Source organism: Lichenostomus cassidix, chromosome 11 (assembly GCF_008360975.1).
Source record: "Lichenostomus cassidix isolate B80296 chromosome 11, HeHo_3.0, whole genome shotgun sequence".
NCBI classification, from domain to species: Eukaryota; Metazoa; Chordata; class Aves; order Passeriformes; family Meliphagidae; genus Lichenostomus; species Lichenostomus cassidix.
The window spans coordinates 2560185-2701793 of NC_139492.1; the positions used below are offsets into that span (position 1 = coordinate 2560185).

The 141609-nt window shown below is 48.5% G+C and overlaps 4 protein-coding genes across 10 annotated transcripts; 3 read left to right on the forward strand and 1 right to left on the reverse strand.

Annotated features, from left to right (window-relative positions):
* Positions 1 to 25163: 25163 nt before the first annotated feature.
* Positions 25164 to 29707, forward strand: FOXF1 (forkhead box F1). The gene is made up of 2 exons (XM_085071419.1): positions 25164 to 26800; positions 28368 to 29707. Exons 1-2 carry the CDS (start codon positions 25741 to 25743, stop codon positions 28526 to 28528), a joined length of 1221 nt encoding a protein of 406 aa, XP_084927545.1. The 5' UTR covers positions 25164 to 25740; the 3' UTR covers positions 28529 to 29707.
* A 7833-nt stretch (positions 29708 to 37540) lies between these two features.
* MTHFSD (methenyltetrahydrofolate synthetase domain containing) lies at positions 37541 to 52569 on the reverse strand. 7 transcript variants are annotated; one of them, XR_014854471.1, is made up of 10 exons: positions 52377 to 52542; positions 51933 to 51992; positions 51723 to 51836; positions 50980 to 51093; positions 49224 to 49314; positions 48321 to 48433; positions 47980 to 48105; positions 39029 to 40353; positions 38021 to 38108; positions 37541 to 37899 (listed from the first exon to the last, which is right to left on the reverse strand). XR_014854471.1 is itself a non-coding variant. In XM_085071422.1 (9 exons), the coding sequence occupies exons 1-9, from the start codon at positions 52555 to 52557 to the stop codon at positions 39838 to 39840; spliced, it is 1278 nt and encodes a 425-aa protein (XP_084927548.1). In that variant the 5' UTR covers positions 52558 to 52569; the 3' UTR covers positions 37541 to 39837. The 7 variants fall into 7 exon arrangements, 4 of the variants coding, with proteins under 4 accessions (XP_084927548.1, XP_084927547.1, XP_084927549.1 ...); XR_014854469.1 differs by having other exon boundaries at positions 37541 to 38108; XR_014854470.1 differs by having other exon boundaries at positions 38021 to 40353.
* A 5937-nt stretch (positions 52570 to 58506) lies between these two features.
* On the forward strand, positions 58507 to 61493 carry FOXC2 (forkhead box C2). Its single transcript, XM_085071425.1, has one exon. It carries the CDS (start codon positions 59059 to 59061, stop codon positions 60532 to 60534), a length of 1476 nt encoding a protein of 491 aa, XP_084927551.1. The 5' UTR covers positions 58507 to 59058; the 3' UTR covers positions 60535 to 61493.
* Positions 61494 to 65515: 4022 nt separating this feature from the next.
* On the forward strand, positions 65516 to 68631 carry FOXL1 (forkhead box L1). Its single transcript, XM_085071426.1, has 2 exons — positions 65516 to 66139; positions 67015 to 68631. Exon 2 carries the CDS (start codon positions 67177 to 67179, stop codon positions 68053 to 68055), a length of 879 nt encoding a protein of 292 aa, XP_084927552.1. The 5' UTR covers positions 65516 to 66139; positions 67015 to 67176; the 3' UTR covers positions 68056 to 68631.
* Positions 68632 to 141609: the final 72978 nt, after the last annotated feature.

The window sequence follows — 141609 nt, forward strand, 5'->3', positions numbered from 1 at the left end:
AAAGAAGTAACGAGAATTCCATAACGAGGATGGAATTGTCACGGGTTTGAACAATGGCCTTGGAAATTCCTCTCCTGGCAGCTCGTGGGGAATGTCAGTGCTCAGGGGAGCAGGATCCTTGTGGAGTCCTTCCCACCCAGGATATTCCATGATTCCCAACCCATGGGTGGCTCACAGGTGCTCCCTGGCATAATTCTGGGTGGCTTTGACCAATCTCTGTGGGAAGAAAAAAAATGCAAAATTAGAGGCTTTGACACTGATTTAGCTCCCTTAGGTCAGCAGTTACCAGGGCTGTGATGAAGGGTATGTTGTGGGAAGCTATCCATGATTAATCCATGGAATTCGCTACCACAAGGCTGAGGAGTTCCTGATTTCCAGCCCAGCCTGCAGGATTATGTGAACACGGTCGTGTTTGATTTGATTCGTTCGGGAAAAACTCAAAGCCGCAGCAATTTGGGTGAAATCAAAGCTTCCATGTTTCGGTGCAGGGCTGAAACCTGAGCCAGGGGGCTGTAGGGAAGACATGGAAAGTTTTGACAGGTTATTCCAGAACTTCCCAAACCGGGGGTCCTTCTTGGAAGTGCAAGAAGGACACAAAAAACCACATGACACAAAAAACTATTCCAATCCAACTGAAGAATTACCTGGGAATGTGCACACCCAAATTCCTCAGTTCAGGAGGCACAAAACTCTTCCCTGCTCCATAACTTCCCGTGGAAAACCCAGGGATATTTGCTAGCACCAAATCTGTGCCCTGCACCTCAACTTGAACTTGACCAGAGCCACCAGGAGGTTTGACGGATGGACAGAGAGCCCTGGCGTGTCTTCCCAAGCAGCTCCCTCCCTCCAGCAGGTGTTTGCTGTGTCTGAGGCTCCTCTGTTTATAGAATCCTTGTTCCATTTGGAGGGATGAAAAATATCGCTGGCTTTTATTGTAAACAGCCTTCGCTTCCCTTAAACACTGGAAGGAAAGGTTACAAGATTAGTCACAGGGCTTCTCCCCGCCCCACCACACCACCTTGCTCTGCTTGTACTCACAAAATTCAGATCCAAATCTGCCCCAGTGCTGAGGATGGAGAGTGGTGTGGATGTGGGGAAGGGGGAAACCTTGTGGGAAAGGGGAAAACCTTGTAGGAAAGGGAAAAACCTTGTGGGAAAGGGGGAAAACCTTGTGGGAAAGGGGGAAAACCTCGGGGTGCAGTCCTGTGGGGGACACCCTGCTCAGTGAGGGGTGTTTGTGACATGGGGGCTCTGGAGCTGCCCAGGGTGGCTATCAACTTTCAAACACAAAGTTGTATGATTGTACAGGTTTTATCTTCCCTTTGCTGCCCACAAGTCTCATTTTGATTGCTTTTCCATTTGGCTTTTTCTTCTTTTCTTGTTTTTGGGTGGGTTTTTTTTTTTTTTTTTTTTGGTTGGTTGGTTTTGGGATTTTTGGTTTTTGGCTGGGTTTTGGTTTTTTGATTGTTTGTTCTGGGTTTTTCGGGGTTTTTTTGTTTTGTTTGGGTTTTTTTGTTTTGTTTTGATTGGTTTTTTTTGTTTTATTTTGTTTGGGTTTCTTGTTTTTTTGTTTTTTGTTTTCTGTTTTTTTGCTTTTTGTTTCTTTGGGTTTTTTGTTTGGTTGGTTTATTTGTTGCTTGTTTTGCTTTGGGTTTTTTGTTTTTTCTTGCTTTTGGGGTTTTTTTTGGGTTTTTTGGTGGTTTTTGGGGTTTTTTTATGGGGGAGGTTGTTTTCAGTTTTGGTTTTGATTTCTCTTTTTTCCCCCTTTATCCTTTCCTTGACTGAAAGCTCCATCAGGGAAAACCAACCTTTTCTACAGCCAGCAGCAGAGCCAGGGATTTGTGTCAAAGTGCTGAGAAAGTACAACGAGACCTGCCCTGAGCTCAGTGCTTGTGTAAGGTAGGTTTGGAGAGGAGATGGAAAGGATGGGTTAGGAAGCCAAGCTGGAAGCAAAACTCGATGGCTTTTCTGGTGTCCCAGTGACCCTAAAGGGGACAGAGCTCGTCATGACTTCCTGCAAGGAGCTGGCACATGGATGGAAGGATGGATGGATGGATGGAGGGAGGGATGGATGGATGGATGATGGATAGATGGAGGGATGGATGATGGATGATGGAGGGATGGAGGGATGGATGGATGGATAGATAGATGGATAGATAGATGGATGGATGGATGGACTTTTCCACACCAAGGGTCATAAAACACCAGCTCAGGCTGCCCAGAGAGGTGGTGGATTCCCCATTCCTGGCAAAATTCAAGGTTGAACAGGGAGCAACTTGACCTACCTGCAGATGTCCCTGCTGGAGAGTTGGACCAGATGACCTTTAAATGTCCCTTCCAACCCAAACTAATCTGACTTTGTGACCATCACCACCAGGGCAGCTTAGCCCAGGGCTCCGTTTTTCCCTGGAATAATGGATAAATGAATAGCTGAAAGTGGATAAAAGAATTCTGTGCAAAATCCTGCAGCTCCAAGGGGGCACGAGCATGCTGAGAGAGCCTCTGACACAAGGCATGTGTGTGTGAGCCATGGAATGAATCACCACAGAGCTTTATTTAGGATGCAGAGTCAGAGCAGATTCCCCCCTTGCCCTGGAGTAGGGGAAAGCAGGTGTTTTTTTCCATAAACTGTCCTTAGCCCTAAAGTTAACGGCCATAAATTAAAGCAGGGAGGGAAATGGCAAATGGCAAATGTTACTCTGGGAATCCACGTGCGTGGAGGTGAAAACTGGAGGTTTTTTATTTTTTAAATCAAAATCCAACTAAATGTCGGTACTTTTTTTCCTTTCCTGCTGACAGCCCACACGGTTTTGAGAGCTGCACCTCTCCACCCTCCTGCCTGGATTGGTTCATCCATCAGCCCAGGACTGGGAAGGATGCAGGAATCCCACAGGGTCTGTGGTTTGCCACCTTGATGCTCCCTAGAGCGAGTTACAAGGGATTTGTTGCAATCTTTTGGTTGAAAGAAACACCCAATATTCTTGAGGAGACCTAATTTTCCCCCCAAAATCACTCCATTTCTCTCCTGTGAAGCCCTGGTGAGGATGGCACCCAGAACCACCCAGGCACATCCCATTTTTCTGTCCCCAATGCCCACACAGGAAGGGACAATTCCACCCAGTGCCACCACACCCTCAGCCCCAGTGGGACATTTCCACCCCAAATATCCCTTCCTGCCCTGGGAATGGGCTGTGATGCTGCCCTGGCTGGATTCACCAGCACCTCACACGTCTTTTCCCCTTTCCCGGGTCAGGTTTACATAAGGCCGTTTATAAACACAGGAAATGGGGTTATTTTCCCCCAAAAATGGATGTGTGGCTGTTCTTCGAGAGTCACAGACTGCGCATGGCTGAGGGGGGTGAAGGAAAAAAGGGACAAAATCTCCTGGAGATGGAGAGGGGGAAAATCTGTCCCTTGAGAAAGAATTCCCTTGCCCACGGCAGCGGTTTGGGATGAGATGATCTTTATGGTTCCTTCCAACCCAACCCATTTTCTGATCCTCCCATCTTCAGCTGCTCCTTTGGACTTTATTTCCAGGCGCTTTTCCGAGTGGATTTGCTTCTTTCCCGTGCGCTGCGACTCGCAGATCCTCCAAAGCAGGCGGGAGGGAAAAAAAAGAAAAAAAGAAAAAAAGAAAAAAAAGAAAACCAAAAGCCCTGGGGCTAAACTGAAGCCATTAGTAGCCTCGAACTGATGACAGGGCAATAAATTACTAATTAACCTTCGGGGCGAGTTCAACACCTTGGGGATAAGTGTGAAAACACGCAGTAATAAGCTCTGACACAGGCGGGCAGCGGCAGCTCCCGCCGGGCCGAGCCGGGCAGTTCTGCCTTGGTTTTTGAGGGAATTCTGCCCGGATCAGGGCGGCAGGGAGCAGCAAAGTGGGACACCGGGGCTGGGACCTCGGACCTCGCCTGGCCTCGGTCCTGAAAAAAACAACAACGGCATTTCTGCCTTGGTTTTGCAAGGCTGAGTCTTCCCAGAGTGTCTGGTTTAATGCAGCCAGGCTTAAAAAAAATTAAAAAAAAATATATATATAGATATAGATGATGATCACATAGTGCAAAGGGTGTTTTGTGTCTATAAATTCAGATATATGTGTCTATCTCGCTGTGATTCCAGAAGGAGGAGAGGATCAGGATTATCCCGACCTGAGCTCTGTCTCTGCAGGTTTTCTGCGGTGGTTTGAGTTTTATTCTCCAGCAAGGAGGGGGAAATGCAATCCTGACCACCCATGGAGTGCGTGGAGCTCTTGGAAATGTGACCGTGGTGGGGACAGGAGCTGTGATTGCAGGGGGCTGTGGCAGGAAGGAATCCCCATCTTCCCCCTGGATGATGATGAAGACCCAAAACACGCTCGAGGCAGTGAAGGGCAAAGCTCTTCCCACATCAGAAAAAACCCCAAACGATCAAACTTTCCACTTTCTTGCCTTAAAGATAAACCCAAAGCCACCCTAATCTGCACAACCTGAGACCCCCCAACTCCTCTTTTTAATTCCTTTTAATTCCCCTCCTCCCGGGGTGAGCATTTGCAAGGTTCACCCTTTGGCATCTCGCTGCTGATCAAGCAAGAGGCTGTGCCAATAGCTTTGCATCAAGGGCTTTTCAGCTGTAATGCTGTGTGACAGTTCTGAGAGCAGATATGGCTCAGCTAATCATATTTTAATAGCCCTACCTTGTAGGAACGGGCTGGCTCAGAGTGTAGCCAGTAATATTTTAATTTCTGAGCTCTGATGAGCATAATTTCGAGCAGGTATTCAGTTTCTGTGTGTTCCAAATCGTGCTCCCAGATGTTCGATGCCAACGGGCTCTACAGAGCAACTGCGCAAATATAATATTTAATACCCAATGTCAGTTTGGGTGTTCCACTCAATTTCCTGGAGAGATCTTTAAATTCATCTTATTTAGCTTGAATACCCAATCAGTTCCATACTCCAGCTCTGTAATTCCGCATAACTAGGTTCTCTAATTTCTGGGATGCAAATGTGGAGCAGATGTAAAAGGGGAGTGGAGGGAAAGGGGGATTTTCCTGCACTTTCTGCAGTGCTGGTTATCAGTTCTGCTGGGATCAAGGTGGGGAAAAGCCTCTCATGGCTTGCAAAAAATGCAGCCCCAGGTGCTTTGGACCCTAAAAAAAGGTTTGGAGAGCAGCTGGGACAACCAAAGTGTCCCTAATGCTGAGAAATCAGCCTGCCTGGGTGAGCAGTTCATGGTGGGAATAAATGCTCCTGTCCCATTCACTGAGCCTGAGCAGCCAGGCAGGTGGGAAGGACACTGAGATTTTTGGGGTGCTGATGATAAAGGTGAGTTTATGGCTTTCTGGGCAGTGGGAAGGAGCTGTGATCCTCTGGGATATCTCTGAGACAATCTGCTTGCTGATTGCCCTGGGGCAGCACAGGAGGTTCCTCTGCCAGTCTGTGGCCACCAGTGGTCACTTCACCTAGGAGTGACCTCTTTGGTCAGCTGAACCACCACCAATCTCTGTCCACACAGCTCCTGGCACTGTCCTGGGGCTGCTGGTGTGATGGGATTCAGCAGCAGCAGGGAAAACCCTTTCCATGCTCAGATTGCCATCTCCTGCTCCCTGCTGTCCCCACAAACACCCCAGCTCTGCTCCAGAGAGTTCCTGCGTCAATCCCAGCCCAGCTCCCTGCCAAGCCACCCCACTGGCTCAGAGCTGGCCTTGGGAGAATCCCAAGGGAATGGGAACAGAGAGGCCACTGGTCTGGAGAAGGCAGGAGGAGCATAACCCCTTCAACAACCCCCAAAACCCTCCCAGGGCTGGGAATTCAGCAGCTGCCACTCTCAGTGTTATCCATCACCAGGGGCTCTTTGAACACAGAGGAGTTCTTTGACCTTTTTTCTGCTTTAAATACAATAAAAATGCAATTCTGGCTGCTGCTGCTGAGGCACAACTGACCAAGCACCATATATAGTATCAACCATGGACTTCCTTCCATGTTTTTCAGCTATTCCCCTTCCTCCAGCTCTCTCCAAGCTGCATTAATCATGGGTTTCTCCAGAGTAAATGGGATTCGTTTGGCCCTTCTCCTTTTCCTTGATGTTTTGCAGCAAATCTTGGATGCATTTGGGATCCTGTGCATCTCCCAGCCTCGGCAGGGGTGGGATGCAGAGGAAGCAGGAGTTATTTCCATCAGGTTGAGCCTCACAGTGTTTCCTGCTCCTCCAGGCAGAGCAGTTCCAGGTGGTCAAAGCCCCCTGAACATTCAGGGCAAAAATCCTCATTTTCTCCAGGCTTGCTTGACAAAAATAAAAACCTTTTTGCTGAATGACCCATCCTATTTCTTATGTTTGAAGATCTCAGCAGCTTCGAAAGCTGGGCTTTGGGCATTTGTTCTGAAAAAGCTCAAAGGTGCTTCAGAATTTGAAGAGGTGAATGTTTATTCCTACCTGTTGGCATCTGTATTTTCCCAGGAGTTTTTCCCTTTTTTTCTTCCCAGGTGATTTTGCCAAAGGACTCTTTGGAGATGTGCTCAGTGTTAAGACAAGTGTAATGTCATGCATATATTCATAAAACACTAAAAAAAACCCCAAAATGCTGTATTTTATCTGATCTAATCAGCCTTTCTCTCACAGAGGGGATGTAGATCCTTCATGTCTTGTCCTTACAAAAAAAAAAAACCTCCTTAAAATGTTTTTTTTCTCGTATTTTTATTTGTTTTAATGGGCAAACCGCTCGTGTTCTACCACAAAAAAGTAGATTTCCCTTCATCTGAGGCCGTGCTGATTGCAAAGCCTGGGAGATCTTTAATTAAATCGCTTGGGCTTTGTGTGTTTCTTTCAGAGAAAACCATCAGAACGGCATTTGTGTCTCATTACAGCTGCAGCAGCAACACTATCATCTCTGCCTTCTTGAGTTACTTATTTTCATCAACAATTTACCATCTCCTGAGTGAACATCCCTCACTCAGCTTTGGTGGCCTCAAAAATCCCTCCCAGGTGATGCAGAGGGTGGGGAGGAGGGACACAAGGGACATCCCTGTCCCCTGGCAGGTGCCATGTGGGCACCATCACCCTCAGGCCATTTATTTTTACTACTCGGAGTAAACACCCTGCTGGAATTGTCACTGTGATTTAGGAGGTGCTGGATTTTTCAAATTTTTTGTTTTAAATTTTTTTTTTTTTAAATTTTTCTTTCTTGACACCTTCCCCTCCATCTCTGGAATGTCACTTCAGCTGTCACCAAGGATTTCCCCAGAGCTGGAATATTCTGTTGAAGTCCAAACTCTGTGTCTCCAGCCTTCCCCAGGTGCTTTCTCAGACAAAGGAGAAGACAACAAAATTATCCTCCTCTTTCTCCCAGGACCCATTTCGTGCTCTGAAAATAGAAATATCATTCTAAATGAGCCTCTCAGAGAGACACAATCACCCAGATAGAGATGAAATCACTTCAATATTTTGAAACTGGCAATCTCATCTATTTTAACTACAGGCTGCAGTGATATTCTGCTGAAAGCAATTACACTGTAGCTCTTCCCACACACATAGGGAAATCCTGCGAGTTGTGCTCCACCACGAGTTAAGCATTTAAAGCATCATGGATATTTTTATTAAAAAATCCAGTTTTCAATAGGATTGGGAAGAGGGAAGAGGTTTATAGCTCTGGACATGGCCTTACTGAATCTTTGCAGGGTACATTTAGGTAGGTGAAGTTGGGTATGTTGATTCCTGCAGCAGAAACACACGAGAACAACCTTTTTCCCCCCAGTTTTTGAATGGCCTCTTGTTTTTGCCGGTAAAATAGCCCAGCCCTGCTTCGTCAGGACTTTTCAAACCCCGCCACGGCCAGCAAAGATACTTCTGTTTAAAATCCCAGCAAGCCTGCCTCCCCAAGCTCCAAAATCAAAGCTATCTGTTTCCCTGGGCTGGACTGGCCGACGAGCTGAGCTCTCTCAAATGTGGTCGAGACACTCAGATTCAGCCCATGCTACTGATACCCCTCAAAATTAGCCCAGATGAATGGGGCCTTTTGTCCTGAGGGGGAGAAATCACAATAATCTCTTTCTAGCCAGGCTAGAAAGCAGCGTGGGGTGAGGCAAAGGCTCTGCCCGGCGCTGGAGGAGAAGGAAAACAGCAATTTCTCCGCGGTTTTCCGTGGCGTGTTGGAAGCTGAAGGAGATCTTCTCGCATGTAACTCGGAGCTGGGCACTCCTCTTGGATCCTTTCCAGCCCTTCAACATGGGATTTGGGATCATGAATCACATCCTTCACGTCCCAGCTGCCACCAACCCGCTGTCCCTCAGGTAGTGACGGGAGGTGGCAAAACCGCCTCGCGGCTTTGCGGGTTTTTCGCGCCAACTTCCCGCAGCAAAGCCTTTGCTCTGGGTGAGAAGTTCCACTGCTTTCCTGTTATTCTAAAACTAAGTGCTTTGCACATTTGGGAAATATTATTAAGTAATAGTCGGAGTGACGGGGCTGTGGTTGGAGTTAATTTCTTCCAGTTTCTCCGAGGGTCTGATTACACTTTCTTCGGCGCTAAGTGGGCAGATTGTGTTGGGTGTGCAAAGAGCTCGTGTTTAAATTTAAAACAAAACAAAACAAAACAAAAAAATAGAAAATATATTAAAAAAAAAGAAAAATAAAAGCCTCAGTTCCACCAATTAATGGTTGATGGAAGAGCTTTTCCATGGAGACACCTCTGAGGAGAAGGACAAACTCTGTTTGGAGGCAATTTCCGCCTCTTTGGGAAAAACCAAACAGGTCCTGCAGGTGATTTTTCTGGCTGTTAATTTAAATTTAAAATTGAGATGAAATTGATATTATTCCAAATTATCTGGGGTAGGGGTGGCAGGGGAGGGACGAGAGGGACAGAGCCACAGGAGGGGCTGTGAGAACAGCCAGGCACACATCAGCCTCCAGATCCAAGGAAGGCACCAACGGATTGGTTGAGCTCATCAACCTTTATTTGGGCTGATCACGAATTTTTTGTCAATCCTCAGCTTTGGCCATGCTCAAAATAAAGGTTTCCCGGTTGTCACATCCTTTTTGGTCCCTGTGCTGATTTCTCAGAGGGATGGACAGATCCAGTTTGGATGGTGGCTTTCAGCACCAGACGTGCAATCCCTCTGAGACCAGAGCAGCTCAGGTTGTGATTTATTTTTCTTTCCTGGGCTTTGTGACCGAATCAGACGGCAGAGAGGAAGTGAAGGTTTGTTCTTTCTAAAGATTTATTTCGTTACATCTGCAACAAGTCAAGAGGAGAACGGGGTAGAAAGGCTTTTGGTTTTGGGCCTGGAACAAAGCTCAGGAGTTGAGATAAACAAACGGGGGGAAGGAATTATCAAAGGGAGAGCTGGCCACAGACTTTGTTATGAGTTTTTCTGTAACAAGCTGAGAAAATTTGGGAACTTAACCCAAACTGAAAGTGCATGGGGGCGAAAGGAGAAGCAGATGATTGAGGCACCTCGAGGAGGAAAATGGGGATTCTGGATGTGGAAAACATCCCAAACTTTGGATTTGAGATCCCAGCAGCTCCTCGGGTGTGTGGTTGCCCTTTCATTGATTTGATAGCCACAGACAAGTTCTGTTGGCTCATCCTGACCAAAATGGTGATGTTTTCTTAATTTTTACAAGCTCTAAGATCACTGGGTGCAAAACAAAACACAAACACTGCAGTGGGCAGGGATTGTGACCCTGTGAGCTTCACCTGCCAGGTGTGATGTGTGGTTTTACCCAGGAGCCCCACCCACACAAAAGGCTTTTCTCAGAGCTGGCTGCAAAAATATCTAGTAATGTTGATTTCCTATTTACAATTGCAAGTAATTAGAAAAAAAAAATCAGTGAAAACCAACATTGTCACCCTGTCCAAGTTTCCACTTTGGTAAGGAGGTGTTGGCAACTCCTACCTGGTGTTCAGGATGGTGTAGGAGCTGAATTACTCCATCAGTGTAGGTGGTGAAAAATAACAAAAGTTCTGAGAGACACAGCGTTTGTTAGAAGAAAAAATTTTATTTCTCTGTAGGGAAGAAAAAAAGGGGGAAAAAAAATGTTTAAAGTTTCATTTCCACGGTGTTAAATTAACAACAGCAAGAGCCAGCCAAAGGAATAAAATGCATGTTAAGGAAATTTGAAAGAGTTACTCTGAAATGAATGCCAGCTTGCTTTGCTGAGCTCCTGAGTCACCAAAATCGTGACTCCTAGAAAGCTTAGGCTCTCCACAGATCCCTGGGAGCTCAGTGTCTCCCTTAGGAATTTGGGTATTCTGTATCTCCCTGATACTCTATCAGCCGTGCAGGGCAAGGCTCTGAGATAGCCAAGTGGCTCAATTAGCAGTAATTAGCACACTGAGAAAGCTGCTCTGCGCTGGGATGGAGCAGCCCAGAGGAGCTGTGGCTATGGGTGGCCATGGGCTTGGTAGCCAGGATGGTTTTTGTGCTGTTGGTTCCCTTGATGGGGTTGGGCTTGGAGGCAAAGCCTAAAAATGGGAAAATGGTGGAAATTATTCCATCTGAGTGGGGAGAGGGAGTGGGAAGCTCCCAACTCCATGGGTGCACAGAGAGCATTGCAGAGCCTTTGGGCTTCCTAAAACTGGGCTTGAAAATGATGTTCCATAGCCATAAAGCTCCTTGGTGGGAGCTGCAGCTCCTCACTGGGATGGGCATTTCCCAGTTTGATGGGAAATTTGGAGAACTGGAATATGTGATTTCCTCTATGACAGAGATAACAGGGATTTTTTACAGAGATAACAGGGATTTTTTACAGCAACAAACCCCTTGAGATGCCCCAGTCATCAGCACACCCCATAGAAGAGGGGAAAACCTCAGTCAGGAGGTTCAGGTAATTTCCTGCACACACAGACTGCTCTGCATGGCTTCTCTCTCACTTTCCCCAATTTTTTGCTTCAGATTTGGATTTTCTTGCACTTCCCAAGCACTCACCCTCGAGGTGAGGCTGCCCTGTCTCCAGTCCCACAGCACAGCCAGGATGTCCCCATTCCTCCCTGTGCACATCTCCACATCAAGGCTTGGCCGGGACAGTCCTGGTGCTGCTGGCCAGAAACCTGTAAAGCAGAAGGGAAATGGTTTTGGTGGCAGAACTACAAATACTCCACAAAGCACAGCTTGTTTCGGGGCTTTTTTATGTGGTTCTGCGCTGGCTTTTTGTCCCCTAATTCACAGCAGAAGCGGAGCAGAGCGCAGGAGAGATTGAGCATGAATCCCCTGCTCTGGCTTAATGGGAACAATTACACAAGTTTCTTCTTTTTCTGCTGCCAAGCTGTGATATGAAATCATTCTCGGGGTTGCTGTTGCCATGGGAACAATTCCTTTCGTACCGTTTTTTGGTCTCACACATCAATGGAGTGATTAACTAAACGAAGGCCAACGCTTCATAAACGAATTGCCTCACGCAATAATCAAGTAGCTACCAAGTGCCACAGCTAAATGAGCTCAAAATGCAGTGAAACCAGCCCCCAAAAAACGCTGCAGAGCGTGTGAGTATTTATTGATCTGATACAGCGCCTCACCCGTGAGCCAAAAATACCGAAAATTCCAAACGTGGGTGTTTAGGTGTTAACCAGCTTTCGAGCCAAGGCGCTTTTCTCAAAGGGTTTGGTCACCTTGAGGCATCTCCAGGAGAGGCTTTGGGGACCTGTTGGGTGATGCTGATGGGTTTCAGCTGCCCAGAGCTGCCCAGCCAAGGGCCAAGGACTTGCAGGACCTCCTAACCCCGCGGTGCCTGAGCTCCCAGGGCCATTCCTGCTCCCCAGCCTTCCTCCAAGGACTCCACATATTTTCTCCTTCAAGCAAAATATACAAAGAGTCCACACGGCACGGGGTGGAATTCAGGGCTCTGCCTGCTCCCTCCCTGCACATCTGGGAGCTTTTCCCTCGCAGAGCTGAGCAGCTGCACGGCAGGGAGGGAGGGAAGGAGGGAGCTGAAAGCGGCAGGCTGGGCTGGACCACGAGCCATGGCTCACCCTGTCCAAGCCCAAAGGGGCTGGGATGCACCACGATGTGCTGAGCTCATTGATTCCTGTTTAGCTTAACCCATGGGACAAATCCTGATGGTTCTGCAAACTTCTCCTGGTTGGATTTCTGTAGCAAAGGTGAGACTCTGAAGCAGCAGCGTTTCCAGGTGAGAAAACCCATGTCAGATGCTTAACTTTCAGGGCTTAAAAAAAACCGGATTGATCTCCCTCACCTGGCTGGAAAAGAGAGAGTGAATTCCCAACCCAGAGGTGCAGAATATGGAAGGTTAATACAAAATCTGAATTTTTTCTCCAGGAGGGATTCCACTGGGCAGTTGAATGGAAGGACCAACACATCCTGCCTTTTCCTTCACCCAATCCCTCACATTCCCACCATGCTGCTCTCACTGGGAAAGGGCAGAGCCAGCCAGATCCATGTGCAACCCCTCTGGCCACTCTCCAAAACCCTTCCAGCCCCACAGCACATCCACTTTGGAGCCCAAAATAACCCCAAGGCTCACAGCTGAGGAAAAACCTGAAGATATCAGTGTATTACCACCATGAATCCTTCAGATCTTCCTACACCTGCAATGCTGGTCCCACACACTTTAGCAGAGGGAACTGGTTGTTCTTCCTCACATCCCATCTGGATTGCTCCAGATCCTTGCTGGGAAAGCATCTCCAGCATTTTTGGGATGTTACCAAGAGTTGCCAACGCTGCTAACTGTTGCAAAATACGTTCAAGGCGAGAAGAGTCCGGATTAATTTGAGTTAGCACTCCGCATTTAAGGTCACCCTGAGAATGTGACATCAAACACAAAACTGAATTCTTTGAATGCATAAAAAAAATTTTCATGCAGCACAGCAGATGACTTTGGAATTTGAGCACTCACTCCTTTTTCCCCATATATTTTATTATGCAACTTCCTCCCCCCCAGAAGAACACCAAGTTCACCTCCCAGTTTGCCAACCAAAGCAGAAAAGGTAACTAAAAATAATTAATAGGTAACTAATAATCTGGTCCGAGGTGGTTTTTTGTCACTTTGAATGGTCTCAGTCCCATCTCAGGGAGGTCACTGGACTGAGTCAGGTAACAAATAGAAAACACTCCGTTTATGCACCAGCCTGAAACGAGGGAATCTCCCCTTGGAAAAACAATAGGGCCATTGTGTTCCCCATCGGAGCAGTCGGGAAACTCTGCTCCTGCGGGGCTGTGATGAATTAAAGGCTTTTCTGCAGCAGATGCAGTTATTGCTGCTTATTGCTAAGAAAAGCTGTCTGGGTGTCTGCAGCACTTTAAATCCCTGAATTTGTGCTCCCAGCGTTGGCAGGACTTGCAAAATAGTGCAGGGGAAGGAGATGTCCAGACCTGAGAGACTCAACTCCAGGCTGATCCCTCCTCTTTCACAGGATATTGTCCCTCAATGACATGGCAGAGGGAATTCTGACAGCCAGAACCTTTCTGCTCTGACAGCAGAATGTCCCACCGTGGCTGGGTGGACAGAGGGCACTGACAGCTCCTCTGCTGCCTGGCCTGTCTGTATTCCTGCTTTTTGGACCAACCTGTCCTCAGAGGTTTTCAAGGCTCAGCCAAACAAAGCCATGGTGACTTTATCTGGAGCTGCTGCTGGACCTGCTTGGAGCAGAGGGTTGGGTTTGGAGCCCTCTGAGGTCCCTCTGGGTCATGCAGAGACCTCCTGAGCAGCTTATAGGAAGAGATATCAAGGCTCACAACCTTCCTGTGACTATATTCCCATCTCTAGCCCATCAGCCTGGTTTCTATTGGATGCATCCTCCTCTTTGGGTTGGAAAATGCCACCTGGCAGCAGCTCTGAGGCCTTTCCAGTGAGCTCTGAGCAATCTGAACACCAGTGAAGGTTCAAACTGCTCTGCCAGCCCTTGGGCTGTGCCCTCAGCAGCAATCAGGGCTCACTGGGAGGCAGAAGAGCTCAAATCCCAGTGCTGGAAAGGAGGAAGTGAAATGCCAAGAACAATAAGCAGAGCAATGTCATGAATTTCCTCCGCTGCAGCGCTGAAGAGGAGTGACAGGGAATATTTGGGTGGTTTCAAAACCTGAATTGGTTTCGCTTCACAAATTCCAAGCGGTTGTGTTTTGTTTTCAAACGTCAGCAACGCTCTGAGTTGCTCTCAGGGGCACAAATCCTTGGAGTGGATCCTGAGCTCCTGTCTTGCTGCTCCATGGGGCCCAAACCAGTTTAAAAAGCTGGGAAAACAGAACTAAAACCCAAAAAAGTGGCTCTGTCCTGCATCTCACCTCCCACGTGTCGTGTGGAAACTGCATGCACCTGCTGGAGGAGCTGTGTGGGGGCAGAAACGATCCACCAGTTATAAATCCTGGGGCTATCAACAGCCTGCAGTAAACATTTGGACAATCCTTCCTACCTCTCGCTCGTCCAAATATTTGCATCACACGGGGCTGCTGCCCGTTTCCTGACACGCTGCATAGCTGAGAATATCCTGGGAGCCTAGGGCGGGTCCAGCTCGCTGGGATGGATGGAGTTATTGGGTGAAATAAATGGCTTGGGGAGAGAGAAAATGGGAAAAAAAAAAATCCGTCTCCTGGTAATAAATCCAGGTGAGGATGGAGGGAAAGAGCTTTCAGTGGGGAATGGTGGTTTTGGGAGCTTGTGGGATGTGATCTGGAGCACCCAAGGGTTCGCAATGAACAGCCCTGAGATCTTCCGGTGGATTCAGAGCACTTTGGCTCTTGGAGAACTGGCTGGAGATGCTGCTGAAAGCTCTTCCTTCCTGTGGGGTTGGAAATAACCCCAGATATCTTTGGAAATGAAATAGGAACCTGCTGCATGGAGCCAGGTTTGGAGCCTCTGCCAGGTGAATCACAGCAGGAATCACCAGCTTGTAACCTGCGTGCAAAACATTTCATGCAGTACAGTTGCCAAACAGAAATAAATCTATTTTTTTTCTCTTAATGCAGAGAGAGGAAAACAACCTGGACTCTGCTTTGGCAGTTAATTGGGTTTAGCAGTTAATTGGGTTTAGCAATTAAGAGTTTTCAACACAAAATCTGTGGTTGGTGACTTGAGACCACTGTGCTAAATAGTGACTTTTGGAAGATTAAACACCGAAACACAATAATTTTAGTCTTTTACTAAAGAATTGGTTGGGACTTTATGGCTAAACACACACCATAGCAAGGCAGTGGATTTTCTGATAGGGTGGTAAAGAAAATAATCAAAATAATCAGCTAAACTGCAGGATAAGCAGCAGCCTGGGCTGGTGGGAAGGTGTTGGAAGCCATGGCAGGGAGCTGGAGCAAGATGAGATTTAAGATCCCTTCCAGCCCAAACCATCCCATGATTCTATGACAAAACTCCACAGGGCTCAAAGTGGCTTTTCCACTGCAGCTTCAGCTCGGACCTTTTGTTTTAATCTTCTCCCTTCTCCGTAAAACCACCAATCCCATCCCAAAACAGAGCAGTGCAGCTCCGTGTTGCGAGACATTTGCGTCCTAAATGTGTTTTGTAATCCTGATATGGCAAATCAAAGATGTAATTTTGATATGGCAAATTTCGATACGGCAAATTTTGATATGGCAAATTTCGATATGCCGAATTTTGCTATGGCAAATGGTGGGGAGGGTTTGCTCCCCCCCAGGTAATTCCCCTCTGCCACCCCGCAGCTCCTCCACCATCTCCCCTCTCCCTGCTCATCCCTTCCTCCTGGCAAGCTCAAAACTCTTCGGGACAGACTAAACAACATCTGCAAAGTCGCCTGTGTCCCCTGCAGCCCTCCGGGGGAGCAGAGCGGCTGGGATGGGCAGGACAGAGCCGCTGTGACCGAGCAGGGCGAGCTGCGCTGCCGGGGGGTGCGGGCGAGAGAGCAGGGATGTGGCGGAAAGCATGAAGCACCTGTTGGGAGGCTATTTAGGGATTAGCCGAGTGCTGACAGACAAATTGGCAAGATTAATACGAGCAATCAAGGCTGTGTGGGCTCGAGCTGTGAGCTGACATTAATGTGACATCACTTTCATCTGCTCTTGCCTCGCCCCGCGCCGCCGCTGCGCCGCATCATTAGGGCTTCTAGAGAGGATGTGGGGCTCACAGCCCGGCGTGTCCCTGACGCTGTCCCCGGCGGTGTCCCTGAGTGTGTGGCAGGGCGGGGACAGCCCTGCGTGCCGTTCTTCTGGGGCACAGGGCAGCAGCGGCAGGTTTTGGGGACACCCGGCCACCCCCCGGTGTCGCCCAGCCCTGGCAGCTCTGCAGGGCCTACCTGGCTCTGACAGCACTGGAGGACTTTTGGGGACATTTGCTCCAAAGCTCTCTGCTCTGCTGGGTTTGGGTTTTTTTTTTTTCTGTCCCTCCTACCGAATCGTTTAATGTCACCGAAAATAAGCTATGCTAGCACCCTCAAAAAAACAAAAGGAAAGAGGAAAAAAAAATCGTCAGGGGATAAAGGCTAATTCCAGGTGCGAGGAGAGAACAAAGAAACTCCTCTGCGGTCGCTCTAAGCCCCACAATTCCAGACTTCGCTGTCCTGGGGAGCTGGTTTGACCCCCTAAAGATATTTTAAGGGAGAAAAAGCTGTTTTCAGAGCACTCTGCCTCCAAAACCCGGAGGGAATTCTCCCCTGCATCTCTAGAGCAGCACAGCCGTTACAGGGGGAAAAATCCATGTAGAGCTTTTTCATTTTTCCCTTTCCCCCCTTATTTTCTCGACCGCCTTCCCGGCTAAAATCTCCGTCGTCCCGAATTTTGTTCTCATCCAAGAGCGACTCGATTTTCTTCGCGCTTCGGTCAATGAGGGAATCCGAAGAGTAGTGAAACATCTGAATTTCCGAGCCCTCCAGGTCTGCAGGGCTGTGCCGCTCGGGCTGCTCCGCCGAGAGCTTTTGCCCACAAAAGGAAAGTGTTGAAAAGCAGTGAGATGCCAAACGCTGAGCGCGCGTTCGCTCCCAGCGCTGCTGGGGGGAGAAAACCTCTCCCAGAGTGGATCTCTCCGGGCTGGGGAATTTATCGAGCGGGGAGGGGGAAAAAAGGCTGTAAAAATCTGATTTTTTTAAACTATCAGCTGTTCGAACTTTTAAATGCAAATGGGGATAAAAGCAGTTTGGGGGGGGGCGGAAAGAAGAATTTTAGAGGGTGGATTTGTTAAGAAAAGCAGGAGACTGACCCCAAAACCAAACTCTGAAAACGAAGTAAAAGGATGATGATTGTTGCTCCAATCCCTCTCCCCAAAAAAATTAATTTAAAAACTCCCTGTGATTTAATTTTAATACAAATTAATTTATTTATTTTTTCTTGGTCTCATCTAAAAGGACTGGAATTATATGATAAATATAAATACATATATATCCCATCCTCAATGGGTAAATTAACGGGATTTTTGGAGTGAATTTCAGTTTCTATCAATTTTTCCCGGCAAGGACAAACCCCTGAGCACAAAGTCTCCAGCAGCTGAGGTTTTGGGGGACATAATTCCATTAGCCACTGAGCCCTTCGGCGGGGCCGAGGTGGATTTAGGGTGGGTGACATGAACCCCCTTCTTCCCTACCCTCCTCTAGAAATCCCGTGCTCGTTTTGGTTGGATTTACAGCTAATTTGTGGGGATTTTTCACCTCCACCCTTCTCCATCCCTGCCCGCTCCACCGCCAAACCGCACGGAAGGGACAACCGCCGAGAATCCCTCATTTCTCGCCGCTGAAAACAATCATCCCACATCGCTTTTCATCCTCTTTGCTACCCCCAAAAACCCGATTCGGTTGGGAAGTACACATCCCAGACCAATCCGGCGGCAACACCGCGGGCGTTCAGCGGTCTGTTTGTAATCTCAGCCTTTTTCACTCACATAAACACGACTTCAACCCAAATACACACGGCCACCTAGGGAGCCGGCGGGGGCAGCGCGCAGCTCTCCCCGCGGGGAAAACCCACGGGGAAATCGCTGCTCAACCTCCGTTCTCGCTGGTTTTCTCGCCCCCCGGGAAAGAAGGAATCGCGATCTCCCCCATCCCCACACCCGATCCCGGCGTGTTTTCCCTTCATCCTGCGCTCCGCGGGGCTCCGCGCAGGGATAACGGGACAGCGGCCGGCACCGGGCCGGGCTGTTCTCCCCGCCGGAGCTTCCCCCTCCCTCTCCCCCTGTTTTGCAGAGCAAAAAAAAAATCAATTTTCCACGTCTTATTATTGGTTTTGCAGGAAAATAATTGCCCTTCCCTACTTGCTGTGTTGCTTTCTTTGGAGTTTTTGATTTTGTATTTTCTCTCTCATTCTGCCATTTTCTGCCTTTTTCTCCCTTCTTTCTTCTTGTCTTTTCTCTTGCTCTTTTAATCTTTAAATCTTTTTTTCTATTATTTTCCTTCTTTTCTCCTTTTCTCTTTCATTGATTCTTTTCCTTCTTTCGCTTTCTTGATTTCTTTTTCTCTTTCCTTCTCTCTTTCCTTCCTTCTTTCCTTCCTTTTTTCCTTCTTTCTCCTTCTCCCTTTCCTTCTGTCTGTCCCATCCGTTCTCTCTCCCCCTTACCCTTTTATTTTCTCTCCTCTCTCCCCTCCAGCCCAATCTCTCCCCGCACCCATTTATTTATTTATTGCACTATTTGGAAACATTTCTGTTTTCCCTTCCCGGGCGCTGCGGGGCAAACCAGAACCAGAGCTCTGCTCCAGCTCTGCTCCAAACCCTCTTCCCGATGGAAAGAAAAAAAAAAAAAAACCTTTTCCTGCTGTGCCAAAGCAAATTTCCCAGCCCGGCTCAATGCGTTTGGCTCAATCGCAGCTCAGCCGGGAGGGTTCTGATATCAAACCCGATCCCACTCGGGCGGATTTCGATCGGTTTTAGGGTTCAGCCCCACTCCCGGCTGTCCCCACGGGTGGGACAAGGGGGACACCGATGACCCGCAGTATCCCCGCGGCTGAGGTGGAGGAAAAATCCCTTCAGCCCTCGGTGCTTTGAGCGAAGTGATCAAATCCGATCTTTTCCGAAGGAGAAACGGATAATCCTCGCAGGATTATGCCGCAGCAGTTTTGCCCGCAGGTATCTCGCAAAACCTGCGGGACAAAGGGATTTGAAGGAATCCCTTCATTCCCCGATTTTAGGGAGGTTTAATGCAGAATTATTTGGTACATTTTGAGAATTTGATTTGATTTCGAGGGAGATGAAGAGAGAGAGAGGCTGAGGGTGCTGCGCAAAACGCGCTGGGGAGTTTTATGATTTTGCCAGCGGTCCTGAGAACAGGAAAAGCAAAACCATTCCTGGGTTCATTATTTGAATTTCCAGGGAGTTCTGAGCCAGTTTTGGTCTTTAGTTTTGGTGGGGTTTTTTTTTTCTTTCAAGTGGGGGGTTTGCTTTTGTTTTTAGTGGAACGTTCTTTCGTTTTTTGGGGTTTTTTATACAGAATTCTTCCCTATTCCTCTCTGCCTTCTGCACACGCACATCGCCTTCCCCAAAATCCCCCAAAGATGTACAACGGAAAAATGGACTCATGGATGCACCCAATCCCTTCCCGTTTCCAGGATGATTCTCCCAAAAATAAAAAACATTTTCTTTGCTGCAGAAATAATTTAACCTCAGGGCACAACAACCCTTCCCGGGGAAAGTTTTCCCACCTTGGCTCCGGCATTTCAAACACCCACAGCGCATCTTTTTCGGGAATGCCAGCCGAGCTTTTTATTCCCTGCAGAACGATTTTTAAATCCCCCCCAAATCGCTTTTAATATTTCAGTGAGGATCGGTTGTGCAAAAAGGATCGATTGACGAGGAACTGCTCTGTTATCAGGAGGTGGTAAAGACGATAAACCAAATTTTGGTGCATTTTAACTCTCTGATCTGGCAGCTGCAAAGGAAAGGGGATCACGGATCTGCACCACGCAGAGCTCGCTGCTGCACAACATCATGAGCTGGGAGTTGCAGCGATGGAAACCAGTTTTTGTCGGGAAAGCTTCCAAGGAAAACCATCCCCAGGTCTTTGCGAAGAGAAAATCGGCAAGAGCACAGCTGCGGTTGTTTGCAGTGGGAATTTCTGCCGGTGTTGGTGATCGCGTGAAGCGAACATGGATTTGGGATTGGATTGGGAAAGGGGGACATGGATTTTTTGTGCTGGATTTACTGTAGAAATACGGGTCAGGAATGGAGGTTAGCAGGCCGTTCCTCAGCCCAGCCCCTCTCCTGAGCGCTTTGCCTTTCTCCACAGGAATACTCCGAGCTTCCCTGCGGCAAAAGCTGATTTTGTAATTGAAGGAACTTGCTCTGTCCCTGGGCAGCGTGGGACACGCGGGGACAGGGACAGGAGGGTTCTGTAGCACCAGGGACTGCTGTGCTCTCCGGGCTCGGGTCCGGGCAGGGCGACACCTCCGGGGACATCTCTGTCCTCAGCATCCTTCCCTGTCCTCGCCGCTTCCCTCCCCACGGTGCACCGCCGTGTCCTGCGTGGGTGGCTCTGCTCGGCAGGTGACAAGCTCAGGAGGTGCTGGGGACTGCGACACCTGCCCCGGGCACTGCTGGCACCCCTATTTCTTCCCCCGGGTGATGCTCGGTGGTCCCGTGCTGTTTGAGGTCCTTTCTTCCCCCCACAAGCCCACCTGATCTGCACTCTGGGCTCATGGAGACTTTTCCCCTCAGCCATCCCTCTGTCCTCCCCCTCAGGGCGCTGTCCCCTGGAAAAGGGAGGCCGAACCTTCCCCAAACCCGCCGGGTTTGTTTTCCGCCCCTCTCCTCGAGACTTCGGAGCGATCCGCGCCTCCACCTTGCCTGCTATTTATCCCGATTAAGTGCCATCCCCGCGCCTTTTAGCACCCGCGGAAGAAAATAGTCTTTCCTGCTTTATGGGGGATATTCCGTTGAACTTCTCCCACCTCCCCGTGCGGACGGAATTTTGGGGACACCCCGAAATGGGGCTGGCGGCCCTCGCACTGAAATTCCCCCTTCCGCTAGCTCCGGCACACTGATGCCATTTCGACGGGCTTTTGGTTCAAACTTGAGGGAAATAACAACGGGAAAAAAAGATTCCATGAGGCTGGAAACAAGGCTGAGCCCCGTGGAAGTCTCGTGGGGTGGGAATCTCCCAGCCCGGCCCGGCCGGACTTTTGGCATCGGGAGACAGTGGGGGCTGGAGGTGCTTCCCGATGCCAAAAAGCTCAGCAGCGAATCGAAAGGTTTCTCCGGCATCGCTGTCGCGACTTTACCTCTATCCCGACAGAACTCGGTGCCGGAAAAGCAGGCAGTGCCTGTGAATTTGGTTTGGATGCCACTGCTGTGCCAAGTTTCTGGGAGAGAGAAAGAGAGAGAGAGAGAGGGCATCCCTTCCCAAGGGTTCTGTTTGCTTTGGGAGAATCCCCAAACCCAGACCCCCAGGGAGGAAACCTTGTCCAAGAAAGCCTGGACGTCTCAGCAACAGATTTACACCTGGATTTACACCTGGATTTACAATTCGAGCTGCCTTTGAGGGCGAATTTGCTCTCTGCGGGATGTGGGAGCATCTCTTGCCGGCTTCCAGCTCAGCCCCGCTGTTTCTCTCGGTACCCAATTCCCCGGCTCTGAATCCCAGCCAGTCCAAAACATCCCCCCCGGGAAAGTATTCCAGCCATCCATCCCCGAGCAGGGATATAAATACCCGGAGATATTTGGAAGATCTCTGTGGGAAGCGATTGTGTCTAAGTGGTAGCGCTCGGAGCTTATTATCGCTGAGACCGATTTGTACTGCAGGGATTGGGTCCTGCCAGAAAACTCCAAAGGAATAAAAAAAAAAAAAAAAAAAAATCCTGAGCTGAAGAAGGCTGTAAATTCCTGTGCTGCAATATTTCATCGAAGGACGTCATGGAAAATCTGGGCTTGAAAGGGCGGGGGGAGACTCGGGACGGGCAGAGAGGGGGAAAGGGAGACAAAAGGGGGGGATTAAGATTTTTTTTTTTAAATTTTTTTTTTATTTCCCTTTCTGACCAAAGCCTGAACTTCTGCCTGAGGCGTGGCGCTGCCCGCCGCCCGCACCTCACCGCAGCCGACTTGGGCAGCTTGGGCAGCTCTGCTGCGCTCCCAATTTCCCCTTCTTCCCTCCCAAAATCTCCTCCAGCTCCCGTTCGGCCCTAGTGACCGGGATTTGCCTCCAGGAATGCGAGAGGCCGAGGCTGGCACTGGGAAAGGTCCGGGGCACACGCGTGGAGCAAAGCGCTGCCGCGTGATGGACCCGCAAAAAAATTCTCGTCCCTAAAAACATCTCCACCTCGGTGCTTTCACCTTCCCCAGCCTCGAACCCCTCGAACGCACCGCCTCGCCTTTAAATAAACATTTAGGGATCGATTCGCCGCGGATTTGGGGCCAACGGGCACGGGGATGGCCGCGACTGGGGAAAAAAACCCCAAGGCAGCCGAGGGGAAAAGGCTGGGGAGCAAGGCGGGGGTCCCGCGGGTGGTGTTAATGCAAAGCAGGACAGCGAGGAGGGGGACACGGGGCGGTCACTCCCCTCGCCCTGGGTGGTCCGGGCTCGCAGGAACACCCCGGCCCCTCTCGGAGCAGCACCCAGCCCGCCTCTAACAATACCACCTATATACATTTCCATACTCGGGTTACACCCGGCCTGCTCGCCGAGTTGACTTCACTTAAGCAATTAGCTAGTAAAAATACCTTCGGCGCAGGAAAAGGAAGAAAGCTCGGATTTGTCTATTTTTACACAAAACACGGCCCGAGTTTGGGGCAGGGGGAGGGAAGGGGAGCGGGTTTGGGAAGGAGCCGGGTGGGAAGCGCGGAGGGGCAGGGGGTGTTGGCCGGGTTGGTAAAACGGGATGAGCAAAGCGAACTGCGGCCGAGGAGAGTTTCATTTTGGTCGTTTCTTCTTCTTTTTCTCCCTTCCTTTCAGCTCTCCCCGTCGGGGGTCGGGCCGGGATCCCATTCACCCACCCAAAGCACGAGCTGAAAACACCAAAAGCGAGTCCCGTTCTCCCCACACCATCCTCCTCCTCACCCACCAACCCCGACCAGGCTTTTCCTCCCCAAAACTCTCTCCGATTAAAACCCTCCGACCTTCCTGCTATTCCCACGACGAGGCCTATAGGACCCGGAGCGATGTATTCCCGTTTTAAACGTTTGCTAGCTCTAATAAACGAATCGGAAATCAACTCTTCACACTCCTAAAAGAGATTGCGAGAGGGGGAAAGGGACACTCGGGAAGGGACTGATTGTCTTTGAGGGGAAATAGATGGATTTCCACCGAGAGTTTTGGGGTTTTTTTAACTCGGAGATATTTTTATTTCCTCGTGGAAACGCTGCCGGTGGCGAACGCTTTGAAGGTGATTTTTCCACGGGTGCTTTGTGCCGTGTTTGGAGCTCCATCCCCGCGTGTTTTGGGGGCAGATCGGGGAGATTCAGCCGCAGAGTGACATAAAGCAAAGAAAACCACCCTTTTCGCGATCCGGGGGGGAGCATTCGATGCGGAGCAAAGCTCAGGGTCAGCGATGCTCTCCCGCAGCACAAATAAAAAGAAATGCAGCGAGAAGCAGAGGGAATATTCTGCACCAGCCGCCTCCGGGATGTAAGCCCGGGGGAAGGTGATTGCTTCCCAAAAAACCCGATTTTCGGGGTGGTTTTCTCCCTCCCCGTGCTCCCCGTTCCGCTCCGCTCGGAGGGAGCAGCGGCAGCCTCCTCCCCGGGCAGCCGGAGCTGCTCGTTCTCCTCCTCCTCCGGGGAAAAGCTCCAGAAATAACTGTTCCAACCTTCTCCCACCCCCTCCCTGGCTACCTGCCCCGGCCTGGGGTTTGCCCGGGGCTCTCCCGTGCCTGTCCCGGGCCCGTTTGCACCGGGAACGCGAGGGTCGGTGCTTTCTGCAGGGTGACTTTTGGGGTTTTTTTTGATTTTTTTTTTTTTTTGCTTTCTTTGTTTTTTTGGCTTTTTTTTCCGAAGGGGGGGCAAAGGTGGGGAGAGGCTAGAAAGGAGAAAAAGCCCTGCTGTGAAATCCCTCTCGGTTATGCCACAGATGTGACAGGCGCCCCGGAGGCTGCTCGCAACTGCTCGCCAATAACGCGGAGGGAGTTTGGAAACCCGATCGGTGCCTATCTTTCCTTTAAAAAGGTATTCAATTATCATTAAAAACTTGAAAAGCGAAGCTGGAAGATGGGGGGCTTGGGGACGGGAGTGTCCCCCCTTTCTCTCTCTCTGCACAGGGTGCACCCACAACCCTCCGGCAAGGCCTGCAACGGGTGAAGGGGATGAGGTGGATTTATTTTTTTTCCCTTTTCCTTTCTCTTTTCCTCTCCCCAATCTCGGGAGGGAGCAGGCGGCAGCCCTGGAAGGCCAGGCTCCTTCCCCCGCGCCCACCCACAGTGCCACCCCCGCGCCGCGCAGCTTTCCACGCGCGGGCCGCGAGAAGGTGACAAAGGTTCCGAGCGACTTACCTCGGGTGACAGCTCTCCCGGCGGCACGGCGCTCAGAAAAGGTGGCGTTTTGGGGGAGAGGGGAGGGAGAAGAGTGGGTCTCTAGCCCTCTGTCTGTTCTCCTTCCCCCCACCCGCGGTGCGTGCCCGTGGCACGGCAGAGCTGAGCGGCAGGCTGCGGGCACGGAGCTGCGAAACTCCGGCACGGATTTATACACACCCTCCCCCAAAAAATCCCAAAGCAACCCAAAACGAACCGACCCACTCTCATGCCTGAAGCAGCTTCGGAGCAGGCCAGGGGTCCGCAGCCCGATTTCGGCCCCGGAGCGGCGGCGGAGGGAGAAAAGGGCATTTCGCGAGGCAGCGGGAGTTTTCGCCGATTTCTTTTTATTAAAGCACCCCCGAGCCCGTGTTTACATTGCGCAGTATAAACATCCTGCCCGGGCCCGCCGAGCTTAAAAGAGCGCCCGAAGAGGGGGTTTGAAGTGGGTGAAGCTGCGTGCAGCGCGGAGCCGGCTGCCGGGCAGAACCTGCGCTTCCCCACGCCACGCGCGGAACCTCCGCGCTGCCCGCAGAGCGCCCCGACCCCTTCCCCGGCCCGCGTGGGGCCTTTCCCGTGGTTTTAGGGCCGGGAAGGGTGGCAGGGACGGGGCGGGGGAGCCCCACGGCGCGTCGCGGTCACGCGTGGCACAAACCACCCACAGAGACACACGCGCGGTGCCCTCCGCGGCGGGCAGGGGCGCGGCGCGCAGCCCCCCCGGGTGGGGCAGGGCGGCGTGGAAAGGGCTCTTTAAAAGCTGCCCACCAGCGGGGAGCGGCAGCGGAGGGGGCCGGCGCGGGGCGGCGGAGGGGCCGCCCGGGAGGGCGGGGGGGAGCGGCTCGGGGCGGGGATCTCCGCTCCGCGCTTACGTCTGTCAAGGAGCGGCAGACGCCGCTGCGAGAGATAAAGTAGAAGGCGAGCGGCGGGGCCGGGGGCAGACTCGACAGCCACCGCGATGGGAAGCAGCTCCCCGCAGCAGCGGCAGCGGCAGCCCAGCTAAAGCCTCCGGGGGGACGGAAGCGGCCCCGGCAGCCCGGCCGGCCGAGGGGCAGCGGGACGGGATCGGGCGGCGGCCGCCGGCTCCTCGCTCGCAGCAGCCGAGCTCAGCTCGCTTCCACCCGCCCCCCCATCCCGCCTCCCTGCGGCCCCCCCGACCCTCCGCCTCTCGCTCGCCTTCTGCAGCCGCGCTCGGATTTAGGGATAGAGTGGGAGGAGGAGGGAAAGGGGGGGTGGGGGGTGTCGTCGCTTCCATTTGTTTATCCACGGAGAGGGGTGAAGTCTCCCGGTGGAAAGCAAGCCCGCCGGGGGGCCGGGAGGACGCCGGAGGGAGGGTGGTGGGTGAGTGGCGGCGAGCCCCCGGCAGCGTGGCCTTTTGGGGGGGCGCTGGGGGGGCGGCGGAGGAGGGCCGGGGCTGGGGCTGGCCGCCGCGGACCTGGCCGTAGATGACTGCAGAAGCGCAGCAGGCTCTGTCCTCTCAGCCCCCTCCTCCTCCGGTGCAGAGCAGCTACGGCCCCATGTCCTCCGTGGCTGAGAAGCAGCCGCAGAGCTCGGCCATGGACGCCGCCTCGGCGGGGACCGGCGGAGCGGCCGGCAGCGCCCCGGGCAGCGGCGGAACCCCGGGCAGCGGCGGCCCCAAGGCGAAGAAGACCAACGCGGGGATCCGGCGGCCGGAGAAACCGCCTTATTCCTACATCGCCCTCATCGTCATGGCTATCCAGAGCTCTCCCTCCAAACGCCTGACCCTCAGCGAGATCTACCAGTTCTTGCAGAGCCGCTTCCCTTTCTTCCGAGGCTCCTACCAGGGCTGGAAAAACTCGGTGCGCCACAACCTCTCGCTCAACGAGTGCTTCATCAAGCTGCCCAAGGGCTTGGGACGGCCGGGCAAGGGCCACTACTGGACCATCGACCCGGCCAGCGAGTTCATGTTCGAGGAGGGCTCGTTCCGCCGCCGGCCCCGCGGGTTCCGGAGGAAATGCCAGGCGCTGAAGCCCATGTACAGCATGATGAACGGGCTCAGCTTCAACCACCTCCCCGACAGCTACGGCTTCCAGGGCTCGGCCGGCGGGCTCTCCTGCCCCCCCAACAGCCTCTCCCTCGAAGGGGGCTTGGGCATGATGAACGGGCATTTGTCCAGCAACGTGGAGGGGATGGGCCTGGCGGGACACTCCGTGCCCCACCTGCCCGCCAACGGGGGGCACACCTACATGGGCGGCTGCACCGGCTCCTCGGCCGGGGAATACCCGCACCACGACAGCTCCGTGCCCGCGTCCCCCTTGCTCCCCGCCGGCGGCGTGATGGAGCCGCACTCGGTTTACTCCAGCTCGGCCTCGGCGTGGGCTCCCAGCGCCTCGGCGGCCCTCAACACCGGCGCGTCCTACATCAAGCAGCAGCCCCTGTCGCCCTGCAACCCCACGGCCAACCCGCTCTCGTCCAGCCTCTCCACGCACTCCCTCGACCAGCCCTACCTGCACCAGAACAGCCACAACACCGCCGACCTCCAAGGTAAGGCGCGGCCACGCGTGGGGCTGCGGGGGTCTGCCGGGGGCTGCCGGTCCCGCGTGGGTCGCGGCAGTGCCGCTGCGAGCCGCGATCCCGGGTTTTATCGCTATTCCCGAGGGGAAGCTGCCTTGTCCTCCCTCCTCGCCTCCTTTCCCGGGACAGCCGGGTGGCCGTCGGGGCTCTGCCCGCTGCGGGGCCGGGAATGGCCGGGCAGGAGCTCCGCTCCCCTTCTGCCCCTCCGGGACCATCCCAGGCCTAGGGCCGGCGGGCTCAGGCAGCGGGGAGCTGAGGGAAGGAGAGGCCGGGAATGCATCCTCGGGGTCTTCCACCTCCAGCGGGATTTGGAGAATTCCGGAGGGAGAAAAGGGGGAAATTCCCCATAGGGTGGTCCACCACCCCTGCCTTCCCACCCCGTCCCATCCCGTCCCCTTCCTCGCCATCAGCTGTGTTTTCACACATCCCAGGGCTGTGTTTTCCAGGCCCATCACCTCCTTCCATCCATCGCCCACACCGAAACCGGCTGCCCTGATCCCCCAAATCCCCCCGCGCCCCACAACCCGGCTCGGCCTCCTCCCTGGAGCTGTCGGGGCTGCATTTGCCCTAAATCTTGGAAGGGCGATGGTGTTTCGGCCGGGAAAGGCCTCGGCAGGGATGAGAGCAGCGCTGGGTTTCGCTTTGCTGCCCGAGTTCCCCTCGGGGTGTGGTGGCTGCGGGACTCTGGTGGCACAGGACAGCCCCGGAGCCACGGGCGAGTGATGGGGCAGGTTTGGGGGTCCCTGCACGTCACCCCGGGCCTCCGGGGGAGCGGGATGTGCCTGACAGGAGCGGGTGTGAAGCGGACAACAAATAGGTCAAAAACACAAAGCGAAGAGGGGAAAAAGCACCAGGCGGGCCGGAGTTACAGAACCCCAAACCCCACCGGGCCGGGCAGCGCCCGCCACGGGCACCCTGCGGCTCCGGGGCTGTGCCAGGAGCTCAGCGCATCCAGGGCTTCTGGAAAACAGAGCCGGGAATTCGCCCCGAGGAGCCGCCGGGGCCATCCGCGGCCTTCACCGAAATGCTGTGATTCTCGCCCAAAGGAGCGGCGGGGAGCGCTCCCGGGCTGGGCACTCCTTCCCCAGCGCGCCCCAAATTCCCGGGGCGTTCTCCGTGCCGAGGTGGCGGCAGGAGAGGCAGGAACGGCTCCGTTCCCAGTGCCTCTGGCCCCGGCCTCCCTCCCGCTCCCGGCACGAACGAGGATTTTCCGCACGGCTGCAGGCGATGGGAAAAACCGGGTCGGGAAAAAAAAAAATCTAAATATTGAAAAAGAAACCCCTAAACCCAACCCAAATCCCTGCTCCTCGCAGTGCCCTCGGGCCGGGCAGGGAAGTGCCATCCCGGGGGTTTCGCTGCCGCACCTGCCCGTGTGTGCCAAAATCCCCCAATTCCGCGCTCGGATCGGGCCGTGCGGACGGATTGTTGGGTTGTTGGGTTTTTTTTTTCCAAGCGCAGCCAGTTTTTCTCCCTTCCCCGCGCTCACCCTCCTCTCTAACCCCTTCCCGCTGCTGACCATCTTTCCCCCGTCCCGCAGGCATCCCGCGGTATCACTCGCAGTCTCCGAGCATGTGCGACAGAAAGGAATTCGTCTTCTCTTTCAACGCCATGGCCTCCTCCTCCATGCATTCGGCGGGCAGCGGCTCCTATTACCACCAACAAGTGACATACCAGGACATCAAGCCGTGCGTTATGTGAGCCGGGCCGGGAAAAAAAACCTCCTCCCGGGGCGGCCTGGGCGCTGAGCATCCCCCGCAGGACCCTGTCGGTGGCAGGGGGATGTCCCCAGCCTGGCTCGGGGCAGGAGGGACAGACTGGAGCCCCGGGAAGCGGCGGGAGAGGGGAATGAGCATCGGGTGTGAAGCCACAGCGTCTCTGCCTCCTTCTGCTCGGGGAAGGGGAGAGAAGGAAGAGAAAGCAGTGTCCCCCCTGTCCGTGCCGAAAGCCCCGAGTGCGAGTTTGGGGAGAGAGTCTTTGCCAAATGAGGTTTTTAAAAAAAAAAAAAGAAATGACAAACTCAGTTCGGGAGTTGGAGGTGAGCGATGGCAGCGGCTCGGCTGGGAGGAGCAGAGCCGGCTCGGACTGAGGGAGCTGCAAAAGACTCCGAACCCAAATCCTCTCGGTCCCGTCTCACTTCGAGCCCGGAAAAATACTTTTTTTTTCTTTCTTTCCTTCCTTTTTTTTTTTTTTTAATTTTTTTTTTTTTGCCGGCAAACATCCAGCAGGCAAAAGAAAAAAAATCTCTCAGAGGGATTTTTTTATAACTACGAAGTTTGGGTTTTTTTCTGCCTGCATAAAGACTGCAGGATCAGACCCTATGCAGAGAGAACGAGGCACTTTGGAAAGAGACAGCCATGCTCATCCTGTTATTTATTCTGCTTTTTTTTTGTTGTTGTTGTTGTTGTTGCTAATAATCGAGACACGAATAGTCTCAGTTGATCAGTATTAAATCGGGGAATCTCTGTTGGCAATATTTGCCATATAGATTTTGGGTTTTTTTTTTTTTAGTTAACCTTTGTAAATTTGAAAGCGACCGTGGTCTCTGTGTAAAGACAATCCTCCATATGTTTTTATAGAAATATATATATAATGAAGGATTATTCCCCTCCCTTCCTCCCCTCTCTATTTTTTTTTTTTTTCGCCCTGACGTTGTACAGTTCGGTGACACCTATTTTAATTCTTTCTGCACTGTATAAAATTGTAATTACGTGAGTTTGGGGGTTTTTTTTTTGGTTTTTTCGCCTTTTTTTTTTGTGTACGTTTTGTCCCTAAAGAAGAAAAAAAAAAAAAAACAACAACCGAAATAAAATCTGTATGTTATTTGTACATTGGGCTTCACGATTGTATGAGCAGCAAATAAACGAGCATGCGGTGTAATTAAGCTTAATTAATGAGGAGTCTGCGGAAGGACCGCGCAGCCCCGGCCAGCCCTGCAAACCCTCGGGCAATAATTCCCGACTCCAACCCGACTTTTTAGGACTTTTTCACCTTCCTGGTTGCCTGGGAAATATTGAAATCACGAGGATATTGAAACGCAGAAAGTGGAAATCCGGCGGTGCTTTTTTATTTTTATTTTTCTTATTTTATTTTTCCGGTTATTTCATTTTTTTTTCCCCGCCAAGGAGAAGGCGAAAGGCGCCGGTTGACAGCTCTTTGCCTCTCGCTCGGATTCCAGCGGGATGGAACCCTCGGCTCCTTTTTCCTCCTCCTCCATCCCGGGAATTTTCCGAACTCCGCATCCCTGTGGCATCTCCGCGGGCAAGGGAGAGCGCTGGGATTTCCCGCGGGCTTTTTTCCCCGCGTGGAAAAGAAATAGAAATTCATAAAGTTGAAGGAAGTTTACCAAAACCGACCAAAATTATTAGGGATTAGTAGACAGGAATAAAAATGAAGCAGATAAACTGCACCACCTCCGTCGTACACAGGGCGGTGTTAAATTAACGTTTGAAATATCGACATTTTCCTGTGAAATTTGGGCTAATTAAGATATTCGGGTATCCAGGAATTTTTACTTTAATTCGTGGGCAAATCTGTCTCTGTCAATATTCAATATTAAAGCACATAAGAAGTAGATGCAGGCGAATTAATCTGATTTCGTGGTGCTGTATTTCTGCCTTTACAGAGAAAATTTAATCACTGCACACTAATTAGCTCAGCTCTGTGTAATCAGCTGAATTAAAAGCAAAGTTTGCTGTAACAACAAGGAGCAAATTTGAAATATTATCGTAATTAAGACAGGCGGGAAAGGCTTTGTTAGAATTGGGAGAGGCCTTTCCAGAGTGGTTTTTTAATTGTTGTTTTGTGGGGTTTTTTGAAGAGCATTGTGTGGTTTTGGTGTATTATTTTTTTTTAAATTTTGTCGTTGTTTTGGGCTTTTTAAAAAAATCTCTGTTTAAATCTCTTGAAGGCAGCAGCAATCTACCTGCAGCATTGTTATTTTCCCCTATTTTTATGCTTTTCTGGGCTGATTTTCCCCCATCTCTGCCCATCCCTGGTGGAGGCGAGCGCGTTGTCTCCATCCTTTGACGTCCGAGCTGAAAACGGAGTTTTTTTTTGCTCCTGAAGCACATATCTGCACTAGGTGTGGCCGAGATAATGCTGCAGGGTTAGGAGTTCCGCCCCTGCCAAGTGCTCCTTGAGATCCCAGTGTCACTCCTGAGGTTCATTTTCATTTCATTTTCATTTCATGTGGATCGATTTGGGATTCTCGTCGGCATTCAGTTCTGCTGCCAGGCTGGGAAGGGCAAAGAGCACCTTGCAAGGCTCAGGCCCAGCTTGCAGGGGGTTTGATATCTGCTCCCCAACAAAGCCTGACGGGATCCATCCTTCTCCCTCCCGTTGGTTTCCAAACCTGGAAAAACAGAGGCGCCGCATTCCGTGGACGCCAAATATTCCTCAAGCCAGTGAGCGCAGTCTAAACACGCAGCTCTGCACCTCAGAGCCTCCAGCAGCCAGGAAGGAGAGGCTGAAACCCCACAGGCTCTGCCCGCAGCCCTCCAGCTGCAAAATCCCAGCGGGATTTTTCCCAGCGGTTTTTGTCCCAGGGGATGGCAAACCCCGAGCTGCTCGTGCTTTTCCCGGAGTGTTTGGGTTCTGGGAGGAGGTGAGGAGGGATGAACTTGCCCAGAAGTGCTGTGGGAGCTCTGGGAGAGGAGGTGAGGCAGGGCTTGCTGAGAAATGTGGGATTTGCTCGCAGAAAGGCCCAGATCTGGTTGTGCTCAGCTCAGCATCACCCAGCTGCTCCCTGCTCCTCATCCCTCACACCCCAACCCACAGGGGCTACAACTCGTTTTCCTCTGGGGTTTTGGCATTTCTACTTCAGGAAACACTTTCTCATCCTGGATGCCCAGTGCAGGCCCAGGGATTCTCTCCAGGGATGGAATTTTGGATCCTGACAAGAAGCAGGGCCGGGTTTGATGCCAGATGTCCCCTCTGGATCAGGGGACGTGGGTGTCCCCAGGCCCTGGACAAGGATTCTGGTGGCAAAGCACTTCCCTCTTCTCCTTCCAGGATGTTCCCCCCATCCTTCCAATGCCACCACCGAGCTGGAATTGTCTGCCACTGTCACCTGCTCATGGGCTTGTGTCCCCAGGGCTGTTTATCAGGGACACAGCCCTGCGTGGGGACAACGTTTGAGGGATAATGCAGGGATCCCAAAGGAAGGGATAATGCAGGAATCCCAAGGAAAGGAGACGTTCTGCAGAGCTCCTGGAAGACAAGATGTGGGGCTGGGTCTCTCTTGTGGGTGGGACACATTTTTGGGACCATCAGGATGATCTGAGGCCCTTTTTGGGATGCAACATCAGGGTGGGGATGATGGTGAGGGGTCTGTCAGGGAGGAGGGGTGTGGAGGGATCCTGGGGGGATTGGATGATCCTGCTGGGATTTGGAAGATCCCGGGGGATTGGAGGATGCCGGGGAGAGGGAGCGGTTTGGAAGATCCCAGGGAGATTGGATGAGCCCAGGGATGTTGGATGATCCCGGGGGATGTGAATGATCCCAGGGAAGATCTGGATGATCCCGGGGGGATGTTGGATGATCCCAGGAATACCGGATGATCCCGGGAATATTGGCTGATGCCCGTGGGATGTTGGATGATCCTGGGAATACCGGATGATCCTGGTGGGATGTTGGATGATCCCGGTGGGATGTTGGATGATCCCGGGAGTACCGGCTGATCCCGGGAATGTTGGATGATCCCGGGAATACCGGCTGATCCCGGGAATGTTGGATGATCCCGGGAACACCGGCTGATCCCGGGAATACCGGCTGATCCCGGGAATGTTGGATGATCCCGGGAATACCGGCTGATCCCGGGAACACCGGCTGATCCCGGGAATACCGGATGATCCCGGGAATACCGGCTGATCCCGGGAATACCGGCTGATCCCGGGTTCCAGCCCAGGGGGAGCAGAGCCGTTCCCTTGCCGGCAGCGCCACCTGGTGGCAGCGATCAGGCACCGCTCCCGTAGCTTTCCCCAAAATTTGGCTTAAAACCCATCCAGCTGGGACCTTTTCTCCCCCAGGTGGATGATAAAACCTTGATTTCTTTCTTTAATTAATTAATTTTAAAAAATATCTCTTATTTCTTTTTTATTTCCCCCTCTGGCATGCGGACCCGTGAAGGGGAACATCCCTTTATCCCATCTTCCCAGCAGGTAAAATTCCTTTATGGAACATTTCTGTTCCATGCCCAGGTGGGACAGGCAGGGATTTTTGGCATGGAATAGCACAGAATATCCCACGGATACAGACACCTGGCACAGGATGATCTCTTGTGCAGAAAACTGGGTACCTTGGAGAGTTAACTGGTGGGAACAACATCTGGAATCATAAATGGGTATTTGGAAGAGCAGGGGATGAGTTTGGCACCAAGTTCTTAGCAGGTAAAGGCTGAGATCCATAAGGATCAAATTATGGATTTTATTTTTGGGATTTCTCCCTCAAAACCGAGCACTTTGGGATCTGTGGCCCTCAGGGGATCCAAGCAACAGCTCTCACTGCTTTTGGAAAGGGGACTTTGATTCCTGCAATGCTTTCGGGAGGTCACACCTGAACATCTGCTCCCTTTCCAAGCACATTTCCAGGCACAACTCCTGCCTGACACTCTGCAGGAAAAGGCAGTGCTGGGATGCTCCTCTGGGCTTTGCATTTCCCATCCCTGCCAGGAAATCTTTGCCATAAGGAGTCACCCTCAGGGATCAAGCAGGTGGATGTGCAGCTGGCTAAAGGAGCCCCTGAGGAGCAGGAGGTGCCCCCAGTGCCAGCAGCAGCTCTGCAGTTGGGAGCTGATGTTATTCCTGGAGATAATTGTCAGATTGGCTCCATGAGTGAGGAAAGGCACGTGGCTCCCTTGTTTTCTTAAGTTTCTTTTTTCCTGTCAGAATTCATCTTGCCCAGCAAGAAATTAAAATCAGAATATTAATAGTAGTGGTTGGATTTGGTGGTATTTTCCAATCTAAATGATCCTGTGGCTTTATTATTAACGAAAGACAACAGAAGGAATAAATGTTATTAAACTTTTGGCTCAATGTCCAAATTCCCATTATCACAGGTTATCTAGAGAAGCTGTGGCTGCCCCTGGATCCCTGGAAATGTCCAAGGCCAGGCTGGATGGAGCTTGGAGCCACTGGGATAGTGGAAGGTGTCCCTGTCATGGCAGGGGATGAACAAGATGACCTTTAGGTTACTTTAGGTTTCACAGGTTGCTCTGATCCATCAAACTTCTGATAAATATTCCAACTCCAATCTTAAAATGACCTTATTTTTTTTCAAGGGATACGCAGATCCTTTGGAAAATTTCACTGAGGGAGTCACTGTGGCACAAATACAGATTTCCTTTTTTCAGACACTTCTCCAGGCCCTCTGAGAGATCCCCAGGATCTCTGGAATGAACACCAGAGAGCAAAGAGGTCAAACCACCTGGGTTTGATCATGGAAAGGGCTGTGGGGACACTGGCAGTGCCACTTGGCTCCAGCAGTGTGAACAGGAGCCTGGAGCACAGACGCTCCTTTATTTAAAGCAGCAGCACTTGAAACCCCTGGAATGGCACAGAAAGTGCAGCTCTGTGGCTCAGCTCAGCTCCAGGCTAATTACTGCAAAAATAAGCAAACACACCTGGGAAAGCAGGATGACATGGCCTGGAAAGTTTTGCAGGGACTTTGAGGTACCAGGAGTTCACGGGGAGCAGAATTTGCTGCAGCCATCGGGTTCCTCTGTGGGGGTGAAGAAAAGTCACTGCAGATCAGCAGCTCCAGGGGGATGGAATCACCACACTCCAGAGGCTGAGCAGTGCAGGTGCCTGGAAACACTCTGAAAACACCATATGCCCCTGGAAAAACAGAAGTATTACTCTTGTCTGACCAATTATTCACTCCAAAATCCGCAGGAGTGGTAGCCATGGATATGTTAATGCTTAGAAATGAATGTTTCCCTTCTTTCCTTGCCCTTTTTTTGATCCCATCTAACCTCCCTGTGTGTTTGCTTCATCCCTTAAAGAAAGGTAAACCTGGATGGGTGGATTGCAACACTTTGTGGGACTAGGAGACCTCTGGAAGTGACACATTTTGGGATAAATTTGTTTTGTGTCTTGTCTCCCAGAGCAAGAGCTGAGGTTTGGGTGCCTTGATGGAAAGTTCTAGAGCAGGAGGCCCAGTGGGATTAAAGTCCCCAATGCTCCAGGTATCCACTGGGAGACAAGACTTCCATTGGGAACATTTTCAAACAGAAAAGCCCAACAGGGGGTTTTATTGGGATTTTTCTTCCTGAGAGCTTTTGATGAGTTTTTGGCCTGTGCTCCTGTTGTTTTGCCCAGCACTGGGAACCACCAGTTGCCTCCAGTCTATCAGGAGCCATCTCCACTTCCCCATCTGTAAAACGTGGATGTTCCTGGGGCCGCAGCAGAGATGGACCAGATAGATCCACATCCTGAACTCATTTCTCCCAGGCACTCCAGTGGGATGCCCAGCCCAGAACAATGGCAGGATACACGACCCTAAACATTTCTGCAGGGCTTTGAAAGATGAAAAGCAGGGACTTCGCTACCTATGTCAGAGGAGGGGCAGGGAAATGTTCCATGATGTTTATAGCAGAAATCAGGGATGTTGCACGTGGAAATATGGGAAACGCTGCCCTTTTCTTGCGGGGAGATAATCTTTAAGAGATGGCAAGGAGGAAATCAAAGCATTTGGTACACAGCAGCCTCCCAGCCAGGGGGGTTTGCCCGAGGAACGTGGCCACAGCCACAGATGTTTCCTCCAGAGGCAGAAGTGCTGCGAGGGGCTGTTCCTTCGGAGGAACCGGAACGAGAGAAATCCCTGCACACGCTTTTCCTCCCCCTCCTCACCCCCGTGGAGAAAAACACAGCCCCAGTGCTGGATTTTTCAATGGAAACATTCCCCTAAAAGCCATTTGTTTCTCCCTTTGGAGCAGTAGATGATGAAATAAGAAAAGCACACCAAAAAAAAAAAAAAGGCACGACTTGAAGACAGTGTTTAACCATCCCTTTCCTGACATTTTTCATTGGCCTCCACAGATAATGGGATAAAACCTCTGTCCTTTCAGGCTGCTTGCTGGGAGGGGATCAGGGAGATGCCGGAGGGCTGGATGTGGACCTGGATGTGAGACCCAGAAAAGAGCTCTAATCCCTTCCCACCCTGCTGATGAGAGATTTTTTTCCTCCCTTTTTTCCCCCTCCACGGAAACAAACAGTCTCTGACTCTTGTAACTCAGAGCCTCCCCAGCAACCCAGCTTGTTTACTGTTGTCTTTGGTGGCTTGAAGCTGTGTGGCCTTGTCCCTGTTCCAGGAAATGCATGGACACGGCTGGCTGAAGGAAAACCCGTGCAGTTTTGGGGGTGGCAGGGAGCCACCTCGCCCTCATTGTTAGCAGATCCCACTGTTGCCTCACTGCTCTGTGCCACACACCACGCTGGGACTGATGTCCTCATCAAAAAAACCCCTCCAAAGTCACCCTGTTCTCCAGCATGGAGCTGGAAGAGGCTCCACTCATCCCATCCTGGTGTCCCTCTGTATTTCTCCCACAAATTAGGGTAGGAAGGGGAGAATCACCCTGGGAAGGTCACATCCCTCATGTCACACCTCGGTGGGCACTGCTGATCCCAAATCCTCCCAGCTCCAGCAGTTCACTCCAGACCAGCCTCTTCCCTCAGTGAACCCTCAGAAAGAGGGGAGTGCAGCAACAGCAGCTCAGCAACAGCATCCCAAATGTTTGTGCTGTGAAAGGAGCTGGAAAGAATGTGCCCAACCACATGACAGGCGAGGACATTGGGCTGTGCAGAGAATAGAGAGCCCTCAGCTCTAATTGCTCTGAACAAAGTTGGCTCAGGAAAGCATTTCCCATTGTACTGCTGAACGTTTCTTCTCATCACACAGCCCTGCTGCTGCTGCTGAACCCAAGGCTGTGAGAGGGATCACTGCACTCCCTGTTAGAAGCAGAGTAGAGAGCTATCAGCAGCATTTCAGACTTTTCTGCAGTGTCCAGGCGCCGCTTTGCCACTGCTGATGTTTTTATCACGAGTGCTAAGCAGTAAAACCAGGCCAGGATCCACCTGAGATGAAGCACATTTTCTATCTTTGTGCACAGGGCACAGCTACAGCAGGTACAGAATGAGGAATTTATTATTAAATTATCCTCTTTAAAGGCTGTTAATTCAGTCAGGAAATCCCCCAGGGTATGGATTGTATGGTTTGGTTGTTGGTATCTTGCAAACTCTTGGGCTGGACCAAAGCAAAACTTCCTCAAGATTTCTTAGGAGATCAGAGCCCAAGGATTCAATAAAACCTCTTGCATTTCAGAGTTTTGTGGACTTACAGGAATCCCTCTGACTTTGCTCTAAGTGATGCCTTCCTGAGCATGCAGAGAGCCTGGAACAATAGATCTGAGAGAGGCAGGCTGCCCCATTCACTTTTTCTACACAATCTGCTGCTTCCTCCAGGAGGAACTTGGGTCAGCCCATCAGAGAAAATCCACATCATACAGCTAGAGACACCAAAAGCTGTGCAGGGCTGTGCCTTGGGCACTCTTGTGGGATTTAATTAAACAGCAATTTGGCATCTGGCATTAAAATGTCTTTTAGCTGGAGAGGAGCAGCACCAAGAGCTCCATCCCTGCCCTTGCTTCCCTGGCTGTCCAAGGCAGAAACTGCACTGATTTCAGAGAGTGATTACTGACCTTGAGATGGCAACACCTGAAAGATCTTGACATTTATTAATAATTTTGATCAAACATACAAGGATCACTGCATCGTTATTCCAATCCATTCAAAATGCTAATAAGCTTAAGCTTATAGTAATTATTTTTCTTCCTAACTATAGTTCATACAATCATGAAGGTTGGAAGAGCTCCAGAATCATCCAATCCAATCTATGCCTGATGCCCACCTTGTCACCAGCCAAGAGCACTGAGTGCCACATCCAGTCCTTCCTTGCACACCTCCACCACCTCCCTGGAAACTTCTTTCCATGAAGAAATTCCTCCAGATGTCCAACCTGTTTCACACCCCTAGTTAGCATCTCCTCCCTAGTGTGGTTTGGGGTTTAACTGCCAGCTGGGATAAAGCAAAAAGATATTGGATAAATACAGTGAAATGTGGCCTTGAAATACATGACAGAAAAGAAGTGACAGCCTGGAAAGAGTGAAGATTTGGCCACAGAGCCAGCGCTGCTCACCTGTGGGCTTCACCCAGAACCACAACTGCAAACAGAAAAACATCCAGATGTTTGTCCAAACACAACTGGGCCCTGGCTGCAGGCTGGGCTGACAGGAAAGGGAGCAAAGTTAACACATTTACAAAACACATAAACAGGTCTGCACTGAAACTTCAGATGGGAAGAAAGGAAATAAGGTAGAGGATGTAATTCCCACAAATTTGACCAGAAAAGGGTGGTAGTGCAACAGGGAAGTTTGAGATGCTGAAGTTTTCATTGGCAGAGTCACTGGCTTTTAACTGTTCAAGTCACCTGGACATCTTCACGAGAGCAAGAAATATTCCAGAGTTAAAAGGCACAGCAAATGATCACATTTCTCCATTTGCCATCATTTGGAAGGGGCAGGCAGGGATGGATAATTATTTTTTTGCTTTTCTTTCCTCTGCTTTGGAAGCTGATGATGTAGTGAGTGTGCTTGGTTAGTAACATAACCCCTGACTCTCAGTCTGAAATGCACAAGCCCTGAAATGAGACCCAGAGGATTGTGCAGTGCTTGTTTGAATTCAGACTGAGTGATACTGGAAATCATTTGGAGCTGCAGAAAGAGCAGTTCAGAGAATGAAATTTTTTTTTTTTTCCAGAAACCTTGCCTTTGTTGACCTTACAAGAGGTTCACAGAATGACGGAATGGTTTGGGTTGGAAGGGATTTTGAAGATTATCTTCTTCCAACCCCTGTGCTGTGAGCAGAGACATCTCCCACTGTCCCAGGGTGCTCCAACCTGGCCTTGGACACCTCCAGGGATCCAGGGGCAGCCACAGCTTCTCTGGGCACCCTGTGCCAGGGCCTCAGCATCCTCACAGGGAAGAATTTCTCCCAATATCCCATCTAAACCTGCTATCTGTCAGTTTGCTGCCATTGCCCCTTGTCCTGTCACTCCACGTCCTCCAATGTCCCTTTCCACCTGGAAAAGGAGATATCTTCCCTAAGTCCTCCATCCTCCAGGCTGAACAATCCCAATTCTCTCTACCTTTCCTCCCAGCAGAGCTGCTCCATCCCTCTGCTCATCCTGGTGCCTCCTCTGGACTCTCTCCAGCAGCTCCATGTCCTTCCTGCACTGGGATCCCAGGGCTGGATGCAGCTCTGCAGCTCCAATGCTTTCCTTGAGCCTTTCCCTACAGAGCCACATGATAATGATGAGAACTTGTAATTTAATGTTGTATATATATCTGACCCTTGAGGCTCAATATCTACTTAAAATATACTTAACAGCTCTCCCTGGCTGAAAAAAAAAGTTTCCAACTCTCACTTAAAAAAAAAAAAATCCATTTAGATGCTTACTTTGACTACGTGCCCAGCATCACTGCAAAAGTGCTTCTGTTTAGAAAGGATGGCTCGGCCAAAATTCAACTTGTTTTTCAGGAATAGGAAATCAAAGGGGAAAAAATAAAGGTAATAAGAGCCATACCAGATAAATCATTATTTCCTAACACACTGGAATGGAACGGTCATGTCCAGGATAGCACCTGGGAGCACTTTCACCTGGAGAAGCTGTGTGGTGCTGGCTCACCCTCACCACTATGATGTGGAAGAACAACAGTGATGGTGACAAAGGCACAGAGCAACAGGATCTGCTGCAATCTCCAGCAACTGCCCAAAGAATTCCATGCCAGGCAAGGCACCAACGGGTTTTGACCATGGTGTGTCTGCTTTTCATTTCCACTCCAATAATTAACATTATCTCGCAGAGGCAAAGGAATCACAGCACATTATCACAGAGGTTGGCTTCTCACAGTACAATGAAAACACCTTTTTTTTTTTTATTCTTCTCCTCCACACTCATTTGTGACTATTGATTTCTCCCTGCCCTTTGCCCCTCTGGCTCTTGGCCAGCTCCACTCTCAGAGCACTGCCCCCAAGGCTCAGGCCTTGCAAGGAGCACACAGCTCTGTCTGCAGTTCCTTTATCCCTGTAATCCAGGAAAGCCCTGTGCTGTGCTCCCTGCCAGTTCAGCCACACAGGAATCACCTGCAACTCCCTCAGAGCACTTTTCAGCTCGCTCACTCTCAGGCTGGCAGGCAGGTTCCCCACATACACAGTGGTAATTGTGTCAGATCCCTCTGATCTGGGATTTGCAGGATCACTTTCCACACGGGGCTGTCCCACTGGAGCTGAGCCTGGAGCAGCCTGTGGTTGGGTATTTGCAGCCATCACCTTCTTGTTTGAAACTGCTGCTCTGCTGGTGTTTGCCAGGGTTGGATGTTCATCTTGGAGGGTGACATCCTTGCCAGCCTGCTTCTCCCTGCATCGAAGAGTCTTTAGGATGGGGATTTTGCCCAGCATCTCAGAGCTGACCTAAACAGGAGGAAGATGGATATAATGATTATAAAAGGATTTCTCACTTTCAAGAAAAAGATGAGCAGCAGTAGGGCTCATTTGTGCCATAAGAAGAGAAGAACCTTATTATCCTGCTGCCATGCAGAGTGCCAGAGCATTCCAAATGTTCCTAATTGCTGGCCTGATTGGGAAGTGTCTCCCCAAATACACACTGCAGGACAAAAATAAACATTAGTGACTCTTGAAGCAAACAGCACAATGCGGATCCAGCAGGCAAATCCCAACCAAAGTCAGGACTATTCCAATTTGACATTTATTTATCTGAGTGCTTTCAGATCTGCATTCTCCTTGTTCTCCCTCTGTGTTTGCTTTGACAGGGCCTGTGCTGCTGCTCTGGCAGAGTCCTACATGATCCATCAGCCACTTCCATTCTGCAGAGCTGAAATGGTGCTGCTCCTGGTGCTCCTTTCCCCCAGACCAGAACAGGAAATCCCAGGGGCTGGGTCACACAATGGTGGAAGCTGCAGTGAGAGCGTGCCTTGGAGCAGGGCTCCTATGGATGTGGGCCCAGCTGGAGGCAAATTCCCTGCTTGGGGCACATCCCCTGTGTGCCACCCGACCTCCCACACCACCCACAGCTCCTCACATCCCACACGGCTCTGCTGGGCTGGAGCAGGGAGCGGAAGCGCTCGGACACTGCAGTTCCCACTGTGAGCTCTCTGTTCCTGCCATCCAGCCATGCCCAGCTCCCAAGGAGCTTTTCTGGAAGGGCTCTTCCTCTCAACAGCTGAACCCCATCCATATGAGGCATGAGATGCCCCAGGCTGCACTCAGAGACTGGCAGGAAATGCAGTGCTTCCCCAGCCAGTGTGGTTGAGCTCTTGGCTTGCACGCTGCACTTGGAAGGAGGAGGAATTCCAGCTTGGCTGCTGGACAAGTTGAACATCCATCAACACCAGATCCAATGCTGAAATGTAAGGAGCAAAACAGAGCCTGGGGAAGTGATGGCTGAGCTAGCAGAGACCCAGGCTGGTAGCCCAGAATGGGAACAAGCCACTCCAGCAGGGAAGCACCTCTCAGCACTAGCAGATCCCCCAGCTCAGACCTCACTCTGAATTCCTGGTCCTACAGTTACAGTCACAGCCAGTTTGGATCTGCACAACATCAAGTCTAAAATGCACAGCTCTCTGGGGACAGGAGCTCAGCTCTGAAGTGACTCGAGGAAAAGCCAAGACAGGGTGGGGACAATGTCAGGATTAGGTAACAGGGAAATCACTCAACAGAATTCTCTTCAAGTTTCCAGGGTTCATCTTCTGAAGAGCAAACAAGCAGGTTTTATTTTGGGCTGGAACTAAATAAAAGTGTAATTTCCATAAAGCCTGTCCTAGTCCTGCTAACACAACATCAAACAGCAAGGACTTGCCCTGAGGCTCGAGGAGCCTCCTCACTCAGAAAGGTACATTTCTCATTTCCAGATTTTGCAGAGTTATTACTCTGTGGATTCCTGGGCCGATTTGTTTTTCTCAGCCAAGAATTCCAACCGCTGTGTTTGACAGCAAACTCCCCTTCCCTGAGTGATACAACATCAAACCAAGGGCTGAAGCCATCTCACTTTGTTTGTACTGGCCAACCATTATGAACATTTGCTGTCCTCTGTCAAATTTTGATGTGAAATGTAAGCTCCATGCTAATTAAACCAAACAGGAAAAACATTTTTCTGTTCTCATGCAACCAATCACTCCTGGGCCCAAAGCACAACCTCAATCTCTTCCCAAGTGCTCTTACAGCTCCTTTCATCCCCAAATTAAATTCAGTTGCCAAGGCATGGGCTGGGGGTTTGGTTAGAAAAGGAAATGCTACCAAGGGCAAATCCTCAGGGCTTTGGAGATTAGGGCAATCAGGGATGGGCAGCGAGAGGATAAACTCTGGAACTCCCAGGCTTTCAAGGGCAATCCAAGGGCAGGGTTTAGATAATCCAGGGAACAGCACACTCTCTAAGAGACTTCAACAAGGTATCTCCTCTCACTGAGCTGATTTTGGCATAGACTGGAGCTCTTGGAGCTACTGTTTCAGGCTCCTGGCAACCTCGGGAAGATACAGTGACAGCATTTATGTTTCAGGAGGAATTTCTGCCCAGAAAGGGTGATTAGATATTGGAATTACTGCCCAGGAAGGTGGTGGAATCCCCATCCCTGGAGGTGTCCAAGGAATGACTGGGCATGGCACTCATCACAGATTGGACTTGATTTTGGAGATTTTTTTCCAACCTAAATGATTCTGTGATTTTTGTTAAGGCTATGAACTGTTTTCTTTAAAGTTCTGTCAAACACCCCATTAAGTGGTTCTGTAATTTCCTTAAAATTCAGCCTGTGCAGACACAACAGCACCAAACCTTCACAGCACCAAAGCAACAACAGCAGCTGATTTGGGACTTTTATTTTTTTGTATTAGAAACATTTGTAAAAAACGTTAGAGAAGCTATGACACTGTCAGCTGACACCATCCTGTCACAAGAGATGCACAGGATTTACCTTAAGGGCTTTCTCTCTGGGGATTCAGAAAATATTTCATCTGGGTCAAACCTTCTAAACCCTTTCCTAGTTTCCCTCACTTTTATGCCAAGGAAAGGCAGAAACTCAGTTTGGGGTTTCAATCCAACAAGCAAATCCATTGGGGTTTTTGGGGTTTTGGGGGTGAGAACTAAAAGGGCAAAGAGGGCAGTGGGTGGCAGGGGAGAGGAAAAAGCTTGTTCTGCTCTGTTGCAAAAGAGCAAACAAAAGAACCCTGTGGTAGTACAATGTGTTGCTAATTACAATCATGCAAAAAGTTCCTTTTGTCCTGTGAGCTGTGTGGAGGACTGCAGTGATTTATTTTTATGTGGAGAGAGGCCAAAGATATTCCTCCTCTCTTTCAAACAAGCTGCACACTTCTGGGTGTTGGGCTGGCCAAGCAGCCCTCCCTAGTCTTGCCTGTCCCTGTCCCTGTCCCTGTCCCTGTCCCTGTCCCTATCCCCATCCCTGTCCCATCAACTGCTTTAGGCTAAGCCAGGATGGAAGGGACATTCCACCCCAAGCCTGGTTGATCCAGCAATGTGGACATAGACAAACCCAGCACTGGAAGCTTCTCTCATCTCTATAAAGTCAAGGCCAAACCATTTATTGATGTTTTTAAATCTTGGATTGAGTGTTGGGGTTTAGCTTTGAAACCAAAGCTGAAGAAGTTTCCTATTATCCCTTGACCAGCAATTCCCAGAGCAGTTCCACACTTCAGCCCTCAGGGGTTGGCCAACAGAAGGGCTTGTGGGTCTGTGCCATAAACTCTGAAGTGATTTGGGTTAAAAATAACTCCACCAAAGGCAATTAATCATTTAATAATCCTGCCTACTCCCTGCCATGGCTTTGGGGAAAGAGGACAGCAGGCTGGATAAATTCTTCTGGCACACAATTACTGGGAAAGGAGCTGAGGAGGGAAATGTGGCCCCTTTCTGACAGAAACCTGAGGAACAGAGTCTCAGATGCCAAGTGCCAGCACAAATCTCCCAGCACTTAACCCACAGCATGCACTCTCAGGACACCTGGTTTGATCCCAAAATGTGGTGGCAGATGGACTCCTGCAACATCCCTGCTGGAACACCAGGGCTCTCCTCATCCTCTGCTCCCCCACAGCTGTGATCAGAGCCACTTTCAATATTTTGCTGGGGAGAGTGAAGGATGTGTTTGTCCTCTGTCAAGAGTGAGTAATGCTGACCCCTGATCCAGGCCAGGGCAAGGCAAGCAGCACTGTGATTTCCCTGGAAGCAGTGCAATCCTGGAGTAAGGCAGCCAGGAAAGGGCAGATTGGATGGGGTTGGATGGGATTAGAGGCTGTGCTCACCCTGCTATTTCATTCTGCTTCCCACAGCTCCTCATCTCACTGACACAGGAACACGAGGATCTCCTCAGACCCCACCTGGAATCCTCTGCACAGCTCTGGTGTTTCCAGCATAAGAAAGACATGGAATGTTGGATCAAGTCCAGAGGAGGCCACAAAGTTGGTAAGAGGATTGGAGCATCTTCCCTATGCAGACAGGCTGAGAAAACTGGAGCTGTTCAGCCTGGAGACATCACAGCACATTCCAGGATCTGAATGGGCTACAAGGAAGCTGGAGAGGGACTGCTCATCACTTACAGGACAAGGAGAAATGGCTTCAAAATGAAAGAAGGGGAAATTTAGTTTACATACATAGAAGAGACTCTTCCCTGTGAGGGTGGGGAGGCTCTGGCACAGGGTGCCCAGAGGAGCTGTGCTGTCCCTGGATCCCTGGCAGTGTCCAAGGCCAGGCTGGACAGGGCTTGGAGCAACCTGGGATAGTGCAAGGTGTCCCTGCCATGGCAGGTGGAATGAGATGAGCTTTCAGGTCTCTTCCAACCCAAGCCATTCCATGATTTTAAGATGGACACTGATGCTGCTGCCCTGGAAGGCTGCCAACCCCACCAAACAATCTCCAGTGCTGCAGATCCATCACTCCTTCCAAGCAGGTGGGCAGAAGGTGCTTGAAAAAGTTCACCTCTGCCCACCCCAGACTGCTCATCAAGACCTGCAGGACAGACCCCACTTTTCGTGTTGTGTCCTTATTTCCAGGAGCACTGAGCAAACAGGGATTTCAGGCACAGACAAGGCCAGGCCAGCAAGGCCAGCACAGTTGAACATTTTATCATTCATTTGCACAAAATGTCCAAATATGTGCACACACACTCCAAGGGCATATTTCTGGGAGCTGGCAGCCTGTGGAGTCTGCTGGTGTCCCTCAGGAGACACTTATGCAACCCACATTTGGAATCCACCCGTTTCCATTCCATCCAAACTGGATTCCATGGGCTCTGCAGCATTGGCAAACACTGGCAAAGGTGTTGAGATGTGTAACTGCATGTGGAAGCATTCCCTGCTCCCACTATCCCAAAAAACACAAAAAAAAAAAAACCAAAAATCCTTGGCTACAATGACTGCAATTTTCTTCTGATAAAGGATTTGCCAGCTTGGATGTACAAGTTTTTTGAGCTTTCCACACATCCCATCACAGACCCAAATCAAAGCTGTTTGTTGTCACAGGGTTTCCATCTCTGCCACTATTTCAGCATTATACCCAGGGATTCCCCCCAGTTCATTTCATTTCAGGAAAAATCTTTTCCTACTGCTATAAAATTCTTAGAATGATTTAAAAGAATGATTTCAAAACCAGAAGGAAATGCTTGCTAGAAAACAGTGATTTTTTCCACCAACTACTCTGGTTTCCCTCTCCATGAACCCAAATATTTTAATTTGTCTGTACAGTTTCAATTTAAAATAAGCACAGCACAAATAACTTGATAATTATGACAAATATAATAGCCAGTGTCCCAGATAAAGATCACAGTTACCCATATAAAATACTAAATGAGAAAGCAAGTAGTTTGATGCATTTAGAGTTCCCAGAAACAATGGGTTAGATTTTCAAGACAGATGAAGCCAAATAATTCTCCACTGGCATCCAAATAAAGTTTTCCAGAGCGCTCAGCTCTCAGCAGCTCTTGCTGCCCTCCAGTAACTCATACTGATGTCTCAAAACTCTGACCTCAGAGGCACAAAACTCCCCACAAACACCTCCCAGCACTGCCTTTGGGTTTGGAAGTGTTTCTAGAGTGCTTTGTGTTGATGTTGATAATGATTATTTGCTATTGATGATATCGTGGCTCTTACACTTCTTTGGAAGTCTTTAAAAGGAACATGACAAACAAGAGCACTGCAGGGAAATGCAGCACCTCCTTCAGCATGGCAATGCAGCCTGGAGCCATGGATTTGTCTGCTGGGACAGAAAAATCCTCCCTCCCTCTGGAGCTGCAAGCACAGTGCGCTGCTGATCCTGACAGCACATCCTTGCAGCAATCCTCAGCTGTAATCCTATGTTTGCAAACACCTGCAATTCAAGCCCCTCAACATTATCTCGGCCTGATCCAGCCCTGCTCCCCAAGGATCAACAGCTTTGCAATGTTATTTCCCACCTCACACATCTTCACAATGAGGTTAAGCTACTCGCTGTTGACAAAACACCACATTTAGAAGTGGATGATTTATTTACTCACTGCCTCTTGGCTCGGTTAGTTTTGCTCCGAGGAACAGGAATGCACCAGCAAAGCCAGGATTTGAAGGAGAAAAGGATGGAGAGAAAATGATGGAGAAATAGCCAGGAAAATCCAAAGGGCAAACACTTCAATAGCCCTTATCAAATCCTGCCTTTTTCACAGCCTGGTGATTAACCAGACCTCCCACCTCCAGAACCCTCTGTGCAAGAGATGAACATCCAGGTACTACTACAGGCACAAACAAAATAAATATCACTCATTTCCCTGTGGAATAATGGTAATTTCTTCTTCATGTACACACACCACACTTTGTTCTGGTCCCAAAAAGACAGAAAAGGGATGATTATCCCTGCTCTGCCTGGTATTCTCCAATATTCCTATTTAATCACCACATGCTCCAAAGAACAGCCAAAGCCAGCCTGAGGTGTTAAATCAGCATTCAAATATTCAAATAAAGGGTCAATCGTGTGCTCCATTCTCAGTGAAAGCTGCAGGAAATTCAGTTTCTGCTAAAGGCACAGAAAAAAGAAATAATGAAGTGTCACAAGGCCACTTACTGAGAAGTCTGACACCAAGACAGACAAACTGATCAAAAATATGTCAAAAATATGTTGGCAAGATGGATGGAGCACAAGGGGTAGGCCTTCAACACAATTACATTCAATAGTATCCTAAAAAAAAATTACAATTCAAAAATAATTCAATGGAAAAAATGCACTAGGACAGACAGAGCTGTTATTTATTTATTTATAACCTCAAATCCTCAACCACAGACAGGGTAAAATGCTCTCCCACCGTTGGAATAAAAATAGTCCTGGCTAGAATTTGTTTGTTGTAGATACATTACCTAAAGAAATTTAACTCTCTTTGCTGGTTGGCAAATCCTAACAAACAAGATTTTCATTTCCATAGAAGTATTGCCTCAGAATTCCTCAGTTTCTGCAAGATGTGGGTGCACAGTTCCTCTTTTCAGCATTCCTGCTGTACTCAATCATGCAGGGTTGTGTCTGCTCCCTAACTGGATGGTTTTAGAAATAAAAATCCAATGACAAAGTTTTCCCAGCAGGAACTTCCAGTAAAACAATTCACTAAAGGCTTCTCTGAAACTATTTGGGAAGCTGAGGAGGTTTCTGACACTGGGCAAGGGGAAAAGGCCAAATCCATGCTAGAGGAACTATCCATAAATAAAGATTCATGTTTAGAGTCATGGTTCTTCCACCTGAAAATGAGCTCCAGCCAGAAATTTGGATACAGCAACCTCAGCTGCAGGGATGTATTCTCTTCCCACTTAAAAGGAGGAGAAATTACCACTTAAAACCCACTGAAAATGGATGCTGTTGCTTTGTTTCACCTGACAAACACATCTTTCCCCAAGTATTTCCCCAAGTATTTCCCCAAACTCTTTCCCCAAGTATTTCTAATAAAAAAAAAAAAAAAAAAAGTGTTTATATATAAAAATGGAAGGTTTAGCAACAGAATACTGGTACCAGAAAGACACCATTAGCAGAGGTTTAAGATTTAACTTGAGAGTTAAGATTTAACTTGCCTTGTGCCACATTATTCCCCGAGGTTTTGGTCGCTTGCAGTTAGTCTGGATAGTCCTGGTTGGAGTGAGGATGTAATCCACAGTTAAATCATGATCATCCAGGAGCTCCTCTGCTATGTCAAGCACCTGCAAGGACCAAGAGATTTGCTACGCAGTTAAAACCAAATTCCCTACAACTGTGCACCATCCCTGATTGTCTTGTCACATGCAAATCCATCAAAGACAATGGGAATGAAGATGCCAAACCAGCATCATTCCATGTCTCCTCTCTTCAGAAAGAGCAGTGAGTTTTCCACATTCCCTCAGCACTGGGGAGAGGATATTTTAAGCTCTGAACTCACCTGGCAGTCGTGCACAATGGTGACTACAGGTGTGTCCTCCTGCACTGCCCCCATGGACACCATCATTGCATATTCCATGTCTGCATAACCTTCCCCTTTGCCAATTCTCCAGCCTGGAGCACAGGGAAGTGGGGAAACAAACAGCAGAGTGGAAAGTTGTTGTTAAAATCGTGTCATTAAACTGAGCAGCCTGCAGCAGATAAATCAAGTTGTGACTGGAAAAAAATCAGATCAGCATCTCTTACAGAATGAGATTTTCCTTGAAATCAGCACTGAAGAGAAATAGAACATCAGTTTCAATGAATTCCTAAAGGATCCCAGAAGCTTCCCATTCAGAATAAACAAATTTAATGTGGTTAACACAGCAGTTTATTTAGCCATTGTATTTAGAACTTTCTATTTGTGCCCAGCCCAGGTTAATGTGGGTGAAGAGGAGGCTGGGTCACACACAAAAAACGTGTTATTTTAGGCAAGGGATAAAGTCAGTGGAAAATTCTTCAGCCCCAGCAGGTTTCCAAAATACTAGAAAATGCAAAATCTGATCCCCAAGCAGGTACTGAATCAGCAGGTCTAACCCATATCCTTTCCCACACACTGTGTGAGCAGAGCAGATCTCTGAGCAGGGAGCCTGCTTGGATTCTTTTAAAACAAAAAGAATTGCTTGCCTCAATAATTCTCCTGAAGGCCAAACCATGCTCTGAGCCACGCTGCTGTGTGCCCACTGCATCCTGCAGCCATTGCTTCTTCCTGGTGGCACTGGGAGCAGGGATTTGGCACACCCAGGCAGAACTCAACCCCCACAACTCAGCTCCAAGGAGAAATCTGTCTGTGCCACGTGGTGTGGCCTTGCTGACACTGTGGATTGGGATTTGGGACCTTTTCTCCTGGAAAGCTTTTCCTTACCTTTTTCAGACACAGCCACTGATCCCACCACAACCAGATCCACTCGTGCTTTCCCATCCAGCCCCACAGGCACACTGTAGTCTTTTACACCCTGCAGGAAAAAACAGCATTTTGGGTTTGCAGACTGCACAGCCTTCCAAGGCAGAAATCCAGGATATTTTGATAAATCCACGTTTCAAAGTGTCTCTTCCATGTATAGCCAAGCTGTACATGTCTGGAAAGTTATCCCCCAGGGAATCCTAGAATAGATTCCCTACTACAGTGACAAGAATTTTGGCACACTCCAAGGAGAGCTAAGGGAGGTGGGCATTTTAATAAGCAAGGTTATTTATTTAGGATCAAAACCTGATATTTTGAAACACTTTTTTGGAAACCTGTTTCTAAAAATGAGGGTAAATGATACTTCCTACCTACCCACCCTAACTTGAGGAATACCAGAGCACTAAAAATGCCTGATTTAATTCTGACATAAAAATAACAAAGTTAATTTCGACACAGCCAGCTACAGTATAAAGAAGTTTAAAATCACATTAAGCAATAATTTTTTTCTTCCCCTCTCTCCCTGCTCAACCCATCCCTCTTCAATCTGTTCTCTAAAGAACACATCCTAAGAAAATTCTGTCCAGAGCTGCAGAAACTAAAAATTATGGTTCTAAATGTCAGAGGTTTGGAACTTTTAAAAAGGTATCTTTTGATCTTAATATATGTATAAAGCTTAATGTAAATGCTCCTCACACCAATTCAGCTTGTTGCTAAGTACAAATTAACAATATTAAAGTCACAACAAAGAACCCAACATTTTCTGTGCAGAGCACAAACCCCAAAACTTCAGTAATCTGTGGCTGACTATCAGCACTAATGCCCATTAGCCACTTCACAGCAGTGTGTGGTAAGGGTTGTTTGCACAGTGCTTTGTAAATATAAACTGCCAACAGCATTTTTTCATTAGTGGGGTGGGGGAAAAACCAGACACATGGTGGTAAGATCCCAGATCAGACAGCAGGCCAAGAGAAAGGTCTCTTTCAAAAGTGCTCTTCAGCCCTGAATGGCTTAATTAGTTAATGACTCCAATAGAACTTCCAACAAAGAAAGTCACTACTAATTACCAGCTATTTACAACCTCGGTTGTTTATGGGGTTACTGCAGGATTTTATTGCCTTGAGCAGGAGATAAAGGAGGAAATAAATCTATATAGTGACCTGTTTATTCTGTACAAGTTGGGTTTTCCTAGCAAATAAAGATGGATATAAACTCCGCCAGGTTTCTCTGGCAACAGCCTTCGGCTGTACAGTGAGATTGTAACACGAGAGGGCAGCAAGAGACCACTCTGCAAACCAAACCTCACCACTGCTCCTGCCTTACGTGAGGCAAATGCCACAATTCATGTTTCTTTGGCTATCACATTCGAAAATAACTCATCTTTCCTAACTGGTAGCACTTAATATTCTACTGAGATTCTGCAAAAAAACTGTGAGCACTAAAACATTCCTCAGAGGGTTCATCAGCTCAAAACTGCAAAATGTAGTAGCATGAATACAGATCTAACTCACCTCAAGTTGCTCATGATTTTCCAAAAAACACTGAGAAAACTAATTTTCTCCTGATTAAAAATCATTAATGGCAGTTGTGTACACAAACCCAGGAGTAACATCCTAACAGGAAGATTATTTCTGGTTTTTTCAACTTCCAGCTGCTCTCTCCTAACACCACAGTGTCCCACAAATGGATTCAGCCCTCCCTGGTCCCTCACTCCTACCTGAGAGGTGGCACATCTCCGCAGGACCTCCTTGGTGGCCCCTGGAGGGGGAACAATCCTATTGAACAGCCCAGTTCTCAGCCGTGGGGTGGGAACCAGCAAAGTCTTCCTTGCCTGGGGAACCACATTAAAAGGCTCCTTTTACATTAAAGAAGTATTTTTTTACTGTCCCATACTAAAAACTATGGAGACAATGCAGTTTGCTATAGTGCTGTTGACTGTGCAGTGCTCTGTAGACGAACCCCCTCCTGTATAGAACAATGCCAGAAAAAGGTTTATTTAAAAAATAAAATTTAAGACATGCTTTTAACCCTTGAAGGTATTTAAGGACCTATCTTTAAAGACGTTCCTGCATCTCTAGTGGCTTTATAAGACATAGTGGTTTCAAACTGGCAGAGGGCAGGGTTAGATTGGATATTAGGGATATTTCTCTAATATCCAATATTTCTGTGGCTCTGGCACAGGATGCTCAGAGAAGCTGTGGCTGCTCTGGAAGTGTTCCAGGCCAGCTTGGACAGGGCTTGGAGCCACCTGGGATAGCAGAATGTGTCCCTGCCTATGGCAGGGGCTGGGAATGGGATGATCCTTACAATCCATTCCAATCCAAACCATTCCATCAACAGGTGTATTAATCCAAACTCCACATAATAACTCCTGAAGAGGCAGTGCCACGTGTCACCGAGATGCTGCCAGGCCCTTCTGTCCCCTCCCAGCTCCTGCTCAGCGGGCAGAGGTGACATTACCTGCAGAGCAGCCAGCCGGACACCTTCCAGAGGTTTGTCAGGATCCACCTTCACCTCCCGAGCCCTGCTGAACACATCCATGTCCCTAATGGAGCAGCAGGCCTGGAAAGAGCCCTGAGCGAGGCAAGGAACCCAGAGAAGAACATTTTCACTTACTTCCAGCGTTAGGAAGCGAGCGTTCCTCTGGGGAGCATCGGGGTTTATTTTTACTGTGCAGGCAGCCTGGAACTCCGGCAAGCCCAGGAGCCTCGTGGCAGCATGGGGAGCACCCTGTTTGCACAAAATATCAGTGTATCACCGACGGGCCCACGGCACAGATGGGCAATTCATCACCTTTTGCCCATGAGACAGGCTGATTTCCCCACATTTTAACCCTAACTTTCTGTTCACCCCTGCAGCGTCCCAGGCCAGGCTGGACAGGGCTTGAAACCATCAGGGATAGTGGAAGTGGGACGAGACGAGCTTTAAGCTTTCTTCCAGCCAAAGCATTGTGGGACTCTGCAATTGACAAGGTGGTTTTGTTTGCTGTCCCTGGAGGGCTGTGAGGCGCTGCCGGGAAACTGGGGGGAGCTGTGAGGAAGCGGCGGGCGCGGGGCGGGCAGGGCGCGGGGCGCTGAGGGAAGGAGCGGCGGGACAAGGCGGCCCAGCCGGTACCTTGAAGTTGGGGATGCGGCCGTGCACGGGCCGCGGGAACTCGGCCAGCCCGGAGGCCTCCAGCTGCTCCCACACCTTCTGCCGGATGTCCCACTTGGAGGGGAGCGCTGAGGGGAGCCCTGCGAGCGCCGGGAGCCCTGCCATTGTCACCCGGCCCGCCATTGTCACCCGGCACCGCCATTGCCGCCCGGCCCCGCCCTCAGCAGTGACGTCACCGCCACCCCCGCCCTCCGCCGCGCCCTGACGTCACCAAAGCCACGCCCACTCCCCTTAGCAGTGACGTCACCGTACCCGCACCCCTCTGGACAGTGACGTCACTAAGCTAGGTCCGCCCCTTCCCTCCATGGCAGGACAAGGGGCGGAGCCTCCATTTGGCCACGCCCCTCCGGCTACGGCAGCACTGAGGGGTCAAAAAAGCCTCGAAGGCGAAGCGCGCGGCGGGACGAGGAAAGGTCACCGTAGTTCTGACTTATTTCTGCAATTAAATCCAAAAATGTCTCTGCTGGAGCGTTAATGTGAGACTGCGTTATTCAAATACCATGGGCTTCTCATTCCATCTTATGGCCGCGGGTAAAAACCCACCCTGCTTGTTGTAAAATAACAACCCCCCCATTAATTATTTTCCTATTTAAAATTGGCTGCTGGGGACTCAAACAATATCCAACCTCTACGTGAGTTTCCCAGCCTGCTGGCTTACCGAGAGTTCGCTTCTTGCTCGCCTTGAATAGGATAAGAAATGACTTGTTTGCACGATTTATTATTTATAGAATTAGCGTATTTGATAATTAACCCCTAGAAGAGGGAAGGACGTTGAGAATCGCGACATTCCTGAGCGCAGGGGGATGGAGAGGTCATGGGAACAATGAAATAACCAAGGTTTATTTTAAAGTGTGCTGGGGAAGGGGGGAAATGTCTTTAGGGTTTGGTTCCTGGTGTGCTTGGCTGGGATGCTGCAGATCCTCCTCCACTGTCAGACTGTGGCTGTGCCAACCCAAAACTGCAGAACAAACTGGGATGCTCCTCTCTGAACAGTTTGCAGATGGAGCCAGGCAGATGCAAACTCCTTTTCTCACTGCTGAACTGAGATTTTTTTTTTAATTTTAATTTTTTCACAGAGGCCAAGACTCTGCTGAGTTCAGGAGTCTTTCCCCCTCCAGCTCGGAGTGATTTCCAAATCTGCATTAATATCAATATCAGCATATTGGCATTAAAGCTGCGGTGAGGCTTCACCTTTTCACTGGAACCCCTCGTGAGCATCCAAAAAAAAAGGGATTTGGAGCTCTGGTGCTGCAATGGGGAGCCAGAGGGAATCCTTCCAGCCCCAGCAGACCACCCGTGTGCAGCTGGGCTGAAGGGTTGGAAACTCATTCCTGCACTTCCTACTCGCAGAAAACTCGCGGTGATTTCTCTGTCTCTGCAGGGAGTTGGGGATCAGACCTGTGGGGAGAAATTTACTGTGCTGGGAGTGCCAGCAGTCTGTCCAGTGTCACCCAAAGTCCCCACCTCGGCTAGCACTTGTTTCCACTCCAGCACATCCCTCTTTGAGCGAGGGAGGGAGAGCAGGGCTGGTAATGAATCCATTAATTAATCCATTAACAGCCAAGTGGGGCTGAGATCCTTCCAGGCCACCTACAGCTCCCTCCAGCCACCCTCAGCAAAGCTGTTCCTTCCCTGGGTTTGCTTCCAGAAAAGAGCTTTTAGGTACTTTGCCTTAAAAAAATGAGGAGTTTGCTGATGGGTGGCATCTTTTCTGCTGGCTGGATTCTCTGGTTGGTCTCCACAGGGCTGGATTTTGCTCCAAATTCCTTCTGCAGGGTCTCTTCTGTCACACACCCTGCAGCATCAGCTTCAGCAGCTCGTGTGGATGTCATGGAAAAGCTTCTCTTTTCCTTGGGAAGCAGACAGGCTATAATATCCTTATTAATTAAATCACTCTGCTGGATGTTCCTGAATCACTTCTGAAATCTGTTTTGCCAAGCTGAATAAAATAGCTGGGTGAAAGAGGTTTAAAAAATAAATATCCTGGATTTTGATACAAACGAAATGCAGGTCTCACTTGAAACACCCAGGATTGGTGAAAACACCTGAGAAAAGGGAGGGACAGATGAATCAGATGAATCCAAACCCTGGGGAAAACGCAGAGAGAAACTCCTAGTGCTGCAGGAATAATTCAGTGGAACTGCTGGCTGAACACACCAGGACAGCCATGAAAAACAGCCCAAATTCCCCCAAAAAGGAGCCTCAAACCAGCCATAACGCTGTGCTTGGGGTCAATGCTGAAAATCAAAAAAACACAATAAATTTGAAAGGCAAGAGTTTTAAATGAGGGTTTCATTAGTCAGGGACTAGAAATTGGTCTTTTGGCCCACTGTGAACTGGATTTCCAGTGTGAATAAGCAGTGTGTGAGTGAATTTTTGTGTTTGTGGAATAACCCAGTGCAGGAAGCACCTGAGGGCAGGTGGGGCTGGGCTGGGCCAGCCTGAGCCCAGCCATGTGTCCTGCTGCTGGCAAACTGGGATGGGTCAGCCAGAGGAAACTGCCCTCTCCACTACAGATGTACAGCTGGGAGAAGCTTATGTGCATCAGTGGGTTTTGGCTGGATTGATGCTACTGTTTGCATTGCCAAGACAGGGCTTTTCCTTTTTTTCTCTCTATTTCTTTCTATCCTTATTTCCTTATTTCTTCTTTTTCCTGCTGTTCTCTTCTGTCTTTCTTGCTCTCTCTCCTTTCCATCTTCCTCTTTTTTCACTCTCGTTTCTGCTTTCCTCTCTCTTCTTTCTTGCTTTTTCTCTCCTTCTTTTCTTCTTTCTTCCTTTATTTCTGTCTTCCTCTTTCTTTCCTTCTTTCTCTTTGTTACTTCCTTTTTGTTTCATTTTTTCTTCTTCTCCTTCCCTCTCACTCCTTTAATTTCTTTCTTGTCTGTTTTTTTCTTCATCTTTTCTCCTTCCTTCTCTTATTTCTGTCTTCCTTCCTTCCTTCCTTCCTTCCTTCCTTCCTTCCTTCCTTCCTTCCTTCCTTCCTTCCTTCCTTCCTTCCTTCCTTCCTTCCTTCCTTCCTTCCTTCCTTCCTTCCTCTATTCCCTTCCTTCCTTCCTCTATTCCTTCCTCTATTCCTTCCCTACTTCTCCTCTCCCTCTGCCCTCCTCTTTCCACCACTCATCCTCTCTCCCCGCTGTCCCCATCTCCATTCTCTCTCTCCCACTCCTCCTGATTTTCCCCTTCCCCTGCTCGCTCTCTCTCCCTGCTGTCCCCTCTCATTTTCCCCATCTCTGTCCCGGCTCCCCTCGCTGTCCCCTCGCTGTCCCCTCGCTGTCGCACACGGGCGGTGCCGGGGAGCGCTGCAGTCCCCGCGGTGTCCCCTGGGGGGCGACACACGCCGCGCAGAGCCCCCGCGGGCAGGTGAGCGCGGAGCGGCACCGGGAACGGCATTGGGAATAGCCCGGGAACGGCAGCGGGAACTGTGCCGGGAATAGCCCGGGAACTGTGCCGGGAATAGCCCGGGAACAGCCCGGAACAGCACCGGGAACGGCATTGGGAACGGCATCGGGAACGGCGTAGGGAATGGCACCGGGAATAGCCCCTGAACGGCCCCGGGAACGGCCCTGGGAACGGCATCGAGAACGGCATAGGGAACAGTCCCGGGAACTACATCGGGAACGGCACCGGGAATGTCCCCGGGAGAAACCCCGGCAGCGCCCGGAGAGCCCTGAGCCCTGAGAATCTCCGCTGCCTCGGTAAAGACTGAAACAGCAAAACCGGAGGAGAACGGGCGAAGGCAGTCCCGCTTTCCCAAGCGCCTCCCGCTCTCTTCCTCGAAGGGGCTCCTCTCCCTGCTCTGCCCCTTTGGAAAATGAGTATTTTTCATAATGCTGATTTTTTTTTTCCCCCTTCAAAGCGTTCCAATTTCTGGCTTTTCCGAGCCCGCTGGTTCAGTCTCTGCTCAGCCCCCAGCTGCGGCAAGCAGAGAAATTTTGCTGCTTCTGGGGGTTCTGTAGAAATTCAGCTCGGTAAAGTTTTCAGCCGAGGAGAGGTAAGATTCCATCAAGGATATTTCTCCAGCGCGTCCCAGGCTTCTGGGAAGGGACAGCACAGGGACGCCGTAGGGGTGGCTTTGCTCAAACCCTGCATTTAGGAATTCCTGCATTTTAAAAAATGATGTCGTTAGAGAAATGCCGTGTGCTTGTGGACGCTAAGGCACAGCCCAAGTTGTTAGGAGAAATATGATTTACTTGAAAACCGAACAGAAAAGTGTGAAGTCGTTCTCCAATGATTCCAGAAAAAAATAAAAGTTTTCTCTTATGGTCGTATTCTTACATAAAAAAAAAAAAAATCAGCTTATCTCGCTGAGTTCACTGTTTGTTTTCACACACACACAAAAAAAATAATAATAACCCCGGACGTTTTCTCGGTGTACGAAACCCACCCCGAACATTCAAAATTATTTCCATCAAAATTAAAAATCAATTTCGAAGTGCCCGGAGCAACTCCCCGATTCATTTTTCCACCGCCGATCATTTTTAACCATCCCTCCTCGTCGAGGAGCTGCGTCGTGATTTAATTTTTTTCCCTCCCCCCGGTTATCGCATAAAATCGTTTCCTTTCTTATTAAGAAAATCTCCGGTAATTAACAGCTCCGCCGGGTTCCCACGGCCGGAGCCGCCTGCGGTCTCGTCCCCACCGCCCGGCTGCGAGCGGGAAAAGCGACCCTCGGTCCCAGCAGCCAGCCAAAATCACAGCCTGGCTTTGGGGGAAAAAAATATCTTTGTTTAAAGCCTTACGAAACCACACAAATTGCAAGGAGGGGAAGGCAGAATTACAGTGTAAGAAACCCAAAAAATCACCGCTTAGGAATCAGAGCGGCAGCAGCCAGGCTCGGGGGAGGCGGCGGGAAGGAGCCCAGCCGAAGTGACAGCTAATTCATTTCAGCCTTATCTTGGTCTTTTCGGGCTCGGATCGATTTTGCAGAGTTATCTTTGATTAGAGATATATTATCAATTTTTTTTTTCCCCGCGGAGAGGGGAAATCGCTGGTTTCCCACCTCGGGTTCCTTCGCCCTGCAGATCCTCGCTTCTCTCGAGTGGAAGAGAACAATTCGCAGCAGTTTCCCCCAACACTTGAGTTTACACTTGGTCACCGTGCGTCCCTAATTGTCCCACTCTGATTGCCTCTAATGAACTCATTAGGGAGAAGGCAGAGGGGCGGATTTCACAGGCACGAGAAAATCCGCCTCAACGCCCGGAACGAAAGAAAAATAGACACCGAAACGCGCTCTCTGTTTTGTGGTGATTTTGTTGTTTTGTTTTTTTTTTTTTTTTATAATAATAAAATATCCTAAACTCCCCGAAGCCGCAGGGGAACCTCTGAACCCGCAGCGGCCGAGCCACCGGGGCCGAAACGGGGACCGGGGGAGCACCGCGGGAGGGACCAGTGGCCTTTCCCGAGGAACCGCCGGGCCTTTCACTTAAATATATTTAACAAGGTGAACGCGGGACCTGCCCGGCACAGGGCCGCCGTGACATCGGCACTACGGGGCGACGAGCGCGGTGTCGCGACTCCCGCCGGTCCGGGCAGCAACCTGCCCGCGGAAAGTGCTTCGAAACTTCTCAGCATGCCGCGGGGCGGGCAGCGGGCAGATCCGCCGGCCGGGGCGGCTGGGCTGCGGGCTGTTTGGGGGGCCCAGCGGTGGCGGAGGGGGTGCGGGGCGGTGCGGTGCGGTGAGGGGCGGTGCGGTGAGGCTGGCCGGTACGGTGCGGGGCCGTGCGGGGCTGTGCGGTGCGGTGCGGTGCGGTACGGTACGGTACGGTAGGGTAGGGTGCGGTGCGGTATGGTACGGTACGGTGCGGTGCGGTGAGGTGCGGGGCAGTGCGGCTGGCCGGTGCTGTACGGTGCGGTGCGGTACGGTGCGGTGCGGAGCGGTCCGGTGCTGTACGGTGCTGTACGGTGCGGAGCGCGGCTCGCTCGGCGGCTCGGGAGCGGCGCGGGCCGGGAGCGCGCGGGGGCAGTTCGCCAGCGCCACCGCCGCCGCGTCCCGCGCTCCCATTGGCTGCGGCCGCGGCGTCCCGCGCTCCCATTGGCCGGTGGCGGCGGCGGGGGGCGGGGCCAGCGGGGAGTAAAAGCGCGGCGGCGGCGCGGGGAGAGTTTGGAAGCTGCGCGGCTCGGCCGGGAGGGAGCTCGGCGGCTCCGCACCCCTCCGGGGGCTCCGGAACCTTTCGGGCCGTTGTTGTGACAAGGACTGGCTTTTCCGCGAGGGCTGCTTTTTTCGTCTTCTTCTTCTTTTTAAAATTTTTTTTCCCCGATTTTTTTTTAAAAATTCTTAATTTTTGTTTTGTTTTGTTTTTTTTTTTTAAATTCCCCTGTTCCTGCGAGAACAGGCCGCCCCCCCAGCCCAGCTCCCCGCAGCACTGCCCGCTGCCGCCGCGGGCCCTAGGCGTGTGTACAAGAATCACAGTCATACAGAGGGAGGGAGAGGCCGCCAGAGACCACCGTGCCCCCGGCGACCCGGAGGATGCCGCTGCGGTGCCGCTGCTAGAGGACACGCTGGGATTTAGCTCGGCTCCGAGACTCTCTCTCTCTCTCTCTCCCGCTCTCTCCCTTCTCCGCAGAGGGGTCCCGGACGGGGGTGAGGCCCTTCCACCCTCCTCCTCTTCCTCCTCGCCTGCCCGGCCGCGGGAAGCCCCTCTCCATGATGCAGGCTCGCTACTCCGTCTCGGACCCCAACGCTTTGGGAGTGGTGCCGTATTTAAGCGAGCAGAACTACTACCGGGCTGCCGGGACGTACGGCGGCATGGGCAACCCCATGAGCGTCTATTCGGGCCACGCCGAGCAGTACGCGGCGGGCATGGGGCGCTCCTACGGCCCCTACCACCCGCACCAACCCACCGCCCCCAAGGACCTGGTGAAGCCACCTTACAGCTACATCGCCCTCATCACCATGGCCATCCAGAACGCCCCCGACAAGAAGATCACGCTCAATGGGATTTACCAGTTCATCATGGACCGCTTCCCTTTCTACCGAGAGAACAAGCAGGGCTGGCAGAACAGCATCCGCCACAACCTCTCCCTCAACGAGTGCTTCGTCAAGGTGCCCCGCGACGACAAGAAGCCGGGCAAGGGCAGCTACTGGACGCTGGACCCCGACTCGTACAACATGTTCGAGAACGGCAGCTTCCTGCGCCGCCGGAGACGCTTCAAGAAGAAGGACGTCTCCAAGGAGAAGGAGGAGGCCCGGGAACGGCTGCTGAAGGAGCAGCCCAAGCCCCCCGGGCTGCCCGGCGCCGACCTCCCCAAGGAAGCCTCCTCCTCCTCTTCCTCTTCCTCCGCCTCGGCGCCGGCCTCCGAGAAGAAGGTGGTGATCAAGAGCGAGACGGCGTCTCCCGAGCTGCCCGTGATCACCAAGGTGGAGACGCTGAGCCCGGCCAGCGGCGGGGCCATGCGGGACAGCCCCCGCAGCGCCGCCTCGCCGCCCGCCGCCGCCTCCCCGGAGGCATCGCTGCCCGAGCACCACCCGGCCGGCAACGGGCTGCCGGGCTTCAGCGTGGAGAGCATCATGACCCTGCGGACTTCCCCCGCGGGGGACCTGAGCCCGGTGAGTGCCGCCTCGGGCCGGACGGGCGGCGGGCTGGCGCTGGGCTACCCCGCGGGGCAGCCGTCGGGCTACAGCGCGGCGTGCAGCCAGGCGCTGGACACTAGTGGGAGCTACCACTGCAGCATGCGGGCCATGAGCCTCTACAGCGGCGACAGGCCGGGCCACATGTGCGCCCCGCTGGAGGACGGGCTGGCCGAGCATCCCACCGGCGCCCCGTCGCCTCTGGGCACGCTGAGCCTGCCGGCGGGGCAGGACGGAGCGCTGGGCGGCGGGCATCCGCACGGAGGAGGCGGCGGCGGCGGCGGAGGGGCGGCGGGGGGACAGCCGCCGGCATCCTGGTACCTCAACCACGGCGCTGAGCTGAGCCACCTGCCCGGGCACACGTTCGGCTCTCAGCAGCAGACTTTTCCCAACGTGCGGGAGATGTTCACGTCGCACCGGCTGGGGATGGAGAGCGCGGCGCTGAGCGAGCATCAGGTGAGCAGCAACTCGGCCTGTCAGATCCCCTACAGATCCGCGCCCTCCCTTTATCGCCACGCCGCTCCTTATTCCTACGACTGCACTAAGTACTGAGGAGCCGCCAAACCCCCTCGCCTAGGCCCGTTCGAAAGCAAAACGTTTGGGAAAAAAAAATATTAATAATAATTATTAAAAATAAATCGGGAGAAATAAACCCGCAGCAAACGCAGGAAAATAAAATAATAAAAAAATATCTGACAGCTTCCCCGTGGAGCTTGCGACCACAGAGTTTGAAGATCCTCAAAAGCCCCGGTTTGGGCCTCCTTAAATTCTGGACAAGTATATTTTACTTGAAAAAAGGGGGATCTCTCATTTAAAAATAAAAATTAAAAAAAAATAAAAAAAAAGAAAGAAAAGAAAAACGTCTGAAAAAAATTATATATATATATATGTCTATCTAAAAGTGGCAAATTTTATATGCTAAAGTATAGGGGGTCTCAGAAAAATAAGTTATGGACCAATATCACAACGACCATTTATACGTTTTAAAAGGAAAAAAAAAAGTTTATAAATATATATATAAATATATGTCCTGGGTATTTTTTAAGTTCTCTGTTGTGCTGTAAAAAATGTGTGGATTTCTAATCAGGCTGATTTTTCAGAGCCATTAATATAATATTTAAAGTTGAGTTCACTGGATTATTTTTTGTCTCGCCCAACGGTTCCTAACTTCCAAATTAACGACAAGTGATTTCTTCTTCTTTTTCTTCTTCTGTGTACAATTATGCAATAGAGTTCCTTTCGTTTTAGAGCTGTTCTTTTCGCAAGACGAGGAAATAATTTATTTTTTGCTGGTGGATTTTTTTTTTCTTTTTTAAGGAAAAAAAAAATTAGACAAAGTATCTGATACTTTTTTTTTTTATTATTATTTACGACGTGTGATGTTTTTTGTATAATAGATTTCACCTTTGCCATTCCTAAGGACTATTCGCTTTAACCTGCTTCAAAGTTCGTTTGTCTTATGTGGTCCTAATTGTTGTACTTACCTTAAAATAAATCCATGCTGGTTTTTTTCTGCTCCAAGTCTGGCGCTTCTCTGTGTATAAACCGGGGTGGTTTTTTTTTTTTATTTTTCTTCAGTATTTTTCCCCCCTCCCTTCACCTTTCCTTCACTCACCAAACGTGGCACTGGCTGCTTTTAAAACAAACTCGTTTTCCTGAAGCTTTCTGAGGATTCTTTCTTGGATGAAAAAATTTCATTCGCGTGAAGAGCTGGAATTGTACAACCTCTGGGAGGTGGGGAAGGAAATCACGGCGGGGGCAGCCAGGGCTGAGCCCCTCAACCCCGAATCCTTGCCTGCTGGAAATTTAGGGAGTTTTCCCAGGCCTCCGGTGGGGAAAACAGGGAGAACAGGAGGCGCAGGGAGGGAATTTCAGCTCCTCTCGCCGCGGCCCTTGCTCGCTGCTCCGCACTCCGCGCCCGGAGCCTCCTCTTCCCAGGGCAGAAAACAACCCTCTCCCTAAAATATCCTTTTTATTTACTCGTTCGGTTTTCTCTAAAGGAATTCCGGGTGGGTGCGGGGGTGAGAGTGATGATTTAAACCCGAACTCGCTGCGGAATCTGTAAAAAAACGAGGCGGAAAGTTCACTCGAGAATCATGTCACTGTTTTGAAATCCTCTCTCGGTTGGAGAATTGGCTGATTTTAACCTTCTCTTTATCTGTTTAAGCTCCTGTTCCCAATGCCGGGCACTGCTAGATATCCTGGCTTTTCCCAAATCGTCCTTTAACCTGCTCGAGAAGCTTTAATCCAGGGGTAAAAGCGCAGGATTTGGCAATCCTGGAAGCACGGGAATGCCGGCAGAGCCTAGAGCAGAGCTGAGGAGGTCTCTGGAACTTTTCAAGCCCAGCTCCCTGGAGCCAGGCTGCTTTCCCAGCTGCAAAATCACATCCAGCCAGGATTTCCAGGGAATAAATCCCAATCGTGGCTCCATCCCACCTCCTGCAGCCCCCCAGTGCGCCCCGTAGCTCTATTTTTGGGGGTTCGGGTGGGATTATACCCACGTCAGGCGGTTCAAGTCGATGATCTAAATTGGTTTTGACCGGTTGAATTTCGCCTGCGCTCGAAAGCTGGCAAAAAGCAGCGAAACTCTCGATTTAAATGAGAAAAAAATGTCCGAGCCTCACTTGATCTGTATTTTAAGGAACATTCTTGTAAAAAAAAAACTCCTGCCGTTTTCCTGGCTCTCAGAAGGTGGTTTTGAAATTTAGTTTTATATTTTCTTCTTCTTTTTTTTAACATGAAATAAAATCCAAAGCGCTATCTTAATAAGAGAAAAATAAATAGTGGAAAGGATTTTAAAAAATAGGGTAAAAGGGAAATAAAGAGAGTAAAATGGTGAAAAGAAAATAAATGGGGGGAAAAAAGGGAATTGGGAAAGAATTCTCCCCCGGTTCAGACCCTCTTCCCGTGGGATTTTTTCCCGCGTGGATCCCGGGGACGCTGTGGGGGGGAGATGACCGAAGTCAGGTGCTTCCCAAAAGCATCGAGAAATCCCAAGGGCGCTGAGCACACCGGGACGCTGTTCCTCGGGCAGGGATGGGATGCCGAGGGATGCCGTACCGATATTTGGGACAACCCCAGCGCCCTACAACCTCCCCCGCGCTGCTGCTGGACAGTTCCTGGGGTCCCCTCTCCCCCCACAACCCCGCGCTGGTGTTTCTCTCCCCACCCCTGTGGGATGCTCCCGATGGGATCTGCGCTGCTCCAGTCCCCTCTGCCCCTTCCCACCCTGCAGGGCTTGGGGGCTGCGAGAATCGTCCCCTTCTCTGTGTCCCGTCCTGTCACTGTCCCTCGCCCCCAGCACCCCCCGGGGAGCCCTCTGGGGTGGGCTGGTTTGGCAGGACCAGGGCCCCAAACCCCTTTTTTGGGATGCTTCCGAGGCGAGAGCCAAGCGCGGGGATCGTTTTGTCACTCGGTTTGAAAGCTGGGACAGTGAGGTCGGGAACGCGATAGGAATCTGTCGCGACAGGTGACTGCAGCCCGGCCGAGCAGAGGGGAAGGAAGGAAGGAGGAAGTGAAGGAAGGAGGAAGGCCCAGGGTGGCTCCATGAGCAGATTTGGCTCTGCAGCCCCTCGAGGGAGCAGCACGAACCCCCTAGCCCCTCTCCCCGCTGGTCAAGGGGGCAAGCTTGGCTCCGGGGGGTGGCTGATGCTGCTGCCTGGCCAGTGGTCCCGGGCAGGGGCTCAGGGTGGCTCCGGGAAGAGGATGAGCATGGTGGATGGGATTTATTTACGTATTTTAATCTTATTCTCGTGTTGCCATTCACCTCCGGGTTTGCAAACCTGTGCAAAAGCCCGGACAGTTTCGGTTTTGGGGAGAAGAGCAGCGATTTTCCATCTCATCCTCACCGGGAAGGTCCCAGTATCCCAGCGAAGGGAGAGTTTCCTTGATATTCCAGGCCTCGGGTGAAACACATTCCCTTCAGGAATCCCCCCAGGCCTCTGCACAGCCCAGCACGAGCTGTCTCGTCCCTCCCAATCAATCCCACCTTCCGCAGAGCTCCTGGGAAGGCTCTGGCCAAGTGGTTTTTGGGGAAGGCCGTGAGCCCTCCCGTCATTTTGGAGGGGATTTTGCACAAAACCCACAGCCGGCATTGCAAGGCCAGGAGAGAAGGGAATCCATCCCTGATCCCGGGGCGATACTGAGTGACCTCGGAACTGCACAGCGCCGTGCACGGCCGGGGAGAGGGGCGGGCAGCTCCTGCCGGGAGGTCATTCCTGGGGAGCCCAGGCTGGGATGCAGCAGGAGCGGCGAGCTCTGATTCACATTCCCGCTCCTCCCCGGGCTGGGATGCAGCACGAGTGGAGAGCACGGATGTTTGCCCTGTTCCCCCATCCCGGGGTGCAGCAGGAAAGGGGAGCTCTGGTTCACACCCCTTCTCCCGGCCAAGATTGCGATGCAGCAGGAGAGGGAAGCACTGATCTGTGCCCTGTTCCCCCATCCTGCGATGAGGCAGGACTGATTTATACCCTGTTCCCCCATTTCGGGATGAGGCAGAAATGGGGAACACTGATTTACACCCTGTTTCCCCCACTCCGGGATGCAGCAGGACTGATTTACACCCTGTTCCCACATCCCGGGATGAGGCAGGATTGGGTAACATTGATTTCCACCCTGTTCCTCCACTCCGGGATCCAGCAGGACTGATTTACCCTGTTCCCCTATTCCGGGATGCAGCAGAAATGGGGAGCACTGATTTACACCCTGCTCCCCCCAGGAGCCCCGGGCAGGACCTCTCCTCGCTGCTGCTGCTGCTTTAAAAGGGGCTCGTCAGCTGGAGAGGAGGGGAAACCCATCCGGGAGCTTCTCCACCGCCGGCTCCGCGTTGTTTGTTTTTTTTTTTCCGTTCAGGGAAAGAGCGACGGCACCAAAAACATCAACAAGACTCCCCTCCCTCGCTTGCCCGGCCCCGCCGCAGCCTCTCGGAGGGTTGATCCCCTGCGGATAACGCAGCGAGCTCCGGCAGAAAAGGGATAACGGGGACAACAGGCAGCGCAAGAGCTGGGAAGAAGGAACGGAGAGAAAAGCCGCATCCCCGCCTCCGAGGGTTTCCCACCGCCGAGAGGGGAAAACAAGGGAGGAAGCAGGAATTTTGCTGGGGGAGGGAGCTCGGGGGGAGAGCGGGAGCCCGTGGGACTGTCTCCTGCCGTACACGCGAGTATTTATTGTTTTACTAATCCGTGCTTGGAGCGGCTCAAGGAGCGGGGAGTCCCCGAGGTGGGGGGAGAAGGGGGAAGACCCTCGGCCGGCTGCTGGGAGGATGCGCCGGGCGGGGCAGAGCAGCCGCGCTCTGCTCCATCCCTCCCCGGCCAGGATGCTCCAGGGGCGGGGAGGCTGCCGGGGCGTGCTGGTCCCTAGTGTCGAGAGGCGGGGAGCCCCCAAATCCCTCCTTTTCCCTCCCCTTTGTATTTATTTGGGGTTTATTGCGCTTTTGGCGCGGCGGGTGGGTGCTGCAGCTCCCGGGGGCCGGCGGGGGTGCGCGGGGCGGGGGAGGGATGCGGAATTAGGGGCGAGGGCGGTGTTTGAGGGGCGAATTTCCCTCCCACGCGTGGGCCCAGCCAGTGGGAAGGGAGACCCCACACCCCCGCCCGAGAAGTCACCTCCCTGCACCCCTCGGCTGCCTTTCCCAGCCTCTCCTGGCGCTTTGAATCCTTCAGGAGGCATCCGGAGCTCCACAGCACCGCGCTGGTTTTTACCCCGGGGATGAAACTCCTTCTCCCGACCGGGGAGCGGCAGTGGGAGAGAAACCCCAAGGGGGAAGGGAATTTGCAGGGAAATCCGGGACTGGGGAGGTGGAGGAATCGCCAGGGCCGGGTGGTGCTGGGGGAGCTCGGCTTTTACCTCCTCCCCGGCCAGGTAAAAATCCCAGCAGGCTCTTTGGAGCTGCGCTGTTGGGATATTTCTCTTGGAAGGAGAAAGAATCCCCCTCAGGCCTCTTCTTCCCCAGCCCGGAGAAAAGATGCTCCACCGAACAGGGTCTCAACCCGCGGGGGGACAGGGGACACAGGCGACACCTCCCAACTGCATCGGAATCCCTCGGGGCCTCGGATTAAAGCTGTTACGTCAGTAAATTAAAAAAAAAAAAAAATCCAACAACAGAAAGCACAGCCCCAAACCTGGACGTTTACACAGAAAAAGAGCATCACAAATTCCTAATGTAAGCACCGGCCAGCTGTGTGCACTTGTAAAGTTGTTATAATCCCCCTCCTTGTTATAAACAGGAAAGTACATAATATAAAGCAACAGGCCCGCATTCACAAATACTGACCCTCCTCCTCGGGCCTGCCAAACTCCCCTTTTGCTGCAGTCTCCCCCGGCTCAGCCCTGCCTGCTCGGGCTGGGAGCAGGGCTGCACCGGCTGTCCCTTCGCCCGTCCCCGGGGGTCCTCGGGGGTCCTCGGGGGTGGAGAGCAGGGTCCGTGCATGGGAGGGGCAAAAGACCCCTCCACACCTGAGCCCCTCCATCCTCAAAACCCCCCACAGTCCCTTCTGCATCTTCCCCATCGCAGCGCTGCCTCCTCCTCTCATCCACCCCTTTTTCTTCCTTTCTTCAATTTTTTTTTAAATTTTTTTTGTTGTTGTTTAATGCCCCAGTTTTGCTGCGGGGATCCCTGGCCGCTCCTCCCCAGCTCCAGCAGTGTACATCCTGCTCCGCTGTGTGTGCTTACAGCGTCAAAGGGTGGACGTGATATTTCAAACATCAGATCAGTGCGTTTATATATTGGGTGCCCGGAAATTTTTCCAAATAAACACAGCTTGATTCGACTTGGGTGGGCAGACTTATCAACAGACTAATTCTATAAACAAATGAAGGAATAACCCGGAGACCATTGGCTGGTACCAGCGAGACACGTGGAGAGAGCTCGGAGTTTTGTAGCAATGAAATTTTAATTAATGTGGGTGGGCTGAGAACACAAACGACTGTTTATCAGAGACAATTTATTTTCCAGCGCTAAGTCAACATATAATAGCAAACTTACAACAATTATTTAACTTTTTTTTTTTTTTCTCCTTTTTTTTTTTTTTTTTTAAGAGCTATGAAGCAGGGACAGAGGCAGAGCGAGCTCCTTCAGGCAGGGCTGGGAGCTGAGCTCGCACAAACAGCTCCCCGGTGGACTCGTCCCAGGTTCCTGCCCTTCCCCGTCCCTTCGCTCGGCTCCGAGGGGGAAAACGCGGCGCTGGGATCCCGCCGGCGATGAGCCACATCTACGGCAGCCACCTCTCCCCCCTGGGCAGCCCTTCCATGGTTTACCTCCCGGCCGCGCTCGGCTTCACCGCCGGGGGGGCGATGTCCCGGCAGGACCCCCCCCAAAAACCACCCTACAGCTACATCGCCCTCATCGCCATGGCCATCAAGGAAGCGCCGGGCCAGAAGGTGACCCTCAGCGGCATCTACCAGTTCATCATGGACCGCTTCCCCTTCTACCACGACAACAAGCAGGGCTGGCAGAACAGCATCCGCCACAACCTCTCCCTCAACGACTGCTTCGTCAAGGTGCCCCGCGAGAAGGGCCGGCCGGGCAAGGGCAGCTACTGGACGCTGGACCCGCGGTGCCTCGACATGTTCGAGAACGGCAACTACCGCCGCAGGAAGAGGAAGCCCAAAGCCGCTGCCCCGCCGGACGCCAAGGGGGGCGAGCAGCCGGGGCCGCCCGCTCGCCCCGTCGAGCCCAAGCGGGCCAAGGGCAGCGCGGCGGCGGCGGCGACGGCGGTGGCTCCGGGGGACTCGGGGGTCCCGCGGCCGGGAGGGGTGGCGGCGGCTTCTCCCGGGGGTTTACCACCGCCGCCGCTGCCCGCCGCCGCCCCGCCGCACAAGAGCGGCTCCCGGGGCCGCAGCTTCAGCATCGAGAGCATCCTGGCGCAGGGGCTGCGGCCGCCGCCCCCCGGGGCAGCCCCCAAAAGCAGCCGGGACAGCCCCGCCGGCTCGCTGGTGGCCAGCGGCGCCTTCGGGCCAGCCCTGAACGCCTCCCTCATGCTCGACTCCCAGGTGCACGGCAGGCTCTACCACATCGGCATCCCCTTCCTCTCCTGCTTCCCGCTGCACTTCTCCGAGGCGGTGTTTAATTTCCAGTAGTTGCCCCCAAAATTCACGCCTGCCCCCCCCCCCCCATGGCTCCGAGCGGCTCCGGGGGGCGCGATGGGAGGGAGAGATCGGACTCAGACCTCACCGCGCGGGTAAAGACCTAAAAAAACCCCCAAAGCGATGTTTGAAAGGTGTCTCAGGATTTCAGGGCATTTTTCAAGGCGCGTTTCGCTGCGGACTCTATTTAGCGGTTGCCTCCCGCCCGCTGCCAGAGCGACTTCGGAAGGTAAAGCGACTTTTTTTTTGCTCTGCACCTTTAGTCTTTGCATCCCTCAGGTTCCTCACACCTGGTTTCTGGCGAGCCCTGCAGGTCTCTGGTTTTCTTCTTTTATTTTTCCTTCTGAAAATCAAACGCACCCCATCGCGGGGAGGGGAGGAGGCTGAGTGTTGTTTTGCCACGAATCAGGCACATCATAATTCCCGATATTCCCACTGTCCTCCCGGTGGGGGAAGGCAGGTAACTGGAGCTGAACTGGCAGAGCAAGCAATCCAGCCTCACCCTGCACATTCCTGCTCGCTGGGATCCAGCCCTGGGTGGAACTGGGGTTTTGGAATATCCCCACGGAGCTTCTGAGGGGGATGGATGAGCAAACATGGAGATTTATTCCTTTTCCATCTCTTGCTGGGATCAGTTGCTTCTGAGCAAAAAAGGCTGAGGCAGGGTTGTGGAGGCTGGGATAAATACCAGAAAAAAAAAAAAAAGAAAAAGACATCAGCTATGTTTCTAAAATTTTCTTTTTTTTTTTCATAAAGAAGGAAGAATCCAGACACATTGCAAGAAATCCGGAATATTCCGTATTTTAGAGGCTTTTTGTATATTAGTGGATAAATGCCCGTTGGAAAAAAAAATTATATTCTTGATTTTCATTATGAAACCAAACCTATATCCAATAAAGGTATTTTTGTTCAGGAGTGTGGCTGGTGTGATGTGAAACACCCCTTGGCCTGTGCTGGAGGATGAAGGAGTGGGGCCTGCTGGTGGATGCAGCAAATATCCTGACAGGATGGACCATGGAAAAAATGGGAGAGGCTCCTGGGAAATTGCTTTTTCCCTGGAACTGATGAAATGTTCCCCAAAATGATTGTTCCTCCTTCTCTTTCCCTTCTCCCATCTCAATGGGAAAGCCTGGCCTTAAATGAGCACCTGGATATGGGAAATGTGGGGTTTTCAGGTGAGTTTGAATTCAGTTTTTGCAGAGGAAGGCTGGCATCAGTTCCCTGACGTTTGGACATGGGGTGCCCATTGCAGCTCAAGGCAAAGAGCTCTCATGTGGGGAAGGACAGAAAACCTCCAAAAGGTGGGAACTGAGGTTTAGCTTCCTAAAAAAAAAGGATGCTCACAGGCAGATCCCTGGACAGGCCGAGCTCCAGCTTCTCAGTGTGAAAAAAGGCAATTAAAAAAGGCGATTTAATTTTTTAAAAAAATAAATTTGCAAAATAGACTTTAATAAAAATCCTATTTCTGACAGCGCCTGTTTGAATATCTGTTGATATCTATTGATATCCTGCATCCCTGGTGTCCCCACAGCCTGGCCCATGGAAGGGTTTGACCCCCCAAATTGGATATTTATTCTCTCACTCACCACTGTTAACCTGTGCCTTCATCTCCTCGCCTTCCCTTTCTCCTAACTTGTTCCCCCAGCTGTGACCCCTAGTTTTGTTACCTCTCAGCTCCCATTCCAGCCCCAAAAAGACCTTTCTGGCCCTGCAAACAGGCCTTTTATTCCCTTCCTACTCACACATGTGCAACCTCTCCCCCTTTGAGCCCTTTCTGCACAAGAGCAGTTTTTTAGTGGTCAAAGCAACTCTCAGTTTAATACGTACACAATGTATATTTTTATCACGGACACTTTTTTTTGGAAACTCAGCTTTTTCTGTGCAATGGGAATTTGTTTCTTCGCGAAGCTTTGCTTTGACATTTGATCTCATTTCTGTTCTGGTGGAGTGGAGTGGGACCAAGTACAGCTGCAGCGTTTAAAAGCCACACTGAGCTCGATTTTGGTTTCGCTTGAGAGAGCGAAATTAGTAAACTTAACATGCTCTGCACAGAAGTGACACTAACTCCAGTGAGCTCAGAACCCAGTGAACAGCTCTGAGGGGCAATTTGGAATTAATTGGGATCAGGCCAGTGCTGTAACAGGGGGTGAATACCAAGAAAAAGGGTCGTATTGCCAGCAGGCTGGATGAGTAACCACACAGGGCTTTTGCACGTCATCTGTTTAGAGAGAGGGGAGAAGTGGTGGTACAATAAAAACAGGCAGTAAAAACATACAATAAAAACATAAAATAAAAACAACTGCAGAGAAATGAGTGTGCATGTCAATGCACCAATTCCTGTGCTTTGGATGGGACTGAGCATCCTTTAATCCTCTCCACATCCATGCGAATTTTGGTGCCACGGAAATCTCGAGGACCTGACAAGCTGCAAGGGATTGGTGCCAATGGTTTCACACCTGCTTCACCAGCCAAAAAAGCAGCTGCCAGGCACTGAACCGCCACCCAGCGTTTCACTCATCCCTGGAATCTTCTCCCTCCTGCCTTTCCTTTCCCAGCCTCTCAGGGCTGGCTATAAACACCAGTCTGGAATACTGGGGAGAAGTGGAGAAAATAGCCTGGGATGCAGTATAAACAGCACACTCCTTGTGTGGGCGATGGAGATGCCTTCCCCTTCCTCTGGAGAGGAATGACCTCTCCCAACCCTGCAAGGTTTCCGTCTCCGAGCTCTGCAGCCAATTTTAACTCCAGGAGCAGGGGAGATCACAGAGTGGAAGAGGCTCACAGAGGAGTTGTTTGGTTCCCAGAGCGGCTTTGCTCCAAACACGAGTTTCCTATGAGGGGAACTGAAAATTGGGCGCGTTAAAATGATTCCGGAGTTTGATTTCTCATAAATGGGGCTTGCAGTCTTTAAACAGGCTCCGTGTGTGTTCTCCTCAAGCTGGTCCCGTAGTGTGTATAAAATATAATCAAATATTTACACGTGAGCAGAGTAGCCACTTGGAGGGTTTGTCACTCGAGGTGTGGCTGTCCATGCCTGACTCCAAGGTGACATAAACCTGAGGGACTTTGTGGCCTCTCCTCCTTCCCCCCACCCCATTTAAAAGTGAATTCCCCTTCCATTCTTTACCACAGAAGACACATGAAGGAGAGAGCATCCCTTTGCACACCAAAACCCACTGGCTTCCTGCTGGCTGCTCCTAAGCCTGGTTTGAAGGAGCAGCCAATTCCTGAAGCAAAAAACAGGGAAGAAGGATCTGCTTCCTCACTTGATTCATAGCCCCCCACACCCAGGGAAGAGATCTCCCAGGAGACAGCGTTTGGGATGTTAAACAGATCCCATCTTTGATTTGAAGCGAAAAACCAAGAAGACAAGATCACAGAAGGAGAGAAGTTACAGATGGAAAAGGTCTACTAGGTTATGCAATCCATCAGTCTGGACGTTGCATAATTGCTCCCCACAGTATATTTTTAGTGCTTTATCCAGACAAATCATTAAGTGCTTTAAAATGGGCCAGATTCCTCAAACGCAGTGCGTGCTAAGTCACAGCTGATCTCACCGAGCCTCGCAGCCCCAGTGCCTAACAAGACACCAAAAGGAAGCTCTGTGTGGTCAGAGAGAACGAAAATGGGCTCTTCCAGAAATAACCCAGGCCTGGTTCGCTATCCCTCGCAGGGAATCTTTCCCAAATTGACTGAACGAGACCTCTAAAATCTCATTTTCGGATTACAGCGAATAATACATTTATTACTTATTCAGATGTTCGCTTAGGCCAAAGTCAAACATTGCTCATGTTCATGCGAACGCATTCGTTTCAAGCCGGCTTCAAAGCCGGCTCAGCAAAGCGTAAAGAATGTTTATTTAAAATACGGTTGCTAAATTTAGCATGAGCTCGGTTAGCCTAAATCTTAGCGACATTTTTAGAGAGCACGTTGCGAATCAGGAATGCATGGAGAAATAAATAAACTTTCCCACATTTTTGGAAATCGAGGAAGAATTTGCGAGTTCTGTGGATTGGAAAGCGTCGCGGAGAACGCAAAATTTCCCACTGAACAGGCAGCTGGGAACACACAATGCTGATCATTTTCGCTGCAGCTTCATTTCAAATAATGCTCCCTCCAGGAGGAAACAAAAGCTGTCAGCTTTTTTTTTTTTTTTTTTTTTGCAGAAATTACGCAGAGCACCAACATGTTTCAATATTTACTCAAGCTCTTTGCGAAGCACCGAGAAGCAAATGGAGCTGGGCTTGGCCACGAGCCACATCCAAAGGAAACCTCAGGTTTGGATTAGGTCTTGTGACCTTCCCTGGTGATTCTGATCCTGGATTTTACACCCACCTCTCGTGCATTGGTTCCTGACATCCCCCAGCTGGATGGGCTGGGTGAGTTGCCAGCCTGCTTCCTCTGGGTTGGATATTTAGAAATTTTTTTATGATTTTCCTTTTTGCCTTCCTGAGTTTACACAGCTTAAAGAGACACCTTTGGGTCACCTTTGCCTCAGGTGACATTGCCTTAGAGACTTGAGAAAACCCGTGATGGGAAGATGAGCAGACTGGTGATGGTGAACAGATAAATTCTCTTTTCTCAGGTCGGTTTTCATCACCTCCCTCTGTCCTTTCCATCCTTTGGCTGGTATGAGTGCAAACCCAGTTCCTGCTGCTGAAGTGGGAGAATTCCAGCTGTGGGAGGATTCCAGCTGTGGGAGGATTCCAGCTAAAGGCACAAGGGATGTGTCCCAGGATCCCCCATGTCCCCAGAGCTGCTGATTGCCTTGGGTGGGATTGGGATCAGCTCCTCACCAAGCACACAGGTGACATAAGGGGACATGGAACTAAACACAAGGTTGATTTTTTTCCTTCCAAAGACAAATCTCCGCCACTTCCACTGTTTTCAGCAGCTTCCAGCATCTACATCCCGTGACTCAGCTTGCCATGCCAGTGCCAAATCCCACCTGCAGATCCATCCTTCCAGCCACCTCAGATCTCCCACAGCTCTCCAGATGAAGCTTTGCAAATCCACTAGCCCAAAGCAGTAATTCCTGAATCCACAGTGAGCTGGGCTCCTTAATTCCTCACTACCTGTCTCCAATTGCTTACTGAGTTTCTGTTTTCGTTAGAAGAGCAATATGTAATAATAGTTGTTAAAATAATTGTATTTCTGTTTTTACATCTGTAAAGATTAAGTTAAACAGTATGAAGCCCATTAAACTATTTCATGTCATGCTGCCATAAATTTCCTCCATTCCCATTGCTACTATTATTCCAGAGTAAACTCTGAGATCAAGCTGCTGCCACAGAGAGTTATTTATAGGAGCTCATTCATCAATAAAAACTTCAAAAGAAATCTGTTACTCTTCTATTGGGAAGCCAAAGAAAACTAACATAAAGACAACCCTGTTAAGAAACAAAGCTAAGGAGACCACAAGACATTTAGTTAAGGAAAATCCTGATTTCTAACAAATGCCATGCAAGGAGGGGAAGAGAGGAAAAAAAAAAGGAAAAGATTGCTGGCAGCATGAATCCTTTTAAGTTGTTTCACTCTCATTGGATGGTTAGAATAAACTGTTAAACAGTTGTATTTGGACTGGCTCAGCCCCCTCATCAGGCTCCATGTGATGGATTTGGGATCTCACAGTACTTAAGGAGCTCTTCATCTCTTGCAGAAGCTGGTGTTGTCCTTCCACTGTCCCATCTGCAGGGCAACAACATCCTCCAGCTGGGCTTTCTGAGCTCAGCAGAGACTCCCTCATTTCCATGCCCAGGATCTGAGTGATGGAGATGAGGACAATATGGACCTGAGGACAATATGGACCTGCAGCTCCTGGCACGCCCTGCACAATATTTCATAATCACATCCCCAAACACTGCAGCACAGAGGGAGGATTCTGTTTCCCAGGGATCTCTTTCCATCCTTCCTCATGCAAAGCTGGGCAGGGCGCTTTGCACAGCTCCACCTCAATCAACGCTCAGCACACAGCAGCTCAGTCAATTCCTGCTCTGAGCTGGATGTCAAAATGATCTCCAGAATCTGCCAGGACACAAAACACCTTCAGAGGGCTGAAACTCCCAACCACCTGAGGCTCAGGCTTTGCTGGAATCACCCTTTGGTTGTGTGTGGAGGAGCTGGGTAAGGTCTGTGATTCAGGGAATCAGGGAGATGGAATATTCATTTCAGCAGGTTGTATCTTCTAAATAACATCTCTGCTTGTTTGGCAAATGCAACCTTTGCCTAAAATGTCCTCTCTAAGCTCATCCAAAAGGCTGCTTTTTTTTTTCCTTACCTGTTCTTGGCAGTGCAGGTGAGACAGCTCTGGTTATTTGTGCTGTAATTTGAGGATTTTGAGCAGAAAATCCCAAATCCTCACCAGTGATGTGACCTAAAAGCAGCCCAGACTGAAAAGATGAAGGAATCTGTCAAAACTCCTCAAATGAGGGGCTGAATAAACCTCTTTCCCCACGAGATCTGAAAGAATTACCCTCACTTTTGTCCATCTTTGCTTTGCTGCAAATTGAGGCTCGTGTGGCCAGTTTTGAACTGATGTAATCGTGGTTGTTCAAAAGGAGTGGCAGAGCCAAGTCAGTCATGGTCACTCCATCATGCCAAGAGAAAAAAAAGTTTTTATCCATTGCTACAGCTCATATTTGGAATTGGTCTAAACGCTAAACACAAAGATTATTAATAAACATGCAACGTCTCTGTGTACAAACCAGATTTATTCCAATTGAACTGTACTTACTGTTAAATATAATTGGTTTGTTATGAAAAGGGCGAGGAGAAGCCCTCAATTGTTGTGTCTGGTTTCAGATTAGACACTACATAATTCCCGAGTAACAATAACAGCAATTGTGACCCACTTCTCATGGAGTATTTTTCACTGATTTCTCCTAAAGTGCTTTGCAGGGAAGGTCAGTAGAAAGACCCATTGTAAACACGGGGAAATCTCCTGATTATTTGTTTTGGATGGTTAGAGAGGAAATTGCATATGCTTTCATGGAAAAAAAAAAAATCCTCTATTATTATCCTCTGTCCTAAAAAGGTGGTGGTGGGGGAAAGCCTGGTGACTCTGATCTAAATTATCCTAAAGCAAATTTCTGGCAAACCAAATGAAGCCAGACGACTCTGGATTTAATGAGAGTAAATAGTAGCAGACTAAGCTAAAGCTCAAACCAGGGCACTGCTGCTGCTCTGCACTGCTTTGCAGCCTGTCTTGAAACCTTTGATATTCCAGTTTTATTTTCTTAGCTAATTTCAGAGATATTTTACTTTGCTTGAGCATCACCAGGTCGACTGTTGGCAAAACCAACTGGTAAAAAGCTGTAGGCACAGTTTATACACAATTAAGAAAATAATTGTGTTCAGAGTGTGAAATGCAACCACGTAGCCAAACTTGCCTGATAAGGCTTGAGGCTGAGCAGAGCCAACCCAAGAGCAGACTCAGATGTGATTCAGCCCTTTGAAGTCTCCTGGACTAATTCTCATTGTACCATACAGGATCTCTGTTGCCGGGGAAAACAAAAACCCCATCCAAAATCCAAACAGCCCAGGTGCTCTGCTGTCTCTTGGCTGTAGAAGCTCCTTCTGGTGACTTCCCTGGAAACAAGGGGAGCAGGAGGGAGTGTTTGGAGGGGGTTTTGTCTCTCAGGGCTCAGCCAAGCTTCACTGAGTGCTTCATTTGCAGTGCTCAGGCTTTGCCTGGGCAGGCATGACCAGGGCTTGGTGGGTTCCCTCCCAGCCTCGCTCTCTCTGCCTCGCTCTTGACAAGCCTTTCGTCAAGACAGGACGAGTCATACTCCACCCTGGTGGCTCAGCAGAGACCTTTTGGCCTTTCCTGGGGTTGCCAGAGGTGGAGGCAGGTTGTGAGGAAAGCTGGGTGATGGGAGGCTTTTGGTCTCACTCCTGCTCCTGTTGGTGTAGGGAATTTGTTTGGGGTTTTCAGGAACTCAGAAATGGTGGACAAGTGGTCACTGCCTGTAGGTCACTGCCTGTCTATCCAAATAGAATGAGGAATTAGTGATTCCATGGCCTTTTCCATTCATTTGTTAAGATTTCTTAATTAACATCTCCAAATGAAACACACTTCCCTCTGCTCTTCCCCTTCTATATTCTTGCTGCTTGGTTTTAAAAGTATCTTCTTTTCTGCCATTAAAAAAATAAATCAGAAGGGGGAAAAATGTCTTTCAAATGCCTGAGAAATGAAATTTCTCCTTGAGAACATTAAAAACTACAGAGGAAACGTGAAGAATCAACTTTGACACACATGACAAATATTGAAAGGGAGCTGAAGCTAAAAAACAACTCCTCGAAGACTTTGGACCATTAAGAAACTACATGAATGAGTTGGAATTCTTGAAAGAAAACCTATCCCAGGCTTACTCCCTTGGATCCGTGCCAGGGGCTCTGCTTTTGCCTCCCAAACTCTATTGCAGTAATGATGTCGGAGGGAAAAATCCATCTCCTCTGATTTCCTAAGGTTGGGAAGGATCAGTGAGCCGATGAAGCAGGGGTTCCTGTGTGCTCCTTTGGGGCTGGGAGCAGCAGCTGGGAGCCCATCAATCCTGGCTGGCTTTGCCCCAGCCAGGGTAAGACCAGCAGCTCTGCTGTGGCCCAAAGGGCGACCACCAGAGAGCTGGGCTGGGCTCTGCACAGCTTTCCCAGGCTGAGGGTCTCCCTGGATTGCTTTGCATCCACTGGAAAGTGCTTGGATGTGAATCCAAGGTCGTGGCTGCACAGATCCCGCGTTGATCTCTGCAGTGCTGTGCCCGTGGCACGGAGATGTGGACGTGGAGTTTTGCACTGTGATTCCTTCTGTTTTCAGGGAATGCTGAGGGGTTGAAGTGAATCACCCACCTGCTGTCCAGAGCAGCTCCACCCTCACCCCATTTCCAACTAACGAGGCAACCTTGGGGTTCTGTGAGCAGAAATCTCTCCTGGGTGGGCTGAGCAGAGCCTGGCCTCTCTCCACAGCTGTCCCTGGCTTGGGCAGGCGTGGGAGTGAAGCCCCAAGTGGTGTCCAGTGCAGAGGGTGACCTCAGGACCACGGCAACGTCACATGTGAAATATCCGAGCCCTCACTCCTTCCTGTGCCTGCACAGCTCTCACACAGAGGTTCAGTGTCCTGGCCCCACACAGCAACACCCAACAGCGCTGAGGTGACTCAGTTTCCCCAGCAGAGAGGTTCACACCCAGCTCAGGGACCACACTCGGCTCAGGAGATGTGCAGGAAGTGGGTTTGGGGTGGTTTTCTGTGGGGATTCAGGGAGAGGAGGGAGGGAGGGAGCAGAGGGATGTGGAGCTGAGCTTTCCCATGGTGGCTGCAGAGCAGAGTCATCTCACAAGATCGAGCCGTGTCCTTCCTGGCATCCACATTTTACAACTAATTTCCAGCTAGTTTTACAACCAATTCCCAACTAGTTTTACAAGCAATTCCTAGCGAATTCCCTAGGAACAGCCAGTCCAGCCCTGGATGAGAACCATCCCAGGCTGGCGAGATAACGCCTCGAGCAATCCGCAATCCGCAAACTCCGAATTTCACAGCTGTGGTGAGACAGCCTTTAAAAATCTCCGAGACAGAACTGGCCCTGTGCAAAGCAGAAATTGTAAGTTTTGGCCTCGTCTCTAACCTTTGGAGAGCTGCCCAGCTTCTGACAGTCTGTGATGATGTCTCTGTGGAGGAAATCCTACGCTGAAGAAAAGCATGTTGCTCTCTCCCAAAGTTATATTCTCCTTTTCATTCGGCCACCATAAAGGACACTTTGTCATCTTGGCAGATGCTAAATATTCCCTCCTAATTTTATGGGAGGCAGATATGGGGACAAAAATTAAGGATTATTCAGGAGGGTTATTTATGGCTGAGGATAGAAGGGATTTGAATGGAAATAACAATTAAACCCGAGAAAAAATTCACACTACAGGTCACTGCAATCCCAACTTTTCCCCTCGTGAACTCGAGCCGAGGAGGTTTTCTTCCCCTTTGTGATTTAGGCTTTGCTAACCTTCTCTGAAAATAGTTCATATATCACAGAGAGGAATTTCCATGGGGAACATAAATACATCCGTGGAAAGAAGGGAAAATTTTTCCTTGTCTCTGGGAATGGATGAGAAAGAAAGACAGTTGACGCCAGATATTAATGATGAGTGGAGGAAGCCATCCAAAAAAAAAACCTATAGAGAATACTAAAACGACCCTAAAGTAACAGACCTATAAAAACCTACTACGGAACAATGATTTTTCCACTAATACAGGCTTAGATTCAAGAAAATATTTAAGCACAGGCTTAAGCTGGTCCCAGTTCAGAACAGCCCTTGAGTGGCTTGGTGAACTTCAGCTTTATGGATGTGTTTTTCAGCTCTGGGGATCCCAGCTGGCATTAAACACACCCACAGTTAAATCCAAACTTAAAGACTCTTGGGAAGGGGAGATTTTTCTTCTGGTGGGACCACGTAGCACAATTTTCAATTTCATTGCTCCTGCAGGAGTTTGTATTAAATTCATTGTTCAGGGGACAGCGTTGAGGGCACTCTGAGCTCACGGGTTTTGACCAGAAGGAAGTTGGATCAATCTAAAGGAAATACAGAGCACATCATTCAAATATTTGCGGTTGACACACTGAGATAGAAGCCTGGATTGTTGTTTGTGTGGATTTATGGACACCTGCACAGGTGCTGTGCTCCACAGGCTGCTCACATCCACAGGGTGACAGCATGGATAATGACAGAGGGACATTCACAGCTGGCTTTTCCAGCAAAGCAGAGCTTCATCCTTGGGATCCCTTAGTAGGCAGGAGTTCCTGGATCCTCCCAGTGGGGCAGGGAAACATTCCTGCTTTCCTCTGGTGGATGGGGAGCAGAGGCACAGTCACTGCACAGGCAAGCCCAGGCAGCCCTGAGCCCCTGTCCTGCTGCTCCCAGAGCCACTGCTGGCAGTGCCACCACACCCTGCACCTTCCCTCCAGCACTGCCATCCATCCCTGCCTTTGCCATGGAATTGATCCTTTGCAGCCACGTGGCAAGGTGTCTCAGGGAGGTTTCTCACCTGTGAAAGCCACATTAGACACTCGATTGCCATGATGGTATGGGGAAGACACTTTATTGCAAAAATCCAGGGTTCTTAAAGTGGTTTGTTATGAGTTTCCATGCTTGTGAGGCACAACAAATGTGCTCAACCAACACCACAGACCAGGATAGAAACATCAGGTGTGACCAACCACAGCCCCACGGTGTGAGCTCTACTTGGTTCTCATAATTGCTTTACAAAGATGTAACTTGTTTTTCACCTCTAGTTCAGCTGAGTCATTCCCAGAATGCTTTTCTAGTTAGCCAAAGTACCAGAAGTGAGTAAGGATTTTACAAGGGCAGCAAGGCACTCACTTTGCAAAGCCTTTCTGCTCCACAACAACATTTCCCACGTGTCCCTCATGTGTCCCTGTCCTCCTGATGGGGGGGACACAGTCAGAAAGTGTCCATGTGTCCATCCAGCTTTATATTTTAGCACTTCACTGCCTCAATCCTGAGTTAGACCCCTCTGGGGACGAGCAGGGCTGCGTGTCAGCCTCGGGGACGTGGCTCCTGCGTGCTGCAACTCGGCCCAAGAATGGCAAAGCAAAACAGCCCAGCCTTCCCTCAGCGCTGGGATTTGCCATAGCTGGGTGAACAGTTTAATTGGGTTATTAACACGTCTCCACACTGACATCAAGGCTGTGTAAACAGATTGGGACAGGCAGCTCTGCCAAGGTGCTGCAGGCAGGTGGGAACGCCTCTCCCCAGTCCCTCTGAGAGCCTCAGGATTTGGTGATGGTTTTGCATCCCTGGGCTTCAAGGGGGAGCTGGTGGAAGGCAGGAGGGAAAATCAGAGCTCCTTTCCGAGCTGGAGTTAGGATTTTTATGGTCCACACCAGCCTCGTGTGGCTTTATCCTAATGCAGAGCATCCTGGGAGCTGCACTGAGGTATCCTAAAATTGTGTGGAGACCACAGCCCTGCACAGCCACCTTTGGTTCCATCCCTTCACAGACATCACCAGTCCTGCAGCTTCTGCACCCACTGGGAATGGATGGAAACTCCACTCATCACTGCTGGAGTTTCTCCTCCTTCCCTGTGATTTTTCTCCTCGAGGAAGAAGCAAAGGACTGTTTTTTTGGAAAGGGTTTTTGGGGCACTTTCTGCCCTCGTGCACAGCACTGTCCCGAGGCAGCAGCTCCTCCAGCACCTTCCTGCTTGCCAGAGCCAGCACTGGGGTGAAGCTCCGGGGCTGTCACTGCACAGAGCTGTGCCTCATGTCCCGAGGGAGGAGAGGATTAGCAGGGCACTTCAAAGCGTTGTGTAATTGCACTTTCACTCAACTCACACGGCTCCGCTTGCTTCATTTCCAAAAGAAATGTCAGGGCAGCCTCCAGGGACAGGCGAAAGGATCCCTCTTATGGTGACACCGGGTAGAACAGAGCCGCACAGGGGACTGGCTGGATCTGGGATTTCTGGTGCCTGGGGAAGTGAGGGGAAATCAATCAGCTTGGGATTCAGTCCCTTTGCCCTTTGAACCTGCAGCAGGGAGCTCTCAGCGCTGCTCTGCACCCTGTGCTGGAGCTCCTTTCTAATTCCAAGGGTGAGAACCAGGTCTCTGCATCCCCCTGCCCCTCCAGCCACCCCACAGGGATGCTGGGATGGGCTCAGGGCAGTTTCCTGCCTCCCTGACCCCACATTCGGAGGTTGTGCCTCTCTTCTCTCACGCACTAAAGTACTGAAGGCAGTAAATCCCTCCAGGCTGGTTATTGTGCTGCTGCTGGGTGCTCAAAGCTTGGGGCAGAGGAGCCTGGAGATCCCAGCAGAGGCTGAAGGGTCTGTGCTCAGCTCTCCTGCTCCATTCCTCAATGGAAAAGGTTGTTAAAGGGTATAAATGCTTTGGAAAACCAGCACCACAGGGGAGAAATCGGGGATGGGTGATGAATTCCCTATTATCTCATGGAATGCCAATAGAAAAATAGAAAAATTTTAGACTTTTCTTCAGAAGTTGCAGATTGTGTGGAAAATGGCAATGGGAGATTTCCCACAGACACAATCAACCACTTCATGGCATCTTTAAGTCAATCCTATCTTGAAATTTCCCTGTTTTTTCCCCTTCTTCTTCACTAGCTCTGACTAGAAATCATCCTCTGCCTCCTTCAATTTCTGACACTTCATCTGCTGCCCAAATCCTGGCTCTGGGGATGTCCTCTTTCCTTTGATTTAATCCATCTTCTTCCTGGCAAGTGGGTTTTGGAGAGAGAATGAGCCATTCACTCAGAAAAATGACACTGGTGCATCACAGAAGATAAATATTGGGAACTGGTTCGTCTGGTTTGAAAATATGTCCTGATTTTCTTCTCCCCCTGTTCCTGGTGAAGAGGGAACTGTTGTCTCTGACGCTGCTCTCATCTCGGTTGGGACTTAGAAGTGAACAAATTGAAAGGAAAAATAAAAAAAAAACACAAAAAGAAAACAAGGGAATGTTTTGAATGTTGGATATTTTTGGTGGGATGCCAGTGGGAGGTGTGGGGTGAAGGCAGGTGATTAAGCATGTTCTCCTGGCTCATCCCCAGACATGTTGTTCCTACTAAATCAGCTTTTTTCCTGAGTGCCAGGTGAGCTCAGAGCTTGTCTGCCTTTAGAAACATCAAAAAAACTTCTCATCTGACCAAGGTTTCCTTTGCTGACTGGAATAAAATTCACAGGATCAAGTCACCGTCAGCTCTTGTCACTTTGACTCGTGAGGATACTGAAATTTGGGGGGTTTTGGTGTATTAAAGGCTGTTTCTCTGCCTGGAGATCTCTGGGGATCCCAAACCGGGTCTTGTAAGTTAAGTTTAGCCATTGAGCAGTTCAGTACAAGAACACTATTTTTTTTTTCTGTAGTTCCCACCTTTTATTTTCTCCTTCATTTCCCTTTCTCTCCTCCCTGTTTTCTCAGCCCTGGTGCTAATAAATTAGATTATCACTTGCTCTAGAGCCTTTTATCCTGCAGAGAGCTGCCCTGGAAGCTGAAATGCTGCCCCAACTTGGAGGATTGTGATCTTTTTGAAGACTAAGGGAGGGGGAAATAATTTGATCCTCATTCTTTGCAAAACCCTTGTTTGAAGAAGTCATAGGGTTATATGGTGTGTTCCCAATTTCTCCCATTTACAGGGGAACAGCAGCACATCCAGCATTACCCTCAGAGTCAGGAAAAGATTTCTTCACATTTCCAATTCTGACCAAATGGTGAAAGGAAAAAAAAATAAATAAAAGCCCTTCCCCCTTGTTTGTCTGGCTGACTCCAATTCGCAGCTTTTGGGGACAGCCAGGCAGATGACAGCAAAACATCACCCTGCAGGTGCTGTCACACCACAGCCACTTTGGGACTGGCTGCTTTGCTTTCCTTCCCCACTTCCCAGGCTCCCAAAACCTGTCAGAAATGCTTCCCAGGGGGCTTGGGGCAGGAAAGCTCATCAGTGCCCAGCCCAGCCCTGGGGAGAGGGGGCTCCTCACCACTTTTTCTCACCAAACAGATGCTCAGGTCAATCAACAAATGCATAAATCCACTTAGTTGCCAGAGTTTTTGGGAACAGAGATCCCACAAAAAAAAAAAAAAAATTGACAAAGCCTGTGCAGCTTTGTCAAATGCAGGGGATACTCTGGTCCCATCTGATAATGGGAAAGTCTGTCCAAAATCAACACTGCCAGGCCCATGATCTCATCCACCCAACCAGGAACTGTGCAAAGGGAGTGAAAAATGAATATGAAAAGAGAGAGATATCCAGGAGACAGGGGGGATAAATCCTCCGAGGAGCTCAGGAGTCACCGACAGCAAGAATAAATGAGGAAAAACAAAGCTGGGCATTATGTGAGCTCTGATCCTTCACTCCCAGCAATGGCAATCTGGCAGGCAGGAAGGCTGAAGGGTCACCATGGAACTGGTTTGGAGCTGAACTTTTCGCTCTGTAGGAACTTGTTTGCACTTTGAGAGCAAATTGTGCCACACAGACGTGACACTGACGTGGCAATGTCACCTGCAGGAGAGAGCAGGGGTTGGGAATTGTGAAATCCCAGTGCAGGAGGATGGATGGGGAATGCCCTGAATAATGAGCATAACCAGCAACTCTCTTTTCCCCACACAGAAAGTTTCTTTTTTTAAGCCAAAATGTAACAGAACAAGCCAAAAATTGAGCATTTTCACATTTTGGAAACCTCAGACCTGCTCCTTGTCACAGCAGTGACAAAGTCCCAAGTTTATGGTTGGATTGGAAAGGGAAGGATAAGGAGGTTAAAAGATCCAACCACAGCCACAGTTGGTAGCAGAGTTCAGAAGGCTGAAAACTTTTGTTAGCAGGACAAAATCATTTTTATTCTTGTGATTTTTGTCTGGAAGGGGAGTTGTGAGAAAACCCAGCAAATATTACAGGAACAAAATTCCTGAGACCTTTAAATACCTTATTAACCCACGTTTGGTACCTGTAAAATTTCCATTTAGTGTCAGATTTCTGCCCTTCCTCCTTGGTTTAGGAAACACTGAAAGTAACCAAGTACATGTAAATGCAGACTAAATGAGAATTTTTATCCATTGTACATTTTTAATGTTTCTATTGATCTCAGGGGCTTTTCCTGGTGCCTACCCAACGAGCAGGAAATATGCAGCCAAGAGCAGTGGATTACATTTGCATCTTCAGCAGGGATGTTTATGAGATTTGCTAAAAAGATTGTTGTGCCATGGAAGGAAAGAGAAAATCGACACGGTTTAAGGCCTTTTGAACACAAGACAGAAAACAGCAGGAGAAGGAGGGTGGAAAGTTTACACAGAAATTACTTCTGAGAATCTGGCAGTGGGAAAACGAGAAACACATTTCCTTGGTGGGGCAAGAATTTGGATTTGCAGGGAGAGTGCACCAGCTTGAAGGAGCAGCGAGGAAGAAAATGATGCATTTCCTGAAAAGAGGATAAAAACAAATGAGAAATCCCGTCGAGATTGGAGCGAGAGTCGTCTAAAAGCAACCAGGAAAATAAGACACGGTTGGGAATTGCTGGGGATGGGAGGAAAAGCCAGCTGAGTCGGATCAGCCTGCCCAGGGATCTCCTGCTCCTCCTGTCACAGGCTGCTGCTTGATGTGTCTTATCATCTGCATCAGCCCCACCGAGCCCAGCCGTGCTCTTAATGAGCTGATAAATGAGACAGCGAGAGCTGCGGCTCGGGGAGAATATTGTCCCTTCAGAGACCCCATTTTTCAAAGGGAACAAATGGCCTCTGAAGCTGCTGGTGACTCGGGTAATGGATGATGTGTCTGCAGCTGGGTTTTTTTAGGGGCATGTGGAGGGAAGGCGTGTTTGAGATGAGCTCTGATGGCAGGGCAGGTAGTGCTGAGGAGCTGCAGCCTGGGGAGTGGGGCTGAGCTGAGCTCCTGGTGATTCCTGTGCCTCAGGATGAGCATCACTCTGGGGCTGGGCATGTGTCCCACTGCTTGTTTGGGAAGTTGTGTCACGGAATCATCGTGGAATGGTTCCATTGAAAGGGAGCTTAAAGCTCATCCCATCCCACCCCCTGCCATGGTAGGAACATCTTCCACTATCCCAGGCTGCTCCAACCCTGTCCAACCTGGCCTTGGACACTGCCAGGGATCCAGGGGCATCACAGCTCCTCTGGGCACCCTGTGCCTCCCCACCCTCCCAGGGAACAATTCCTTCTGTATCTCTAAACTAAATTTCCCCTCTTACAGTTTGCATTTCATTGGTGTTCTTGCAAAGAGAAATCAGAGAGCTTCTTGTTGATCTTGAGCCCTTTGTTTTTATGCTCATGGATGCAGGAAATTCTCCCACACTGTCCTGAAATATTTGAGCTGTGGGTGTGTGTAGAATTACATACAGGGAAATATTTCCCTGAAAACATTGTAAAGCTTCATCCAGGTGATGGAGCAAATATGACCAAAAAAAATGTTCTGATAGATGGGATATTTGGCAGGAATTCTTTACTTCTTTACTGGAAGTGTCCAAGGCCAGGTTGGACAGGGCTTGGAGCAATCTGGGATAGTGCAAGGTGTCCCTGCCATGGCAGGGGATGGAATAAAATGAGATTTAAGGTCCTTTTCACCCCAAACATTCCATGATTCCAAGACATCTCCTACTGGAGAGGCACAGCTTTATGGACACACTTAATTTCCTTCCAATCCACAAAAATGATTATAGCACTGGGTTTGAACAACATTAGGAAGATGATGCAATGGATACAACAAAAGCTGCAGTTATCCTAAAGGGATTTCCATATAATAATATTCAGGCTGACACAATCAACAGAATCTCTGAAATGTTCAAGTTTCAGCCAACATGGGCAATTAAGAAATCTTACCAAGAAATGTAACTTAACTCCTTATTAGCACTTGGATCCCTATCAGGAACACCGAAAAAAAAAATAAACTCCAAAAAAAATATCCAAGAGCATTTTTCAAATTAGCAGCCTTGAGGGCAATATAATATAAGTTCAGCCAGAGCGACTCGAGTAGGAATAGTTAATTTAGTTCTAGGAAACTTAAGAATCCCTCATCTCCTCATCAGCAGTAACTCGCTTGTTAAAGGAAGACAAATGAAAATGTTAATCAGCAGAGATTCACACTGGGGGATTGCTTGGAATGAATTCCTCCTCCCCAGCAGCCCTGGCCAGGTCTGTGTGAGGAAAAGGCTCCACGGAAAAGCTGCAGAAATGTGACTTTCACAGCCCTGTGCCACAGCCTGCCTGGCAGCCAGGGGTTGTCACAGCTGGACAGGGTGGCTCCAGGATCGTGACCAGCGCTCTGGCTGCTGGCAGAGCTCTGGAAACTGCTTGGATTGCTCTGTGCTGTATCCAGCTCTTGCTTGGGGCTGATGAATGTGCCCTATGTTGGGGCTGACATTGGCCCTTGAGCTGGGGTTTGGCTGGGATGTTGTGCCCCCCTGGGAAGGAGAGGCAATGCCCTCCGAGCTGCATGGCCAGGTAAACAAATTAAAGGACTTTTAAAATCTTGCTAACTTTTCTTTTCTGTTTTTTCCCCTATTTTTTTTTTTTACCAGAAGAGCCAGCTCTGGCTGGTTCTGTGGACCAGAGATTTAAAAATAGCTGGGTTCCTTCCTGTCTGAGGTAGAGAGAAAGATATAAGCCTGATTTATTGGCTGTCCAGTAGACTTTATATTCAATTTCCTCTTGTCACATTCCTATCAAGTAACTGCAGGAGTGTAGCAGAGACAGGGTGAGCCTGTACAGAATAAATACATTCATTTCTGTGATGAATACCCATATTCACGTGGATAAAAGTCCCTCTTCAAACACTCCAACAAATAAATAGCAGCCAAACATTGTTAGCAGAAAATTGGCAGAAAAAAAGCAATTGTGTATATTTTAATTTAGTGTTTTTGGGAATATGTTTTGGTAGGATGTGCATGTGGGATGCACTGAAATGCTTGTCCTGCCATGTCCAATGCAATGGGGGATAAATCCTGATTTGTGGAATATCACCACACCTTCCTGCCTTGCTGAGCCTGTGGTGGCTGATGCTGCTCAACAGAATCATTAAGGTTGGGAAAGAACTCTAAAATCCTCAAATCCAACCCTCAGCTCAGCACCACCGTGGTGTTTTCCACTAAACCATGTCCTCAAGGACCATATCCACTTCTTTTTTTGGCATTTCCAGGGATGGTGACTCCACCACCTCTCTGGACTTGGCAGAACTGAACATCCCACATGTCCTGGGGGAGGAAAACCTCCCAGTGGGGTTTGGCTTGGGAGAAAACACAGGACTGGCTAAGCCAGCCTTGCTCAGGAACAACTCTGAGAAAGGGAAAGAGAAACAAACAAGTAAATAAAAAGTGAAACGAGTGAGATTTAAAGCTTCTCTGCAAGCTCACACATCCCAGTTTGGGCCAAGGTTTGCCAAACTTCTGCTGGTTGAATGCAGAAGTGGATTTTCCCTGTGGGATGTTTCCACAGAGATTAAATCTTCCTTTGATGTTCAGAAGGTCCAAGTATTTCTGCTTGGACCTTCAAGGAGGAACATCTAGAGCTCCATTTCACATTTCCAGAGCTTCCAGTAGCTGCCTAAAGCTCCCATAAACCTCACATTGCACGTGCAAACAGCTCTTATTTATCACTTCCATCATGTGTTAAAAATTTTCCTTCTTTTGCGGAGAAAACTTGGCCTTTTGAAAGGTTTATGAACTCACATGTATTTATGGAACTGGGACAGAGAACTGACACGAAATGCTCTGCACGATGATGGATGCAGCCCTGTCTCCAGGGGAAAAAAAATTAGGAACCCAACCAAGGAAAAACACTCTGGAAAACTTCACATCAAACGAGAAAACGAAGGAGTGAGGAGAAATGAAACACGTTTGAGATTATGAAAAGGGGGTTAGTTGATGTCTGGGTTTAGTCTGATGCCCTGGTGATGACCATCAGGGCAATCAGTGTGGGGACAGATTCCATTCAGGAATAAGGCCAGCACAGGGATCAAATCCAGCACAAGGATCACTGCAATGGTCAGTCTTGGGCATTGAAATGCATCCAGCTTGATTTGCTCCAGCGAATTCAAAAATCCTTTCCCTGCCTTGTATGAAATGTAAACAAAGCCTTCACTTCGATTGCATATTCTCCTGTACAAGAATGTTATTTTAATTTCCCCCAAGAGCTAAAAAAAGAACCTTTTTTTCCCCCCTATTTTTATTTGATATACATAATGTAGGCTGGCAGTATTAGTGTAAGTGTTTTCTATTCATGGCTCTCTGAAACTTTCTGTTAGAAGTCTTTGAAATCAAACACCCTTCTTTTTATCATATATTACTTCCTCCCCGGGAACTATTCCCTCTCTGTGCAGCGTTCCCATTAGGCTTTTAACTTTCAGATGTAAAAAAAAAAAAACCTAAAAAAAAAACCTACCCCAAAACCTGTGATAAAAATGTATTGATGTTTGAACACCATCCAGCCCAGTCAACTTCAAAAAACAACACAGCGACACACAAATTTTGTGAATGGAAAATGGGAATTTGATTTGCTGGGAGGGGAAAAGCTTTTCCATAGGCAGCTGTGATGTTTAATGGGCCATCTATTGATTTTGGGCTTCCTTGGTACCACTGCTGTTTGCAGCAGCGTTTAAAACCGAATTTCCAAAGGAACGGGCCATGGTTTTATGGAAAACCACAAGTGACACAAGTGACTTGTAGACTTGGCCATGTCTGCAGGATTGTTTGTTCTTGCAGTGCTCATGGAGCCCAGCATGGCTGTGGTTCTCCTTGCAAAGTCTGAGATGGTATCAAGCAGGAAAAACTACATTTGAAAGACTTGAAGCTATTGGACACAGTTGAGAGCTTGAAATTCTGAGCTGGAAAGAATTTTTCCTTGTGTTCAAAATGTTTCTTTGGTTCAAATTTTCTGAAAATTTCATTCTCAGCCCCGCTCCATTCTCTTACCATTCAGTAGTTCAGTGGACTTGGAATATCCTTTTTTGAGTAGTTTTTCATATTTATGAGATAAACTTAGAAATGTTGTAAACCTAAAGCTACAGATCTGTTCCATCTGAAATCATCCAGACTCTCGTGCATCCTGAAGGGGCTGGGCAAGTGTTTGGGATGTGAAGAAACCTCTGAGTCAATAGAGATGAAGAGGAGGAAAAGCAGAGAATTTGAGGCGTCCAGGCTGAATTACCTGAGCTTGATAATTATTGGAGCACTCAGGGTTATGGATTTAAGGGATTTACACCTCTGAAATGAGAGGAGCAGAGGACACACCTCATCCTGGGCTGGCACTCCTCATTTCCAGGCTGAAGAAATGTTAAATTTCTTTTAGGGGTGATGCTCCCAACAAGCCCCAATGGGTCAGGTCCATTTCCTGCTTCTCATTGCTCCCTAAATTCACCTGATTTATTCCCAAGTTGCCTGTTCTCCTGCTGGTGTTCAGTGTTCCCCCAGGAACCACTGCAGGACAGCAGATCTGCTCACTCCTCATCCCCAAATTTCCCTCCCTGTTCCCCACCCGAGACACCTCAGCCAGGTAAATCCTGGAATTTCAATTCCTTGCCTGGAAACTCATCCAAACACCTCCTGGAGGATCTCATGAAACCCTATTAATTTAACACCTTTTTCATGCACATCACATCCACACCTGCCCCAAAAAAACTCACGCAAATACAATCATAATTTAGAGAAAAACCAAGTTCAGGAACCTCTGAAGTGATTTCATTAAAATCAAACAAGCTGCTGGTGCTTGGACATAATTAAGGGTGTTTGATTTGGCTCTCCAGCAGTGGAACAGCCTCGCACACAAAAGTGGTTGCAGCTTTTGTCCCAACAAATATTGAAGCATCATTTATCCTCCACCAGCTCGGGACCAATCCTCTTCTGTTCAAATCTTTCAAACATTTCTTCTCTTTCACTTTTCCTGGCCCTGTGGAGCACAAAGAAATGTTTGACAGGTATTAATTTTGAAAACAAATGGTCGATTTTCAGCTCAGCTGCTGACGAGAAGGCAGGGAAAGAGCAAATTGCAGCTTGTTTTAATTGCAAACTGGGAATTTTATAAACAAAACACACACACACACGTATCATTTATAATCATGATCCGGGCCAGAGCAATAATTATGATAAATCCTTTGTCAACCCTGCTAAGAAGTCTTTTATGAAGTAGTAGGGAATTAATTCACATTCTAGACAATGGCTGAATGAAATGCTTTCCAGCTTCTCTGACATATGGAATTCCACATGGGCTGCAATCAGATGGTCCCCAAATCACACTTTTTTCCTTGCTTAACTCCTTGACAGTTTAACATAAACAAGCACTGGATTCATTAAGCTGCAAATTTTAAGCCTTCTAATTAACTGAAACAGCCGAAGTTTGACTCTTCAAACACATGTTAAAGGCTTAATTTTCAAGACATAAACCACTGGGAGACCTGCAGTTTATTAACATTTGAGGTGCTCAGCAGAGAACCTTTTCTTGTGTCGTTCTTCAGGGTTCTGCAAAATGTAGACTTGTAATATTTTAACCTAAGGCAATTAACAAAACAACAAAATACCTCATTTTTACAATGAAAGGAATTATTGCTTTGATTTGGAAACTGAATTATTGACCATGAGCTCCCTGATTATTCTGTCCAGTTTTATCAGATTATTTTCATTGCTTCATTAAATGTCCAGTGGCTCCCTAAACAGCACTTAACTAAACTGAACTAAAGGTATTTAAAATTATTCCTCCAAAACCAGGCATGTTTCTGCTCCATGAGGTTCCTACCACATTCAGGACAGTCCATTCAATGTTTTGGATGCAGCCTTGACCCATGAGAAGGGAGTTTTAACCCACTGAAGTGTTTTAATCTTTGCCATGACTTGGGAAAAGTGCATATGGAAGCATCTAATTTTAATCCTTCTGCAGCCTTAAATATGAAAAACTTGGCTTCAAACTGAGAGAGGGAAGCTTTAGATGGGAAATTGGGAAGGAATTGCTCCCTGTGAGAGTGGGGAGGCCCTGGGATGGATTTCCCAGAGAAGCTGTGGTGCCCCTGGATCCCTGGCAGTGTCCAAGGCCAGGCTGGACATTGGGGCTTGGAGCAGCCTGGGATGGTGGAAGGTGTTCCTTGTGGGACTGAATGATCTTTAAAAGCCTTTCCAACCCAACCCATTCCATAATTCTGTGATTTACTTTATCACACAGCAAGAGCTGGGAAGGTTTGAAGTCTGATGATACAACGCCATCCCTGTGTGATCCTCACTTGCAGTCAGAAACAACCAGAACACTGCAGATCTTTGCTCACTCCAAAGGTGTTGTTAAATCCAACTTAATTTAGTCACCTTTTAATTCTCAAATTAAATTAAACACAGCAGGAGCATCCCTTTAAATGGGCCAGGCACAAATGGCTGTGACTCCAGGCCTTCATGGCTGTGACTCCAGGCCTTCATGGCTGTGACTCCAGGCCTTCATGGCTGTGGCACCATGGCAAAGACAAGGATCAGAGCTGGCAGGGGTGACAAAACCCTTTTAGCTCCTCTCATCCCACCATTTATGGATGGATCCCATTGCAGACTGGCCTGACATGACCTCAGCCATCCCAGGAGACACTGAACTGAGCCGTGGTGGGACCTGGCTGACGATCCTGGACGCTGAGCTGTGCCCTCTCCTTTCAGAAGAGACAATAAATCTGCCCAGGGCACCAGGTGCTCAGTCCTGCTGGGGGCTTCATGTGTGAAATGTGCAGAGGGGAGGAAATGACAGGAAGCAGAGCACCACCAGCAAAACTTTCATGTGGGTTTTGTTCCCAGGAAACCACTTCCTCTGTTTGTCTGGGCTGGGAGGGGATGGGACTGCATGGGGACTCTCGCTCTCAGCTCCTTTAGCCAAGCCAGAAAAGCCATGGCACCCAACTCAAATCAAAGGAGGTGTTTTTTTTTATTATCCTGTGTTTATCTGGATTCTGCTGTCGTGGAGCTTTTGTTGTATGGGAATTTCCCTCCTCTTCTTTTTCCTTTCTTTCCCTCCTTTTTTTTTTCCAAACTGATTACAATGCAGAACATTTTCAAGAGTTTGGACTGGAGAAAAAAACTAAAACCTAAGCTATTGTAAATGGGGGCACAGCACATGGATTTACACCAGGGAGGAGCAGAGCAATGAACAATTTGACTAAAATTTGGATAAATGACATTCCTTAGTGCTCCCTCATCTCCTCCATCTCTTACCTGCTGAGGGTGAGGGTTTTTCCAAAAGGAAAAAGCCCAGTAGGTTTCTGGCAAATTCTGGCACATTCTGCTGTGCCCAGGTAAAAATACACCTACATTGATGTGTATTAGTATCTAGTAATGGTTGAAAGGCTGGGGTTTTTTCAATTTTAAATATAGAGATTATAAAATTTTCAATTTTAAATAAATTTTAAATAAAGAAAGATGTGTGCAGCGCCAGCGCTGTTTGATTTCCACACGCTCTGAGTGATATTTCTGATACTCAACACTTGTTTTTCCCTTGGCCAACCACCTCTCCATGCATCCAGGGTGATGGAGAACAGAACATAAAATCTGAATATCACCATTTCAGCCTCTGCAGTATAGCTGACTGACTGCAAAACTCCTGCTGCAAAACTCTCTTTAACAAACACAAACCACCAGGATGTTCCTGAGGAAAATATCGACTGTCACCACCACACTGATGACACAAAGACCACAGAAGCCAAAGGAAAAAACCCTATTATTTGCTTTATTTTCTCTATGTAGGCAATGACACAGCAAAGACTCTGAGCATGGCTTGACTGTAAGTCTGGGAGTGGTTTTATTGAAATTAAAAAATATTTCAATTCATTGTTAAAGTTTTGTTAAGTCAGCACTTCTGTGCCACAGGAGAGGAATTGTTGTTCAATGGAGTGGGGAAATGAAGGTATTAATTAATTGGTATTAATAAATTTTCCATGGTGGAGAAGCTCTTGAGGAAAAAGTTCTCAGAACATCTGCCATGGAAAATGAACAGGCAAGAAGGGTTGAAATGGATTCCCTGAGTATGGGGAAGTTCTTATAAATCTCACATGATTAAAAAGAAAGAAGTGAAGATTGTTTAAATTCAGTAGTGTATCTTTTATTATCATAAAAATCCTTACATGCAGAGGGAGGTTCCAGTTTTTTCTGAATGAAGAAATACAATTTTTTATGGCTGATCCTTCCAGCAGCCATGCTTTGATTCTCACCTTCTCTACAAATAATGCATTTTAAAACCAGTTTTTAAAAATGCCTTGGGAAGGCTTCAGGTTGCCCCAGTTTCCAACACCTCTGTGACAAGGGCAGCTTCAAGGGCCACCCTGGGATTATTGAATTATTGGATGTCCTGGTCCTGAGGGGTGAAAATTGCAGTGGGTTCATGGGGAATAGAGCAGGTGAGCTGCTGTTCCATCAGCCACAAACTGGAGAAGGTTGTGGGAAGAGGAGTAGGTAGGACGTCATGTTATGGGTCTGTAACCAGCGAATTTGGGAAGAAATAAAATAAAAGGGAGAAAAATTTGTAGAGGTGGCTGGGGAAAAGTGTCATTCTCACTGATAATGTCCCTACATTACATGAAGAAGAGGAGAAAGAGGAAGAGGAGAAAAAGTCCTTAAATACAGCAGGAAGCTCACAAATGAGAAGCCCAGGGAAAGGTGTCCCTGAAGCCTCCTGTCCAGAGGTGCATCTGGAAAAGCAGTGTGGAGCTGGCAGGATGTGGAGCTGCCGAGGGCTGGGAACTGCTGGCTCTCCCTGCTGACCCAGCATCCAGCCTGGGATGGTTTCGTGTCCTCAGCACAAAAACCTCCTGGAGTGGGAAAGGGAATTGCAGTGCTGTCACCTGCCAGCTTGCAAAAAGCAAAACCCAAGCCAGGCTGCATCCCAGGGCCAAAGGCTTAGCAGGGTTAGTCAGCAGCAGCCAGAGCATCCCAAAATAAACATCTCCGTGTTTTTTGTTCCTCACTGGGATGGTTGAACCCCTCGAGCTGGAATAACCTTCTGGAGCACCTCGGGATTTGGTTTGGAGTTGGAAGGAAGGCCTTGAATCAATGAACAGCTGCTGGAAAAATCCATGCTGGGAAGGACATGGGCACATTGTGAGAGGGATGGTGCAGGGAGAGGAAAGATCAGGATCTGAGGTTGCATCTCTGAGCAAACCAGCTCTGAAACTGCTGCTGTCCCGTCCTGTCCCAGCCTTCCTCCTGTTCCTCTCCTTGGGGATGCATCCTAGCTGGAGACCACAGAAAACTGCCAACTGCTCCACTGAGAGGACAATTTTAACCTCTGTTTCTGCTCAGGATCATTGCCAGGCCGATCACATTGGAGCAAAGTAATTTGGGAAATGCTTCTTCAGGTATTTTGCTGAGAGGGCTGATTGGGGATGGATAAGCTCAATGCACCCATTTCTGGTGGAGAATTGGGGTCATTTCTGGTGTGAACAGCTCCACTTAACAGCACAGGGCTTTCATTCCCTGAAAATGTGCTGATGGCAGATAAAAATCATCATTCCATGGACATTTGCTCTGGTGAAATCCAAAGCAGTTGATAGCAGTTGATAAACCTAACCCATTATTTGCAGCTCACTTTGGAGCAAACCCCACCGTGGTGGTGAATATGAAGTTCTGACAAGATTTAGAGGATTCTGCTTTCTTTAAAAAACTCCAAAATTTCACGCAACTCTTCTCTCTGCTCTGTTCCCCCCTGGGCCAGAAGCATCCTGGGTGAGGCCTTGTGGTTTTGCTAAGAACAATAGACATGGGATAATTACACACACAGGTCCTGACCTCCAGCTCTGTCGGATCTCCCATTAAATCCAAGTGGTTTGGATCAGGACCAGTGCAGTAAAGCAGGTTTGGGGTTGTCCTTTCACTCTGGGCCACTCGTGGTTCTGCAGGTATTTGCATAAGGAGATGCCTGGGAGAAGTTTTTGTTGTCTGAAATCACATATTGAGAAGAATAAGGAGAAATCAAAGAATATTCCTGAGCTTTAATGAACTCTTTATTAATAATTATTCTTTTTAGAGGAAGAAAATGCTTTAGACAAACAACAGTAGGTAGGAAATTGTTAGTAAAACTCTTATTATCATGTTTGTTTTGCCTGCTGGTGTTCTTTCACCTGGGGCTATCTCCACTTAGCCACGGAAATGCAGGTGCTGGACATAATTTTGGTGTTCAGGATTAAAATAGATGTTTATCATACAACTACAGGCCTGATCCAAATCCACCGAAGTGGACAAAGCCACAGGTGTCACCAAATCCATCTGTAATTATTTTCTGAAGAGAAGTTCCCTGACACAACCTCCAGGTACAATCCAAGCTCTGGGTGCTGGAGCTGCATCTGCTTCAAATGGTGGATGGGCATTTTTCTTTTCTCGTGTGTGAGTTCAAACAAGCATCATAAGGACTTTTGCACCAAAGCAACATCATGAAAAAGGACTAAAAAAAGTGTGAAAAAAGAGAAAATTAGTAATTAGGCTGAAAAGCAAAATCAATCATTCCCTTCTTAGTGGCTAGAACTGTGTCTTCTGAACAGAAAGTGAAACCACCACTGTGCTCCAAAACCCCAAGGACAATTAATAAGTGACAGCAGCTTCAAATTGTAAAGTATTTTGGGGAGAAAATGACTTCTTTGCCTCCCACAGAGACCCTGCAAAGTGCTCAGAATGTCCCAGAAAGCCTTACCTTCATTAAGAGCCCAAATGCCTTACTGGAGCACTTCTGTGAAACCGCGAGTGAAATGTAATGAGTTCAGCATTTTCATATCATTCTAATTTTCTGAGCTGATATTTGAGATAAAAGACAAAGCCTGCCTTGGTTTCAGTTCAGAGGACATGCTGTACCATGGCTTCACTTTGCTGAAATCCTGATCAAAGCGGAGCTGTGAAATCTTACTATCCCATTGCTAACTGCGCTGTTGACTTTGCGCATATTTCCAAAATCCCTGCTTCCCCTTAGACCTTTTGACCACCTTATTAAAAGGAAAAAAAAAAAAAAAAAGGCCAGATATTTGCATTTGGTGCTGTTCAGTACTTTCTTGCTAGCAGCAGTCTTGCTAGGGAGGTGAAACAGAATTTTCCTGTTCTCTGATTAAAAGAATAAACCTTTTCCATGGTACCTCCAAGCCTGCTCTGCTCTGAAACACCTGTGGTGTCAGTTTGTCATTTTGCCTACTGGGAGGGATGCAGCTCATTAACCTTGGGGACAAGAAAGGAGCAAAGCAACCCACAAGTTTTCCCTTTCAGATTCTCTGATTAGATTAATCCCAGAAGATCTGAACTTCGTTTTCTCCCCATCTGGGACGAGGATCCAGCAGGGAGTTCAGGGTACCCAAATGTTTCCATGAGTGTCTCAAATAACTTCATGCATATCAGCTCGGCAGCTCTGTGACCAAGAGTAGTGTCGTGTGGCTCCCATCGACCTCAACCCATCCCTGTCCCTGGGATCTCCTGGAACTGGGACCATTCAGGGGACACTGAAGGGTGCTGGGACACCTCACCATCACCAGGTGCATGGAGATACTTCCCATCCAGCTTTCCCCAACAGCTTTCTCCCTCTATGGCTTGGGTTTTGAAGAAAGAAGGGAAGGAGATGTGATGTTGGTGGGATGACACCGAGTCAGGGATGTGGCTGACTGGGACAGGGTTTTCCAGGCAAGTTTCCCGGCAGAGAAGGCTCCAGCTGGACCAGAGGGTGGTTTGAGGTGACGCTAAAACGATCCTGCTGTTCCTGGGATGGTTTTCCGCGGTGGCTGTGCAGCTTGCAGACCTCCAGCAAGCCATAATTTTCATTTCAGCAAATTAAACAGCCTGGGGACACCCTTGTGGCTCAAGGGGATGTTTCAGGAGCTGGGTGTCAATGCCAGGAAGAGTCCACGGATGTTGGATGGGCTCCAACCCCCCCGATGGGGCATCAGCACCAGAGCTTTGGGCACAGGGACGTGCCCACCCAGAGCAGGGCATTTGCCTACACACACTTGCAAAGGGTGGCTGGGGGAGCTGACACCCTGTCCAGCTTGTTTCTGTGGCCTCTGAACATCAGCCTCGAAGTAAGTCTTCTTTCCTGGAGGAAAAAATAGTAGTTCTGACATTCCAAGAAATCCCAAAGGGAAAAAGACTGAAAATTAAATGGGTTGGTCTCCGTCCAACTCACTCACTCGGGGGAGATAAATGATTTCGTATGCTAATGACCATTCCCTCAAATCTCTGACATTTTCTTACAATGTACTTAAGTACAGTTTGTTTTGCTTTCTGTCTCCACAACAATTACAAAGATTTATATTTTATTGCTCCGGTTGTGTTTGCCAGGACCACACTTCCTTTCCTTTTTAAAGGCGCAGCGATGCTGTCTGGGACGGCACGGAACGGCGCTTTCCGAACAGCTAAAATGAAAATAAACAAGGCTGAACTTATCTTGTGGAAGAGGGCAGACACTTTCACTAGGCACAGCAAAGCCAATAAAGGCTTCTGGCTCTTTTCTCCTCGACAGATCAGTACACACAGACTCAGCAGCAGTTCATAAGCAAGACAACTCTGTCACCTTTTGTGATAACTCCAAATTAATTCCTCCTTCCAGTGTGATTATGAGAGGCTCAAAGCTGCCACCTTTCCCGGTGCTTCTGGTGGTGAGGGCTAATTCCTTCTGCCTACTGTTTGGCAAAGGGGGAGGAAGGACTCCTGTGCTGGTTCGAGCTGGTGGGAGAACAAAGTGCCACTGTGTCCAGGGCCATGGAGCACAAATGGGGATTGTTTGTGGTGACACCTTTCCTTGCCTCCTCCACCCTCGTCCCAGCACTGCCAGTGACTCACAGCTCCACTGAGGAGAGCACACAGGATGAGAAGTTTTGTTCGTGACTCTGCCAGCCAGGATGCTGGGGCTGAAGGAGCAGTGCTGGGTTAAGGCTGCAGGGAACAGAGCTGAGGTCACAACTGGAAACCAGATAGCACTGGGCTGCAATGGCCTTTGCCCATAGCTGAGGCTTTTCTGTCACCCTGTGTGTGCCGTGAGAGCTGCTGGGACACCCACTGCCTGCCACTATTTAATTTTCTACCAAGCTCTCATTACTTTATGCCCCATGTTGCTTTCAGAACATCATCCCATCCCAGACCTGCTGGCGTGGCAGATCCAGGGTGGTCAAAGATGTCCTGACTCACTGACCAGGACTGGCTGCCCAAGCCCTGGGAAGTGACCATGGGAGCCTTGCTGGTCATCTCCAGCCCTGCCCTCCTGGGGGGTGGTCATGTGTGGGAATTGGCTTCATGGCTCCAGCCGAAAATGGGCTGCAACCCCAAAAAAATGGTAGACCTCAGAGCAGGTCTTGTTTGTGTAGACACAGGGAGAATCCACCGATTGTGGCTTTCTTGGGAATCGTTTGCAGTCCGTGAGTAATGTGGACCACAAGATGAAAAAAAAACTAAAATGGGAGCCTTAAAAAAAGAAAGGAGAAAAGACAGTGGAGTCAGTGTTTTCTACCCTGTGCTCTGGGTGTTTAGAGCAACACCATTCCCAAAAGTCTCTGGTCAAATGAGCTGTACCGGTTTGGAAATGGAAAGATGATGGTGGAAAATCCCTCTCTTTCAGGATCATCACCATTTGCATGGATTCCATCAGAAAAATGCGAAGCGGTGGTGATTGCAGTGTGTGACAAACTTTCTGCTCTCATCTAAACAGTTTAAAGCACTGCATGAGCGCTGGAATTATCTGGAAAACTTCCACAGCCAACACAGCTCTTCTTAACCATCCCCTGTCTAAAATTACTTAGGCTAAGGAATGTGCATTGTATATCCTATATTATATATCCGTTATCATAGTTTCCTCTATGGATGGCAGTAATGGACTCAGACTCTGAAATTCAGGTTTTGATTTCTTTCCCCATCCTTAAACCTCCTGTATGGCCTTGGGAAAGTCTCCTTGTGCTCCTGTTTATCACTCAGTACTTTGGGAAAAGGGAAATAAGTGCATGGGATCCTCTTTTTTGGGATGCAAATCACAGCTTTTTGCCAAAATTTGAATGAGAAAGAATGCCAGTCACTTCCACAGCTGATGAAAGAGCAGAGAGATGCCACGAAGCGTGTTCAAAACTTTAATAATTCCCAGTGGTTCTGAAGATATTTTGGGTTTCTCACCACTAGTCAGCCTTCCTCTGCCATTTGCTCCTGGTGTCTTCCAGCAATTCCTTGTGCAGTGCTCATCCCAGCAGTCTTCATCTGGTGCCAGCTGAAATATGCAGCCATAATAAAGATATTTTATTTCAAAGCTTCCCTCTCTGCTCATGGCCAGAACGTCTGAGTATCTTCCACCGTGTTTCTGCTAATAATAAAGATAATAATAAAAAAGGCAAACAGCAGAAGAGTTCTCAGCTTGGGCTTGGTCTGTGCGCTGCTCCTCTGAGCTGCTTTTGGGAGGAGAGAGGATTTTGCTGATTGGATTCTGCAATTCAAGGTGTTTTTTCTCAGCCCCCACCTGCCCATGGAATAGAGAGGGGTTTGGCTCCAGCCCTGCTGGCAGGACCTCCAGAGCTGCACATCCCTGTGATGTGGCTGTGGCTTCCTGTCCCTGTCCTCCCCCAGGGTGGGAGCCTGGCCAGGCCACCAGCAGCTCCGTTCAGCAGAACAATAAAGTCTGAGCTCCTATTCCCAACGGGAGAACGTAAATTGTGAGATCTTGCCTAAAAATATGGATTATGAAAGTGCATCCATTTCTATTGTCTGGGTGAAACATTGTGTTAAGTGAGCTTAATCAAACACACATTATTTGTCTCTGCGGATGGAATTCTCTGGCCTGTGTTACCCAGGTCACAGCGGATGATCTAATGGTCCCCTTGGCCTTAAAATTCCCTGAAACAATGAAACATGGGTTTCATTAATGGAGCTAGACTTTTGGGAGAGTGAAACACGAGCTACACACATCCCAGCAATACATCTTTCAGATTCCTATGGAATTTGTCCATCTTTTTGCCAGACTGCAGCTTGTGGAGTGAGGCAGGAGATCTCTCTCCCTGGGGAACAAACTCCTAACCCAGCTTTGTCTGTTGAAAGGCAGATGTCTGCGTGCTCTTGCAGGAAGTTTGACCATCCAAAACCAAGTCTCTGGAGAACCTTAATCTCCTTTTCTCTCCTTTCAGTCATGGATTGCATAACTCCTGTTGTCCATTATATGCATTGTGTCAAATACCAGACCAAAGTCCTGCTCCTGGGGGCTTCAGTTCCTCCATTCTCTGTGATGACCTTCTCTGACATGAAGACAAGGACAAGAGAAGGTTTTGGGGTGGCCTAGTTATGGAGAATTCTCATAAGTTTTGGTCTTGATGATGCCTGTGGGGTCCTTTCAACACAGAATATTGTGTGATTCTATAATTGCTGCCATCCAGCACCTGTAGAGACCCTCCACAGAATATTGAGAGGGATGTTTTACAAGGAGCTGGAGTGACAGGACAAGGGGGAATGGCTTCTCACTGGCAGAGAGTAGATTTAGATCAGATATTAGGATGAAATTCTTCATTGTGAAGGAGGTGAGGCCCTGGCACAGGTTGCCCAGAGAAGCTGTGACTGACTGGATCCCTGGCAGTGTCCAAGGCCAGGTTGGACTGGGCTTGGAGCAGTCTGGGACAGTGGAAATTGTCCCTACCCATGACAGGGGTGAGAAGTAGGTAAACTTTAATGTCCCTTCCAACTGAGGCTGTTCTCAGATGATTCTGGGATAAGATGATTCCTGGAAATACAATCCCTGTGAATCTTCTTGCATCCATTTGGCTTGTCCCACTTCCCTAATTCTGCAGAACCACACCCTGTGTGCTCCTCCTGGCTCATCCCTGAGGCAGGGCAGCACTAGAGGAGGCAGTTACAGCTCGGCACACATGAGGTTAAGCATGGAGACATTCAGCAGTGAATGCCACCAGCAGCATGTGGCACCAGGGGACACTGCAGCCATCACCTCAGAGCAGCCACACCCGCACAAATCAGCCTTTCCACCCAGCTCCATCCCTCTCTGACCTCCTTGCTGAATGCCTGTGGATGTGCACAGCCGCTGTGGAGAGGATTCCATCCTCAGGACTCGTCTGATTTGTGTGAAAGACCAAGGGCAAAACAAAAAAAGCTGCAGAAGGATTGCATTGCAAAACTCAGCCCCCCTGCCCGGCCCGGGCAGGCTGTGATTACAGACAATACCTTCCGGATTTCCAAGAGGGAAGTGATATATCCTTCCCAGGGCAGGCCCAGGACAGCTGTCATGCTTTGTGGCTGCCCTGGGTATGCAATGATGTCATTTCAGAGAAGGACTCAAAGATTGGCTTCGGTTCGAGGAGGTTTAGTTGTTTTGGTGTTTTTTAAACTTTGCCTTCATTTCCTTTTTTTTTTTTTTTTTTTAAATAAAATTTCACCCAGAGATGTTTCCAAACCCAAGAGCCTTCCCTCCCTTCTTGCTCTTTCCCTGCTGTCCCGTGCTGGCGCCGGGCACTGGATCCTTACTGGGAAATGGGAAGGTCACACGGTTTACTGTCAGCCACAGAGACCTCTTTGGCCACGGCGTGATTCACTCTGGAGAGAGGCTCATTTTCTGCACCACCTCCTGAAATGTCAGAGAAAAATAAACCCCACTGTGTGACTGTAATGAGGCATATTCTGGTCCTGTTTATTTTGTAGGCAAACAGCCACTACCAGCAAGCAGGGTTAGCTACAGGTTCCAAAAAAATCTCCTTTACCAGGGATATTGTATGTGGAGGAGAACTGCCAAATTCTCCAGGCTGGAATGTCTGTTTTCCAAGGAACTGGCTTTTCTGGCACTTCTCGAGCAATCCAGAGTCAGATGGGCAACCAAGTGGGTGATACAGACCCCCAGTGCCAGCAAGGGGAATGTCACTGCTGCAAGGGGGAAAATCAAACATGATACCAGTCCTGAATCTCTGTCCCATTCCCAAAATTCATCAATCTCCTGAAGGAGGAATCCCCCCAGTCTTGTCCTGGTGCCCAAATCCCTCCTGGCTTATCACTCAGCCAAGCCTCTCCATCAACACCAGCAGTTTCCATCTCTGAGGATGGGCAGCAGGAAGCCACAATCTGTCACCTCTTTCCCCTGCCTCATTAGATCCTGCCTTTCACAGGATGCTGGAATCAAGGTCCATGTGTTCACAGGCAGATAAATCACCCCAGAGCACCGAATAATGGGAATTCTGACACAAGGGCCTATCTGTGGGCTTGGTGTTTTCACATTCCCAGTGAAGATTTACGAGGTGGGAAGTGCAAGAATTAGGAAAAAGTTTTACAAAAAGCAGCAATGGACTTTTGAAAAGGGCTCTTGGGTGAGAATCTGTCGTCATGAGTGGGGTTTGCTGAGCCTCAGGGTCTTAATATTGGGAAGAGTTTTGGATGGGGACAGCAGGACTGCTGTGAAAGGAAGGATTTCCCATCTCACCCCAGGGGCTGGAGTGCTTGGATGAACAGATTTGTGTAATTCAGGGCCCAACTTGTTAAAATTTAGACACCAAAACCCACCTGAAGCTTTCAGACCGGAATATCCAAAAAGATGAACCCATTTGAGTAATTTTATTTAAGTTTAGTAGGAGTTTACAAGACTGGGAAGCTTTGTTTAGGCAGATTCAGCTTCAACAGCTGATGAAGAATTTGACCCTAAATTACTCTATGTAATCACACCAAATTTGAACAAAGCATCTAGACCAGAGTCAGGTTTCTGGCAGTGGAAATGTATAAGAAAAATACATTTAAAAATGTATAAACAGAGTGAAAATGTGTAAGGCTACCTCTAAACTCTCTCACAGCCTCCGGAATTATTCCTTGCAGTAGGTGATTACGTGAATTTGTGAACTTTAACCTTCTGTTGGCCTGATCTTGGCAGAGCTGAGGTGCTTTGCTCTGTGTGACTCCAGCAACCTCCTGCTGTCCCTCTGGCTATCGGGAGCAGGGATCTGCTCTGGGGTTTCTCCCCACTCCGTGAGATCATCGACACATTTGCACTTCTGTTCCCACATCACTTCAACTCCAGCCTCCCTTAATCAGCGAAGTGTCAATTCCCACACTTGGGAATGACAATTGCAGTGGTAATTTTAAAGGTATTTTTTGTCTGCCGGGAGCCAAGACCTTTTTAAAGCAGCGACATCAAGGGAATATTTGTTTTAAAAATTTTAGCAGGAGGGGATGGCTGTTTGTACACTTTATGTTTCCTTTTAACTCCAGCTCCATTTTTCGCTCTTGCAGGCAGAGTTTTCTGTGTAAGCAGTTGCTGTGTGACTCCTTTTCCTCTTCCCTCTAAATGCTGGGTACCTTCTAGACCAAGAAGCCACAATTGGGAATGCATTCAGAGACCATTAGTACAGGAAGTCGGGTCAAATCCAAAGAAACCATGAGGCAGTAAGTTGGAAAACACGGGATGAATGGCCTTTTCATGCCGCCGCTTTCAGGTGGAGTTTGTTTTTGGATTAAAGGAGTTTATTCAGGTATTCACAAATATCCCGGCTCTCTGAACTGGCTGGAATGTGGAAACCTCCAAGTCATAATCAATTGCCGTAAAAGGGATTGGCGTGTTCTAACTAGGGAATAGAGGGATGAAAGAGTCATAATTAGGTGACACGCCTTCAAAACGGGATGAAAGGCCCAAAACATCCTCAAAGACGCGAGCAAACACGAAAATCTCAAATCACCTCTTTCTTTATTTGCGATAGAGACGTTCCAAAAAATGTTGGTTTCAGATGTTTTGTGCTTACCGAAATCCCACATCATTTTTTTTCCCCCCACTTTGCCTGGTTGGCTGGGGAATTAAATAAAAAAAAAAGGTCCAACACAAGTGAAATGTGACAGAGCCTTGTTCTCTTCCCTCTGCAGGAACTGGGATCGCTGTGTCCTGAGTAACATAAAAATGCTCAGAGGGAAAGTTTGGATGGCCGAGGTGTGATGCCATGGAAAATACTTTCTTTGGCAAGGCAGTGCTCAGAGATACATCCACGATTTTTCCTTCTGGACACATGAAAGAGGGAAGCTGATGACCTGAGTTCAGCGAGAGCAGGATTGGAAATCAAAGCAGAAAGAAGCTGGAGTGGTGATCACCAGAGGGATCAAATATCGGTGGAAAACATCCTTTGGGGATGGAGAAAGACAGTGCAGCAATTTTTTTATCCTGCTAGGAGAAGTGTAGGGATTATGTCCTTTCTCCCCATTTGAACTTCCAGGAATTGCACCTTTTTGTGACCTGCAGGTGATGACCTTGATCTGCCTCAACAAAGATCTCAACATTTCCAGCACAAACCACCTTTGGCTGTTTTTAGGGACAAACCAGGTCGTGTTTGCCAAGAGCTCTGGAGATGCAATTTGCAACAGAGGTGTTAATTATTGTCTCTGCAAAGCAGCTGAAAATGTGGATTTACAACCCACTTTCATGGCTCTGAACTAAACACAAAGTCAGGTCTTTCCGCACTCATTAGGCTCAGCTTATTTCCAGCCTCATCTGCTCTGTGCTATTGTTTCCCAGCTCAGCGTTAAAAGAAAGGGAAGGTTGTTGGGAACTGGCAAGTTCTCTGGAAATAAGGGAACCTTTCTCCCCTTCTCATCCTCAGCACATAAAGACCCCTTATAAACAGCAAATATACCAGAGGAAAATCCACATTTTATACATCCTGAAGCACTTGAACCTCTGAGGTCTCTGTATTTGGAGAAACACTCAGCATGGCTTCAGACATTCTTCAAAATAAAATCTACTCCCGTTCCTATTACGAAGTGGCAAATATTTGGCACTTACTAATAGTGCCTAAATTACCTTTTTTTTTTTTTTTCCCACTGCGGTCCTAACCACCCCACATGGCACTCACCTCGTTCTTCCAAACCTCACAAAATGTCCTTTTCCCCTCCCACAGGTGCACAGACAGGGAAGGACTGGAGGATTCAAGCACAGCCTTGGAATTTGCTTTGAATATGGAGTACTGCTGGCAGGAAGGCAACATTTGAAAGGATATTATTGCTGAATTTATTACAACAGGGTAGGATGTGTGCATTTTCATGCAGGGTTTCTGCTCTGACCAAGATGCTGACCCAAATTCCGTTTTGGTTCTCGTATCAACCATTGTTGGGTGCAGCCAGCCAACATTTTTTGATGGAGCAATTTTCTACTCGCGCTGGAATGCTGTCTAAATTACATATGAAATGCAGGAATTTGGGATAAATTTACAACTCCCCAAAAGGTGAGATATCGGATTTTGGCTTTCCCACTTCTTTTTAATAGCGGCAAGTCATTTCAATTCAGCGCCACAGAGACATTTAATTTTGATTTTCTTCCTTTGACTCATTTGGGTCAAGCAGTCCATTATATTTAATAGCATATTATTTTTACATTATGTTACATGTTCCCTGGGCCAACACTGGCACGCGGGGTGGAAACTTGTCCCTTCCATTTCTCTGCATCCTTTGGTGGTTTCCATTAGCTCCACGCTGCTGAAAGCAACTCTGCTGCTCCCTCTGCTTGGGTTTTTGAAAAGATTTCTCTTGGAGATGATCTGCTGCACTTTTCCAAGGCTCAGCCATGTGGGGTTGTGTCCAGCTTGGCAGAAATCGAGTGCTAATTCCTGGGTGTTTAAATCTCCATGATGATGCTCCATGTTGTGCCTCCTGGATTCACAGCTGGAGCTGAGCTGACCGTGGATATTTGGAAATGTTTGTCCTGCACTGGCTCAAATCCCCTCCTGGTGTAAGGCCCTGCTTTCAGCTCCTGCAGTGTTTAAGATTTATCTGCCAGCAGCAGATTTCTGTGCTGTTTTGTCCAGCCTGTTTGCCCCCAAAATACTCAGATATCCAGAAAAAATCTGGAAGGGGGAGAAATCTCAAATCTCTTTGCTGGTGATGAAATCTTTCCGTACTCTGCCCTGACCTCCTCACAGTCTTTTCCTCCCTTTTTTTTTTTTTTTTATTTTTAATTTTGGAAAGCATCTCCTTTTCTGCCTGAGCTCTCACAGCCCCATATTTCAACTGCTGAGAGAATGGCTGTGTTGAAAAGTCTAAACTCCATCCCAAGGCTGCCCCTCTCTGTATTCCATTTGTTGCTAAGTTTAGGAAATGCCACGCTCAGCCTTCCTAGCCCTGCTGTCACCTCCTTCTCGGGTCACTCGGCCAATCCTGCTCTGCCCAGGGAGGTGCATGTTGGCATTTCCTGCTGCTCAGGAAACTCTTCTTATTCCTGAAGCTCTTTGGCTCTCCCAGGAGCTCCAGTTTTGGGAGTTGTCGCTGCATTCTGGGGAATTTGCATTCTATAACGTTCTATAAATGGTCAGGTTGTACAAAGGACTTATTCAAGATAAAAAAACTGTGCCTAAATAGCAGCTTAGGTTGGATTAGGGAATACGTGATGAAAAACAAAGACGTGCATTTTGTCTGAGAGGGAAATAAAAATAAATTTGTGCCCTGGCTGGCTGTGCATTGAGATCACTTAAATGCTGCTGGTTTTTGCACACTGATGGTGGCTGTGTGAGTCCCTAAACAAAATGTTGAGACTGTGCTCTTTTTGAGAGGAATTGGCAAAAAAGGACAATTTACTTGCTTCAAGAAAGAGAAAACCAGCAAGCAAAATAAAACAAAAAAGGGCAGATCATTTTCCATCTGCTCACGGTGCCCACAGAGGGGTTTGCAAGGGTTAAAAAAGAAACTGGTGGCTCAGAACTCTGGAGTTTCTGGAAACTGAACTGAAACTGTTCTGCTGAGGGTAATATGTGCTGCTCTGAATTCCTTAGTATTCCTCGTGCTTCCCATGGGCTCTGGAGAATCCATGGGGCTGCCACTGGAACACCTCCTTTCTCTGCTGCAAAAATCCCTTTGGGAACAGAAATCCAATTTTTTTCCCACTATTCCCAGAGAGTTTCTTGAGCTTTGTGGAATTATTAAAAGACCCTTTCTGACAGCTCTTCCAACACCATTCCTTGAGAGTATGTTATACTGAGCAAGGAATATTGCCATTATTAAATTAATTCATGTCATATATGTGGCAAACACTACTCCACCACTGTGGAGAGGATATTCTGGGAAACACTTCATGGGGAAAGAGCAGACCTGAGGGAAGTCCTTTCTGTGAGGGATTTTCTGCTAGACCAAGTTGCTCCAAGCTCTGTCCCACTTGGACACTCTCAGGGATCCAGGGGAAGCCACAGCTTCTCTGGGCACCCTCTGCCAAGGCTTCCCCAGCCTCATGGTGCAAAGTTTGCAGATTTTTGGGCATCTCAGACATCTTAAAAAAACATGCTTGTGCAGGTGGAGTTTGGAAGGAGGAGGCAGTTGGGTTAAGGCAGCTTTACCCCCTGCTCAACACCAACAAATGGTGCATGAGCTCCTCCCGTGATGGGAGCTGTGTCCTCCCTCTCTCCAGACACGGAATGTGCAGCCCAGTCGTGGCAAATGGATGTATAAACACAGCAGGGGACCTCTGCAACGTGAAAATGGGGATTGAGGTACCTACAGGGCCATTGTGCATTCAAGGCACTGTGCTGGCTGGGCAGCCTGAATAATTACCCACATTGATATGGGGAACCAGCTAGGCAGGCAGGGGTTTGCTTTTAATGCAGACCAACGGCTTCCTGTTTTGGAAATCTTGCCTCTTCGGTGCACAAATGCATAGTTTTGTATGTGCATAATTTGTGGCTGTAATTTTAGAGGCTCATTAAATAACTTGGCTGTGGAAATCAAATTGCCTTTCATCAAAATCCAGCAAGAGCTGGACTAGTTCTGTCCATCACAGCAGCCCTTCTGGTCTTCGTTACATGGCTGAAAAAGTACAAATGCAAATGGGGCTGAGGATCTGTAGCACAGGAGGGAGGGAAGGGGAGGTTGGAAGAGGGAATGGTGCTGGCAGCAGATTTTTGAGAGGGAGCTGGAGGAGAAGAAATGAGAGAAGAAATTTCTCGGAGGAGAAATGAGAGCTGCTCTGTTTTGCTGCCCGGGCAAGGAAGCAAAGGAAAAGTCCTGCTTGGAATTGGGGCTGCCCAGGACAGTGTGACACATCCAGGAGCCTCACGGTGCCCTGAACTCCTCAGGGGACCTTCTGCCATGGCTTCTCAGCAAATCCCAGTCTGGCACCTGAGGATTGAATCAACCCAACCGGGTGTCTTCAACCCAACCCTTCCATTTCTGGCCACCCCGAGGAACTGCAGTGGAGTTTCTGGCAGGAGGTCCCAGGCTTGATGCAATTTCTGGGGTTGCTCCCTTCATTGTTGGAGAGCACTGTAAAATAATTCACAAGCTCATAAAGTCCAGATTTACTATCAGTGTTACAGGATAGGAATGAGAATAAGAAATGAATGCAGGTGAAGAGGAGAGGGGGAGAGGCAGATGCTCTTTGATGTTCTGCAGCATTATCCAAAGCCAAGTGAAGATTTTTTTAAAAAAAAATTTATTTTAATCTTTATATGAAATCATTATCTTACTGCTCATTTTTAGTGGGATTGACACTGAAATGAAGGGAACCATGACACAAGAAGGGAAATCTGCTTTCTGCTGTAGCAGTGCTGCTCTTGCAGCTGGCCCAAAACTCAGACATTTCCTGGGACTTCATCTTTATTCTGCACAACAGCAGCACAACCTCCTTCCCTCTCCAACTTTCCCTTCTGCAATGATATTTTTTCGCAGCAGAGTGGATTGGAAAGAAGGAAAAACAAGATGCAATTTCAAAAGGCCCAACGTCTGAAAGAAAAGTTTCAAAAAGGGACACAACTAAAGAGATAAGACAGATGCTGTTTCCTGTGGAAGGGGAGACGTCTCTTTGGCAGCTGATGAAGAACGGGTGGGATTCCCCCTTCCTCTGATCCCTTCCATTTGGGGTTTCAGGTGTCTCCTTCAGAAACCCAGAGGTCACTCAGGGGACAGCCTGCTCGCCAGAAGGGCCATCGGGCTGCCAACGTGTCACAGCGTTCAAAGACCTCTGACAGAGAGAAGAATGCGGCAGAGGTGTAACGGCAGTGTCACCTCAGAGCCACGGCTGCTCAGATCCACTTCAAAGAGCTGTGGCTGCTCCCAGAGCGGGAGCCAAACAGGGAGGTTGAAAGCTTGATTATGACTTCTCGTGTTGCCCTGCTGGACGTGTGAAAATGGGCAGGAGGGACTCTGACACCGCGAGGTGAATGGGAATGGTTGGAAGGGATGCTTTTGCTCCATCCACAGGGAAAGCTCCTTTATGAAGACAGTGAGATGTCCCACTTGCCAGGGCTGCTCCCCTCTGCTCCAGCCCTGTGTGAAAGGCTGAAATGCAGCAAGAGGCTCTCCAGAAGTACCCGAGATGGGGAGGAGCTCACAGGGTGCCTCTCCCACTGATACCCATTGGTCTGAAGATGATAACTTCACATTTCCCTGAGGAAACCTTGCAGCTGATGCACCAGAGAGGTGCAGAACAGGAGAGCTTTTTCATCATGAAGTCACCAGCCTTCCAACCAGAGGAGCACTAACTGCTGTTAGCACATGCCCAAACTCTTCATTTCTTCCTTTTTTTATTTTTTTGTTTTCTTTCCCCTCAGTTTTTCTGTTTCGTGTGTGCCAAGTACATCCCTCAGCATCTCCAAGCTAGCCCCTGGACTTTTCCAAGCAGCAAAGGAAGCAGAAATGACTCCAAGCTTTTATCTGTGCTTTCAAAAGAATGCAAATCAGGAAACTCAACCTCAAAAGCTCGGGCTGGAAAGAGCATCCTCCCCACTGCAAAACATTTCACCTTTAATATATTCGAACCAGCCTATGAGACCACTGCTCCTGCCAAGACAACTTTTCCTCATTAACTGTTGTGTTCCAGGAACCTCTTGGCTTATCCCAAACTTTTCAGCACTGAAGCAGAACACAAATGTCCAGCTCACATGGATGAGAAATTAAATCACATTTCAATACCTTGGCAGATGCTAAATGCTGATAAGGAATAAAGTCCCCTGGAGGAAACACCACTGCACCAGGGGTTTTTGAAAGCAAAATGCAAAGGGAAAAATCTTCCTGAGGATTGGGTTTACAGCTGTCCCTGCCATCCTGTGGCTCCCACGGAGTTGTGGCGCCATAATAATGCTGACCACCATGGATTTCAGCTCATGTTGATGCTTGTGGCTGTGGAGTCATGATCAGCAATCCCTGAGACCTCAGCTGTGAAAACTAAATCTAGATGTGATTGCTGATCATGGCCCCAGGTCTACCTGGTGGGATGGAGTGAGGTTGTACCTGGATTTCTCATCAGCTCCTGTCCAACTGGGCTAACAGAATGGAAGGAAACTCTTCTATCCTGCTAATGATGATTTATTGCCATTGAGTCTCACACATTGGCTGATGTCTGCTCTATTGTAGCATGAGGGGCAACTCATGGGAGGAAAGCATTGAAAAAACCAACCCTTAAAACCTGATTTCTAACTCTGAGATGCTTCCATTAGTTGCCTACACGTCTGTGCAGGTTTTCAGTAGATGTCTTTATGCTGATGTAGAAATAGAGCTTTGACCAGCTAGTCCTTAGTATTTTGAGCATCTCCACACCTCAATTTTCTCCCATGCAAAAATGGGGTAAGAAATTAAAATTATTGAGGGGCAGGTGCCATGAGAATGCCTTTGCTGAAGGGCTGGGTCTATGCCAGTGGCTGAAGTGCCCATGCTGTGGAGGAGGGAGACTTTAAACCCGGGCAGGGCAGGAAGCTGTGGGAAGCCTGAGTTTAATCTGCTCCGTCTGTGACTCAGAGCCCAAAATCTCCACATCTTCCGAGGCTTTTGCTCTGCTGCCACGTTGGCTACGAGCAGGCAGCCCTCTGCTTTGCCCAACTTCACTTGTGTCCAGCTAGTTTGGGGTTTTTTTCACATGTACTGATGGGATAAAAGTGGTCGGGGTTGCTTCATCCTTTCCCAGAGAGGTTCAGCAGCACTCGGTGAGAGCAGAGCTGGCTCGATCTCTATTTCCACCCAGACAGCTCTTGTCAAGGAAAACACAAAGAGAGAGTTTGTTTAAAGTGGAGCAACACATAAACAAAGCCCGTGGAAGTAAGGAAATCAAAATGCCAGCGGCCAGCGAGGAATCTTTGCCTTCATCTCCTTTTTTAATCTAATTTTGCAACTGCAAAAATCTGGTGGAAATGGGAACCTGGCAAGAAGCACAGGCTGAGTCCCTCAGATAGGGAGCTGGGAATGTCTGCCACGATTAGGGCTCAATAAATCTCAGCGTGTCTCTCCTCATTAGTCCAACAGGAAAGCCCTGAATTGTGTAACCAGGATAGCCTGCTTGACACAGGCACTGAGCACCCCGAGCACTAACCCTAACCTGGTCATCTGGCTTTGTTTTGGGACTAGTTAAATTTAGAGCAGCCAGACGGATCTGTCTGACCAAACTGGGAGCTCTCCTGTGGGAAAGTAACCTGGGCTTGAACCTGTAGCACTGCTGGCTTGGAGCTGGGCTTTACACCCTCTTTTTTCCTGATCTGATGCAATTTGTTAATTCGATGTTGTTCACTTCACCCATTTTTGCTTTATTCAGGTCTTGCTGTGTTTTTTTTTTCCTTAGGGGTTTCACTGAGTTCATGCTATTCTTTTCTTCTGCAGATTTGTCCTGCACAAACACAGCTTTTTTAGGGGATATTAGATAGAAATAAATCCATATCAGAAGCAAAAAACCCTTTTTTAAGCCTTGATCATAGCCCTGATCCCAGTTAAATATGGTCAAGGAATGGCTGGACATGCACTCAGTGCTCTGGTCTGGTTGACAAACTGGTGATCAGAGGTTGGACTGGATGATCTTGGAGTAATTTTCCAACCTAAGTGATTCTGTGATTCCTTGGTGACGCTGAGGATCTCAGTTTGACTCTGCTGCATTTTCAGCACTTTCCATTAGAAAAGGCATCGTGTCAGCCCTGCTTGCTGAGTCCTCAGTGCCACCTGCTTCCCCAGATGTCCTTGTCCTGGGCTGCATTGCTGGCTCAGGAATCACAGAATCAAAGAATTATTAAGGTTGGAAAAGATCCCCAAAATCATTGAGTCCAAATGTCACCAAACAACCTGGGAGCTCGGCTCTTCCTGGGGCTTTTGTGGCTCTGATGAGCATCTGCTAAAGGTTTCCTGTTGACCCTGAATCCCAGCCCTGCAAATCCTCGTTCCCATGAGGATCCCAAAAATCTCACCTTAGTTTTCCCCTCAGGTGGGTGTTAAAAGTGATTTACAGTGAGCTATATCTGCCTGTAGCTGCATGGAAATTAATTTAACAACAAGAAAACTTCCTAAACTTCCTAAAAGTACTGATGTCTGACTGGTCAGCTTTTGGATTTTTTTTTGGACATGTTTCATGTTCCTCATATTCCCTGATTTATGGGAACATCCTGACAGATATGATGTCGAAGCTAGATAGCCTAAATTATTAAGATGGCACACATGAAATAATTTATTTAACTGTGATTAAATGACATGAGAATAATAGAGCAGCAGAGAGGGAGAATGGCAAAAAGAAGTTCTGTCAATTCAGTGTTTTGTGCATCCTCTCCTTCCCTCCTCTCCCTCCCCACACACTTCTGCTCCTCACCCAGAGCCTGTGCCAGCAGAGGACACAACTATCAGTTGTATTTGATCCTATGGGCAACTTCTTGAAATCGGTGCTACTTTTTTAAATTAACAAAGCAAACAGGGAAAATCAGAGGGTTTGGCAGGGGACGGAGAAACCACATCTCTCCCTTCTCTTAGCTACATGTCATAACAAAACCCTGGGCCAGAGAATTAAGAAATTTTCTAAAAATGTCCCCATGATAGTTGCCAGGGTATCTGTCTCTCTGAGCATACAAATATCTGAAAAACTTGCTTTAATGCTTTATTTTAAAATAAATGGGTTCATTTCTTTATAATCTGATGCATCATCAATGGATACGAAGGAGAACAAGATCTGCATTTCCTCAGGAGATGAGAATGATCTGTAAATTGCACAGAGATACAAAACAAAGGATCTTCTCCCTTTGGAGTGTTTTGTGGGACACCTTCAGCAGGTTTCTCCACAATCCTCAGCCCCACAGAAAATCCCGTGATGTATCACACACAATATCTCAAAAGAATTAATTTCAAATTCTTGGACAATGTGAGAATTAATTAAAAAAAAAAAGCCCATCATACCATATCACTCACAGTATTGCAACGAAATCTCCCCAAATATCATCCTTTAGAGCGAGCTCAGGGTGTCGTAACCCGGCTGCCTTTCCAACAGCCAGCTAATATCATCTCTCAGGAATTTATTATGAGTGCTCTATGCCCTGTAACATTTTTTATGTCAGGTTGTTAATCGCAGCAGGCAGGATGTGTTGAATGCACGTTTGGATAGGAAAGATTAATTCCACCCTGGCATTTGCCACTCAAAAATTCGGGGGGGGAAAAGGAATATCCTTATCCAGTGCCATCAGGGATGCTGGTTTAGTGCATCCAAAGGGCTGCAGGAAATAAGGCAACGATTTCTAAAGGAGCATTTTGCAGTCAGGAGGTGTCATAAAGTTGTTTTTGGGAATAGCCAGCTCAGCCCCCGCGCTGTATTTTTCAATGCCCAGCACACATTTCCCTCTGATCCATCTTTCCGTCTGTCTGCGCGGTTTAATTGCTCCGCCGTGGGTTTTAGACTGTTTCTCACTGTATTATTTTAATGATCCTTTGACTGAGTCAGGCTGGAAGAATCCCATAAACTTCAGGGACACTGGGGGTGATGTCGATGGGCACAAATCAGCCTCACTCACAGTCCTTCCCTGGACTCCCAGGGGAAGACAAACAGTTTCAAGATTTGACCTAAAAAAATCTGGCTGCAGCTTGAGCTGAGCCCTACAAAGATGCACCACTGATAGGTCTGTGGTCCTGCTGATAGATGGTTTCCAGCAGCTTTCCTAGCTTGACCATGAACATTTTTGCTCGAAAAGCATCAAAGATCTCTGCTCAGTGCTGGTGCCAGGCAGCTCTGGGCTGTGCCCGCTGGGGATGGCAGCAGAAACACCAGGAGGCAGGAGGGAAGGACAGCCAGTTCCAACGTGTTTCCCATCAGTTTGACTGCTCAGACAGCGACATGCCTGGGACACAAACTCACTGAGCCAACCCAGAAATCAAAACACCTTCAGCAAGGGAGGGAAGGAAAGAAAAACAATTTCACCTGCTGCTCTCTTCAGGGGAAAGCTGCTGCCAGAGCAGCGTGAGGCACATTGGCACAGGCAGGTAAGGGCAGAGCTGCAGGGACAGGTTTTTTTGGGATGCTTCTGGCCAGCCATGGGGTTGGTTGGATCAGCTCTCTGGGCAGCCATGCAATAGCTGTGTGACCCCAGAGATGCATTCCTTGGAGCCAGCATCGTGTCAGCAGCACCAGCTGTGGTGCCCAACACCACTTTGTCACACAGATTTATCTGTCACTTGTAACAAGCAGCTCTATAACCTCTGTTTCTAATTATTTTTTCTCCAAATAGCTGGAGATGCCTGACAAGTCTGGAGGCTCTGGGATAGGTTTTGGGTCCTGTGCAGGTGATGGGGCAGAGGGGACCTCGAGTGGTCCTGGTGGTGCCAGGAGATGTGGGCAGAAGGGCTGGCAGCCCCTGTGAGAGGAGGGGACAAAGAGGGGACACTGCAGCTGTGCCCTGTGGCTCTATCTTGTGCAAGGCTCAGCCTGGCCCATTGTTTTGGGCAGAGCCACCAGATGAGCTGAGATGTTCAGGGTGACACCAGCTTTGGGATTTCTGGTTCTGGTGCTGGGTTTGTACAGACAAATCCCTGTGCTCGTGGCACTGGGCACAGAGTCCTGCTGGGCTGACAGAATCCTGGAATCACTGAGGTTGGAAAAGAGCTCTGAGATCATCAACTCCAACCTCTGACTGACCAACCACCTTGTCAGCCAGAGCAGAGCACACCCAGAGCCACATCCAGTCCTTCCTCCAACACCTCCAGGGCTGGTGACTCCACCACCTCCCTGGGCAGCTGTTCTGTGCTTGTCTCTCTGCCCAGACTAGCAGGGTTTGGCAGGGTTTTGTGGCACCTGGACTGGGGCTGAGGCACCCCAATAGCTGCAGAGATACTGATCAGGGTTTAAAACCATCCTGATGGGATTTAGTGCTCATTCCACTCAAACATGAGGGAGGGAGAAGAGGGTCCAGTGATGCTGCACACCCTGGGGAAGGTTTGTCAGCTCCTGTAGGGCTGGTGGGCCTGGTTTGCTCTGACACACTTGAATTCTGAATCATGGTTATTATTTATGCATTGGTATTAGCAGTGATTTTGCTTTTTTTTCCCCTCCCTGAAACTCGTCCTCAAGAGCAGAAAGAGAAAGATATAAGTAACACATTTTCAAATGTTCTTTCCTAGTGAATTACTTGGCCTGACATTGGAAATGAATTATTTTCCATTGTACCAGTGACCCCTGTTGTGTGTTCTATTAACACCACATGTTAAACTTTTATATTTTTAGTAAACCATGACCTTGTACATTCTCTGTCATTTCCCACTGGCATAAGTACAGCACATGTGGTATGAAAGTTAACGGTTTTCATTTGTGTGTGGAGCTTTTCTATCTCAGGCTCGTATGAAAGCACACAGGTCATGGTAATCAGGGCATCCCAGGATTTCACCAGCTACAAACAGTCACAACAAAGTGGATGTGTTTTCCAAAAAAACATATTTTTGGCATCCCGCTTTCTTCTGCGTTGTGCAAACCCAGATGAAAATGGGCTCTTGAAAGGCTGTGTTAGATTTTTTGATCGTGCTAATCCAAACAACTGTCTCCAACACATGCACGAGCAGGAGGAAGTCTATAAAATGTCAGGTTTGGTCTAAATATCTGCAGAACAAATGTGGCTCAGGAACATGACCAAGTGTGCAGGACCCTTTAGATAAAAGATGATGTCACAGAGGTTGGGTATTTTATTTCATCAAATGGTAACGTTGTTCTGGACGTTAAAAAAATTATGGATGATTTATGGATAGAGCCCAGGCTATGGAAGAGAGAATAATTCCTTCCAGTTGCCCAAATATTTCTTTTTATTTTTTTTCCCCCTCTTTCTCTTTTTATCTTTTTTTTGTAGCCTTTTTAGATGTGAGGTTTAGGTGCACTGCAGTGAGCTCTCAGAGCAGGCCTGCTCACACACATGTGGAAACACTGCCCTAGGTGGCATTTGGGCTTTTTCCCTGAAATCCATCCTGTTTTTCTGGCATTTTCCAGCACTGATCCATCTCTTTTCCTGGGCTGGTCCGCAGGGGTTTCTGAAACATCATTGCTCACAATAAAAACTCACATCTTGGCACAGCTGCCCAGGGCAGTGGTGGAGCCCTCAGCCCTGTAGGGAGTTAAAATTTAAGTGGGTGTGGCACTGGAGGTTTTGGGTTAGTGGTGCCCTGGAAGTGCTGGGTTAAGGGTTGGACTTGATGATCTAAGAGACCTAAATTATTTTGTGATTTCATGTTAAAAAAAAAAAAGGAAATAGTTTGAAGTCAGGTGGAGATTTCCTCAGCTGCTTTGCTGGACTCAAGGCCAAGACATGGAGCATCGTCCAGCACAGAGAACTTTGCAGGTCTGTGTGATCCAACACACAGCAGTGAGTGGATTGGGAAAAAAGAGTAAAATTCATGGTTTCATGGAATCACAGCATGGTTTGGGGGGGAAGGGATCTTAAAGATCATCCAGTTCCACACCCTGCCATGGCAGGGACACCTTCCACCATCCCAGGTTGCTCCAAGCCCTGTCCAACCTGGCCTTGGACACTTCCAGGGATCCAGGGGCAGCACAGCTCCTCTGGACACCCTGTGCCTCCCCACCCTGCCCTATTCACCTGTCCCACACAGCATTTTCTCCCCTTTCCCCACTGAGCCTCAGCAGTTTCTCCACCTGGACATCTCAGTGCCTTTGCCACACACAGGACATCAGGGGCTCAAACCTCTTCCCAGCTGGCTCTGGCAGCTTTTGGTGATCTGGCATTGTCACCACCTGGATCCTCCAGGATTCCTTCTATTCCCCACCCATCACCTGCAGTTTGGCACCACCTCTCAGCGCTCAGAATGCTCAGGGTCACAGCTGGGGACAAGGCCAGCTGTCCCCTGCTTCCCAGGACTCCAAGATGCTGTCTCAGACTTCCCAGCTGGCAGCTTCCACCATGACATAATCCCGTTGGTGATGTAACACCACGTCTGCCAGGACAAACTTCCAATGTTTGGCTCGGGACCAGCCAGGCTCAGATTTATTTATGACAAATAACTATTGTCTTAACAATCCCCATAAAGATTTCTTTTTGTCTCCTCCTGGCGCTGTGGCCGTTGTGCAATGATCGGGGTGTTTCTAACAAAAAAACACATTCCCTGCTAGTAAAACTTTAAAACAGATTGTGTTAGCAGTCATCCTCTGTGGGGTTTTTTTAAAATTTTTTTTATTTCATTTGCCCTTTAGGATTTTTATTCAGAGTGGGGTTTAATGTTCTCCCAGCACTCAAGTCAGAAAACAAGGATGTAGAGGAACAAGCAGGTGGGGAACAAATAGATGGGGAAAAGTCATGATTGCTCAAAGGATTGCCCTGGTTTTGGGGTGTTTCCTCTCCAAATCCTTTGCTGCCTTCATATTTATGCTTCTGATTTATGAAGAAAATAACTCCTGAGCTTTCTGTATTCCAGATTCCCTTGCAGTCTTAGAAAGTCTGTCATGGAAGAGAAGAACTTGGTGCATCCATGGAGATAACCAGTAAAGCAGATTTCCTTTCGTGAATCCCAGTTACAAATATTATATAAAACAAAAGGTAATAAATAAAGGGATTCCATCATGTCTTCTGTGCAATGATAAACAAACCAACCCAACTCCATTTATTTGACAGGTTTGAAAGTGTGACTTGTCAGGGATGAGGGGAAATCTCCTGTCAGCAGAGATAATGAGAAGGGTGGAAGGGAGAAGACATGCAGGAAGTGATGGAGGGATGAAGAGGAAGCACAGCAGAGAGAGAAAAAAAAATCAACAAACCAAACAAAGAAGATTAAAGGCGAAGAAAACAAAGCCAAGGAGGAAAGAGGAGATGGAACTGTGGTTTGTGTGACAGGTAGGATGTAGGGAATTCACCCCTCCAGGAGGCATATTTGTGTCTGTAGGAGGAATGATAACATTTTTAATTTCCAAATACATACTGCAGGTTGTTTGTGCTTGAAAATTGAAATTATTTAAAAAAGAAAAGAAAAAAAAAAGAAAAATGAAAAGGAAAAACTCAATCATTGGTGACAAAACAAAACCCATGATACGACTATGATATGCTGAAATGATAGGAAAAAAAAATTATTCAAGGGAGCTGCATTTATGATACATCAATCCCTGCCAGCTGAGGTGTTCCCTGTACCTGTAACAGGTGTAGCTTGATATTCAGACCCAAAACTGCCCTGCTCTTAGGGTCTCTGGGAAAAAGCAGAGGATGTGAAAATCTCCTTGCTGGCTCTGTTGCAGCCTTTCTGAAAGTGATGTAGGAAGCAAAGCCACTCTTTCCCAACACAAATCCCAAGGTGCATCCACTGGCCATGCTGGGCTCTCCCAGGGCAGGATCTGCAGCTCACTGAGGGCTTCCAAATCAAGAGACTCCCTCTTTTGGGGATTTTCCAGCCCAGGGGTGGCAGATCCCTCCCCAGAGGATCCCTGGAGCTCTGGTGGGCTCTCTCCAAGGGCAGCTCCCTCCCTCCAGTGACACAAACCACAGCAGGGCTTGATGAATACCAGAGCAGCCAGTCAGGCAGACACTGGCTGGCTTTTCCACTGGAGCTCTCCCCCTGCTATTATTTATATTCCATTTCACTTGCTCACATGTAACTTAAAACCAACCCAAAGTCAGCAGCCCCATCCAGCCACGGCCAATTAGCCCAGAGTAGCCCTCTCTGCCTTTCTTTCTCCCTTTCTCCCTCTCTCTCCCATCGTTTCTGGAGGCAGGAATAAGGCTGGCTACTGTTAGGCACTCCCAGTGGTGGCCCAGCAAAGCCTGGCTTGCCAGCTCAGTGGCTGAATATGGGCCCTGTTTGTTTTTTCAGAGTGGCAATTTTCGAGGGGTTGGAAGAGCTGTTAAAATTAACATCAAGAATTTCAAGCCACAGAAAAGCTCCTTTCACCTCATTCTTCAAAAAGCCTGTTGTTTCGCAGAGCGGCCGCAACTTCCAACCCACCTGAAAGCCTCAATTTCCATCTGGGAATGAAAAAATTGCATTTCTCAGACCCCAGAGTGAGGCTTGGACAGGTTTTGGTGGGGTCAGGCTCGTTTCCATGGGTGTGGAGAGCACCTGCCAGGGGGGAGAACATCAAAATCCATGCCTTGGAAAGGCTGAGCAGACTCAGCCGAGCTGGAAATGATTGGAAGGAACAGTGAAGGTCCAAGAGGATGCCAAGAGGACACAAATCTCTACCTCAGCATCAGGAGAAATAAACATCCCCTTCAGGACTGATGGCTCTTGACATCCCAGGGTCTGGGCAGCGTCAGGAGGGAGGAAGGTGATGCTTTGTGACAGCTGGGTGTGACATCTGGCCAGCTCCCCTTCCCAGCAGAGGAAAGACATCGGGATTCCCTAACAATCTGGCAGCAGTAAAACAGGATTCTTCATCACTGCTCCAAGTCCTGGAGCCTCCCTGCCCTACAGGATCTGAACCAGGCTCTGAGTGAGTCACTGCTGTGGGCAGAGGGTTTTGAGCTCTTTGCTCTGTTTTGGAAAACGAACGGCAGATAAGGAGTCTGGAGACACAAGGATTTCAGTTTGGTTCCTCCAGAGTTGCTTATTTAAATTCAGGCCAAGGTCCCTTGAGTCAGCAAAACTCAGTGGGAGCTCTCATAAAAATAGGGTCTCTTTTGAAAATCCGCATGCTTCCTGTTTGTGCAAACGCCGTGAGAACTGCCTTTCCCATGGCACGTCTGGGCTGGGACCAGGAAATAGACGGGAATTTGGAAACGAGAAATAATTGCTAAAAAAAAAAATAATAAAAAAATAAAAAAAGAGAAAGATAATCATGTTTCTTTTTCCCTTTCAGGCTGAAAGAAGGCTTTGTGCAGTTTGGTATGCTGTTAGTCAACTGTGCTTTACCAGGTTTGGACTCGATGATCCACGCTGGATTTGGGGATCTCTTCCAACTCAGGATATTCCATATCCTGGGATTTGTCAGTCCTACAGAGTCTGGTGAAAACCAATGCTGGAAATTGTGTTCTTGTGATAAAGCAACTCTACCCTGATGAGGTGTGGGACTTTCCATGAGTTTAGAGCTCATGGGGAGCAAATCCTGCTGTGAGAGGAGATTCAAACCCTCTCTGCAAATGTTGTCCCAGCGGATTCTGCTTCCCACCAAGCTCTGAGAATGTGTTTGCAGAACATGAGTTTCACCCACTCTTGCTCATGGTTGGACACTAACTCACCCTGCACAGATCCAGCCTCAGTATCATGGAATCATATAGACCTCAGAACATTGAAATTATTAGGATGGTTGATTATTTATAAGTATTTTTGCTGTGTTTTCATTTTTCCACCATGGCCGCATTCAAATTGATGCTTGTTGGGCTGCTCATTAAGGTCTGAGAACAAGTATTTTGCTCAATTTAATTTATAAGATGAAAACCATGCAAGGTTTGGCAGGATGACCTTGGTTAAATTACGAGCTGCTGTTGTTGTTTAGGCCATAGATAAAGAAAATATGTTCAGGATAAAATCCCAAAGCCTTTGACTACATCAGTTGGTTGTTTTTTTTTGAACATTTGCTTTTCCTGGATGTTTTCTAGAATTCATGTTGAGTTCAACAGATTCATGTTTCTTTTTAAAATTCTTTGAGGGAATCCCCCATAAGGATCATTTCTACACAGTAGGAAAAATCAAATTGTGACTTTCCTGGTGTGAATTTGGGCAGTGCTGGGAATTTGTGATAGCCATGGGGATTGTTCAACCACTTGGCAGAGCAGCTCAGCACCACCCAGATATACCAGATCCCTCAGTACCTTCATTTCAAGGTCCAGGATGAGAAATAGAATTCCCTTGGATTCTGTAGGATACTTCTGCATTAAATATTCCCTGTTATAGGTGTTTCCTGCCATCACCTTCCCATGCATGTAAAAAATAAAAACCCTAAAAGAATTCTAGAATAAAAATAAAACCTAACCTAGATTTTTTTTTTTTTTGAGGATTAGAAATTGGCAGGGTTTGTGATATGGAAAATATTCGCTCAGACATCAAGAAATTTGTTTGATTTGAAATTTGAAAGTTTGATTTCAGCACAGGAGGAGAGTTTGGCTCTGCTGAGGCCATCGATTCTCGTGGGGACAGTGTCACCTGTGGCTCCTGCTTCACCCCACTCAGCCCATCCCATCTCATCCCATCCCATCCCATCCCATCCCATCCCATCCCATCCCATCCCATCCCATCCCATCCCATCCCTCTCCTGCGTTTTCCAGCTGGAAGAGAACTCATTTATCTCCCAAAGGTCTGGCAGGGTGCAGAGCTCCAGTGGTTCCTCCCTCTGGGAACACTCAGGGATGGGATGGTGATGGGATGGTGATGATGGGATGGTGATAGGATGGTGATGGGATGGTGATGGGATGGGATGGGATGGGATGGTGATGGGATGGGATGATGATGGGATGGTGATGGGATGGGATGGGATGGTGATGGGATGATGATGGGATGGTGATGGGATGGAATTATGATGGGATGGGATGGGATGGGATGGGATGGGATGGGATGGTGATGGGATGGGATGGTGATGGGATGGTGATGGGATGGGATGGTGATGGGATGGTGATGGGATGGAATTATGATGGGATGGGATGGTGATGGGATAGTGATGGGATGGTGATGGGATGGTGATGGGATGGTGATGGATGGGATGGGATGGGATGGGATGGGATGGGATGGTGATGAGATGGGATGGGATGGTGATGGGATGGGATGGGATGGGATGGGATGGGATGGTGATGAGATGGGATGATGATGGTGATGGGATGGGATGGGATGGGATGGGATGATGATGGGATGGGATGGGATGGTGATGGGATGGTGATGGGATGGGATGGGATGGGATGGGATGGGATGGGATGGTGATGAGATGGGATGGGATGGGATGGGATGGGATGGTGATGAGATGGGATGGGATGGTGATGGGATGGGATGGGATGATGATGGGATGGTGATGAGATGGGATGGGATGGGATGGGATGGTGATGGGATGATGATGGGATGGTGATGGGATGATGATGGGATGGTGATGGGATGATGATGGGATGGTGATGGGATGGAATTATGATGGGATGGGGTGGTGATGGGATAGTGATGGGATGGGATGGTGATGGGATGGGATGGGATGGTGATGGGATGGTGATGAATGCCCTCCATGGCTGAGCTATTTAGGAGCTGGGGAGGCACAACTGCATTTCCGGACAAATTGTGTGCTGCTGATGGGAGCTGGCAGAGAGCCCCTGCTGGAAACCCCCAGCTCATGTTCAGAGCAGCTCTCTGTGCTCAGCCACCACCTCCCTGCTGGGGCTGATCCCTTTCTGGGATGTCCCAGTCCAAGCAGAACCTGCCCAGTCTCCATTCCTGCTGGGATATCCTAAGGCATTAAACTCACCATCTCCACCATAGTGTGGTGGAGACACTTTATTGCAAAAATCCTTTAATCCTGCTCTTCTCTCCTTTTTCTCAAGGCATCATTCAGGACGCACCAAAGGCAGGGAGAGTTTTTCTCCTTTGATGGAATCTCTAACAGACAATGCCTTGTGCTCTAATGTAAAAGGGTCAGAAAATCAAGAATGATTAGAAACACAAAACCCAAGCAGCTTTTCAGTGACTCAAAACATCAAATCCTAAGCATTTACAAAGAAAAACCCAAACCCTACAATAATTTCAATCACTTGAAGTGTGGAGCTGTTACAAATGCACTGAAGAATCTTTCTATGTGCTGCCATCAGGTGTTTGGTTCTCTGTGTCAGAAATCACTCCAACAGTTTTTTCCTTGGCAGTAAGGAAGGCTGAGGAAGCAACATTCCTCTTTTAACCAAACCTAATCAAAATTTAACCCTTCAGGCATCCCCTCACTGCCACAGCTCCACAAAAGGGTGGCAGGAAAAAAAGATATTTATATCTGCAAGTCTGTGAATGCCTTTAAAGGGTGAAACCCCATCAGGAATATTTTACAGAGCGTAAATGAACCAGAGAGTTCTTCTTTCCTGCACTGCCAGGAAAGCCTAAAGGAGGGAAACTTCACACTGCTTCTGCAGTATTTTATTTTTATTATATTATGTGACCGATTATTATTATTATACATATTTTTATACATATTTATAATATTATATGATATTTCTGAAAGCAGGAAGACCTGAAAACGCTGCTGAATAATTGTTATTTCTCAGGTGTTTACAGAAATAATAATCTTTCACCATTTTTGCTGCTCCTAAATACTGTGGGAGCAATCCTTGAACTTTTTCCTCAAAGGATGGAATTCCCACTGGCAGGGCTGGGAAGCTTGAAAGGTTCAACCCTCTGTTTTTACAAGGGAACAAATGGCAGGAGTTAAAAAGAAAAAAAAGCACAAAAAGAGAGGCAAAAGGAAAAATAAAAAAGAAACCTTTTCAGCCTCTACTCTCTTTACAGGCAGTTATATGGGATTTACTTCCCTCCTTATTTTTCCTGTTCCCACTTTTCAAAGCTGGGGTTAAGTTCAGAGGGAGGAATTTGGGATTTGAGGGTGTTGGTGACCCAGCTGGTTGGCATTGCTGGGAATGGGGCTGACAAAGCCATGATTCTGTTATGGGATTTCTGTCAATTCACCCCAAATATCAATTCAGGAGCAAACCTGAGCTGGCTGCCAGCTCAGCACTTTTGGGAAGTTTTGGGAGAAGGAAAACCTTATCAAGGAATTTGAATATCCCGAGGAGCTGCGTGGAAACCTCAGCACACTTTGGGCTTCCCACAGTGGAACATTCACTCTTAAAAGGAACTTAAGGAGGCAAAGCTTCATTTCCTGAGATTTGAGGAACTTTATTAAATTTTTTTCCTCCCTCCTTTACTGCATTAAGAGTTGGCAGAGGCTTTGGAGCAGGAGAAGCAGCCTTAGTGTGAAGGGATTTTTATTGGGGAATCCAAGGAATTATTTCCCTGATAAAGGGAGATCCAAGGGGAGGGAATTTTAAAGTTATTACAGGTTCACCATTATCTGAGATGTACAAATAAAATCACTTTCTCTCCACCTGTTGCACAGTAATAAATTGAGTTTCTTATCTCAGAAACCCCGTGGGCCATCCAAGGAAATGGTCAAAGGAGTGGTTGGGGACAACATTTGGTCACTGTCCAGAACTCTGATTGCCAAATTAGTGTGTGGGAAATGGAAATGTCATGTGGATAAACAGCAACATTAAACAAGGTTAGAAAAAATAGCACCTTGATGAGCTGAGTTTTCATCTTTCATTCATCCCAGCAAGGAAAGGTGAAGCTTTATTTCCTATTTATTTGTTTGGGGGTTTTGGTAGCTTAAGTGGGTGAGAAGATGATAACAAGAGGAGGACAATGGGAAGAGGACAGAGGTTCTTTGAGGTCAAACCCACAGCAGAATGCAGGAACCCTGTAACTGTTTTGTGGCCAAATTGTGCAATTATGAGGAGTAAAAAGAAATCATGATTTATCCCAACTGGACAAGTGTTTATCCATGATCTGGAATGGCACTTACCCCAGCACAGGCCATGGGGGGACAATACCATAAATGTGCTTTAAAAATACAGTTCTTACTGCAGGTGATGGATTTGTTAGAGTTGAACATGGAATTAGGATTAATTCACGGGCTCTGCAAAGCCTTTTCCCCTCCCTGTTGTTGCCAGCATGGGAGAATCTTCTTGGAGCAATTATTTAGGCAATTCTCCCAATCCTTACTGGGTGTAAACTGCAAAAGATGGAAAACTTGTGCTTTATTTTATATTCTCTCTTCTCACTGGATCATAAAGTTTTCCCCCCAGTAGCTGCTCCTAAGGATATCAGATTAATACTAATAAATCCAAAAAATATTAGGCATTGAAAGGCAATTTGAAAGCCTTTAGCTTCCTTTTCCCTTAGATTAATGTCCTGGTAGCTGTAAGGACAATCTGCTTTAGGTATCACTGCTATTCCTGAGAGGAATGGGATGGGTTTAGGTGGAGGGAAGCAGAACTCAGAGAATTTCTCCACCTCTTCCTTCCCACAGCAAGGAGTGGAAAGTACCAAATCCTCAAAGAATTCTCACAGAATTCTCACAGAATTTGGTATTTTCCACAATAACCTCGAGGACCATCCATCCACCTGCCACCAGGGATCCTTATTGCCAGCTGCTGATTCTCTCACAGGTACTTTGGCATCATCCTCTTACAAAAAGGGATTGTTTAGAGAGTTTGTGGTTACCCTGTGGGTTTAGATGTGCATCACTGCAATTAATGGTGCTGCAAGTCCCCCCTTGGCTGAATCCCCACTTCTGGATTCCTCTCCCTGTTCTTCCATCTTCAGTTTTAGCTGGAGGAAGGGAATCAGCAGATGTGTGTCATTAGGCTTTCCCCTGCTTAGGAAAGCAATAAGGTTTCTTGGGCATCGTGAAATGCTTTTCTCCAAGGCTGGGACATAAAGCTTTGATTATCCCTCGGTGCATTTCACTCCATCAAACATGAAAACCATAGATTTCCTAGGATTTAACCGGCAGGCAGATTCAGAACACTTAACCAAACATTTTGTGTCATGAGAAAACATGCAGGCTAATGGGGAGAGGAGTGGCCTGGAATCAAATCCTGGTGATTTTCTTTCCATTCCTGCCACTGACTTGCTGCAGTTTGGGGTGAGTTTTCAGTTTTTTTTTTCATGGCATCTTGCTGAATCAGTAAATGGATCTCAGAAACATCAGGGCAGTGATGTTTGTAGGGTTTTCCCCTAAAAACCACAGTTTGCTCAGTGTTTTATTGATGTTTTCTGCTCTCCCCTTCTCTTCTCTGACCTGCTGCTATGAATGTTCCACATCTCCAAAGGGATCCAATCGATCCCATGGAACTGCCAGAGGGAGGTTTTCCTGGGATCCTCAGTGGTGTCAAAACCAATTCCAGTTGCCACCAGCAGGATCACCAGTTGCAACGAGAGTTTTGTGAAAATTCCAGCAGCTGGATTTTTGTCTCTTCCCATTTTTCCAGGACTATATTTTTTCTCTCTCCCCATTTTTCCAGTGCTGGATTTTTGTCTCTTCCCTTTTATCCAGGTCTGTATTTTTTCTCTCTTCCCATTTTTCCAGGTCTGTATTTTTCTCTCTCCCCATTTCTCCAGGTCTGTATTTTTCCTCTGTCCCCATTTCTCCAGGTCTGTATTTTTCCTCTGTCCCCATTTTTCCAGGTCTGTATTTTTTCCTCTCTTCCCATTTTTCCAGTGCTGTATTTTTCTCTCTTCCCATTTTTCCAGGACTATATTTTTTCTCTCTTCCCATTTATCTAAGCTTTATTTTTTCCTCTTCCCATTTTTCCAGCCCTATATTTTTTCTCTCTTCCCATTTATCCAGAGCTTTATTTTTTTCTCTCCTCCCGTTTCTCCAGGGCTGCAGCTCTCCCCCTGCTTGGCCTCCAGTCTGGGGAAAGCAAAAAAGTGTTTTTTCCTGACTCCCACCTCCAGCAGAACGATAACCCAGGAGCCCCTTGGAGTGCAGTGAGTTTGGCAGAGATTCCCTGCTTGTGCATTCAGAAATATCCAGCGAGCTGTGAACTCACCAGTCTGAATGGAAACCCAACTGGTCCCAAGCCTGAGGGTCACAGGAGACCTGCTGTAATGTATGGAAATGTTTGACTCCAATTGCAGCTTTTTCAAGGGTGTCTAGGACAGCAGCAGAAATAAATGCTATTTTAAGTCCATGAAGTTCTGGGATGACTTTTTCAGTGTTTGTATCCTATCAGCTAAACAATCTCTCTGCTTTTTGCCATGGAAAAGAATTTTTATTAATTTATGATATTATGATTTTTAAAAAATAATAATAGTATTATTTTTTAATTTATTATGCAAATTTTAAAAAATGCCTGTATGGATTCTGATTTTTTTGTTATTATTTGTAGAAAGTCACTGAGGAATGGGAAGAGTTCTTGTTTGGGGGTTAAGGAAAGTGGTGGAAATCCATTCCAGCTGAAAGCTGGCGGGAGCTCTCAGCCTGCAAGCAAAATTGGTCATTTTTCCCTGCAGATTAAGAAAAAAAAAATCCATTTGGCTGTGTTTATTGTAGAGGAATGCAGAGAAAAAGGACAGGGGGAAAAAGACAGAAAAGCAAAATGTTTGCACAATTTATGGGAATTTCGCTTCTTCCAGCCAGCACTGTGGGGTGACCTGTTGATATGAAATAAAAAATAAACAACAAAAAATCAGGGAATGACTCCCAAGGTTTATCTCAGCACTACTGGGCAGGATTATCAATTTCCATGATTTTGAGTTGCAGTGAGAAATCCCCCACTGCACATGCAGCTCCCAGCCCGAGGGATCGCCATTAAAAACAATATTGGGACACATCCCCAGGGGACTTTCCCTCCCTCTGCAATTTGGGGTGGAAATGTCTGTGGAAATCGATGGAGCAGCCTCGTATTTTGGTCTATCCCATGACACAGTTCCTTAAAATTCCTGCTCATGATTCACAGACTGTGCTCTCCCGTGGGATTCCGTGGTGCCAAAGGAGCTGGCTTGGCTCCTAGCAATAAGCATAAGTTTTTTTTTTATTTGCTTTTTCTTTATGCTACTGTTGAGGAGGAGGAAAGGATTTCTCCCAGTCTGCATGGAGGTGATGAAGAAATGGGAATTTCAGGAGATTCCCTGGCTGAGCAGTCAGGGATGCCATGGAGAGGAAGGTGGATGTTGTCTTCACTCAGCCTGAGTTGGATTTCCATCTGTTTTGGGGTTGATGGAGTCAGTCTGGATCCATAGACACTCCTTGGGAATGGAGCTTCGTCCTTGCAGCTGGCAGGACTGCTGATGGGAACTGAGCTGGAACCCCAGGAGAGACACTGCTGCTGCCAGGAGTTCCTACAGATTGCAAAAATCCCTTTCCCTTTCCCTTTCCCTTTCCCTTTCCCTTTCCCTTTCCCTTTCCCTTTCCCTTTCCCTTTCCCTTTCCTTTTCCCTTTTCCCCTTCCCTTCTTTCCCCTGTACCACTGGATCTCCAGTTTCCAACACATTTTTACACATCACTAGAGCAGCAGAATTCCTGAATTCCTGTTCCTCCCACTATTCCCAGTTTGGCTCAGAGCAGCCATGGATGGAGCAGCACTGGGCAAAATCCCCCCCAAGTCTGACTGGACCATTCCTTTGACGTCGGAGATAAATCTGCTCCAGCCTCACTTTTGTTTTCCACCGTCTTCCCTTAAAAAGGACTTTTTTTGGCAGCAAATCCTGTGGGAGCTGCACGTTTCCAGCAGCCCTGGGATTTCCACGGACGAGGAATTTCACAGTCACCAGCGAGAGTGTTTGCATCAGGAATGGTTTTTGATTTCCCTCGGCGATTGCACTTCATCAGAACATGAGCCCTGGGGACTCAGCGACCAGTCAAAACAGCTCTGATTTCACACAGCAGTGACTGGACACCCAGAGCAGCCTTGCCAGCAAACTGGAAAAGTTGCTTTTCACGGGTGAAAGAGTCATTTCCTTGCGTGGTAGGAGGAGGTGGAAAGATTCTCCCATGCTTTGGGGTCAGCGAGACAGAGAGCCCAGAGGTGACGCAGAGAAATGGAACCAAAAGGGAAACTGAAGTGGTTTCTCTTCACGCACCATCCTTCATGGGAAATTTGCTCCAATGTCTGCGTGGAGAGGCTTGGCTGGTGCCACATGGAGCTCTCTGACCTTGACACCCTTTCAGTTTGCAGGGATTTGCTGGGATTTTTGTGCCTGGCTGAGTCACTCGGCTTTAATTGGTATAATTGATTTATGAAGTCAGAGCCTGGGATTTCTGGGTGGTTTGTGCAGCATCGTGGCAAGATCCACTCACAACTCGCTGACATCCTTGTTTTATTTGTAATTCTTACACTAGAAAGCAAAAACCCTTATTTTTGCCCTCTTCCAGGCTCTCCATGGCATTTTGGAATCTATAAAAAGGCATTTTTAAGAGAGTGAAATAGCCACACACCTTTAAAGTCCATTGACATATTTTGGACCGTGAGAGCTTTCAGAGGACAGAATGGAAAAATAAGAGATATTTTGCTTTTTTTTTAAAAAAAGTTAGAAACTATCCTTCCTAAATAGGGACAGTTGGCATCTGTACCTCCTTCTTTGCTACAAAATCCTGTCCCAGTCTTTGCTTTCAGACCCATTTCATAGTAAAAATAGCACATGGAAAATTTTTGTCCCAGAGTTTCTTGCCAGCTGAACGCTCGGCTGTTGCTTTCAAGTGACTAATTTAGAGCAAGATTTGTCTGGAGAGCACTGAGTGATGGTGTCATTGCCCTCCTGGTCACATCCAGGTGAAAACATGCGGGAAGAGCTGTGACAAGTTCAGGCTGAGCCTAAAAGGTGAGGAAAACAGCCAAGGAAATTGTGAGTGATCAGAAAAGCATGGAATTATTTGGGATGGACGTGACCTTAAAACTCATCTCATTCCCTGCCATGAGCAAGGGACACTTCCACTATCCCAGGTCACTCCAAGCCCTGTCCAACCTGGCCTGGGACACTTCCAGGGATGTTTAATCATATCCAGGGACACGAAAATGAGGTTAAAAACTCACCCTCAGTGTTTTGATGACTGGTAGTGCCTGAAAACTGAACTTTGCAAGGCTCAGCCTGTGCAGCCCCAAAATCCTGAGGTGCAAAGGTCTCTGAACCCCGGAGCTGCTGACCCTCAGATGTGCTGCGTGGTTAATTGGCATGATTTAATTAGCGAGTCCTGCACCAGATGGTCCCTGCCTTGAAGCTGTGATGAGAATCCCAGCTTTTATTTCATTTTATTTTTCGACTCAATGCCTGCCTTTCGTGTTTGCAGAACAAAACGTGATGCCGCAACGCCGGGTGATGAAGGAAAACATCCCGAAAGTTGGCGTTTCCTTTAAAATCTCTGTTTGCCTCCTCTCTTTCTGAGGATTTAGGCAATAATTCAGCTGCACCGCAGTTCTGACAACAACATCCTTGCGAGTGAGTGGTGAGAAACACCCCGAGAGGACACCCCTGCGGTGAGTGTAAATAGGTGTAGCCCCTGCATGCCTGGAGCTGAAATTTGGAGGAGGCAGAAAGGATCGTGTGTTTCTCTGCCCTGATCCCCGCAGAGAGTTCATCATGCTGGTGCACACACACCTCTCCTCCTGCTCCCGCAGGGATGAGGAGCTGGGATCCAGGAGGATCCTTCTGGCTCCAGGCAGAAGCAGGGAGCAGAACCTGGGGCTGGCTGTGCCAGAGCATCATCGGCAGCGGGATGGGAAAAGGGACAGGAGTGAGCTGGGAAAAGGGACAGGAATGAGCTGGAATGGCCCTGAAAATGGGACAGGAATCAGCAGGGATGGCCACTGGAAAAGGGACAGGAATGAGCTGGAATGGCCCTGAAAATGGGACAGGAATCAGCAGGGATGGCCACTGGAAAAGGGACAGAAATGAGCCGGGATGGTCCTGGAGAAAGGGACAGGAATGAGCCAGAGTGGCCACTGGAAAAAGGACAGGAATGAGCTGGAATGGCCCTGGAAAAGGGACAGGAATGAGCCGGGATGGCCCTGGAGTAAGGGACAGGAATGAGCCAGGATGGCCACTGGAAAAAGGACAGGAATGAGCTGGAATGGCCCTGGAAAAAAGGACAGGAATTAGTCGGGATGGCCACTGGAAAAAGGACAGGAATCAGCCGGGATGGCCACTGGAAAAAGGACAGGACTGAGCCGGGATGGTCCTGGAAAAGGGACAGGAAAAAGGGACAGGAACGAGCCGGGATGGCAAAAAGGGACAGGACTGAGCCGGGATGGCCGCAGGGCAGCAGCCCAGCAGCGAACCCCTCCGGCGTGGACACAACAATTTGCTGAAGCATTAAACGCTGAGCTGTTTATTCAACATTATCCTGCCGCTGCCGAGCCTGAGGGTGGATGTCAGGCTTACACCGCTAATTAACTGTCTCTAATTAGAGGGCATCTCGCAGCGCTGTCCTTATCCTGGCCGCTGCTGGTTTTTGACTCGTTTTGACTCATTTCACCTCTCTTTTCACTTTTCTTTCCAGCAGCATTTTTAGGGACATTTCTTTTTCTGCCCACTAAAGTCTGAACTATTAATAACAGGAGAGCTCTGGACCAATCCCATGTATCCCTTTTTTTTGCCAAAACACACAAGGAGGTGTGATATGTGATTTATGAACCATCTAAGAGCCCCCAAACCCCAGGGTACACAGATTTCCAAAGGTATCTCAGGCTGTGAATAGCCATGAAAGGGAATTATGAGAACCAGGTTGATTTCCTCAGTGGGATTTTTTTTTTTTGCCAGTGTTTTCTGCTGCATGAGCAGCAGTTGTTTCCTTTCTGATCAACAGAGGACAGTATTCTTATGTTCAGAGGCCACAATACTTCCTCATCACACAGCAGCAGGCTCCAGCACTAATATAACACCACGGACTGAAAAAATTAAAGAGAAATTAAGGCGTTTATCTTACACTTCTCCCTGGGTAAAATCCACCCCACGACAATCTGGGTGATGGAAAATGGATAAATGGGCGCCAAGCCTTGTAAAATCTGATTTATTCAACAAAGCGCCACGAGATTTGGGATCACCATAAAATCTCATCATTTCTCCAGTTAATAAAACACTCATCAGAAGGGACTGCTAGGATCTGGCAGTGACCACTCATTGAATGGGACAGCACACCCCAGTGCTTTGGATAAACAGCAGGATTCCAAGCAGTGTCCCAGATATTTACAATTCCCCATTAAGGAATTCATTCTCCATCTCCAACCCTGGGGACTTCATTTCAGCAAATATCCCGGTGGGGAGAAAACTTGTTGAGCTGAATTCCTGGAAAGTTTTGGTGATTTCCAAGCAGAAAGGCCCTTTGATTTGCAAAATCCAGGAGGAAATTTGCGCCAGTGGCAGATTTTTTGGCAGAAATTTTGCCAGTGGCAGATTTTTTGCAGGAAATTTGCGCCAGGGGCAGTGCAGGGATGCTCTGGGGTTGGAGCTGTGGGACACCAGAGGAGCACAGGGTTAGGGTGGGATGAGCAGAAAATCTGCAGACACTTTTCCAGGCTCTAGGCTCAAATAACAAAAAAAAATGAGGAGTTAGGCTGAACCCAGGATGGGTGGGAGTAAATTCCTTTCCTCCCAGGCCCTGTAGGATTCCCTGTATCAAGTTTCGTAAGTCCTGGATTGGAGCTGCAAGGGAGGAGCTCACCAACCCCGCTCTCCTTATTTATTTGGAGAGCATTTTGCCCTCACCAAGTTCAGCTCTCCCAATTTATCCAGCTCACCGAGCTCCTGCTGGACTGGCTCAGGTGCCAAACACCAGGCAAAACACCAGTGTTTGCCACCAGCACTGGGAAACTCAGTTGACTTGGGATGGTTTTGCACTTTTAAGCTAAATTCAGCTGAAATCAGCATTCTTGTCTTTTGAGGTGCAAAGAGATTTCTTCATTTGATGAGGAAATATCAAATATGCCCATATTGGAGCTCCCGGAACTGTTCCTGAAGAGTGAAACTGAGCTCCTGCTGCTTATCTCGTGATGATGGCAAAAAAGTTTGAGGATTTTAGATAAATTTACCTAAACTTTAGACAAGTTTGAGGATTTTGGGATGAACACCTGACCCAGTGGGGTGGCTCAGTCATCACAGCCTGGTGAGTGGGGAAAGATCCCATCCTCATCTCAGCTCTGTGGGAACTCCTGGCAAAAGGAGATTTGGGCAGAAGTTTCCAAGAAGGAATTAGATTTAGCTTATAAATTAGTTCCTAATCTCGGGGCCAGGGTCATTAAAGGAGGAATCCACCCCAGGGAGGCCTGTCTGTGTCCAGATTCTGTGTGCAGCTCTAGAAGTTTCTCACTCCCATTTTAACCACTGGTTTGACACAAAACACACAGCCTGAGCCCATCGGAATTAAAACTTAATGGCTTTACCCAAATTCCCTCTGTGCTGAAGAGGAAGCAAAAAAACCAGCTCAGCCATATCCCTCCAGCAACGTTCCTAATGTGTTCCTCAGGCTCTGCAGCACTCAGAATTCCCCGGGAAAGTCTTCCTGTGCATCATCATCCAGGGTTCACTTATTCCTTGAAAAGTTCAGCTCCGGAGCATCCCTGGCGCATTCCAGCATCCCGGCTCTGGGTGAATACCTGCCCCACGTCTCCCACCGAGCCGCCCTCTCTAAAGGGCTGGTGATGAATTGTCCCTCGGAGCAGTGGCAATTTCATGGTTCGTTGGGCACAACCACTCTGCATTCTCACCCGCAGATAATCGAGCTATTACGGGACAATGAGGAACAGATTGCATCTGCCCAGGCATCCCCCGACAAAGGGCAGCGTATCTCTGGCATCTCCCACACTGGGGATGCGGGGAGGGGATATTTGGAAGGGGGAAGAGGAGGACAGGTAATCCCAGGTATTTTAGCATCGTTCTGTCTGCCCCTTTATCTGCTGCTGCTGCTGAGGGAAATCGCATCCCCAGCTTCAGCTGGAATGAGCTGGGATTTCAGCCCCGGTGTTTTCCGTTTATTTTATCTCACCTCTCGCATTCCAGCATCAGTTCCTCCTCTCATCCTCCTGCTTTATGATTTACAATGGCTGCAGGCTCCTGCAGCTGATAAAAGCCCTACGATACCTGAGCCCCACAATCTTTGTCTTTCCCCAAATGTTCCCTTTTCTCCCACTGCAAGGCAGAAGATAAGGATCCAACTGCACCGTGCAGGGGGAAACTGAGGCACAGCTTGCTGCTCCTGACAGCTTCAAATCACTGACCACAGCAAGCCAGGCAGCTGCTCACAGGCACCACATTTATGGTTTTATAGGGAGAATTGACAATCTCCACATGGTCACAGACGTGGAACATCCACAGGAAAACAAGGCCTACAAGCAGAGTCTAAATTAATCTCTTCAATTTTAAGCAGTTGTGGAAAAATAATTTTTGTTCCATATCAGATTTGGGCTCCTTCGCTGCCCTGTACTTGGTGAAATCTGCAGTGGCCACAACATGAGTTTTATGTGAGAAATATGAAGTTTTTTGAGAGTATAATTTTTTTAAGAGTGAAGGTGATCTGTTTAAGGCAGCAAATACTGATATGCAGATTTGTTTGTTAGAAGTAACAAACAAACAGGTTACTTCCCAAAAAAACCTGTAAGTCAGTACATACTGTACTAAAAATTCTTCTAGAGCTTCCACAGCAGAGCAATATATTATATCTTCCTAACTTCATCTCTTTTTTATGTCTTTGCTGCTCCTTTACTCTTTATTTAAGCTTCTGACACCAAAATGATTTTGTGCTCTTTGGCTTTTCCAGCCAACCATACAAGGTCCTAATATTATCCATGGTAAATAAAATAAAATCATAATTAAAAACAAACAGGGGGAAGAATGAGGTGCCAAGTCTGATGTGCCACCGAATCACTTAGGAGAGGTAAAATATTGCTGCATCTTATGGAACATTTAATCAGCCAAAGAATTTCATGCAGTTGTCTCCCTTTAACCTTCCCACCCCCTTCTTCTCCCTCCCCCCCAAGAAACCCTTGAAGTGAAATATTTATGATTTTAATAAATTAGAGAACATGGCTAATTAGCTCCATCATCAACACCCCCAAGGTTTTTAAAGTGAGGGAGAATGCTGAAGTTTAATATTTCCCTGCCCAGTCAAACAGCAGAGCATGAAGTTCACGGGATGATCCACACTTGGTGTCCTTTGGGATGTTCAGGGAGCAACTCCTCCCAAAACAGGGAATTTCAGGCGCCATGCAGGGCTGGGAATGGCTGCACTGGGGACTTGACCAAGCACTGCAGATGTATAAATATTTAACACCTAAATGAGCTTCCCAGGGAGCAATCCTTTTTCTGAGTGAGTGGTTTAATCATCACACCCAGGAAGGACCATCCTGTCCTTCCACCAGTGATCTGCTCCACGTCGGGCTGTGCAGCAATGGTTTTATCAATTCAAAATACACCCAAATATGAATAGCCTAAAGGAAATTATTATTATTATTTCCTAATCTCCGTGTTGCTAAAATTCTCGCTGGGTTTGTGCAGAGGTGGAATTTTTTGCCTACTTTGCACCATTCCAGCAAACAAAACAGATCAAATGGCAAATTCCTCGCACTCATCGTTGCCGGGCCGGGGTGATGGACATTGTTAATTGAGGGTGTCAAAATAATTTACTGCAAGTAATTAAATAAAATGGCAGGTTCCAAAGCTTGCTGAATTCGGATCTCCAGTCCCTAATCGGGGCTATAATTTAAAAGCACCTGACAGAAGCTTTAATTAGAGAACAAAAATGCGAGGAGCTGGTAAAGCTCAGTGATGGATGGTGGAAAGTGGGGGGAGATACCTGCTGGTGTCTCCTCTGAGAGATCCCAAACAGCTGCCTGGTCCTCACAGGCTGCCTGAGGAGCCCAGCTCAGCCCCAGGCAGTGGGAACCCATTCCTGATGAGTGGATGGCTCTAAATCCACATCCTTCTGCCAAAAAAATTGTTCCAAGCTTAGCTTTGACCCTTGGTTTTCTCTTGGCCCAGCAGTTACTTGGGAAAGGGATTTACCAGTTGGTGACAGAGCGTGATGGCATTTGCTGGTGGCTCCCAGCTGGTGGGACTCTGAATTTTGTCACAGCACAGCTGCTGAGGGTGTTGGTGATGGCTTTTCAGAAGGTGACAAACCTGGCCTGAGTGCCACAGCACGGCGGCCTGGCTGGCTTTGCACTTAAAAACAACCCAGCAGGGTTTGCTGCCCCTTTTGGCTGTGCTTCCCAGGAATTTCTGTCTTCCTAAATGGTTCTCCTGGGCACGCTGAGCTGTGCAGGCTGGAAAACAGTTGTGGTGTTCTGGGCTGGGACCTCCCAACATGCACAGACACAACATATGGATTATTCTTCACGACAGTCTTGGCACCAGGGGGTCACCACCCATGCTGCTTTCCAATTCCCAGATCCAGCCCCAGAGCCTCCCCCTCGGGGAAAGGAGGGGAGGGAGGAAGGAAAGGTCATGGTTTCAGTTTTTTTGTAGGTTATCCAATATAGCACTGAATTATGTCCTTACTGGGCGCTGTCAGGACTGGTTATGTCAACGTGGAGGTGCAATGGTTGGCCACCACTCTGGGGGGACACATTTTCGGGAAGAATTTCTTAAATTTACATTTGGAGAGGAGAGGAAACCTTGCTCCTTTTGTGCCTTGCACAGGATCAACACTTATCTAAAGCCAGTGTTACCCAAGATATTCAAATTCCAGTGTGAAATCCTGATGTGGCCTGAAAATCAAGGAAGGGAGTCCAAAGCCAAAATTGGGCCAAAATTTTAGGCAGGATCAATGATGCCATGCTCTTCTGACTGAGCTGTCATTTAGGGCCCTCTGGAGCACCTCCATATCCCACAGCAATGTCACCAGGATTCCCACATGGATCAGGTTGTTATTAATTCAGTTTATATGCAATTCCCTGTAATTCCTCTGGTCCAAGGAGATCTCTCTGAGGGATTGTCAAAGGATGATCCTGATGAAGGAAAACCTGCAGGACCTGCAAACCAGGAGATGCCCTCTTTTGGGATCTCAGCTCTTCTATCAGCTGGGAAAGGGGGAAACAGGGCTCCTGGCAGGCCTGGCCAGAGCGTTTTTACATACGTCAGTGGAATCAAAATATTGTTTCAGCAGTTATATTGTCACTATTCAAACAGAGCTCGAGGAATGGTGCCAATCTCCTGTTACCAGGACTATAATGCACTGAACCATCCGGCCTCAGGGATAACTGGGGGCCACTTGGAGAGGGAATCACTGCCAGGAGTGGAAGTGCAACAAGGTCTGATTGAGAGAGGCTTTTTCCCCACAAAACCTCTGCGATTGCTCTCGAGAGAAAACGTTTCAGCAGAGAATGGAGATCCAGTGAGGCCAGAATGATTCATTAGGGTTGAATTTGTGAATTTATTTCCTTTAATATGCCCTGTGTGTGGATGGACCACGTTGGTCCTAATTTATTTTATGAAAGGAGGATAAGGGAGAAAAATCTGCACTTTGCTGTGGCTGCAGCTCAAGATGAGATCAATGGAAATTGGTGGATCCTTAGGACCTCCCAGAAATCATACAGGACAAGAGGAAGAAGTGTTTCAACCCTCAGGAATAAAGTGGTGAGTATTTTGATGGAGCTCAGTAAGTGCAGCGTGATAACAGAGAATAATTTAAAAAGACGAGGTAAAAACATTCTCACTGAGGCTTATTTCAGCTTAATGACGTTTAATGAATTGGCAAAGCTCTGCTTAGGGGGAAGAAAAAAGTAAACTCCACGTATCAGGATCTCAATGATTAATAATTCTGCATGGTTAGGATGCCAGAGTAAACATAATAAACACTTTTCTTTTAACCAATTGACTTTAGTTTTCCGTGGCCAATAAAGTCTGAAGAATTTTCTTTGGATCCAGTTACACCAGCATTGCCTGGGAGGGAGGATTGTCCACCCTATACCCACAGAGCCGACAAAATAAATGGCCTAGAAAGCTCCGAAATGTGTTTTTCACATCAGCAAAGAGATTTTTAATGATGATGTCACGATGTCAAGCATCATAAACAGTGCTGGGAGGAACATACCTGACCTGCTCCGAGCTGTGTGGAAATGGAGGAAGGAGCTGTGGGCTGTGGGTTGACTCAGAATTTTACTGTCTGCATAACTCAGAATGGCAGCACTGGAGAGAAAAAAAACAAAAATGAAGGACAAATCAATCCTGACACCGTTTTAAAAATAAGACCTCAACTGGTTTCAAGTTTTTAACGTCTTCTGACATTTTGGAGGCTTTTGCTAATTCTCCAAAGCCTTAAAAGCACTGTTCCTCTCACTGGCCTGTTCCAATTTCCATTCAGATGCCACTTCTATTATTTAAGAGTCCCGCTAAAAATGCCAAAAATATTAATCAAGCCATGACTCATGCCAAATAGCTCCAGTGATTTGTATTCTATCCGGAGACTGAGAATTAACCAGCCATTCAGCTCAATGCAAAAAGAAGGCTTCACGTTTAGAAATGACGTTTAGTTCTGCAAAAGACCAATTTTGCTGATTTTGCTGGGGTCATTGCGAGGTTCAAGGTGGAGCTGTGTGAGAATGGCTGTGTGCAGCTGGTGCTTTGCCCTCATTCTGCAAATACTGAGTTTTTTTTCAATTTTCCCCCTCTCCCGTATCTCTCACCTGGCAGAACTGGCTGTTTCCCATCCAGGTCAGGTATGAAAGGAGATTATTTATAAATGGAAGGCTTGGAGAACGCTGGTGGCTTTGCTGGACATTGCTCAGGGAATGGACGGCAGCCTCCACGTGGTAGGTGGTGAGGAGCAGAAGGTCACAGTCACATCTGGAAAAGGCACAGCTGGATCCAGGCCAGGAGGTCCCTCTGTTGACACAGCTGGCTGTGGGCACACCTGTCCCTGCTGTCACCTGGGCTGGATCTGTTTCTGCTGCAGCTGGGACTCACAGGGCTCTGGGAGGGTTCTGCTGTGCCCAGGCTGACACAGCAATGCCACTGCTGGTGTCCAGCTCCCAAAAGGTGTGCCCAGCTCCCTCAGAAAGCTGGAAAGGGGATTAAAATCACCAAAGTGTTAAGAAAAAGCCAGGATTTTGCTCGAGTCAGAAAGCACTAACAGATTTTTTTGTTTGGATGTGCTCACAGTCCAACTCATTTAACAGAACTCAAATGACACATTGCTTTAATGTCCAACATTTCATTTTCCTTTCCTGCACAGCACAGGCAGAACCTTCTCCACTTGCATCATGTCTGATAGCAAAAGCCTTGAATTTGTCTGTCTGGATGCTGCAATTTCTTCCCCTTTAGCATCCAAACCAAATCACACCTCCTCTTAACAAGAAGTGCTGAAAAGCCCAACCTTTACAGGTTTGCTGTCAGCAGGAACAATCTCTGTCCTGATAACAACAGCTGGGCACTGATCCACATCTGGCACACACAAGGCTTTGGTGGGTGACTCTCTCTGCTCCTGTTCCTTCTTCCACACACTGATTTTATTGGATGGCAGAGGTGTGGGGGAATTGCAAGGGTTTTGCAGCTTGATTTTAGTGCTGGGAGCTGATGGAAATGTTGCAGAAGGATGTGCACACCTAGCTCTTAAATCCTGCATCCGCAAGTGGATTTCCTGGAGAAAATCAACCCAAAGGGAATTGTTTCCTTTTTGCTCCCATGCCGTGGGTCAGGCTCACCTCTCCTGCTGTAACACCACCAGGGAAATGCTGATGTGGGCTGTGGGAGCCCATCTGCATCTGAGCTGTGAATCTCCTGGGAAAGTGAGAGTTCCTGGTTGTCCTTTCCTTCTGAAAGGACTGGCTGGGGGATTTTTTATAAGTCACCAACTTCTTCATATTTGATGCCACACTTGTAAGGAATTTTTTAGGGAAGGGAAAGAAAAAAAAGGTTAAAACCAACTCTTGACTGACATCTTTATTGAAACCTTCTTCTTGTATTTTGCTGTGCTGCCCAAACAGATCCAAGACCTCTCAGGTCCCTCAAAGCAAGGACTGAGCTCAAAGCCTGGTGTGTGACAAGTTCTTTATTTCCCCAATTTATCCCAACCCAGGATGCCTTGGATGGTTTCACACAATGACTCCTTGTAGGCTGTGGCATTGTAGGCTCCACGTTCCCGGGTGGAGATGCTGAGCAATCCTGTGCTCCTGAGGCTGAGTTCACTCCTGGGTTTGAGCCATGGTTGTCTTTCCCCAGGGACAATCCTGGACAAGCAGACAGATCCTTCAAACAGACTTCCTCATTGTGCTCCACAACTGCACTCGTGGCGAGGGGAATGCTGGTGACTTGGAGCATTTTTTTCCAAGAAAAACACTGATTCTTGCTCATCGTCTTGGAATTAACTCATATCAGGATATATGGAGCAAAGCAAGGATGGGGATTAACAGAAAATCATTGACATGGGGGTGATTCCTGCGGAAACAAGCTGAACATTCAAACCCTCAGAAACACTTTGAAATAAAATCCGCAATAATCCGCGCCAGGGTTGGCAGCAAAAAGGTATTCCAGACCTTCCACAATGGTTTTTCCATGATCTTACAAGGAGTTCATTGTCCAATAAGCACTATTATGCATTCAAACGAGGAGAACTCGTCCAAGCTCAAGTGCATTGTTCTTTTGTTCCAGGCACTCTGTGTCAGTGAAGTCATGGCAAGGCACTGAGGCTTCAAACACTGGCTGGGATGGGATATTTCCACTTGGCTCCTCTCCCAGTGGCTCCTGCTGGAGCATTGTTCTCCAGGACAGCCATCCAGAAAAAGTGACAATGGCACAACACCTACTTCCCCTAAGTCTGACACTTTTGGCACCTCTGCCTCAGAAAGGTATCGTGGTGTTCCCAAAACACTCCCAAATTTTGCAGGATTGTTGCTACCCTTTCTACCAGGCACAGCCTTCTCATTCCTGTGATTCTGAGGGTAATTAATGCTCCTTGCTCCAGCCTGGAGTGGGTGAAGTTTAAAATCCTCAGGATGGTGGGAAATCATGTTCTACCAGCCCAACTCTTACCAAACACCCCATCTTGACTCTAAACAAAGTACTTAGCCACATCCCAGTGTCACTTTATTCATCTTTTAAACACTTCTAACTTCATTTGGCACTGGAGCAAAGTCCTCATGCTGCCAAGGAGCTCCCTGGGCTGTGCCAGCTCTCGCCAGCTGAGAGCTGCACCAGCAATGGGCTCAGTGTTCCTGCCCTTCCAACCCCCTGAGGTTTGCTTCAAGTTTCAGACTGAAAGTGCACAAGGAACTCAACATAAAACTCAGACTGTAAATTTGACTTTTCCTTGGTCTCCAATCAGAACCATAAATCAAGGCCAGATTTGCTTTGAACTTGGTCGCGCTTGCCCCAGAAAGTTCAGGAACTTTAATGATCCTCTGGGACAGAGTCAAGCCCATTTTAGAGCATTTACAAAGAAAACATCAAACTGGATGAATTTTATGCGGTTTTGCTACATGCCTTTGGCACAGCTCTGGCAGAGCACGACAAGGATCCAATTCAAGTTGAAATAAAGATAAAATGGGCATCGGGCTGATGTCATCAGACAACAAGCAAGCAAGCAAACAGGCTGATGGCATCTCCGAGATTTATTTGGTTTCACTTTGCTAGGACTTTATCAGCACCACGGGACTGCTTCTCCTTCCCTCTGCGATGATGTAAATCAGGAGCCAAGCCATACTTCAGCTGTGATGGTTATCAGGCTCAGATAAAGCTTTTCAGATCTTTTCTCTGTGGACTGGAAATGTCTGGCCAAGCACAGATTTGGATCCAAGTTAATGGGCTCTCTGTGAAAATGCTGGAGAGCCCCAAAGGCATCTGTATTACTCTGCCACGCTGGCACAGGGAAGGTTTTGAAATGGAGCTTTGCTGTTTAAATAGGAGCTGCTGTCAATTCTCAGGTGATTCTTGCTGCTTTCAACCAGAGGAAATTTAAAGTAATCAGAGTAAAAAGTTGTCCCGCAGCAAGGTGATCGTGCAGCTCCCAGACTTATCCTCCAAACTATGGCTGGAGTTTCTTCTAAACATTCCCCGTGTAGCTGACCATTAATGCTGAGACAAAACAAGGGATAGAATGTATTTTGTGTGGTTTATAAATACATGCTATGTCCAAGAATCTTACAGAATGTTTCAAACAGGCTTGCCAAGTGTTCCTAGCACTTATCTGAAAATGTGCCGTTAGACTTCACAAAAATTCTAAAATTATCCCAGCACATACATACATTTATACATTTCCAAGCCAGGTGGGACCCTAGAATAATCCTGCCTTAACCTCCTTTTATTGCGAGGTGACTTTGAAAGTTGTTTTTCTTTCTTGAAGCTGAAGTCTCCCAGAATTCTGAGTGGAATTTCTGCGCTGAAATCATCAGCTTGGTATCCAAGTGTGGATATTGTTAGTGAGCAGGGTCATGCTTCTTGCTCTGTTTTGCCTGAAGCACTCGTGCCTGGAAGTGTTAATAAATTGCCGTGGAATAACGAGCCCAAGTTTGTGGAAACCCTTCTGAAACATGAAGCTCGTGCCGTGACACCCTGAATCACAGTTTAAAGTATATTCC

What these genes read in the sequence shown, in the direction of transcription:
- FOXL1 (XM_085071426.1), top strand. Translation starts at nt 67,177, where the DNA reads ATGAGCCACATCTACGGCAGCCACCTCTCCCCCCTGGGCAGCCCTTCC.
- FOXC2 (XM_085071425.1), top strand. Translation starts at nt 59,059, where the DNA reads ATGATGCAGGCTCGCTACTCCGTCTCGGACCCCAACGCTTTGGGAGTG.
- FOXF1 (XM_085071419.1), top strand. Translation starts at nt 25,741, where the DNA reads ATGACTGCAGAAGCGCAGCAGGCTCTGTCCTCTCAGCCCCCTCCTCCT. An exon ending in CAACACCGCCGACCTCCAAG is followed by an intron (nt 26,801 to 28,367) that starts GTAAGGCGCGGC and finishes CCCGTCCCGCAG; the next exon opens with GCATCCCGCGGTATCACTCG.
- MTHFSD (XM_085071421.1), bottom strand. Translation starts at nt 52,538, where the DNA reads ATGGCGGGCCGGGTGACAATGGCAGGGCTCCCGGCGCTCGCAGGGCTC. An exon ending in TCCGGCTGGCTGCTCTGCAG is followed by an intron (nt 51,094 to 51,722) that starts GTAATGTCACCT and finishes GTGGTTCCCCAG; the next exon opens with GCAAGGAAGACTTTGCTGGT. An exon ending in GGAGATGTGCCACCTCTCAG is followed by an intron (nt 49,315 to 50,979) that starts GTAGGAGTGAGG and finishes TTTTTCCTGCAG; the next exon opens with GGTGTAAAAGACTACAGTGT.